This window comes from Lonchura striata, chromosome 1A (genome assembly GCF_050655825.1).
Source record: "Lonchura striata isolate lonStrDom1 chromosome 1A, ASM5065582v1, whole genome shotgun sequence".
In the NCBI taxonomy this organism is placed as follows: Eukaryota; Metazoa; Chordata; class Aves; order Passeriformes; family Estrildidae; genus Lonchura; species Lonchura striata.
In genome coordinates, this window is record NC_140741.1 from 34962430 (window position 1) to 35080405 (window position 117976).

A 117976-nucleotide genomic window follows, 5' to 3' on the forward strand; every position below is an offset into this window, starting at 1 on the left:
ACTGCAGCACCATGGTACGCAAAGGGACGCAGAACTGTTCAGAAAGCAGAGCCTTGGAAGCCAGCGTGGGACATGGAGTTACCAAGGCAAACCGAGTAACAAAATATCTGTGGTTTTTTCAACTCCTCCCAAAAGGAGATTTGGACTGCACTGTGTAAAAATACTCAGTAAAGAAGGTTAGAATAAGAAAAGGCAATGTCACTCTTGTATTTCAATCAGCAGATGAATTCACCTTACTTTGGAAGTGGTCCATTCCCAGGAAATTTGAGATAATATGGATAAGTCATATTTGTTCATTTCTACACCATCAAATGTTCCACTGAGAAATCAGAAGATTTAAAAGATTATCATGTTTTTTCCAAACAATGAGTTGATCAGTGCTACAAAGTCTGTTTGGGAAACTAGGTAATCACATTCCTCTAGGTAGATTTCAGTAGATGTGAGTTTCTAGTCATAATACTTTTCTGTCTGTTTCCAATTAATATTTTAATGAGCAATTTTTGTTCAGCAAGCCTCTTGAGGAAACAGCAAATTTTATTTGAAACGAGAAAAAATTTCCAAAAAAATACATTTTACATCTTCCTCCACTAACATTTTCCTTGAATACTGATTTAAATAATTTGATTGACCTGGTCAGAAAGATTGAATGCCTCAGAAAGCACAATAAATTTGTGGGTAAGCAACCTATTCCTAAAAATGACAGAACATTAAAAAATTAAATATTTTAATGTAAAAATCAGATGCTGCATTCTATTCTATAAATAGGCAAACCATGTAAGTAAAGGTAGTCTGCTACAAGTAAAGCAAATTTTTATTTCATAGGCTTGGTGACAACATAAAGAAATACCTTTTCATGCCCTGTAGCTCCATTATGTCGAGTTATGTAAATGCAATAATGTTTTAAACAAGTAGACAAGACAGTTCTCACAGTGGTTCCATGTCTGTAGGTCAGCTATTCACACTGTGACCTAGAGCCACCAGGCAGGCAGCACTCGGGAGGTTCCTGTCCCCTGCAGTGCCTGCTCCCGCAGGAGCGTGCCTGGGGAGGCAATCACAGACGTTTTGGAGACACTTTTCGGTTGACTTGAGTTCCTCCCTGCGTTCTAGATCTTGAGCATGAGGGCATTTTTTTGAGGTTTACATCAGCAATCTCAGGAGTTGGTAATTTAGGACTCTTTTATTCAGCAGCTGAAACTGATGGGAGAGCTGTGTGATAGGTGTGAGTTTGGAGTGAGACTGACTATTTTAAAACCCTTGTGTGGTATTTTTATTCAAAAGTATGGCACTGCCATACTCCCATACTCCCACTGGCACTGCCCTTCTCCCTCTGTCTTTGCTTGAGTTGCTTTAAGTCATTCTAAGAGTATAGGGAGGAAGGGTGTATCAAACGTACTTTTAACAGCTAGAAAGCATTCAAGAAAGGATATGATGTAGTCTAGTAAAAGAGTTAAGACAGATAAACTGCTTATAGTCTCACTTGGCAAACTCTGGAAACCCCTGCTAATTGCAATTCATGGTTTTAGTCCTTTTTATGCAAGTTTGTGATTTCTTCATTCTGAATGAATAAATGAAAGCACAGAGTAGAGAGGGACCATATGTCATTTCTGTTACCACTCCTCCCATTTAGTTGCTTTTGCTGAGAAGAAATGGGATCAGGAGTGCAACAGTGCCATAACTGCTCTTACAAGACTTCTGCCAGTGCACAGACACTTAAACAAGTGGGGAAGACCCTAGGGGAAACATAGCAGACATGTGACGTGAAGAACAGATCATTTGTACTTTGGACCCTCCCTATGCTCTACTTGGTGGCGTCTGCTTTTGCAGAATGTATGGTTGCAGTAGTTTGCAGTAAGGCAAGACCCTGTTCATCTTTTGGATTTGGGGATAGTCTGTTCATCTGGGCTCTGAGGGCTCTCACCCTCTTCATGGCTCAGCCATCTGCAAAACTGTCTCTTTGGACTACAGTTTGACTATCTGTAAAATGGTTGCTTAGGGCTTTGTAAAGTATTTCAAGATTCACAGGCTGGACATGCTATAAACGAGCAGGTATTTACTGGGGACATTATGTGAGTGACTTAAAAGCCACCAACTATTACAAACAGTAGGCATTAAGCTCTTTTTGATGTTTGGCTTTATGAGTTTTCATTCATTTCTTCATACCACATAGGCCAAACAGTATGCCTTGATCAGTGGTCCAGCACCTTTGGGAAGTGTTTGCATCTGGGCCAGAAGCTTTAGAGCTGATCTGCAGAGAAAATCTAGTGTGTCTGAGATACACTGGATCTGCAGCATGATCCGAATAGACGTGCCATTTTTTGAAAATGTTATATTCAATGCTCAGATGTCACTTATCTGATCTCCTCTGTAGCCATGAACATGAAAGGAAGTGCCAGACTAAATTTTCAGTCAGAATAAAAAAAGGCATGCTTGGAGAAATCCATCTACAAGCTAATACCATCTAAATGTGTTCCTTCATAAATGAAAATTATTATTTCTTCTGTACTCTATATTTTGCCAGGCAACACTGGAGGAAACACTCCAGGTATTGAAAAGCAATAGTAAGTGTGTAGGAGTTGGCAAAGCTGGTTGCCAATACACCAGGCAAGAAGCTTACTGATGGCAACCAGCAAGTAGCCTGGCAACTTGCATTCCAGTGATTCTGCAGAGCAGAGGTCACATCCCCCAGAGGTCACATCTCCCTTCCCATTGCTCTAGGCTTTGCCCTGGTCAGGCACTCAGCCTGGACAGTTCAGCTGTGTGGCATGGCCGTGCCTTCCCTGCTGGAGCTGCCAGCACACCCTGCCTGCACTGCTGCACCCAGGCCTGGCTCCAGAGAGACCCCACTGCCCTCACTGCTCTGCCTCCACTTCCCACCACCCAGTACAGTCCTGGCACTACAAAGCTGCCAAGTGAAATTGCTCCTCTCCTGCTCTGTTTGCCAAGATTGCACAGGACCAGTCATGCTGATTATTCATTATAAAGTCCTAATATATATTTAATGACACCAATTTTTTTTTGTAAAGCCAGCTGGTATTTTAATAGCCTTAATAATAGCACATATTAGTAGCATTATTACTTGTTTGTGTAAATCTCCACATTCACTATGCTATGCCAGCAGTAACTAATGAATGCGTTCTAGGAAATTGATTCACCTGAAGCAGATTTCTCTGAGTAAAGCTTTAACACCAGGGAAATAGGATGTGAGTTTGGTGTGGGAGTGGATATGAGAGAGATTTAAAGCTCTTTTTGGATTTATAGAATAGCTTCCAATTCCTGCTGATGCAGAAATCAGTTTAAAAATAGATAATTCCACCTGGGCCATTTGTGTGCCTGCTGCTCCAGACTCAGCCAAGAGCAGCAGACCTGCTGTGTAAGCCAAGCTGATGAGAGGTCTGAATCCAAGATGGAGGGATGCCAGTGTGACATCTTTCAAACAGTCTTTTCCATCCATCCTCCATATGACTAAAAAAATTAATAGTAAGAACAGTTGAAATAAACCATATTACTGGGCTGCAAAATCAGGGGTGTCCGATGAAAGCAGCTTGATCAGCAGCCTCAGACAGGCAGACACTGAGAAAAGAAAACCAAACCTAAGACTATTTGAGGTCTTCTGTTTGGCCTTGGATGTTCTGCTTTACAAGATACCTTGCAACCCTAGATTAATGTATGAAGTTGGCAAGATAAAATACTAGGCATATAGACAGCAGAAGCAAGAAGGAAGCTAAATTTTACAGCTTTGCAGACCATGGACCAGTGCTATAGCTGTAAATGATGGCAACAGCTATAAATGTATTGAAGCTGTTACCTAAAAGATGGTAGTCAGCACCTCCAAAAGGAGTCAGAACTTGGTTAGTTCTACAGAGTCTCAGTGGGAGCAGATGTTAGCCAGACTTGTGCTGAGCACTTGTTCAGGTTGGGTATTTGACTTTTCCTATTTGTTATATCCTTGCGTCACACCAACACCTTGACATCCTAAATATGGATCATCTTTTACTGGCGCTGCCCCTCCCCCTGTGCTGTTTAGCAACCTGGCTAGCATCAGAGAGCTGGTGCTAATTTTAGGCACAGTTATGCTAAGTAGGTCCTCTTTGGACCCACAGCAGCTCCCAGGATGATTTGAGTGGGATCTCATTTTGACACAGTCACCCTGGCTCTTCCTTTGGATCCACTTTGCTAGCCAACCCTTTGCCTTTTCTTATCTATCTGATAAATTACCCCAGCACACAAGTCCCATATGGCTGTATTCCCCTTTCTCACCATTTCATCTATTTCCTGTCTCCTTCCTCTACTGCCCTAAAAGCACAAGAGGCCATAGCAGCTTTTGAGGAGAATCTGTATTTGCTGCCTGGGCAGCCACTAAAAAGATTGAGACAATTTTCTTTGCCAAAATTCCACCAGAAAAGCCAAGGACTGAACTGGCAATTCAACACTATTTTTCACATACCAACTGAAAGGTTTTCTAATTGATTACAAATTAGCCAGTTCTGTAAGATTCAAGGTCAGACTCACAACTGGTATAAATCAGAGAAATCCCACTGAAGTCTCTGATTAATTTCCTAAATGGTAAAAAATTCAGCAGGAGCTTTAAACTGCCAATGTTATCCATCCAACAGCTGGCTAAAATTCAGAAAGATAGCACATTTTCTGTAATGCTGTTTGACATTAAGTATTCCTTATGGGCCAGATATAATCAATACAAGATCTAAAGTGAAAATTCAGGTATTTAAAAAAAAGCAGAACCAAAGAAAGCATGGATCTGATAAATGTAAGTTTTAGGAATAAAAGTCAAAATGTGGAATAAAATTTTACATTTTTACAGATGTGTGTTTGTTATCATAATGAATAAAAAACAAGTTTTAACAGTTCTTCTGTCTCTTGGAGGGAAGTTTGACACTCCTGTCAAAGTGACTGGAAGGATTTTGCTAGCTCTTGGTGGGGGTGGACTGCATCCCTTGTGAAGCCCAATTCCCCAACAGGTGTGGATATTGCCTGTGTGCACAGCACAGTTGTTGCCTTTTGCTTCCTTTCTCTTTTCAGTTCTGCTTCTCAAAACATTCAGCTCATGCTGTTCCAGACAAATGTTCTAATGAAACTAAAGGCCTGGGAGCTGAACAGCCTTGGGAGAATTACAGTGGCAAAGATGGGGAAAGCTCCAGAATCTGCCTTTTCTCTTGCAACAGACAAGATTTCATCTCAGGAGATAAACAAACATTGCCTGAACTTGGTTTGTATCTTCTGGGAAGTTTAATTGCAGGTCTGTCTCTAACATATTAGAAAATTTTTGTAAACTTGGTAATGCTGAGGGCACTCCTTCCTATATTTCCTTCAGAGCAGAACAGGTTTGTGGCTACTGCTCTTCAGTATATGCATCTTATTTCTGGGCATAAATTAGGCCATACTCTTTCCTCTGTCTGCTTCACATTGTTGGGTGAGCATGTCACTGCTAATGAAGTCTATATCATATCAAGATAAGGTAATGATTTATGTGCTATTGAGTAATGATATTTCATTTTACAGGCCAGAAACTTTAATAATCATTTAGATAAATGCAAGACCACACTATAAATTACATATTTTCTTTAATCCTCTATTTATTTAAAATATAGCCACTTTAATATAATCAGATTCTTTTTTATATTTACCATACAATAAATCACAATGCAGAATATAAAAAATATAAGAAAATGTGTATTATTAAAGTAAAAACACTATACTCAGGAAGTAGAGAAAAGGATTTTACCACCTATAGGTACACCCCCTTCATCCCTCTCAGGAATTACTTGTAAACCTTTTGTGCTTATGTTGCCTTAAGTGAATGATATTAAAATTTATGCTGTATTCTAATAAAGAGGTATTTTCTCAGTAGCAGAGGCACATAGTAGTCTTTATTTCATAAGTGCAGTTGTTTAAACTAAGGACTTTTTTCCTAAATGCTCAGCTGCCATCCTTCCTCCCACTCTCTGGGAGAAATGTCCCATTGTCCTGTTTGTTTAACATAGATGTCTCTGATAGATACAGTGAAAAGCTAGGAAAGCCTTTGCCATCAGTACTGAAGCCATTTCAGTGACCTGTGCCTGAAGATCTGGAAAAAGGCTGGGCTTAATTTTGCAAATTCCATGTGCAGCAAGAAACTGCAGAGCTGTTCCAGCTCTAAACAAAACTACAGGGAATAAATGCACCAGCCACATCCAGTGAGAGTTAAAAAAAGAGCCACGTTTTCCACACTTCTAAATACTGAGAAAGTCACATTTAGTTGAGACTTCATTTTTCTGTAGGGAGTTTGTAGTTTTGCAGAGACACTGTGAAAACTGATCTGAGTAAGCAGCCTCATTGGCTAAGTTAGAAAATCCTGCATTAAATTTGGAGCCTAGTAGAAAAATCCAGGTACCAATTCAGCAAGTTAGGGTTCAAGATATATTTAGATTTAGATATAATTCTGTAATTTTCAGAATGTGGCATTCCTCAGTCCTCTACACCAGTGGAGCACGAGGTGGAAGTATCTGTAAAAAAGATACAAGAGGTACATAATTTGTTCCACTATTCTCAGTACAATGACATTGGTGATTAAATTATTCAATACAAGCATAAAATAGTCTGTCATGGTTTAGGGTATGAGGACTCAGATCGGTAGTTACTTTTTCATCCACTCTACATAAAATGGGAATAATAGAAACAAACTCCTAACTATTAATCTGACTCATTAGGTGTACTTAGGAGCCCTATTCCCATCAATTTCAATGTAGAACACAATTAAAAATGAATGTGAGATGCAAACTGTACAGAGTTTAAAGTGCTGTATTTATTAGTGTTATTGCTGAATTTAAGCATCATTTCAGAGAGTTAAGCACCTGAATTATGCCAAGGCAAATCTACTTTGCGCTTGACTGTCAAACTGATTTGCAGCAAAGCCCCAGCCTGGGATTAAGATCAACATCCAGACATCTGGAACTGGTTGAGTGATAAAGAAAAATCCTGGCTGTAATATCAAGCAGCACAAATGGGCTAGAAGGTGCAGCATTACCCTTCAGCTGCCTCGAGGCTAATGGGAGAAAAATAATTTAATACTGAATAAGGCAGGATGGTTGGGATGAAGACTGCCTACCCTGGATCAGAATTGCTGATTTAATTTGTAACACTAACTGAACCTTGCTGTCACATGGATCTGTACCTCCTAACTGGCTGAACATACAGATGGGGTTAGCCTGATTGGATCTACATGAAGAAACAAGACCATGAATTTTACAGACACTTCATAGTATAACAGCAGCCAGGTGCCAGCATCAAACATCTGTCCTTTTCCAGGATGAGAAGAAACAGAAGAGAAACAAGAGATCTTTGTTACCAAAAGCTGGTGGGAAATGTCACAGTGCCAGAGAATTACTAAAAATGAATGTTCCAAATAACCTGAAATTCAGAATTAGTATCATATTTCTCATTTCAGAGTGACTCATAGAAAAGCGTGGAAGGGTGATCAGCAGGTAATTATGTCAGAGCAGCTTTCCTTCTCATTGCCATCTACAAAATCATTTCAATAACCTTGGTTGCCTCGGCCAAAAGATTCATTGTGCTGAAAAGTGTACATGGTTTTAATTATTAGTGAGATACTAGCATATTTGTATCTGTTTGTTAGGTTTTTTTGGGAGGCACCCCAGCTTGATTCTGGGCCTACTGAAACCAAGGGAGCTTACTATTGACTTCCTATAGCTTTGGGTCAGAGCATCAAAAGCACTAAGAGGGCCCTGTGCTTATCACCTGCCCTCTATTATTTTAATTTAATTATTTTCATGCATTATTTCCACATGATATTGCTAAGAATTGCTAAGTCTCACAAACATGAAAGAAAGAATCACAGTTTATACTATAATAGGAAAAAGTATATTTACTATATTTAAGAGCACCCATTCTTGTGGATGTAGAGAGATTGCTTAATTTTATCACGACCACTCAGTAGGTATAATAGCACAAATTTAACTTCAATCCACTGTAGGAAAAAAGTGTACATCTAGAATAATTTTTTTCCACTGTCAATTTTATTACAACACATTGTAATAAAAATGTGGGATTTTCCACATCCCACATTGCAACAGTTTTAACCATGCAGCTGCTGAGAGCTCAGGTGCAGATTTTCAGGCCTGCTTAGGTATCTACCTCGTACTATAAAATAATTTAGTCACTGTAATGGTAATGTTTTTGTATGTCTAAATCTTAAAGACATAGGCACCAAGAGAAACTCATGATGTGAAGTTTAATGAACCTAATTCTTCACAGGATGCTCCATGATGGTTAGATCCCAGGAGAGAAATGTGCAAATGACAGAACATTGGTTAAAGACAGCAAAATGTAGCCAACAGGAAACACAAAGAGAGGAAAGCAGAAGTCCAAAAATTGTAAAATTAGAAATCAGAAGTGCTGTTCACAGGAGAACAGAAGTGAGAGGATTTGATTTTAGAAGTGCAGCTGGCACAAATGTATGCAAACATATCTCCCATAGCCTGTGCTGGGCCTCAAAAGGAGAAGGCTGCTAGCAGAGGAGTCAGAAGGACACCTGGGTCAGCTTTGCCCATGAGAACAGACCATGTCTGTGGGGTTTGGGCAGCATCTCTTCACTGTGCCATCCTGCCCATCCTCTCACACTATAAATCCCAGCTACCTGAGCCTCACAAAATCATCTGCCCTGCCAAGACTGCTGGGATATAAACCAGCTAAAGCCCACTGGTACCTAAAAGTTGCACTTCTAGTTTAGTTGACCCACTTCAGTGGATATATTCAGTGGGGGAAATCTGGGATTGCATACCTGGATAGACATTTATACAAGATGCACCAATGTATTAGAGACAATTGCAAATTTAACATATTCACAGAAGATTTTACAAAATTCTGTGTCACTACGCTGTTGTTCAGTTACTGTGTGACTATCTTTCTGTAAGATGTGACCTTAATGAAGACAGCAAGAAGAGTCAATCTAACATCTAATTCAATGCCACTCAGAAAACATTGAAACATTTTGTTTCCTACTAACATGTTCTTCAGTCCTACAGCAAAAGCAAAATGTCAAATGAATCATTTTTACACCCTTCCTTTGAAAAATCCACCACAATCATACTCAGATTTTTTTAAAATTTCATTTCTCTGAGAAAGCCATTCCATAAAAAAATAAAAAAAAAGTGTCTAGTTTTCTTCACTATAAAGATATGCTTCAGAGAAATTTTGGCAGATATCCTTAATTTATTTTTTGAAAATAAATAGCCTGAATTAAGTTTAAATTGTTTTCTTTTAAAGAATGATCATTGTAAAGTTGATTAATTTCTTATTGGCTATAATTTTGTCACAGTCTAAATGGAATCTAAAATATTTCTTTCAACAATGGAATCCCGTTAAAAAAAATAATGGAGGTTCTTCTCACTTGCCTTCAAGAGCTCTATTAACATAATGTTTGTTCAATGCAAAATTGCTTTTCTAACATAGTTATTACGGCAATAACTCACTGAGGATATATGAGGATAATAGCCTATGTTTAAAGAAGGCAAAGCTGCTAAGAGGTGCAAATTCACAAAGGTCAAAACCTGATGGGATCTTTAAGGTTCTGAAATAAAAATAAATAATAGGAGCAGGTGGGAGTTGGATTTTATGTTGCAAATGTTTGCCTGGATCAAACAGAAGAAAAAGCAGGGACCTCAGCACAAGTATCACTGATCCCTGTTTTTCCTATATCTATTTGTGTATTTTTTATCCAGCTACACATATTATAATACAAAGTCATATATAATACTCCTGCTTCTGGCACTACTTAATAATTTTATTTTAAATAGTCATGGCTTAAAAAAAACACAGTGAGGCAATTTGTTTTGACTAGGATATTTGTATACTTCTCTCAGTATATATACTAATACATTTTCTTCTCAGCTCCTGACTGTTTAATTCCTCTTTATCTTGTGGAAGGCTCAAAGCATGAACACCTTTATCACATTGACCATGAAAGAGGAAAACATGAACTTGAATTCACTCAAATGGAAAAGAAACTAGGAATGTCCCTTCATCATTCATTTTCTGGGAGGATGGTCTATCCAGTATGACCTCCAGTATGATATGGGTAGACTCTTCCTTTCTTTACAAAGGAGAAAAGTGACCTTATGCTGTTTTATTCAGAAGCAGCAATTTTCTTCTGCCCTGGTGGTACCTGTCAGCTGAGCAGAAACCAGGCTTCTAGACTGCTAAACAGCCTAATCTCAGAAAACAGGATCGAGGGCCAGACATGTTCTTGAGATCTGTGCATTTTTGACTCAGTCTCCAATGGGCTCCACTCTCTCTCTTTGCTTTATGGGCATTAAATCTCAGGGCACAGCTGCAGGGTTTGGATTTTGTGTGGAACAATGACACATTCAGCCCCCAGCTGCAGAGCCTGTGAAACTAAGCAGTACTTAGAGAAGATAACTGCAAATCTGGGGAAGACAAAATCTGCAGAGCTCCCTGGATGGTCCTCAACAACTTTAACTTCATCACAGACAGTTCCTTCATAGCCCTGGCCACAGTGGCAGACAAGGTCTCTGCCCTTATTTCCAGATCTTCATTTGATGTTTCTCCTCTCACAAGAAATCCTTGGTTCTCCAAGAAGAAGGAAGGTCTTAAAGGAAGATCTTAAAATTTAGGTGTAGATATGTTGAGGCTCTCCAGGTTCTTTGCACACATGATATATTGTCCTGACAAGGATGCCTCCTTCACACCTCAGCTACTGCTGTGACATTGATAATGCAGGGCTCAAATTCAGAATCAATGATTTTTTGCACTTCTCTGCAGTTGCTCTGTAAATGGTAGAAATTCTAGCTAATATCAGACTACCTATTTAATTTTTTCCTTTTGCATTCTTAAATATATCCAATATGTAAGGAGCCTGCATTAATTAATTCATCCAAATAACATAAATTTCACTAATTTATAGGATTATTCTGAATGTTTATACAGGAAATATAATCCTATTGAGGAGCAAATTACTTCAGCAACTTGCATTCTCCAGGAAACACCAATGTGTAGATCTTTCAAGAAGCCATGATATATACTAGAAAAGCAGGTGATGTCAGCATGGCTGTGTGGCAAAACTGTATGTGTCTGGAGCTGATGGAGAAGCTCCAGAAGGTTGCCTTTGTCACTTGACTAGGGTGGAAGGAAATTCACTCTCCTATTCATATTGATTCTGACCGAGACCACATCCAAATGTTTAAAAAATTGGCTGAAGTAATTGAATTTGCTGAGGCCAACCAAACACTTATTTTCAGCCATTCATTCTCATGCTGACTGGGTTTTCTATACTATCTGCCAGGAGAAAAACAGCCCAGAACACCCATTTCACATAGCTTTAAGGAAAAAGTCTTTTTTCACGACAAAGCTTTCTGAAAACTCCAGGACATGGCAGAGTCTCAAAAATCAATCTTTGATTTTATGTAGCTAGGTCTGATATGTATACAAAACCTCTCCATCTGATTTTAACAGCCTGCTTTATTTTTCTTGCCCACAGACAAGGGCAGTTCTCATAACCTGACAAATTGCTGAGCACCACCACTAGACCTTGTCTGGTGTACTAATCATGCTCTAGATAATGTCCTAGTGTTTTATCCAGCTGGAAGGGGATTTGACAAGGATGATAACTACTGAGGAACAGTCTTCCAGAATACCTGGTATTAGCCATTGGCTTCCTACTACTGGTTGCCTATGAGCCTAACAAGAGGCTTGTTAGGCCAGGAAGAGCTGACCACATTCCATGTTGTCCTGACTGGAGATCAGCAAAGGCTGGTTAAGCACTCAACTCTGCTGGTGCCAAGTACTCAGGACTGGTGCAGTCAGATACTCCTATAAACAGGGTAAAATGAGCATCTTACACAATGCATTTAAGTCAGGCTAAGGTTTACCTCTAAAGAAGTTAAATCCATATCTCACCAAATAACACCTGTAGCTCCCAGGGTATTCTCTCCAACAGTGTTAAAAAGATCTTGCTACAGTGAAAAGAGTAAAGGTGCCATTGTCAGGTTAATTCAGCATCTCACAGCCATTCTAAAGTAATCCTGTAGTATGTTATGAAGATGTCTCCCAGGCTAAGGCTTCATTCTGGTCCCTATGAGCTATATTTTATTCTGGCTAAAGGTTTGCTGTCTAGACTACAATGAGTATTAAACTGAAGTTGGAAACTCAGGTAATACCGGATATGTTGGTAATAAGGAAGTGAATAAATTGGGAGGGAAAAAAAGGCATTTTAATCCACTTTGATGCAAAAAATTATTCACAGTTATTTGACAACTCATCAATTACTAGAAGCAACTTAAATCCTTTCATTGATGTGAGATTTTTTGTACAAGAATTTCTCAAAACATTTTCTCAGTTCTCTTTTTGTTTATAAAGGGGAAGGAGAGAGCCATTTTGCCATGTCAATCAGTTGTTTTCCAGTCCCTCTCCAATGTGAAAGCTGTGATTTCAAAGGCATGCATTTTTCTTGCTGCTTTCTCTGGGAGCTCACTCAAATTCTTATAAAAACCTAGAAAAAGCAACTGTAAATAGGCCCACACTATAGGAGGGAAATAGCAGCATTGTGCTACCTTAAATAAAAGAGAAAATGCAACACTTGGCACATTTTAAGAATTTGAGTTACAATATTCTTTCAAGTTTGCATTCTTTCTCATTTTGTTGCTAGGATATGTCTTGCACTGTCCTGCTCATAGAGCAGGCTGTAAGAAGAAGGTATTTCATGCTTGGATATTTATCCTTAATTTGAAACATGACTAAGGATCAGCAAGTGAATTACCATGCCATAAGCACAGAATTTGAAAGACTGTTGATAAGCGAGTACCTAGACAACATCACTGATTTAGAGAAGTTTGAGGGCCACAGTACATCAAGAAATGACTTGATGTGAATGTTGCCTGAAGGAAAAAAGAAGCAGGAATTGAACATAAAATGGCAAAGAGGGTGCAGCAGTTATTGATGTCTGTCTATCCTCTCCTTGCAAAGATAAGGAAGGGTAAAACCACCAAGGCAGGCGTCTCCATCTCCTTTAATGTCTTCAAGACCAAGAGAAGTGAAGCCCCTTGCTGGGAAGTGCAGTGGGTGAGCAATGGCAGTGATACAGGAGTAGTGAGATCTAACAGAAGAGGGAGTTAATGCTCCTTCTCAGACAGGGTGCCAACTTCAGATTCAGTACCTGGGATGAAAATTCAAACATAGCCTTCAAAAGCAAATACAACTCATGTGCTAAACTCTGAAACAGAGGAACTGGGGTCTGCTGGTAGTGCAGTCACTCTTTACAGGTGAGAACAGAATCAAAGCAGTGACAGATAAATCATTCTGCTTTTTCACAGGAATTCTACTGCCCTCATCCAGGTTCTGGGAGGATGTCCAGAATCACATTAGAAAAGGATAATGGACTTTTCTCAAAAATACTGTAATGTGTACATTTCAGCTGATGTGAGCAGTACTCCTCTGTTCTGGGGACTGGACCAACATAGGTATTATGGGACTTAATTATATGGCTTTGAGGTGAAGACATGCAGAAAGACTGTTGGTTCCAATTTTCCATTCTTATGTGCACAGAACAAGTTGCTAACATCTCTGTCTCAGTTTCCCTTCTAAAAAAAAGGCAGGTGTCTGGGGATTAGTGATTGCATAGTTGAACAGAAGAAAGTACATGAGGGAGGATTAATGTATTAACAGCCTCCTAAGTACAACATCAAATTTCTGAACTCCTTTTAATCCATTCAAATGATTGAGTACAGCCTTGCTTGAGTACAGCCTAGTTAGGAATTAAAGAAAAAAAAAAAAAAAAAAAAAAAATATATTCAAGGCTGTGTTTTTTCTTCAGAACATTGTGCTCTTTAAAGCATGTGGATAATTAGCATGAACCAGTAGAGCTGGCCCAAGTAGGAGGTTTTCCATCCTGATGCACCATCTGCAAGAATGGTTAAAGGACAAATGCAGCCTACATTGTTCCAGCAAAAACTTCCAAAAGAGAGAACTAATACAGGCTCCTCTCGACAGCCTAGTCAGGTATACACAAATACTGGCAAAGCATAGTCTTGGGATGCCATGGAGGAAGTCCCTATGGATTCATTCAACCTAAACTGAGAGAAGTACAAAATATTTTTGACTGTTTCCAAGGGGTCTCTATATGTCAGTGGAAAGATACAGGGCTGCAAAGCTATCTCAGAGACAGGAAAATTCATTGTTCCTCAAAACTTCACTCTTTGGGCAAGAACCAGTATAATTCTAATAATGGAAACTGTAATTATGGCAATCAGGGTATAAGTAGCATTCCCACAGGCCCTTTGGTTTGCTTTCCATTCCTAAAGCAATTGTTTCCTTCATAAAAGGTTTTGCACTTTCTTCAAAAGAAACATATAACATTCAACATCATTTTCTGAAATATGAGTTTCCTGCACTTTCCTCTGTAGATATCTTTTGCACCACACACAGTTGCAGGCCCACTGAGGTCTCCAGTGTGCACAATCTCTGACAGCTACCCTGGTGAAGACCTCAGCTGGGACTTAATAGTTAATTCCATGCCTTTTTTTTTTCTGAATGGGTTTGAAAACTGAAGTCTTAGGGTATGCCACCATTAATATGGATTTCCTGTGATGTGCCTGCCCTCTTGTTTTAGCTAGGGGACTTCAAACCATATAGAACATTTTCAGGTTCAGTACATTGTACCTCAGGAAGCACAGTTCTGTCAGGCATTCCAGGAGTCTTGAAAGACTTTCTCTCCCAAACTGGTGATCAGGCTGATTTCAAATCAAGAGAAGTCCAGATGAGTGGTATGTGCAGCCATGCCAGGGCTGAAAGGTGACCAATGCATTTGGTGTTCCATTTTCAGGAAGTACAACTTAAGAGATGACATTGGGCAGATCTCCCAGTTTTGTCTCTAGAACATAACAAAAGAGTTATTAGTATTTATTCCATATATAAATATATTAATTGGTCAGTTCTAAGGCACCTACCATGAACACCTAACACTGAAGAAACAAGGTGAGTACAATCTAACCCAAAAATAGGGGGAAATTCCCAGCCAAAGTAAATTGGTGCAAGTCCAGAAGACATCCTACTGCAGTTATTTTCTCATCAATTCACCAAGGGTGTTGCCATCACTTCAGTGGGCCCCAGGGTATCTTAGTGGCTGTGGCTGTTGCAGTGGAAAGCCTGATGAAGACATGGCTTCCTTATCATTCATGCTTTCTCAACAACAACCAGAGTAACTCTGAAATCAAACCTTGGCTTTATCACTATCACCACAATTTCATGAGCATCCCTGGCCTGTCTATGCAATGCCAGCCAGAGATACTCCAAATAGCTTTAAACAAGCACACATATTTCATTGTCATTGTGCAGTACCATAAAGGGATCCAAGTTCAAACCCTTGATAGTAATAAAGCAGATATAAGAACACTTGTCCTGAGCTATTTATTAGCCTGCCTACACTATCACATGCAGCTAGTGGCTTCCAGACCATGCCTGATATCTCTGCACAGCACTGCAGTGTACAATGTGGACTTTGTAGCTAAGGTCTGTGCCACTACTATGGGCAACATCATTAATCACAAGGTCCCTACAGCAAAATCAATATATTTATATGTAAGAGAGAGAGAGTGGTATCATTTTCCAGCTTCAAGATCTCCCCTGCATTCAAAACTCTGGGAAAATCCCACACACCTGTAAAATCAACATCATGGATTTGTATTTGAGCTCTATTGTTCTTCTTTCTTAGTCCTAGCCTACTTTTTTATCTCTCCTGGGATTGTGACCTACTGGAGGTGAGGATCATGGGTGTCATATGTGCAGCCAGGCTGTTACATATATGCTGCTGGGAATACTGTAGTTATGCTATCCTTCCTTTCTATCAAAACAGAAAAACAGTGAGGAATATCTATGCACCTGAGGTACTTTTATGGGCCTCCCCAGTCCCGCATTTTTCTGTTATTTTAGGGTAAGCCTAGCATAACTTAATTTCATCAAAATCATCATCATCCAAGGTAACCAACCTAGGTATTTTTAATAAGCCTTTGATGCATTTAAGATATAATCTTCTGACAGTCTGAGGCACCAGATTGTTTTGCAGCACACAAGTGTGCCTGTTCCTCCTGCTGACCAGGCAGGCCATACACAGGACCAATGCAAAATGGAGCAGATGCTGCAGAACTCAACATTTTGTCAGAGGTGTACTAGTACTCACAGTTGGCAAAGCCACTAAGGGCTTGTCAGCATTAGGGAGGCCAAACTGAATTTCTCACCACAAGGCTGCACAGTCAAAACTGGAAGATTATGAGTTTGGTCTTTTGAGGAGACAGCCAACAAAAAGACCACCTTTAGAAAATCAGGCTGAGAGATGGAGAAAAGGGACAGTGACCTCCTGCCAGCCCAGCACCCTCCTCCTTACACCAGACCATGCTTGGGATTATCATGTACTTCTGGCTTTCCAGGAGGGTTCCATGGAGGCTGCAGCACTGCTGATGAGCAGCTTTGGCAAAAAAAAAAAAAAAAAAAAAAAAAAAAAAAAAAAGCAGATAATGCAGACCTTGCTGTGCTGGGGCTCTATTGCTGAGCACTGCTCTTGCAGTTCACAGAAAATCTGAGCTGTAAAAAAATTCTGCCAGAGGGCAGCAAATCCCTACAATTGCTTGCTTTTCCACACTGTGATTCTAAACTGCAGCGAGTTTCCCTGCAATACCACCCTCTGCTTCCACATTTGTTACAGACTGTGCTGAGCACATCCTCAGGTGAGTGACATGTGGTTCCAGGGAGCACCTCTGTCACTTGGCACAAGCACACCAGTGGTGTGCACTGGCAGCACCCGTGCCCAGGCCACCTCATGGCATCTCACCAAAATCTATGAGGCTCACCAGAGGCTGCATTTCCTGGGATCTGCCTACCAGTGGGAAGCAGGGAGGCTCAGCTCTCCCACACTGTGGGTCCACACATCTCCCCTCGGGCAGGACTGGAGTGCAATTAGCCCTAGGCTCTATTTCCTGCTGAATATACTGATTTGCTGCTCCAAAGTTCTCTGAGCTGGCACATGGCAAAGTATCAGCACACTGAAGAAAATAATAATAATAAAAATAACAGCAGCAGCAGCAACAACATAACAACCACAATATCATTATAGGTTACTGAAGACTGCAAAGTGGCAGACCACCTTGACCCCTGAGGGAAACCTTTTCTGGGTAGCTTAGCACAGAAAGATATTTGCAGGAGCTCTATTGTTAAGGAGGAAATGGTTGCTCTTTTTAATTCAGTGTCATGGCAAATCTTTGACTTCTGACTTCCAATTTTATGCCATTTGATACACTTAGCCACAACACACACACGCACCATCTAAGAACAGTCTTGTTTGCAACGTGCAGAAAGGATGTGCCCAAGCTCTGCTCAATATTTTTCCCTTTCCCTTGTCTGTTCAAAGTTTCATCCAGTTGTGCAGGATTGCTAAAAATTATCCTTCTCTTTTTGCTTGGTATTTCTTTCACTTCTATCATCATAGTGGATATACCCATCCTGCTAACTAGATTCTCCTTTGGCAAAGGGAACACAGTGGCAGCCCATCTTGGCATCCAGCTGACAGTGTAAATGAAGAATGGACAGCAATTTCCAATGCAGAAAAAGTAGAAAATGTGTGTCTTTACCAAGTAACAAACAGCTCTAGCTAAGACTAAGCAAAATCGGCTTTAAAAAGGCAGTTCTGAAATGCAGACACATAGAGAGAAGTACATGAACCAAAACAAAAGATACTGCTGAAAAAATATAGCTGGCAAAATGATAAGAAAATTACTAATCATTCAGCAGTTGATATAAACCCAGCAGTTGATATAAACTCTCTCCCTAAATTAATCTAGAACATAACAATTCATTTTCAAGTTTTTTCATCTATCTTGTAACAGAAAACCTACTCCAGTGATGTTACACTATTCATATCCAGCGATTAGAAAAGTTAAGAATAAAGACGATGATATGTTCTCCTTTCTACAACAATATGGCATTGAAACAGCACAACCTTGATGGGCTTAAACCAGGCTGCCTCAACAGGCAAGCCAGTTGCCAAATACTCATCAAAGACAGGAATGTTTTTTGAAAGAAGAATTTTCACACCCACAGAGATCCAATAAAATCCCTGGACTCTTACAAAATAATCCTTTTGTTGACTTTTTATCAGCAAAGCTAAAGCTGATACACTCAAAAGTATGATAATGGAATGAGTTTTTTTCCAGTGGAAGTCATGCTGTCAGCAGTGAATTTTTCTGTTGGTGCTGGACCCAGATTTGATGGCAATGTGCCTGGGGGTGGTGGCAAAGGAAATGACCTCAAGAGCCATCGAGCCTGCAGCAGCCTCAGGCAGGGGGATGGCAGGATGCTTTGCTGCTGTCTCTACCTTTCCTCCTATGGATGGGGGCTTATTAGAGAATTTGCCTCACTGATATTCTGCAGAGTATCTCTGACACGTTAGTAAATGCAGGGGATGGAATATGTAGCAAAATGGATAATGAACATTGAGAAAATAAGAAGAAGAAGAAGAATGGACCTCATCACACAATTATCTGCCTGGGCCCGTGACACTGGTGGCTGATTATAGCCAAGACTCAAACTCTTTTAGTACAGTCCTTTACTGATCCTGATAAAGCTGCTAGAAAACCTGAGCAGCATTAACTGCTGAGGGACATTTCAAAATTAGGGTATGGCCTCCTCAAAATGCTATAAATTAAAGTATGAATCTGATACAATAGAGCTATTTTCCTAGTATTGTAAGGAATTAGTTGAAAAATTAATCAAAAGTTAAAATGCTGAATTATTGGAAAGCAATTTTGTAGAGAGAGAGATATCACATTTTAGCAGACAAGCTACAACTGTGTGTTGGGCTCATCAGGACAATCATTTGGCCTCTATCATCTCAGCTCCTTTTGCTACTATAGTGATTTTTATTATTATTTGCATGAGAATACATGCATTCTGGTGGCCTCATAGATATCTGGACTTCTGAATCTAAAAATGTCCCCCAGTTCTTGCTGCATAAATGTCTCTCATCTGCAGACAATTACACCTGACAGTGGTCCAGCCTGGGAGATTAGATTCATGCTTAGTCCTAGCAAAAGGCAGATGGTTTGATGGATTGATTTAATGGCCCACTGAAACATAAAAGCAGTCCTTCTGCTTAGCTTGTACTTTCCTCATGCTCTTGATGCCAGTGACTGGGTCATTTTCTGGCATATACTGACATACTCACAAAGCCTCTTTGGCCCATGTCCAGCCTGACAGGATTCTCAGTAGTCAACACCACAATTTTACACCTGTCAAGCCCAAAGGTTTTCCAGAACCTGCCTTTTTCAAAGATGGTAGCCTTTATATTTGGGGCTATATTTTGCATGCTTACACTATAGAGTCAGCACAGTGGCCTGAGTTCTAAAACAGCCTGAGTGGGCTGCATTGCTACTCAATTGTCCTCAGGAGGTATAGCATATTCAAAATTTTATGGATTATATCATGTGCACAGCAAGAAGTTTCACATTCTTTGAGAGTATATCAGCCTCAAGACATAAAAACCGTGCTCAGGAGTGGGCTTCAGCTGGCTGCCAGGATGCCCGGGTTTCCTGCCACACTGCTCATTCACCTGTAGTTCAAAATACCCACACTGCAAAGAGTGGGAGATGGGGCATGTGCTCAGAGGAGCACAGTGCAGCATAGCCAGCCACCTGGCTCCAGGCTGCATTAGGAAAAATGTAAAAGCCCATTTAAAAGCATCAGAACTGCTTGGGCTTTCCCTCTGCCTCTCTTACAGCTCACAGCATTTTTAATTGTGCTGAATTGGTTCTTTTGAGAAGCAGCTTTCCTCTCTGCCCACTTTCCTGATGCAATTGTAAGGAAAATCCTAAATGAAAACTAAACCAGTGCTGCTTAATGTTTCAAGCATGTTGTTCTCATAGAAATTAAACAGAAGGTTAGCCCTGTGCAACAGAAAGGAGCTGACTCTCCTCCCACCACCCTTCCTGGGTCCAGCAGAGTTACTGTGCATTTGAAGCAGGGTAAGATCAGCCCCCAAACTGAGGAGAACAAGCACCCACACGCACAGTGGAGTGATTATAGCTTGCACCCAGCACCAGCAGATATGGATGACATTCCTCTCTTCCTACTCCCTCAGCATAGCTGTAACACAAATAACAACAAAAAGTTTGATTTTTTCATCTCCACCAGCTGAGCATCAGATTAGAGCTAAACATTAGTGTCGCAGAAAATGCAAAAATTCAGTTTTGTCAGTATAAGGGATTATTGCAATTATTTTAAGCCAGGGTTTGTGTCAATCTGGGTAAACCTCAGGTATGGATGGAGATTTTGAACAAACTTAGTGACTGTCTCTCAGTAGCCTTGTCCCTGTAGTGCCTTTTCATCTAGCTCTCATCAGCTGTCACAGGACCTGCTGCCTCACTGCAAGGAGCACAGAGGGGATTTTTCAAAGAACTGCTACTTGCAGTCCTTATAGCAGCTGGTGAGTGCTGGGAACTAATGGACTAACACCTGTCTAAAAGGGAAATTCCAAGGGTGAACAAAGCAAACACGACTATTTCATGCCTGCTTTTCAGCTACTCCAAATTTATGAGGATAAACCGTCTTACAGCAGATGAGGTTATGCCCCTTTAAGGGTGGAGAAAACAAAACAAAATTAAAATAGAAGGTTGTTTTCTGGTGAGGTTAATGTGAAAAGTGAAGTAGCTCTACCACCAAATTAGCATCTTCAGTGAAATCAGGTTGGCTTATTATTGATTTTTAATCCAAGTATGCTCTGACCTGTGAATGGCTGCTGAGATATGAATACAATAGTGGTGCTTACACATCATTACCCCTTCTAAATCAAAGTGTATTGGTACCTGAATTACTATGGAGGCCCAGGGAGAATTTGTCTCATGCCTCCCTAGTTCTAGATTTAAAAAAGTGCCCAAATTCCACACTATGGAGTTTGATGGTGACACTTAAGAAAAGAATACTTGTGCAAGGAGCAGTCCAAAGCTTCCTAAGGATTTCAGTGCATGCTTGCATTAATTAATCCCATGCAAAGAGCATCACTGTCCATTGTAGGTACTCGAGGTCTCTGGGATCTTTGAGCCTGACTCAGTTTTACGCAGCTCAAGGAAACGCCTTTGATAGAACAGCGAGCAGCCTGCACGGGCCCTGCCTCTGTCTGTCCCTACCAAAGCCAACTTGCATCTTGCCTGGTAAAAGTGTTCCCTCATCCCTGGGTCCCACTGCAGGAAGATCAGAATCATCACCAGGGCCTGTGGTCTCCCTGTAGGGAAATCCTGTATCAAACTGCCCTGCCAGTGCTTTGGGTGTCTTAGCTCAGTGCCTCGGAGCTAGGACAGCCCAGCAAGGGAGAGGCAATACCTGGAATGAGTCTTTTTACCACCCCCATGAGGAATCACGTGCAGAAATGGAGAGGCAAATTCCCTGGGCATTAAAATGCTCACTTCTCCTCATGATGGGGACAGGCAAGTACAGCCACACATGGAGGGCAAGGATAGCAATACAAGGTGAATGCAAGTGTCAGCTAAAATATCCAGCTGTCCTCTGTGTACACGAGCCACTGACCAGATTCTGTCCAGGAGGGAGGTGTCAGCCCTGCAGGGTTTCCACAGTGCACAGGTCAAATGGACACAAAGCCAAGGTAAGGAGCACCTTCAGCAGAGGGAAAAACTAGATGCTTTTACTTCTACCATGCAAACTCAGCATTGGAAGGAGCAATGTAATAAATGCTCTTAATAATCTGCTGTCTAATTGACTGAGAAGGTTATTACTACCGTGAAAACAAACATAATTTTTCCAAAAATTGCCCACAAATGTGAGACTTCTTGACTGTTTGAGGAAAAAAAGCAGGACTGATGCTCTAGGCTGCTTTGTTTTTATAGACATTGGAGAGAACCTTAAATAAAAGCCAGGGAAGTTCTTACTGTAATGGGAAAATGACAAAGGAACTCTGATTTTCTCTGAGAAAACAGGCTGCCAGTGTGTTAAAATATCACACTAGTCAAAAATTCAATAAAATTTTTGAAGAGGCCAAATTTAATGTTGAAACAGAAGCAGCCACATAAGTGAAGTTTAAAATACTGTTGCTTGAAATTATAGAAGTCTGCTTATTTTTAGCTTGTTAGATGCTGTTAGTTTCCTGTGTAAAGGGGGTTACATAATAGACATAATAGACATAATCCGTGCAGCAGCGCAGGCCATGCATGCCAGGGTATAAGGTTATGCAACTGCTCCAAGCTCGCTCCTGCTGGGCAGAAAAGAGTCTCACACCCCTCAGAACTGTTCTGCTGCTTCTCAGTCAAACTCACAGACACATGTAGTACAGGATGCATAGTCTCATTTACATGTGCATGTGGATATATATGGATATGAACACATATATTCACATTTCCCCTTGTTTTCTTATTACAGCTTAAACAAGGTATTCCTCGAATCAGAAAAATGCCTCCATGGATTTACTCTGTTGAAATTCAACAGGGGATAATCTGATATGTGATAGCTATTAAAAGCAGAAAAGTTAACTCTCAAAGTTAAATCAAACTTAATTTGGAAATCCATCGATGGAATTCTCCCCTTTTTCCTAATGGGACCTCTAGCTGCCCCTTACTGCCTCATGCTATGGTATTTGGAAGGCACTAGGTGCTTTGGCTGAGTGAGAACATCTCAGGGGCTTTAAATTCATTAAGCAATATGCCACAGCATTGTTTTTCCTTAGGCTTTTAGAAGAATAGAACTTTTGTATCTGAGAAGCTGCACTGCTGCACTGTTCCCAGTAGTATGGTTCTTCAAAGTGTATAATTTCCAAATTTTTTTAGAGTAATCCATGTTTGTACACACCCCCACCTTCTGAGTCTATCACAGATTGACAGGAAATTTATTTTCCTGAAAGGTAAAGAAAAAAGAAGTTGTGTCTTCCACAGCATTTTAAGCATCACATTTTCTTTGGCAAAAAAACTTTCATATGGACCCTTATTGTGCATGATATGCAAATTTAATTCACTATCTACAACAAATGGTTTCAGTACAAAACTGATATAATTTTTAATTTAAACAACATCTTTTTAATCTTAGCAAGGAATTTTAAAAGAAGATTTGTATACAAAAAAGTATTTACATGCAGCATTACAAATCCCAACAGGTCTGAGATTTCATTCTGTTGGTTTTGTTGGTGAGGGCTGTTAGCTCCTTCTGAACAATCCTATCATTCTCATTTTTACAAAGGCACTGACCCTAGCCAAGAGCACTGCATTTGGAAAAAGTTGATGAGACACAAAAAAAAGCTACATTATTATGTTCAGCCAGGAAGCCTTTGTCACCTTTTTTCAACCTTAAGACTCAGTGGCTAAAGGGTACTTCAGAAAACACATTAAGTATCCATGTTCCTGAGCTGGGCCATGCCAGGAGAGTTTTACTTATCCTGACTTTGGCATCCTGTGAGGCACCAAGGTCTGGGCTGATCACTGCAAGGAGCCCTGAGTTTTGGGGGAGTCCAGCAGTGCCCTGACACAGCAGTGTCCCCATCCTTGGACAGATGTGCTGCCTGCTGTCCCCACGGAGGCAGGGAGGAGGGCAGAGGCTGCCAGGCACACACAGCTGCAGCTGAGCTGCGGAGCTGTGACCGATGCTGCCAGCTGCACACCACGGCTGCTTACTCACACTTTATTGTCTTGGGTGACAATACTCAGCTTCTGGCCTTGTTACCACTTCCTTGTGGGCTTTGTCCGCTTCCTCAGCCCTGGCTCAACATTATGGGCAGAACTATGTGAGTCAGAGGAATTCATGTGACTTTCAGGAAAAAAAAAAGTATTGCGGGAAAGCACCTGTATTTTAACAAGGGAACATTTGACCTGGAGTGTTTCTCAATCCAGATCAGGTCAAGGGTCCCTGAGCAGCTGTGCCATCACAAGCAGGGAACAGCACACCATCATGCATGGATGGACAGACGGACGGACGGACGGACAGATGGATGGATGGATGGATGGATGGATGGATGGATGGATGGATGGATGGATGGATGGATGGATGGGAGAGGAAAGTTTGTGAGTGGAAAGAAGATGCTAGTGGCACCTAAAACTGGTCAAGTTGAAACCACAATCCCACACATTTACCAGTCAGACGGAAGTGGAAGAAAATTAGTCCAATGCTTTCTATTTTTTATGAGTTACTCAAAATATAAATTTTATTAAGGGCAACACCCAGCTGTGGTGAGAGAGAAATAGAAAATGAGCATGTTTCCCCAGATTTCAAAGTTTTTGCTAAGATTGCTAAATCAGAAAACTTGATAAAAGCTGAAATCCTGTCAGTGTGTTGGTATTGCTTATCCTCAGCTAATTAGAGGAGTCTACAGCTCAGCATTTGGGAAGAACTGGGGTCTGAGTCTATTATCATCTTGAAGCAGAAGTGGTTCAGATAAATCAAATTCCTATTTCTGTTGGCTCTGGAAATCAATATCTATTTCTCAGGATCCACTATGGTTTAAGAACTGGTTCCAGCTAAGAACATCATGGTGAGTGTTCTCTGCTGCTTCAAACTCTCCCTTCTCCAATAGTTGTACTACAGATACAAGCTGGATCATGTCTCTCCAAAGACTGAGCCATACAACCTGTATTAAATGAACCAATTAGCTCATAATTTAATTGTAAGAGTAGTATTAATTTATGGGTAACTGAGGGGAAAAAAAATTACTTGTTACCAAGGTTTTGACTATATTTGATGTTTCTCTATATGGTGCATGGTCTGTGGTCCTGCCTAGCATCAGTCTCCAGCCAACCTGGCATGAGCACACCCTTGATTCTCCCTGGTAAAGGGCACTAATGCAGCATCACAGAGTGACCCTGTCCTGGAAGGTGACCCATTTGTGGAGCTAAGGAATCAAATTCAAATACATGCAAACTTTGGTACTGGCTGGTGTAGTTGGTGGTCCACATGGGAGCAGTCAAGACATGAGATACCTTACACTCAGATGTGCAACTTCTACCTGTCCTCAGTTCAGCAGCAGAACTACTTCCAACTCCACCTCTTCCAGGGACGTTGTATGGAAAAAGTTTTTTCTTCACAAAAGAAAGAGCTCTAACTAGGTGAAATATAAAAGAAATAGTAAAATTACATTCACTTACATACTTGATTCCTTTAATAATTATTAAGAAGCCTAGACAAAATTCTGATTTTGGTCTTCTACCTAAGACAACCACGTGATGCAGATGCAGAACTAGGCTCACAGTTATTTACAGAAATATATGACCTAAATTCAAAAGCCTTTGTATCCAGATAAATGTACTACCACAGACACTCACACAGGGTGAAATTGTTCCCTAGGCTAAAGAAGAACCACTGGGCAAATGCAGACCTGACATAAACTGACAGAGCCTTATGTACTTGTACAGGTCTCAACCAGCACTTCCTCATACAGGATATACACCACAGACAGAATCATGAACATGGACATTTTACCCACAGCATTTGCTTAGTTTGCATAAATTTCCCACAAATTACCAGAACTTTAGCTGATGAAGACTTTATATCAGTTTAATTGAATTTATGCTACCCAAATAAATTGTCTATTTAAGTCGGAACATCATTTATTCTTATAAGCATAAAGAAATAATGAAAACACATTATGAAGTGACACAGAACATTTTATAAAGACATTTCACTGACACGGTGCATAAGCATTACAACATTTTCACTTCAGCTCTACAGGACAGCATTAGATAAACCAGGAGCATCCAGTTTAATACAGACCTGGTGACAGGTATTTAGCAAAACTAGCTAACAGTTTCTATGCTTTCAAGATACTAAAGTAGGTGTAAGTTTCCTTGAAGTTTAACAAAATCTGAACTGAATAAAGACGCTAAAGCAGAATATATCTATAAATATAGATATAAATAATTTATAAGGTAAACACAATAACTTCAATTTAAAGGCTTAGCTCTTAATAGCTGCTAGTTTTTCTAAACTTCAATTTTAATCCTTCCTCTCCACCACTAAAACAATGAAGTTTTTTACCTTACTTTTGCTGTCATCCATTGCTGTTACACATTACAAAGCAAAAGGTCTATGGCAAAGCTCTGCTGGAGCTTCTCAGCACATGACATTACAATGACTCACTAGAGGCCCCAAATCACTCAGTCTCAACCGAAGTCTGTTCAATTCCAGTGTCTAGGTTTAAAGGCAGCCTTAACATCCACGACAGGTCTGTAGTGAGCTGGATCCTTGGTTCAAGTGAATCTGAACATCACCTTTCACACCAGCTGTGAATCAGGTCTGGGCAAAGCAAAGACAGATTTTGCTATGTAGGGTTACCATGAAGAAATGTTCAGAGATAAGGAGATTACAGAGAACACAGCAGACAATTCATAGAGACATGATTCAGACTTCCATAGACAGCTGAGTATCTTCTCCATATAGCCTTGCTGATTTTAATCAAACTGCTACAGGAATAGGGTACTGTATAATGTGAGCAATGTAGTCAGGCCACAGATGATCAATACAGACACTTGTAAGGGCAAAAAAGAAGTCTTAGACCCACATACGGGTTTCTTATTAATGGTTTTGTCCATGATCTGGAACAATAGTCCATCCAACACATCATACAAAAATCTAAAATTAAATTATTTTAGTAAGTCAGAGTGGTGTAGGAAATTTCTTGGTCTTGTCTTCAATTCAGTGAAGGTATCCACTGTTTTTTACATTGAAAGGCTACATGGAAGACAGATAGGTCTTTGATGGAATACGTTTGTTCACACATGAACATGAATCAATGAATAACTGTAAATGGAATAGCACAGCCCATCAGAACAGCGTGTTATGGATGCTAAATTAACCAGTAGTCAGTAGTTCATTAAGCTATACCACCTTCAGAGAGGTTCCCATCTGAAGCCAAAGGCTGCTAGCCAAAATATTTTAATGAATAGAGTTCTTAATTTTCTCTTGACCTGCATACTGACAGTAGGATCTGTCAGCCTGTTCTCACTTCCCACTCACTGACCAGCCAGCAGAAAGCAAAGACCTGCAGCAGCTCCGAAGGCAGCAAGGGGTTGGGGTGAAAACACAAAGAAGTGCTTCCCTACTTCCTGCCCAGGCAGAAACACTGCTGGGTGCCAGCTGCCAGCGCTGCTCTCAGAGCTCAGAATCCCCTCACCTAAAAGTAATTGCAGAGATGTTCAGTCAGACAGTATCTTTGAAACTGATGACAGAACACTAGTACTGGAAATACCAATATCTCTGGAAGTAACATTAATCAAATTAGGCCTCAGAATACAGAAGTATAAATTTTTAAAAATGTGTGCTGATGTCTAACTCTATACTCTTCACATTGCTTATACAGAATGATATAGTAGGATCAATGGATTTGGCTCTGGGCATAGTGCAGGTGCTCACACAATGTACCACTTGATTTCAGCAAGAGCTGCAGAGAACAGTTCCTAATCCCTGATACACAACACTCTCCTCTTCACTATGTTAAATCACCCACTCCCAAAACAAAGAGGTTCTGTGTTATTCTTTTTGAATTTCTACATGATTGAATCATTCTATAACTTCATTCAATCTTTTTCCTCAGGTAAAACTTCCACTGCAACAACAGAATCTTTATGTGTTGAACACATGAGTGAAACACAGAGTAGGAGTAAAGGAGCTGGTAAAAAAGTGCTTTCAAAATTTTTAATGTCTTAGAAAGTTCCAGGAGTGGAAAATTACTAAAATAGAATAAAATAATGTAATCAAGAATGCCTTTTCCCTCTACAATATATTTTTTTAAGAAACATAACTCTTAGAGGCACCATTTTTATTCCCCTGCACTGCCTTAGAAGACCTTAATGTGTAGAACAAAGCAGAAGAAGCTGCATGGCTCCTAGGAGGAAGATAAAAAGGCTTTGTTTTCTTGATCTACTAAACACTACATGAACCCAGTGTTCCAATAGCTTTTGGTCAGGCAATTCACAAAATATTCCTGTCCAGCCCTGGTAACACTGACAAATAAACCTTTGCTTCATGGCTTCAATACTCTCCAGGCTGGGTTTACCAGTCACCTGGAACCTGGGGCCCCTCTCTGAGTGACTGTCGTGGATCTTAAAATCACTGGGGGACAAGTGGAGATAAGCAGAAGAGTCGCTGTTTTTGCGGATGCATCTTCCATTCTTCTTGCACAGGACTTTGCTGCAGAGCTTTGCTGCTGAGGTCACGTTAATGACATAGTGTCCCAAAGGCCCATCGACGTACTGCTTCACTGTTAAGCAGCTCTCCTGCGAAAATTAAAATACCACAACACATTTCTCAGTATCTAGCATTATGTTCAAGTTTGTTATGTCTAAAAAGATGCTATTACTAAATTGTTCTTGCCCAAAGTAATCCATTGAGATAAATCTTGTTTGCTTACATACTTGAGGGATCTATTTAGTTTGGTTTAAATGAGTTTATTTCCATGTGTAAGATTAGAAAAGTATTGACATCTGCTATAGTTTCTATTTGAATGCCTGGTAGGAACACATAGTGTGAGACTAGGAAGGATTCCCAGGAAGAAAAAAGAGGGTTAATATGGTTCATATCTGGGACTAAGTGGTCCCTTAAGTAGAGATTTCTGGTAACTGCTGACTAGGAGAAATGTATGGGACTAACAGGTTTTAAAGCACAAATCAAGTCACCACTCTGGCCCTGATCACTCCAATACTTTCAGTTTACCAGGAGCCACATAATATTCATAAACCAGCACAGGAGTTGCTGCAATTGCAACTCGAAAGTTCCAGTTCAGATTTCCTGGTTCCTCTGACCAAGTCAGTGATGCTTTGCCAGAGACTTCAGGAGTTGGACAGCAGACTGCATGAAAAGCAGAGGGGGCACCAAAGCCCAGGTTTAGGAATGGGGGCTATCCTGCTGTGCCTCCTGAGGAACTCCAGTTCTACCTCCCACCTCCTCAAGAAGGTTTATTTCTGAAAGTCTGAAGAACCCAGGAGAAATAACTAGGGCTTGTCTTGTGACATTATTTTCCATGTAACATTTCAACATTAGCAACTGGAGAAAATACCTCGCCTCCAGGATCCATTCCCTCCCAGTCGATCTGGACAACTGCAGTAGTTACAAAGCAGAACACTGTATAACTAGTTGTGCTTATATTTGCATGGCATTGTTTTGAAATATGTCTTTCTCCTCACCTGGACATTATTCCACTGAGCTACAAATGACATGCCCAAAGCAATGTGCTCTGGAGCACCAGGACTTTTCAGCCTAACAGAATTAATGACACCTGAAATTATTACTGAACCACCATCCTCAGTCGTTGGCTGATCTGATAGATCTGATGTTGGCACTGATAAAGATAGATAGGTGCTATGGAGGGTGTGGTGCCAGACAAGAGATATTGAGGTGATTCCTAAGAACTGGCAAACTGATCTGACCAACCTTTGAGCTGGCGTACTGCATACTGCCCCAGAGAACAACTCCAGCTGCTCCCAAAGCTGCGCTTTCCCCAATGGTATTGACCAGATCTCTCTGAAAAAGAAAGCCAAATCCACACATGAGAAAAACAAATAAAAGTAAAAGTAAAAAAAGACAAAAGTAAAAGTAAAAAAAGCAGTGGGATATGGGCATCACTTCTTTTTAAAGGATAGTGGTGTGGACTGAATGTGTTATTTTCAAGAGGGTTGAGGAGGATTAGGGTATTTCCAATGGGACTTAATTAATTAATTGGTTTAAAAAAAAAGGAGTTTGTTAATTAAAGATCAAAATATCAAATGTTAAAAGAATGTGAAATTCAGTGTCATGTGTTAGTAATGAGGATTCCCAAGTCTTTGTCATCTGCAAAACATTTTATGGTTTACCCAGATGCAAAGACTGGATGTGATTCTACATTACTCACATAACGGTTGAATGATTTTGCACTAACACATTTCAGATCTCATTAAAAATGAATTAAAACTTATCAGACCTCCAGAATAAATAATCAATAAATATTGAGGATTGCTGGATGAACTAGGACCTGAGAAAACCCTGAAATACATTTTTTGTAAGTAATATGCTTTGGGAATTACACTGCTTGACCAGAAGTCAGTAAATCTAGTTTTTACAACCCCATATTCCACATCTTTCTTCTGTTAGTTTTATCAGATCCACAAAAATATTACAGCACTTCATATCCAATTAATATGGATATAAAACTGACAAAACAAATCCTTAAAGTTCATCCAGGCCTCTAGATGTGTGAAGTCCGATGGCACTGATAATTTCACACCTAAGTCCCTGAGGCACCCACTCTTCCACTTTCCTGCAGTCTAGTATTACCACCTTCACAACGCTGAAAAATTCAGCATTTATCTTTGGCTAAGGCCAAAATTTGGCATTTTTTTGGAAGGTATGTTCTCACATGGATTCTTAAAGGACTCTTAAATACCTGCACATGTGCTAGATTCTGGTGAAAACAGCAGTTCACCACAAAAATATTGTATAGGACTTCATTTAAATGCTTTCATTACACCTTATATTTCCTGGTTTTGATTTTTTTGGAACAAATATCAAGTGCTAAGAGTCCTTCCCAGAAGGAGGGAAATAGTAAGAGCTGGTCAGATATATAATATCCAGATAATCATTCAGAGAGGGTCACCTTCATCGTGAGGTTTCAGATAACATCTCTGTCTGATGCCATTTTGCTTTCTACCAACTCAATGAACATTCAAAGGAGAGAAAGAGAAATAAGTGGGAACCCAACTACAGCTTATAATAAATTTGCATTAATAATTAGGTAGCCTGCCCACAAGGAAAGACATAAGGTTTCTGATGTCAATTCTAGGCATAGTTATGTCTTTTACTGAATCAATGTGTCAGGTTCAGTACCTCAAAACCCATCAGTACAGAAGAGTTCTTCCTCAAATGACCTATGGAGGAGGTTGCACCCTCCAGGGTGCTGGATTCATCCTGAGCAGGTTGGGAAGACAACAGAACCAAGAGGTTTTGCACCAGAGGCAGGGACTCTGACCACTGGATGGTCATGCAAATAAGGAGGCACCACCCCCTACTTCCTCCTCTTCTGCCACAGACAGGGTTAGAAAATAAAGGTTTCACTCTTCATTTGGGTATTTTGAGAAAGGGAAAGATACGTGCTACTCCTAATAGCCGAGAATGACAAATTTGGGCCAGAGATAAATAGAACCCTCCATGAAGAACTGAGTGAGGCATATGAACTCCACCAGCAGCCTCTGATGGAGTTCATGACACAGCAGTCCTGATTTTGGGACTGAACCATGTGCCCCTTCTCACACAGCACAGCTTGGCATTGGTGGGGGCTCACTGGAATGGCTCTTCTTTGAGAGTGTAACAAAAGCCTCATATGGAAGAAAGCATGCAATTTTCAAAAAATAGATATTTTAAATATTAATATCTTATAATTTGTCTAGCTGGGAATCCTAATTTGTTTCTTGTATCAGACTTTGGCAAATGGTGTTTGTTCAAATGATTAGCGAGTCAACAAGCCTCTTCCCTCGTGATGCTCATTTTTGTTCAAGCTTTTGGGGGCAACATGCAACTACCTAAGGTCCTCAAGACTAGGCTGGGCTCTCCCCAAATAGACACCTGATTTAGCAGGGAGGAGGAGGCTTTATTGTCTGTCAATGCTTCTTTGTATTTTGATCACTCAAGTCACTGCACTGGACCTTAAAAGAATAGAAGGTGAACTAAACCATTAGTTGTGGAGCTCAAAATGAAACAAGACAGTCAGTTCTAGTTACATGTTGAGGAAAGAAAAATATGCATATCTGTAATCTTGAAGAGCCTTAAGTTACAGACAAGAGTTTTCTGTATTCAGCAATAGTCATTCAAGCCTGGCATGGTTGCAGGGGTTGTTGTCTATACACATGCACACCTGGTCATGAGAGAAGATTATCTGTAGGGAAACAACAGGATTACTATCCATTATTAATCATTTGCCAGTTGCCATCCTGCTTTATTAATTATTTCAGCCATTTAGTCAGGAAGAACAGATGCTACTGTGCAACTTCCCTTCCCCACATACTTAGTAGTGAATTGTCTAATCAGAAAGTTTCTAAATACTCTACAGATGGCAAACTGCTTATACACATTTCTAGCAAATACAAAAGCCTTTCATAATGATTTGGATCCCAATCCAGAATTTATAAATTTCTTCCAGGATAAAAAGCAGGATTAATTTCTCAGACATCTTATGCACAACTCACCTTACTTCCAGATGCAGTTGGGGTGAAAGGTACAGCATACACAGCTACAGCATCTGTCTGGGATCTAGGCCTTTCAACTTTCTGAAGGTTTGATAGACCTGTGTCTCTCCCTCAGTGACTGACTCACAACCATTTTTTCTGACTGTACTGTGCAATTTCACAGAAGCCCTTTGTACAGAAGAGCTTGCACACAATCTTGGATATCAATACTGTTTCTGTTGGAACAGAAAGCACAGCTCTTGCACAGCTCAATGGAGCAAGGCTGTAGTTTTCCTGGCCCAGTCCCTGCCAGAATTCAGGAAACTATCCCATCTGCCCACTGCCCTGATTTTTCTGTGGCTATTTAGCCTGGATGTCATTGTCCTGGGACCTTTCCTCGTCACCTTCATCACATTGTTTCTGGAGCTCAGAGGTTTCATGCCTTGTTTGAAATTTTGTGAGCATCACTTAGGGGCTTGGCATGCGTCAAATGAGAAGCTCCAACCTGGTCTCCTAGTCTAAAATCTGAACATACAAAACCTCATTTAAATTATCCCAGTGGCTCCAGGGCTATGAAAAAAACAAGACCATTATTTTCTGGATAATTTCTATGTTTTTAAATACAACCCTGTAAGTTTCTGTCAGACCCCAAGCTGTTCCCACAGATGATGTGTGTAGTCTGTCCAGGTTAAGCCTCTCCCATGTTGAGTACCCTGTCCATGCTGTTCTTATTAGAAAATACATAGTGGAGCATAATGGAAATATGTTTTGCTGACTATGTAAAGATCTTTGTAAAGTTGTAAAGCAGTTTTTCAAGCATCCAGTAGTAAATGGCTATATGCAACAGGGAAACAGGTGGGTGAGTTAAAGAATGCAATGTCAGAGAAGCACCACTCCAAATTACTACTGTAACTGTTCAGAAAATATCTTAAGGTGAAATGATAACTGTGTACCACCACAGATTTTGAACTGGTAGCAGCATGCTAGTTTTCATAGCTTTCAGTAACATGATATTTTTATACTGATCAAAGAACTAATTAATTTTATAAAAATGTATTATTACAGACTACACTTCAAGAATTCTTATGTATTTCCTAGCCTGAGTTCTTCAGTGAAGGTGTTCTGGGTGACATCCTGCCTTTACTCACTTCAGTGACTCCTTGCCTTCAGGACTAGACTGGCCTATCTGCCCATAATTTCCACAGAGAAAACAGCTCCAGAGTGTTCCTGGTTGCTAAAAATGAACCAGACTAAATTCCAAATTACTTCTATGTACAATTTGCTTCTCAAGGGCAGCCTGAATGTATCATTTGCTTCTTGGGGTCAGCTTGACACATTTCTCAGATGCTCTCTGCTGCACCTCCTCAGCTCCAGCTGAAGGCTGAAGCCTCACACAGCTTGTGATTTACTGGACTGAACTTTGCCTTTTCCCTTGCCACTTCTTGCCCTTTTTCTGTTCTGGTTTGAGTCAGGAACTTGTCTCTGGCAGCATTAGAAGGAATCTCCCAAGCAGCTCTCCATCAAATAAATGGAGGCAGAACCCCCAGATACCTTTGTTATCAAGGGGTAATTTCCATGAGTCCCCGTCCCAGATTTTCTCCTTTCTCATGGAATTGATAGAAACCAAAGAAAAGTTTTTGGCACTTCAAGTAACTATTAGAGAAATGAATAAGTGACTGTGAGTCTCTATTATGGGCATAAACAATCATCATTACCTATCCAGAAAGTCTGAGATTTTCACATCTATAATTTACCATCAGTGTTGTGGCCACTACATATTTATTACACTTGATCACTGCTTGATGGGACATTGCATGACTCAAAAACTGGGTTTCTTTGATAAAAAGACTCCACAATTTAGCACTAAATGTTAGACATGAAGATGTGATACTTCTGAAAATTGAGATATATGGCCAATGCTCATCATGCAGGAGTTAGAAACTCCAGGGCAGACTACTTTACTTGACTAGTTTATTTCTATATTGAATTAATTTACTTTTGCATAAAGAAACAACAAAGTCCTGAGGATATTTTCTCATGGAAGTTTATCTATGCATTGCACTAATTAATTTTAAGCTTCACAATATCTGCCCAGCTCATTTCACAAGCTGCCCTGAAAAATAAAAATATCACAATGAATTACTTCCTTAAGGAATATAATTCTTCGTACTTTCTTGCTAAATTACCTTCATTAAAAATATACAATGTTATCTCACAGAGGTAGAAAAAACCACTGCAATATTAACTCTTGAAAGGCATAGAGTCTTGTACTGTGACTACAGTACTACCTCTCAGGGGGCTGCCTTAAATATGAAAAACAAATGTGTAAGTGCTTTTAGAACATATTTTTTCTAAGAGGCTATTTCTAATTTCTACATTTTGAAAGAAGTCTCTCTGCTTACCTCTGTTAAAACATGAAAAGTATAGGCATAAAATGGTCTGGAGTAAACAAATACAGGCAAAATGTAGTCTTTTCTAGCAATTGAGGCAACACGTATTGCCTCTTTAACCCGATAGTGAACAAATTTTAGTGCATTTGGACTTGACTTCAGTATATAATCCAGGTATATGGAAGGGTAGAGAGCAGTGCTTTCCTTCCACAACCAAAGCAGGAGGTCATTGCGGAAAGACTCAATGGGTGGGCATTTCCCTGTGTATGTTTGGGGGTGTTCTTTGTAATCATAATTGTAGCAGTCTGGGTAAAGATAGTAACCCCACAAACCATTTGGTCTCATATGCTCAGCCAGAAGGATGGTGTTATTCATGAAACTCCTACCAGCATTTTCAAATTCCTCTTTAGCCACTTTCCTAATTTTGTCCTCTGGCCACCGAGGATGCCGTCTCCTAACAATCTCGAGAGATTTATTTCTATAAATGCTTTTATTGCCCCAGTTCCTATCCCACTGGGGCCTCCAGTTTTCCCAGTCAATGACTGCAAGTCCCTGAAATTTCTTCATGGGTATGCAATAGTCAATGTCAGACTTTGCTTTGCTAAGGTGTTTGATAAGACTTTCGTTCTGGGGCACCCCTCCATTAACGGGATCTCCATTATCTGAGTAGTAGGGATAGTATCCCAAATGGGTGTGATAGAAGATGGTCACATTGGATCCACTCAGAGTCTCATTGATGTTGGATGCAATGTCAAAAACACTGAGGTCCAGGTCCACCTTGTAGCGCAGCCTGCACTGCTCGGTCGGCGCGTTCCAAACAACCATGAAAGGCTTGTGCAGAACCGGAGGGGCCCGTGCCGGCTTCGGCAGCTGAGCATCAGCCAGAGTCAGCAGTGCCACTGCTGCCAGCACTGTGACCCCAACATCCATGGCTTGGGCTTTTTCTGCTATGGTGTGTCCTTGAAAACAAAACCAAGATAAGATGTCAGAAGGGCAGCATGGAGGCAAATTTGATGGTAAGGGAATGTCTTTTGGCTTGATTTGCGTTTGATAACATTAACCTCAAGAGAGAAAAGTGCAAAACTGATCTTGTAAAAGTTGACACTAATTTCAAATGCTCTGAAAAACATTTTGATGGACTACACTGCCTGGAAACTTCACTTTCATTTCACCTAGACTCCTCACACAATTGTTTCAGACCTTTCCATAAAATTTATTTGTTCTCTCATGTCTACAAAACATTTGAAATTTCAGCTTCAAAACAAGCTCTACTATGGTCAGTCTGACTTGCCTAGAAGATCATTACAGCAGGGCTACAGTCTTCACTATCTGTATTTTCAAAGGGTCACAATAGGAAAGATAATTTCAACAAAAGGCAGACACTTCTACCTCAGATTAATGAAGACGACTCAGAAACTGCAATTTTCAGGATAGGATAAAATATGTTAATTGGATCTGAACTAGCTGAAAGAACATGCTGTATCTTTGAAAATGGAGCTAGATTTTAGAAATTCATCTTAATTTTTCCTTTCAGGGTCTGATGTTTTCTCTGATAGTCACACTGGCTTGGGGCTGCAGTACTCTGGGAACTGCCAGAGCTGCAAGGCTGCTGGTACCCCAGACACACTCCTGCTTTGTACCCCATGTCCACAAGTCCCCATGTCCCCCAGAATCTGCCTCTACTCCAAGACCTGTCTCTGCTCCAGTCTCATCACAAACAATACAACTCAGGTCTGTCTTGGGTTTGTTTTTCAGGTTTCTTTGCTGATCTTTTTATGCTACAGAGATCATTAAAGAGGTTTTTCTATGAATATATATAATACAACATAGTTTATCTTCTCAGCTGTTATTTTATCTCATTCACCATTTTAGATACATGTTAAATCACTGCAATCACTGTGTACATTGCAGGTTCAATACATGCACCAGATGTGAATTTTAAATGTCCTAAAAGTGGATGTTTTCCTATTTTTGCATCCATTTTAATGATTTATTTCCTTGCCGCTAAAGTCTAGCTTTCCTTGTCCTTGGTACTTCCTCAGTTAACATCAGTTAATCATTGACTTCATTGACTAGAAGAGCTTTCTCCTGTTTGAAAATATGTTTGCTATAATAAGTTATATAATCCAGGATTTCTTTCTCTGTCATTTGTCCTTCCATGTCATTCTTCCATCCTCTGGGTTTGATGGATCTTTTCCTGTCTGACACTGCTCTCCTACTTTTCTGCCTTTCCCTTAAATTCCATTTTATCCTTATGCCTCCTACAGCACAGCCCTTCTCTATCCTCAGCTTTGTGTTTTTCCATCCTCAGTCCCAGAAAAGCATTGAGTTCCCTCACCTGTGGTCTGATATGAGGGCACCTTTCCAAGATGAGAAGGAAGCAATTTGCATGGAACTGTGGCTGGGATAGGGAGTGAAGGACAGGACTGCAAGAAGCCAAAAGGCAGGATTTCCCAGCAGCAAGCCCTCACTACCAAGCTAAAGAGTTATGCTCTGTTGTTCCCTCACCCATTCTCTGAATGCTTGTTCTGTAGACCTAAATATAGATTTAGCACCCAGGTTTTAAAATGTTGTTCATAATCCCCTAGATCCTATGAAGGACAACATCCTTTAGTGAAATGGGCCATTGCCACCAAGACACTACTTAAAAGCTCTGCCTGCTCCAAAAGGACAGAAGGTTATTTTCACTGAACTGATTTGTTGGAAGGAAGTTTTAAGTTTGCAACTGGCATATTTTTCTCCATTTCCCTGCAGTCTTGCATAATCATCTAAGTAATGCCATGGCCTGAGAAAAACAAACAAACAAACAAACAAACAAAAAAGCCACAAAAACCGCCTTTCCCTTCCTGTTTTATACAAACTGAGGAACACACCACAGTACTCTGCAATTCTTCTTTGATGTAGCAAATGATCTTACTACATTGGTAAGTGATTTTTCATTATTTGGACTGGATTGCTTTGCAGTACATGTGAATAAATCTATAAGATAAACACCAATTTTCTTTAAAAGTGATAGCTCAGATAAAATGGGAAGAGCATCAGGAAAAAGGAAAAGACCTTTAGTGAATTTATGTGTAAGAAAAGATCTGGGAAAACATCCCAGCTTCCTGTTCCCACAATCCAAACACTGGATGGTTCAGCCTTGTGTTATTGTGTACATATAATTAGATCAGTTTTTTAGATATTCATGGCTAACACAGTACAGTTCTTGTCTAGATCTGAGAGGCCTAGACATTAGAATATTGCAGATAATAAATCATAACAGGGTTAGGTCATGAGATAATATTGCAGGGTATTTTTAGTATGTATTTTTAATTATTGGGCAATCCCTGTTGCCTGACAAGATTTTAAAGCCCCTGACAATACTTTAAGTAACAGAATAGTTGAAGCTGGAAGGGATCTCTGGATGTCACCTGGCTCACCCAGGTCACTCAGGACAAAACATCACAAGTGACAAAATTAAAACATGTATCTCAGTAAATGTCAAATAATTCTCAAGATTTGGATTGACGAAATCTTTGAAATTGTGAAGGCTGGACATGTTGCTCAACTCTAGACATGCAGATTTCTACACCTACAAGCTGAATCCCACCAAAAAAAAAAAAAAAAAAAAAAAAAAAAAAATTGGAAATCTGTCTAATCCTGCTCAAGCTGTTTAGAAGTTAGGATCTGATCAAGGGCAGTCATTCAGGATCCTCTAGTGAATACTTGATACCTCAGAAAGTTGCTGTAAATTCCTTCTTTAAAGCTACATGGAATTAGCTACTCAGCAATCTCTATTAATCTAAATAAGATGGTAAGTGCATAGATAACATGCCTACCTTTTAGATGCCTAAAGAATCTCACTGCAATTAAAGCACTGCATTTCATTGCAAAACATCTCACTTTTCATGCTACTTTTTATTCCACACAGGAGACATTACCATATACACAGTTCCTTAAAGGGGAGATAATTAGAAGAAAAAAAAATCATAATTTGAAAAAGTTCCAATATAGTTGCAATAGTTGCATTAATCTGCAATTAATTCTGATGTTATTTGCAGATGGGAATTTAATTACAGATATTTTTTTCTTTAAAAATTCTCCTGAAGGCAAGGGAAACAAGTTTTCAAAGAAGCAGACAAGCCTACAGTTCTGAATGATGAGAAAATAAATTACCTGTTGTTTCACAAATGCATGAAGGAAAAAAGAACAAAACATCTTTTATTACAATTTCCATTGCTCTGTTTTTGGACTTCATTCTTTTTACTCTCATGCATGGCCACTAATTGGACTGCTTTAATCCCTGTTTTTAATGAGCAGAGACACTAACAATTCCACTCTGAAGCTCATTATCAACTTTGGGTCATTTTTTTTTTTTATTCAATGACACATTATCACGGTCAGTTTAACTTCTCAAACATGCAGATAGCTTTCTGTGGCACTATAGCGTTTTCAGAGCAGAATATGCACTCAGAGTTTCTGCTCTATATTCTAAAAACAAAAATGAGTTTATAAGTGAATGAAATGGGGTCTGATCACAAATCTCACAAAGCTGATGAGATTTTTTTTATTGTATTCAGGAAATTCTGAATCATGTTTTCACTGCAAAAAAAAATGTAGTTTTCTATTTGTCTCAGTTTCTGTTATGCAGTCTAGGATGAAGCAGGTTATGGCTGGACTTCAATATATCATTTAGTAAGTTTGAATTTTGCCATTTCTTGAATTTCTTGAAAGATCAGCTCATTTCTGCATATTCCTTTCATAATTTTTATAAATATTGCAAACCTTTACTTTTCTCAAGCAACTGCTTAGTCCAACCTGTATTCAACTGTGTTTATTAGTCAGAATTCCACTGTATTTTGATTTCTAAGTAGTTGAAAACAACTGAACTAGATATCTTAATTGCACACTTTGATTCCAAAATATACCACTTAAAATTCATAAAAATATAGACTCTCATGCTATTTGCACACTGTGTGTTCCAATACACATCAATGGTGTTCTCTAGATGGACAGTTCTTCTCTAATGGTTTTTATTGATTATCCCAGCATTTTTTGTACTGCAACACATGACATTACAGCTGCTGCTTATTATGATTTTTATGTTGGTCATATAACCAGACAACACAACTTCGTAACAGCCACCAGTCATCCTCTCATTTTATACTCATTTATGTGCTGACTTGAAGTATAGTCCATGCAATTAGCTATAACACAATTGGTTTAATCTGTGAAGTATGCATTATACTGCACATCTGTCATTGAACTCAATAATTACTCCAAAATTCAGATACAAACGTAAAAAAAAAAAAAAAAAAACACTGTAGTTCCTATGGTAACAGCCACTTATGATTCCCTCATAAGCAGTATCTGATTAACATAATTTAAAATCCAGAATAGGAAAGAATACAGTTAACTCAGAGAGGAAAAATGACTTTTCCAACAAAAGAGTCATGTTTTGTGATCTAAACCAGATTTACAACATTTCTCTCATATGTGCTACTGACTCCTGTCTTGCAAATGCTGAGCGTGCTTCACACTTTGTTTAGTGGCAAGCATATTCATTTTAACTAGTGTTTCTCATATTCATAGGAAATTATTTTTCTAGGAAATGAAGTAAAATCTGCTGACAAAAAGGGAGAAAATGAAACTGAATTGTTTGAATTCCTCTGAGGAATGTATAAAATTGGCAGCTAGAAGTAGCCTTTTTTTGAATGTAGGCTGACCTCATTTGGTGTAGAAGTTATTAGTATGGCTAAGAAATACAGACATTTCTACTGTATTTTAGGGGTTTTTTTTTTGCCACACAATGACATTTCAAAATTGCTTGCAAATAATTTAAAAAATCTTGTGCATTAATACATGATTCCCTATGAGGTATAATTTATATGCACATCATATATATTTACAATGTGTTTATCTACACATTTGTATATTTCTCTGTCTTCTTAGGAAATACAGGAATTACCAAATCTGTCCAGTCTGCCTCTGTCTTAGTCTTACCCTGTAGTTTTTCTTCAGTTTGAAAATTATGCAAAAATTCTTGTTTTTCCTGTTTTTATTGCATAATGGCTTTCATGAGTAAGCTGGAAAAATGGACAGAGAATATTGTCTTAACAGAGTATTCTATCTTGAAACATTCTGGTGTCCAAAATGTAAAACTGCATTAGAGACAGATTAAGTATTCACTGTACCCTCACAATTACCAGTTTTCAGTCTCTCAACTCACATATCTTTGTCATTCTCCAGTTATATTTCTCATATTAGATCCTAAGTTAAAAATGGACAGAAGGACAACAACATCCTGAGGAGAAGGACTTGGGGTGTTTGTTGATGAGAAGGTCAACATGACCGAGCATCCTGTGTTTGCAGGCCAGAAAGTCAACCACACCCAGGGCTGCATGAAGAGAATAATGACCAGCACTCTGCATCTCTACTCTGCCCCGTGAGAACCCACCTGGAATGCTGCACCCAGCTCCAGGATCTCCAGTATAAGAAGGACATGGATTTGTTCCAGTGTATCCAGAAGGGGTTATGAAGATGCTCAGATGCTCAGAGTGCCTCTCCCATAAAGACAAGCTGAGAGAGTTGGGGTTGATCAGCCTGGAGAACAGAAGGCTCTGGGGAGACCTGAGAGCAGCCTTCTGGTACCTAATGGGGCCTACAAGAGAGATGGAGAAGGACTCTTTGCAAGGGCATGTAGTGAAAGGACAAGGGGGAATGGCTTCAAACTGAAAGAGGGTAAGTTTAGATTAGATGCAGGGAACAAATTCTTCAATATGAGGGTAGTGAGGTTGCCAAGCATGGAGTAGCATCTCTTTATTTTCATGCAAAATATACAAAAAGAAATTCAAAGACCAAGGAGATGGGGATTCAGGCATATGATATCATTGCTGATGTTTTTGTGAACTGTGGATTATTCATGTAAAAGCAAATGGAAAATGCCAGAGGACATTCTTTGGTGCGTATCAAAGATTTACAGTAAATAATTTCTGGGGCAGAGGTTTGCTGAGGCAACTCCTGTTTAGCTTTATTTCTGTTATGTGCAGCTTGTGTCATGCCTTAAACTGAGAGAAAAGCAAGGAAACATGGAAATGAAAGGGAAAAAAGCTGGTATTGACAAGACATTGTTCCCATGGAGCCTGAAATTATTCTATTAAAAATAACCATTGTAGTTACAAAAAAAACCTTCCTATGTCCTGGTCTATCCTCCTCTACCTGTAGTACCTTTGTCTCTAGTTATTAGAGGCCAGACTGATACATGTTCACACACATTGTTTCTTATGCCAAGTCATTTCACTAGCACCAGCAAGATTGAGGGCTACTCAGCACAATGACAGGGAAAATAAAGACACAGATCATGAGTCCCAGTATTACACTAGTTAAAAGATTGTACTGTCATTTTAAATCACTGGAGATTATTGATGACATTTTGAATACCAGGGGAAGATAAAGTAATATGGTTTAAATCTGTCTGTGCAGTAGAGGGAGATTGAATATATATGTGCCACAAACAATTTTTCAATTACTGAAGGATTGAGCAAAAGAAGTATTTTGTGTGTGGAAGAAACATCTGGAGTATTATACCATTTTAGATATCAAATACATTAATTTAGCTTGCATCTAATAATTAATCACTAATGTAATCTTTCATGCAAAAGCCTGATGCATTGTTATTTTCAATTCCAGTCCATCTGCTCTATTGCATTATAAACTGAAGACAAAGGTATTCTAGGAAAAAATATTCCAACATTTAAAGATGCAAAATTTATGTCAAAAGTTCAGACTTTTATATATATTTCTTCTCTATATGCAAAGACTAAAGGAGAGAAATAAATTGGTAGGTTATACCTTTCAGCTCTTAAAGCCTTAATTCCCTGAATAATTAAGACTAATATCTTCAGCATTGTTCAGTACCCTCTTCTGGCTCTGACCTTCAATGGGTAAAAATTAAAGTGCCAACCACCAGCATTCCATCAAGTTTTCACTTTTTTATAGATTTTCCTTCTAATTTTATCACTAAATATTCCTAACTGAAGACCATGAACATTAATTGACACTAATAGAATACATCCTACCTTCTGGCATGGAATTTTAATAGCTTATATGAATGTATGAATTGGTAATACTGTACAATAAATAATACATGAGTTTACATTGTTGCAAAGCATTTAAAATAGTTTAGCTTCTTTCACACCATCTGCTAAATTCACACATTCATTTTCTGAAAGGTTTTTTGTTATTGGAGACACTTATAAAAGAGAAAATTAAGTCAAATTGATAACAGAGAGAATGCCTACAATCAGGCCTTGGTTTATTCCTGAGAAAATGCTCTAAGCTAAATTAACTTTAGCTCACACAAAGATAAATTATGCTTTCAGATAGTGTAATTCAAGAAAATTCAATTGAAATTAATTGAGGGGTATAAATCTGGAAATATTCCAGCTGAATTCATGGAGGTATTAAGCATTTTTGATTTTGTGAGAGGAAAAATATATCCTTTAGTCAACTAAAAAATCCTAATATGTTGGCAAACTCTTAAAACATTTGTGTATATTTCCACTGTAATTCTGTGCTTGCAGTAAATAATTACTATTCTTTGGATAGTACAAAAAGGAATATCACACTTTGACATCAGAAACTCAAAACAAATTGGAAAATACATGTAAAGCATTTGAGGTGAAATTAATGTTACATTTTATTTGCATGCCAATACACAGCTTAGTTTGTTGTCTACATTGTTTCAAATAAATGAATTTAAAATACCTCTAGTTCTACAAAAACCCAGCACAGTACATTGACACCAATCATTAATGAATGGAACTCATTTTCAAACAATGAACTGCATCTTCTTTTGGGCTTCTCTTGAGATTGTTTTAAAATGCACTGTTTGTAGGTGCAACTGCTATTTGGAAAAATAATCCCCTGAATATTCTGCTTCTAATGAAAGAAGTATTTTTTATTATTAATATGGGATTAAATACCCAAATAGCATGCAATTAGCTGCCTTCTGGGTGAGCAGCATTGATTGCACAGCCCAGTGTGTTTAAATACTAAATTAATAAATCAAATTCTGAAATAACCTTTAAGTCAAAACATTACTCTTCTATTTGAAATGTGAATTTTATTCACAAACAGCATGTCAGTATCAATTTTCTAAACTAAAATTGCTGTTACATGTTGGAGTGTTATGTACCAAATAGATATTTGACAGAAAAAAATACAAACCAAGAAATAAAATATAGTCCAGAATTGACACGGTACAGAAAACAACAGAGAAATCCTTCGTAACTGCTAGACTACAAGCAGAAGTGAAAACTTTGTCTTTATGATTGTTAACTGAGTAAATAACATGGCACTTACCTCGATAAAATCAATGAATGGCAGAAAACTTTGCTGAAACTATTTACAACAGCTAATGTGTTTGTCCCCGGAATGTGCTCCTCCTAATGAGTGGGCTTTTAACTAATGAGAAACTGAGGGCATTTGAAGATGAGAGCAGAATTTCACCTAAACACTCATCATGTCATTGTAAAATAAGTAGGTGAATTAATTTAAAGGTAGATGTATTACTTGTAAGCATCTCGGCTCTTTCTGTAATCATTTTGTATCGCCTGCTTTATGACCTGATATGGGATCAACCAGACTGGTGTTTGAGGGGAATTGTGTTTTGAGAGTTACACACTCTGGACTCAGCAGTGACAGGCATTAGCAGGAGGGACATCTAGGTCATTGCAGCACGAGGAGAAGCAGGGATGCTGGCAAAACCAAGCTTACAAAGTAGTTCAGGAAGAGTTATTTTAAAAGTTGGCTAGGTGGCTGAGTCCAAAGATTTGTGGTGAATGGACTCAAATCTAGTTGTGTACTGGCAGCTAGTGACTACTGGTGTTCCCAGGGATGATCCTTTCCAGACTCATTCCATGATTCTATCATTTGCTCATAATCCTCCCTAAAACTAAATATTAAGTGCTCAGTCTTTGCTATTCCTTGAACATGACACATGGAAGTGGACCCCAGGGACCACCACCAACTGATTCAGTGTCTTCATGTCATGGGTTGTGACAGTGACCAAAGAAGGGCAGAAGGGAACAGAAATGTCACAGTTCCATAAAGAGGCTTTTAAAGTGTGTCAGCATGACACCTTCAACAGCTACATGGCACCTCCATGACCAGTCAAAACCCCATCAGACATATAGGGATGGATAGAAAGAGTCCCTGTGTACAGAGCTATGATGATCAAGGGCATTTGTGTATCCTAACAATGCAGACTAACAGGTCCAAAATGTCCATATCCCCATGAGGGAATTGTGAAGTGTAAAAGAAGGAGACCTTGGGTTTCCTCATCCAGTCAAGCATGACTGTTGCCATTTAAGTATTAAATTTGAAACAAATGCAGGAAACAAGTACAAAGAATTATTGGAACAACTACAGACATTTTTGTTATTGTTCTTGCCACATTTGTCTCCGAAGCTGCAAAGCTTGCATAGGAAACAAGTAGCTCCCTGAACCTTGGAAATAATAAAGGCAAGTTTCCTATGGTCCTATGTCTCATCCTTGACTGTGCTCCAAACTAAGGTTTCCCAAGGCTGAGGCATGTACAGAAGATCTCTCTGGCACTGGTTCTCCAGATTGCAGCATGACTCCCTTTTTTTGCCTTTTACTCAGCAGGTTGTTTCCACCAATGAGTTGGTTTCTGAGATGGTATCTGATACCTGAGCCTCTCCAGTGTCTGGCTGATACTTGCTGTCAGGGAGGGACATGCACTTACATGGACAAACACATAGGTGTTTGCTCATATCTGTAGGGTCAGAGAGGGCTTGAAGATCACTCCTACAATGGGAAATGCTGAAATAACTTCTGATTACTGACTGTTACCCAACACCACCAGTAGTTCTGCTGGAAGGTGTGTTTAGCAGCTGTCCCAGGCATGCCCCAGTGCAGCCCTGCAGCGCTGCTGAGGGAGGTGCCCCGGCCGTGCTCAGGGTCCCGCAAAGAGCACAGCCAGCAGCGTCAGCCAGCAGGCACTGCTCTTCCTGAGCACCTGCCAGACCTCAGCAGCACCTCATCCAAAACAATATTTGCCTAAAATAGATTATAAGACAAAGGGTGAAATGAAACAGACAGCTATTCATGTTTGGCCTTACATCCATCTCTTTTTTAAGCCAGATTATCTCAGCCTGTAGGCTCAGGAATGGAGGCCAATCTGACACGTTTGAAATGTCTCTCCATGTGTTTCTAGATTAATTTCTCCTTTGGAAGGGGGCTGCTATTGTAGGTACTGCCCACCTCCTCCTGGATACACAATTACCCTTTTTACAAGGGTTAGCATCCACTTGGCCCATAAGCTCTGTGCAGCTCAGCCTTGACAGATCTGCAGTCATATACCCTCTCCTTCACTTTTATTCTTCTTCTAGGTCTCATTTCATGTCACTTAAACATTTCTTTTTTTCTTATCTGCACTCAGAATATGAAGCAAACATATTCTTTTTGCTCAAAAGAATATGAGCAACTTTGTGAGGAATTTTTTCCCATTAATCTCTTTGTTCTCTCTGTTCAAAAATACCATGCAAAGAGTAACTTCCCAATTAAATATTAATAAAATATGACTATGTAAGAGTAAAATATGCACACACTGTTCACATGTATTTGGGTTATATACATTTGTAGGTAAAATCTTTGCTGTGGTCAAAAAATAGATCTGAACACATTAAAATAAAGTGGAAAAGTGGAAGAAACAACATAGATAAACCTGCAGAAAACACTGCATTTCCCCAACTAAAGTGATAAAGAACAATAAATTTGAAATATTGTAGTTTCACTTGATATTTGGGAAATGGAGATCATGGGAGAGATGCAACAATTGCCATGAGTCAGCAGCTATTGATTCCCACCATTTGACAAAGGATGTCTGTGTGTATATATATAATTCTGACGGAGAGGAGAATGACACCAGGATTTGCAGTCTAGCTCCTGCCAACCTCCTCCTGTGCTATACAAAACTTCTGCTAAAAATAAAAGCCCAGAGCAGCCTTGCTCTGTCACCCTGAACTCAGTGTGGGTGTCTACATCAGGTGTCTTCCCAGGTCCTGCTCCTTCTTGGCAGCGGTGCAGAAAATGTTCTGGAGGACAGAAGGAATGATGGGCTGAATCAGACGAGGGGGAACTATAAGGAGACACATTTGGACACATAATTCAGAGGGACACTTATGCTTTGGTTTTATTTGAATTAGAAATTAAACCAAGTTCTTTGTAGTGGAAGGAATTTGAGAGAGAGTGCTATATTTTATGTAAAGCAGCATTTGTTTAGAGGTGGAGAGAAAGCTCAGTTGTCTCCAGCTTTTTTTATGTGTCTAAGAATAATAGTTTTATTTAAAATTTTATTCCTGATAAATGTAATTCAGCTTTCAATGCATCAAGAAAGAAATGCCTCAGGAAATCCCAGTATGTATGTGGGTTGCCACTTGAATAAAATATCATATGTTTTCAAATACAGAACTGATCTGATTTGGTTTCTTTTTTTTTCAAACTACTGACAAAACAATTAGAATACATATTTTCTAATTAATTATCAAGCAGTTATTAACACTGGTGTTTAAATACTTAAAAAAAAAGACCAAGGTCTTTGTGCCATGTCACAAATGAATTTGGAAGAATAAAGCCTTCTAAAAAACTCACATGTAATTTAACATCTGGTGTAGCATAAAAACCCAGAATATGCATTTAATAGCAAAATTACTTTAAAGAGTTTTAGAAAAAACAATTCAACACTGTTTACAGAAAAACATCTTTTGCTTCATAGCTAAGAAAAAAGGGTGAGAAGGAGTATGGCAATAATTTAGTATCAGTCTGATTTTAATAACCATTTTAAAAATATATGTTTTCAGGTCAATTAGACCAATGGACTGTGGGTTTCATTTCAAACTCATACATGTATCTAGAACTGAATTTTGCTCCTAAATCCACTTTAGTTAACGTTCATGTGAAGTAAGAGGGCTTATCAGATTTCCAAGTCAAATCATTGCCTAAAAATGTGAACAGCACTCACTGATGCTGTTAAAAGCATTTGAACTGATTGGGCCTCATAGGACTAAGGGTCTGTATCTGTAAAAATATTCAAATATTTAATTCTTATTTACTGGAAATTTCAGTGCAGTGAGACATCTAGTTATCATTGGGCATAATGGCACTGAACCAGGTTAGCTACTTTGGAAAGTATTAGATAGTTAACTGCACTTTAAGCCCTCATGTACTTCTATAAATCTATCCCTTCAAGGGTTAAAGGATTAGGTCCCTCTCTTGCCTTTCTGAACACAATCATAAATAATAGAAGTTTGATTTAATGGTTCAACAAACTACGACTAAAACACACCCTGAACCTATCTAGCTAACCATGAGACAGAATAAACTCCCTCTCCCAGTTTTCTGTTTGGACAGGGACAAGTTTGGGTGCTGGTACCAATTCTTAGCCACCTTTTTGTCAACACTTATCACCAACACCTTGTTGGGGAACCTGTTGTGACAGGCTTTTGGTGAAGTCTGGCTGAAGCTAAGGATGCTCAGGTCACCTCTGCCAGAAAAGTTCTTGGTCCCTATTGCCAGTACCCAGCCTCATATCCAGAGTCATATCCACCTCCCTCAACCTGTAGAACCAAATCCAACACACCCCACGTATTTTGTTTGGAGGCAACTGTCAACACAACCCCCAGATGCCAAAGCACACATGCATACAAATATATATATATATATATGTGTGTGTATATATACACACACACACAAACTCTTTCACATAGGAGTGTCTCTGAAAAACATATGTACAACCTACTTGTGATTGACACTTCTGCTACACAGGAAAGGACAGTGGGCGTGCACACCTTTAGAGTGAAAAAAGGTCAGACCTGTGTATACCAGGGATTTTCAAATCAGTCAACACCAGTGTGAAGTTTGGGCTAGCAATCCAACTTCATCAGGAGAAAGATAAGGGGTTTAATAGTGTTACATGGAAATTTTGCTATATGGTTAGAGGTTCTGCCCAAGGAACATCTGATGCTTACTCTTAGTCAAACACTAATCATGAGAAATTCAAGACAACCCCCCTTCACTATCCTTATGTTTTCTAAAGAACCAAAAAATTAATTTAAGACTGAACCTCTTATATCAATGCCTCTGCATTTCCACAAATGTTTAATTCTATAGGTAAATGTAAAAAGCCTACCCTTCAGTAACATTCTCTGGATCTACCCAGTGGTTTGGCCAATCTTCGTTTTTAGGTATTCTTGCAAGGAGCTCCTGAGAACATATGTGGCATGATGGGCCTTTGCACTCAGGAATCTTATTCTGTTGATGGTCATTTACAATAAAAAGATAGATGTGTTTAAACTTAAAAACCTGCAAATACTTATAAGCTTATCGCTCTCAGAACACAGTTTTTGAGAAATTAATGCATTATTAACAACTCTCACAAAATCAGATGTATGGTGTCCCTGCTCTTTGGACATCTCTCAAACAGAAATGTGAGGTCTGAAGGTAAAAGTTACCAGGTCTGAGACACTGATGTCTGAAGAGACACTTTACTCAAAGAACTTCTCCTATTTTTTTTTTTTCTGTGATATTGACATTATTTGGGCACTGGTTTAGAAAAAGATGCATAGCTTCACTTTTTTTATGAATGCAGATTAATTCTCCTTGTCACACCAAAGGGAATTGGTAACCCAATCGCACAGGAAGAGAATAAATAACAGACCTCACCCCAGCAGAACAGAGGAACGAAGCTATATTTAAAGTGTAAGGAGGAAGAAATGGAATTTATTGTTCAGCTTCATGCAGAGAGGTGGCTGACTCATAGGCCTGTGCAACTGACGATACTTTCAGGCAACAGCAGGAGATAAATTAATAAGGAGAAAAAAAAGTCAATTTCTATTGACTAAAGAGGAAGCTAAAGAACAGCCATGACTCCCCACATACTTCTGCATGGCAGCTTTCTTCTGTTTCTATTGTATAGCCAGAACACAGAAGCTGAGGCCTGTGGCTAAGTCACATCTCATCAATTTTCATGTATTTTCTCACATGACAAGGAAGCAAGTAGGATCATTTATAAAACCTCAAGAGATCAAGTTATTTCTTCATATTGAAATAGAAGATTTTTATCTGCAACAATAAGTGTTTTTGAACGCTAATAGAAAATAATAAGCCAGCAGTTGAGAAAAACAGTTTTGTGAAGAATAATTTTGCTTGTGTGTGTGTGTGTGTTTGTGTGTGTGTTTGTGTGACAGTCAGAAATGCACTGTGCACAAAACACACCTCACACTTCCAACTCATTTTCTAAAGTCTGTGCTTTTAACCAAAACTTGAGTAAGTAGGGAGGGAAACAGTAAGCTACTGATAAAATCGAGAATTTTGGGTTTTTGAAACTATTCCATCCTTTATTGAACATTCGTGTTCATGAAATCTTGTCCGAAACTTGTTTGTCAGCTAGTAGAAATACCTTAAATATAGATATTTGCAGAAGTGTTCACTTTGGTCTTGCCCCCTGACCTTTCAAAAGCTTCTGGGTAGGAGAACTGAAAGAGGAAGGATTCTAGAAAGTGCTGAAGATGAAACAGGGATGGAGGAGCAGAGAACCAGCGCCCAGGCCCCACTGGCACTGCACACCTTCGTTCCACCACCCTATAACAGGGAGCACACAGGTGATGCTCCTGGCAGCTTGGGTTGCTGTCTGTGCAGGGTGCAGGGCTCTGCAGCCCTTTGCTCCAAAGAGGCAGCAGCAATCTGTGGTGGGGGCAATGCCACTTCAAGCCTCTGACACAAGCCTTTCTAATAACCATCCTTCTAATGTATGAACTTCCTTTCCAGCTTCTTTTCCTTCTTTGCAGTATTTTTTTCCGATCCTTTCTGCTTTCTGTCTGACTGAAATTACATCTTCACCAAGTAGATCACCTTAACCCTGCTACCTTTAGCTTAGTGAAGCAAGATAAAAACTTGTCCCAAATAATCAGATCTAGATTACAGAGGGAAAAAAAAACAAGTTTTCCATGAACTTTAGAGAGGAAAGCAAGAGTAAAAATACAAATGTGTTTCCTGGTTTGAAGATCACAGTTTGGATCATGTGCTCTTAAAGCTATCCAGATACAGAAGCTATATTTTCTTGACTTTGCTATGCCTTCCTCCTTTCCCTTCCTAACAGAGGGGTTTATTTTGATTTATAAGGAAGTATGATTCAATTTTAACTGTGAAATACAAAAGAAAATGTCTCAAACTAATATACTTTTTTTCACAGAAGAAGCATAAATTATGACATTAAATAATACCAAGAGAAGTTATTTCCTCTGAAATATGGTATTATATTAAAATATGAGATTAAAAAATTGAACTATTTAGAAATATGGTGTACTGAGGTTTTTAATAAGCTTTAACTCAAATTAAACTCAATTAAATTTCCCTTTAAAAAATCTTGATTTCAAAGCTTTTTCTGTTTTCTTTCTCCCTTTCCTCTATTTACCTTCCCTTTGTTGCCACTTTAGTAAAAAGGAATTACCAGCTTACTTCTTACATAACTAGTAAAATCCAAAGGTCTTGCAACATAAGATCAACTCCAGATTTCAAGGAAGTAGTACAGTCATTTTCCATAAAATGTCATGTCTCATCTCTAATATAATGTTTGGTTTTCAAGCATAGGCAGCATATGTGTGTGGGGAACTCCCCTAAGGAACAGGAGAAACAACCTGCATGACACAGGCTGGAGCCCATCCTTGGGCTCGCAGCTTGCCTCAACACACGAGGTATGGAGTCATCAGCTGCCGTGAGTCACGCAGAATCCCACACATGCAATTTGAATTGCAGGAGCTCTTCTGACACCCACCGGGATGGTGACATGGCCCAGGTGGTGCGTGACTCGCGAGAAGGTGGGGTTACCACAGGGTGACACTGCGCCGCCCGAGCTGGGCGAGAGCGCGGAACCGCCTTGGGACAATGACTCGCTTCCTGGCTCCGAGGTGGCTTCATGCTTTATCACCAGGCTGCCTGCTCTAGGGTTTCTACATTTCAGGAGAGTTTGTTGGGCAGTAAAAATGCTTGAAAGCATTTCAGCTATTCACACTGCTTTTCCTATCCGTCTGAAAGGAAGCAGTTTTGGTTTACACTCTCAAATAAGCCTCACCAGTCTGCCTGAGGGATGTAGGAGGCTACATGTTTTGACTTTCAGTAGGAATCACTCACACAATTCATTTGAATGAAAGGTTGATTTTTCCACCTTAAACACAGACTAGGATTTCCATGATAAAATACGTTACACCTCTATTCTTAGTAAAGTAAAACATAGTCTCATGAGTTGTACTAGTAATGATGCGCATGGTCAAGTTTGTCCGACATTTTTGCATCATTACACCCTATTTTTGGGGTACTTGAGCCCCAAGTAAAAGCAGGGAGACACTCCATGCTCTTTTGCTCTCCTGTACTTTTTTGGGGTGACCACAGAGAAAGCAGCTACCAAATGAGTGTGAGGGGAAGCAGGCACAGCAAACACCCAGCGAAGCAGGGAGGAGCTTCCTGGAGAAGGTCGGGGCAAAGGCCAGGGCCTCCAGAGGGACCAGGGCGATGAGCAAAGTGGAGCCAAGCATGGGGACAGAGAGCTGCCAAGGGACTGCCTCTTTTGCCATCTCCTACTCTTTCACTATCTGACTTCAAGATAATTTTATAGTGCTGCACAAACCACAGGTTTTTTGTTTTTTCTTGCTCTTTCGGGTTTTCACCCACATAAGCTGAAAAGAATAATAGATCATGGCTAGAATTCCAAAAGATCTTCTGAAATGGCTCTAAAAATAATATTGTAAATGTGTCAGATGGGTTTTCAGCCACACACTGGCAACACCACTCTTCTTAAATTTCAATTGTGTCTGTGCAGGTCACCAATCTTCTGTACACTTCCTCAGATATAAAGCTTTAAAATTTGCTAAATAATTGTTTTTGTGGTAGATAGCAAGAAACAGAAATCCCCTCAGATAGAATACCATGATTTGCTGAAGAGTTGGAAGTGACCATATGCACTAAAAGGCTATTTCTGTCACACAAATTAGCAAATATGTCCCTGAATTCAGGCAGGATGTATCCTTGTCTTCTGCAGACAGCCAGCACAAGAACCATATGTCATTTAAATGCCATTTAAATGCTATTTTAAAGGCACTAATAGAAGTCCTCTGCTCCTTCACTCTTTCCATGGGGATTAATTTGGTAAATGTCATTTTTACACCGATTTCAAAGGCATATTGTACTTTAAATTGAGGAAGCGGCACCATCTTGTGGCTAAAAACGAAAGTGTATTTTCTTTAGGAAATTAAGCTGGTTTTCACTTTTCTTTCATTTCCCCCCTCTTTTTTTTTTTTTTTTTTAGGTTTTCATAATTCTACAGAACAGCCCTTTGAGTCTAAAAACTATTCATTGTTTCAGAAGACTTTTGCATAAAGCTGAGATCTATTATGCAAAAAATGCACAAAATTATGAATACCTACCCCTACCTTGCCACACAGATTTCTGACACATTGGCTAATGTCATAGAAAGATTTTTGAAAAATTCTTTTGAGGTCAGCTTCATAAAATTAGAAAAAAGGTTACTAAAATATGTTCATGAAGAAAAGGATGCCTGCAGTGGCAACGTCATACTCCAAGAAGCGAGTCAAAATTCTCCAAGTCCAAATGCAAAAGATTTGTTTATAAATTTAAGCATATAAATTAAGCCTCAGTTAAATTATCCTAACTAGATTTAAGCATAATGTGTGGTTTTGCCTTTACTCATGAGTTTTCAGGACCATTAGTAAAGTTCCTGCAAGTTTAAAGCTAATGATATAGCTATGTAGCAATTTACTTAAAACTGATACCCCTGCCTTCACTCTTAGAACTTACAAGTTGTAGATTTTTTTTTTAATACTTGAATTTCTTCTCTTAAAGGACTAGTCAGAATTTTCACCAATCAACTGTAAAGACAGAAAAAAAGAGGATATTGTGGAAGCTGAGAACTACTAAATTTCTTAATATGCAAACAGCTGTAGAGCTAAGAGTAAATGTGTAGAACTCAAGCTTGTTCAAAGGCCTGCTCATAATTGCTGGCAGGCACTTCAGCGAGATTCACCTCTCTTAGATATTACCAATAAAAATGTCTATACCAGAACTGGTCACCAAAGCTTGTTTTGAAGTCTCTAGGGAGTAAGAACTGCTTTTCAGGAGCAGTTCATCTCATCCTATACCAGATATCAGATCAGCTGACTCATTTCTGTTCTTTGGTTATAAAAGGAAAATTATGTGATTAGCATAGGTGCAGATCACTCCTGCAGTGATCTGCACACAGTCAAAAGAATCCTACCCCTTGTGCCTCATAGAAATAACATTATCAAGATTTTTTTGAGCCCTGTTGATGACATTTAATTCAGAACTCCAAGTGACTTTAAACAGAGAATCTTAAATACATATTTCAAGAACAACCTCTAAAAATAAAAACAAACTAAGAGCCATTAAAATACCTTAATATATGACTACACTTGCTGTGTCAGGAGGTTGGCATTATCCTTTGTGGTGAACCTACAAGGGGAACTATATATTATAGCAGCAGTTGCTTTACATTTAGAGGCATTTTCTGTTCATTTAGCCATTGCTAAATATGTAGAAAGTGGCATTGACAAAGATTAATGTGTGAAGTAACAATAAATGCTCTTTTTAATCACTGAAATACAATGGCACCACTTAAAAATTAGGTAGGAAAAGAATATAAAGACACATACATATAGATATACAGACATAAATATATATATATGTGTATCAAGTTGTGAAGGCAAATCATAAGAAAATACTTCCACAAAAACTTATTTAGCAGGACCATAATTACCTAGAAAGTAGGTAACACAGATTAAAAGTACATATTGCAAACCAGCCCAATTATTCGACCGATGAGAAAAGATACCAGAACTGTACAATAAACATAATTTGGGAAGCTAAACTGTGTAATCACATGTTCAATGTTTAAGGCAATGACAATTCCTAGCCCAGCACAAAGCCCTCTAAGAATTAAGAAATTTGCCTAGGCTCCCTCACTCCACATTTGTATGGAAGCAATTGCACAGACCAAAAGCATTATGGAAATACTGCCTTAGGCAAGGCAAGAATCTGGTTGACCCTTTGGCCAATTATTGAACTGAAACTCTTTTGATGTTAGAAGCAGTCTGGCTTAGCTAAATGCCAGCCACTCCACCCACCTTTTTTATCTCCTGCTGTGCTTCTTCAGTAGAAAATGTCACCAAGATTAGAAACTGTTCCTGCACTATCCTGGGCCAGACAGCGTGATGCCTTTCCTCAAATCTCTGCTCCTGCCAGTGGTATCCCATCCTCACAGAATTAAGACAAGAGCGTAAGCTCAGTGAAAAATTCTCTGAACATTAAACTTCGCCTCATCAATTTGAACGGAATTTTGAGAAAGCCTGAGAGAACCCGGAGCCAGGTTTGTAACTGCAAAAAGCATTGGTATACTGTAACAGCAAAAAACAATTGGTATACTGACTGCCATGCTAATTGTCATGTTCTTTGCACTCCCTTGATGTGCCTGTACTAGAATGAGCAACACTTATTATAGTTTCTCTTTTTCAGTATTTTTGGTGGGGTAAAGTGAGAGATCACTAGAAACAGTGGAAACAAACATATTATTGTGAAAAACAAGCCATCAGAATATTTATCCAGATTTATCTTTATCAATATTTATCAATTGAGAAAGATTTTGTTAACATTCTGAAAAAAATATGGCACAAACAAAGCAGAATAATTTGAAATTTCTTCATTTAATAATCACATATTTAAAAAAAATCTTAATACCGATAATCAAGTCTCTGTACATTGTCTGTATTTAAATTTGAGAGGCATATGTCTTCTTTCTAACAAACTAAAAATATATTTCATAGACTAATTTGGAATCAGCAGTGGCTGAAAAGAGAATACAAAAGAGTTGCATACTGAGCTATGGCTGTTTTCAGGTCTGGAAAAATTCCCACACCTTTTCTTAGTAAAAATATCATCTACCTCACTTCAGGTAGGACTACACACTGGAGAACCAGTCATGTTTGCAATGCCTTTGAAGTCTGATATATCTATTGAACTCAACATGCACCCCACTACAGATCTCTTTGATTCATTGTAAATGTTTACCATAGGAAGAGATTTACATTTATAGGGCAACTGCTTACAAAACTCACAAATATATCAGGATTTTGAGAGTGAGAGGTTTTCCACATGACTTTGGATCCAAATTATCATGCATGACCAGCAGTGATTTCAAAATATATGTGAAGAAGCAAAGCTATTCAAAGCTTCCTAATAAAATGCATCTTGGAAATTCTGCCTGTCCTGAGGGCCCAGGCTATAAAACCTCATCCAAACAGGAAAGTCACATTAAAAGTCCAGTTACAGGCTTTGCTGCTGCAGAAGTTCCAGTATAAAATGCATTGGAAAGGCCAAAGACAAGTGATGCTCTACAAGATTGTTGAAAGTAGAGGGTTCCTCTCTCATCAGAGTTGACCTTTACCCAAGTGGACAGGATGCATCCTTGTTGGAATAGAAGTGCAGGACAAAAAAACCCTCTGTGATTACATATGTACAAATAATACATACATAGATACATAAAATATATACATACATACACGAATGCTCCCATCTCTGCAATACAAGGCAGTTTTAATGAAACCGGCTGTAACTGGCTGTGCTGCTCTTGGGATTGTGGGCTGGCATGAGCCATGGAGTGATACAGACCTGTAAAGTGACTGTTTTGCTGGAGGGAGAGAGGTTATGGCTGGTGGGAAATTACTGCCAATCTTAGGGAGTATATTATGGCTGACTAATTTTATGGACTACATTGGTTAATGGATTGTTTTGTTTCCAAATACTTTAAATCTCTGATTACTGGCTCAGAAGAATGTGTAGAAACACAACTCACTTGTGTTGATTCTTTCATTTGCTTGTTCAAACGCTTGGCATAACTTTAGCTATTCTGTTTTACCAAGAGAAAAACATATGTACAGCAAAACACAAACTTTGATGTTTTATTAGTAGCTGGGAAGAAAAAATTAGAGCAGCTGATCACTAGCAGTAAACAATAATTTGCTTTAAGAAACAAGAAGTATCATGTAGAAGTGTATGTTGACAAAAATTATTGCTACAAGACAGAAAATGTTAATAGTAGCACTCTTGAACAGTGGCAGGGCCTCACTGCATTTCTCTTTTGGCACTCCTGCACCCTGAGAAGCACAGTCCCGAGCTGCATGGGGTTTGTGTCAACTTTGTAATCACCTTGCAATGCCCTTTCCCAGGAAGCTACTACCAGTGCAGATCTTAAGCAGTCTAGAGGTGGTGATAGCAGAAGGGTGAAAACAAGAAATAACCTGCACAGCACCATGTGCCTGACCTGATGTCAGAAGGGATTATATTAGGAGTGGTGGTTTTTAAGCTCAGGTAGCTGTGTAGACTTTGAGAACTGCTCTGAGAATTGCCACCACTAAGAAGCATCTATGTCCAAAAACTTCACCCTGACCCCAGCCCAGCAACCAGGGACAGCTTCACAAAATTGTGGCCACACGCTGGCATTTATGAGTGTTCAGATTTAATCAGAACAGGGTTGTTACACATTCCCAAAATAGCTGCTGGTGGTGCTTTCTCTGTTGTTCCAGAAAGCTGTCCAACATCTTCACATATCCTCTTTGCAGCATTCTTCCTGTACATCATTACAATATCATCTGGGATCTCTCCAAATTTCTTCTTCATGCATATGCTCAGCATCCAAAGTGGGTTGACTGGCATTACATTTGCCAATTGTTTTAAATATGGGAAACTGTAATTTCCCCTCTGCTTTTTTTTTTTTTTTTTTTTTTTTTTTTGGTGACAGGAGTGGTATTTGAAATTTTTTCATAATTTTGCACACATTTACATTTTTCATTTATAGGTAACCCACAGTTTACAGGGGAAAACTCAAAATTAAGCCAAACTGATAGTTATGGGAGACAAAGTTGATGAAAACACAAAATAAGTTTAGAGGACATATTTTTTTCCTAGATTTTGTACATTCAAAACACAGGCCAGGAAGCATTGTGATAGTTATTTTCATTTTAGTTGTTTCAAGTGATATTTGCAAGAGCAATATCCAGTTCTAATGTGATATTTAACAAAATCTAACAATTTTTTATTTATGTGGCTGTTGCTTTATTCCTGTGGGCAAGCACCATTTAGATACTTGCTGCTGGCTGATGGGCTCTGTACCATTAGATATCCCGTCCTCCTGATAGTTATTCCAGCCAGGCAGATCCCAACCCTATGGCTTCTCATAGCTACATAAACTCTCTGCAGGTCATTCTCTCAAATACTGCATCTTAGTGCCTCTGCTCCCAGTGAAAGGAATTTATCCCTCAGCTTTCATAGAAGTGTATTGTTTAATAGGGTTGCATTTAAATTTCTATAAAGGTTGTCAATCCAATGTTTATGACTCACAATGGAAAATTCCTCCCAGAGAGACTTTATTTAACCACTGACTTCTAGATTCAGAGAATGAGCAGTATACTGCAAAGAGAGGTAATAAACTTTCCTTTCCTTTAAATTAACCAGCAATCAGTTATGGCTTCAGAAGTTTTATTACTTTTTATTAAATGCAGTGGAGATTTTATGTTATTGGAAAATGTGAAATAGAATAAAAAAAGCTTTTTGACAAGACCCATTACACATATTTTATCATGTATTTTCTATTCAAAGCAATTTCACTGCTGTAGACTAAACAGAGACTTAAATTAATATTTGACAGATTTGTTTGGAAGCTACTGTTCTTCAAAAGACACTGAAATCATTATTAGTTTTAGACAACTTCAGAGAGAAGGATTTTAAATTCCTTCCATAGCAGTGACTGGGTTTATTATTACTCTTTAGATAGCAAGATACCTAAAAGACAAAGATAAATAGAAAAACTAAAGGGATTTTCTGAATTGAGTCCTGTCCTTTGTTGTTAAGAGCAACACTGTATAGAATCACTTTAGCTAGAGCTCCAGCTTTAAAGCAGTAAAATCTTTTTGTCCCCACTTAATTATGTTGGAAGCACATTACAGACTGTCCTGAGAATTAGGAATATGTACATATTCCTCTAGAAATGTATCTGTTATTAATTTCTAAACAGTTTTTGGGAACTAACATCATATTTTCTTTTAAAAAATATATATTTCCTCCCTGTTGCTCATGAAGTCCCTCACCACCTGAAAAATGACACTGTTGATTGTTAAGAAATTACATGTAGGAACAGAAATTGTATCAAGTCAACAGAAATTATACCTATTAATTGATAAGGAAGTATATATATGTATTATATATTTTCTTTGATCTTCTGTCATTTTCTTTTGCCATGATACCTTATCTCCTCTTTCCTATTTTCCCAGACATGCTATCTGTCCTCTGAACCTGTTCCAATGTAAATTCACTTCTGGAAAATGGACAGAGAGAATCATACACATTATTCCTGATAAGGTACTTAGGGCCTTGCACAATGGCACTAATGCCTCCCTGGCTTTAGTGGGAATGTCTTACCAGAAGCCCCAGGGACCTGCATTCATCTTTCTAAGGCCACATTGCCAGGGCAACTCCCAACCACACCTGGATCTCCCCTTCAGTCATTCTCAATCCAGGCACTTAAGCACTGCTTTTTACTACTCAGTTTCATCTCATTTCTACAACTCATGCGCAAAGCCACTGTGCTATTTCTGTCTAATAGTCTGATCCTCCTCTTATGTGAGCACAATAAATAATGGATAAAGACAGCTCATACTGCAAAACTAAGCAGAATGCAGGTTACAGGTTGCATCATATTTGAAATAAACCACACATGGTTATAGACTTTGGCAAATATCCTGTATATTCAAGAACAATATTAAGAACTGAGTGAGTTATTATTTCATTTTTTAAAAAAAACCAACAGTATAAATATTGATTTTTGTCTTTTCTTTTGAACATGTAGAGTTGGTGCATTTATTTCAGTCCATCTGCTTTTTACCATTCCTTAGGCAAACACTGGGTTACCTCAGTGTGAAGGAAGTCTCTGCATGACACAGGCCTGGGGAATATTCTCTTTTCAGCTTTGACCTTGCCCATGGAGACAGCCAGAGAAAAGAGAAGCACAGATTCAGTGTAGCAGTGGAATACCCTTAAACCTGCTTTGGAGATTGAAACTATGATTAAGTTATACTTGAACAGAGATTCTAGGTTACAGAACACCATAAAACTTAGAAGACCATTCATATTCCCACAGACTTACATAACAACTGACAGAACAAGAGGACACAGGCTTAAGCTGTGCCAAGGGAACTACAGGTTGGATATTAGGAAGACGTTTTTTACAGAAAGGGTGATAAAGTGCTAGAATAGTCTGCCCAGGGAGATGGTGGAGTCACCATCCCTGGATGTGTTTAAAAAAAGACCAGATGTGGCACTGGATGCCATGGTCTAGTTGAGGTGTTAGGGTTGGGTTGGACTCAATGATCTTGAAGGTCTCTTCCAACCTTATGATTCTGTGATTTATAACAATAAGCAGCCTAGAAATGCAAGGTAATTTATTTCCTATTACATGTTTTCAATCTAGATGACATTCAGAAGCAGGAGAACATAATAACCAAAGGCTACCTCTTCTGTCACTAAATGTTTCTCATGTTTTCTTGTTCTGATCACTCTAACTAGTAGAAATAAAACCACCTATCAAAAATAACTGTCATAATGTGTCTTCATGGGAATAACCTTATATTGCCTATACATTAAGTATACCTCAGCCTACTGCAATGTGTAGGCAGAGTAAAATAGCATAAAAATCTTATGGAACCTTATTCCACTTGAATTGAACAAATTACTTTCTACCACAGTTAAAAATGGCTTAGCTTTTAGGAAGTTTAGTGAAAAATTAAACCCCCCCACCTTAAGCAAACACTGCAGGCTATGCTTATGGAAAATTATCCTCATGTTAATCAGCTGTACATGCTGACAAACTTGTTCTTTTCTGGTTGCCTAGCTGTCTACCAACCTCCTCTGGCTCCCCGCCACGACCTCTGTGAAAGAGCTGCTATAGCAGTAGCAAGTGTGTTCTCAGAAACCCTTATTAGCTGTGCTGTAGGTTTCTAGTTATTGAACAGCAACTCGTTGTACTTTTATTATTGTGACAGTACATTAAATAAAAATGCTGGGTTTCATTTTTTAAATAGACACAAGAAAATTCAAGGTCAAGAAAGCTAACCTGACAAAACAGGTCAGCATTACATGTTATGCTGTTGCAGCAAACACTACAAAACAAAATCTACATTTCAAAATGGTAGGTCTAAAGCTATCATACATACATACATACATACATACATATATATATATATATATATATATATAATTTTAACCCTTCTAATGATAGGCTTGAAGAACTATAAAATCTACACATAAAGAAGTTACACATCTTCCAAAATTTGTCACAAAGTATAGAAACTGAACTAAATTTCATTACTTCAGTCTGTAGTGTACAGAATCAGTATTTATTAAAGGCTGGTTCATTTTAGGAGGGGGACTGATGTGAATGTTCTCCAAGTTTGTTTCTCCCCAGATCAGCCACTGGGTTCTCATATGTGCTTAAAAGGCAGTTGGGCACCAAAAATATACAGGGTTTCAAGCAATGCTATGCTACACATATACCAGCATTTTAGTTATAAAGTCAGGTAGGTATGTTCTTAATGGACAACTCCTCCTTCAGGTAGAGTTGGTGAGCATGAGCAAAGTAGATATCCATATAAAGCACTGACATAATTTGTATATGCCATCCTAACATACCATGGGAAGAGTCCTTAATTGAAAATCATAATAGAGTAGCCAGGAATGTACCAATTAAAATAACTTGTCTGTCTGTGCTAAATTCCAGATATTCCTAAGGTCTTAAGGAAATTTAACTATTTTTATTTACTAGAATACAATCAAAAACAAAGAAGTACTTTTAGACTTAGTTATCTCAGAGGTGAGGCAACTGCACAGACTAAAGATTTTCTTATTTATGGGTCATATGCACTAAGCAACATAATTGTTTTGAAAAAAAAATTTAAATTAACACTTTTCATCCATCTTCTCAAGTCAATTTGAAGCATGTTCAATTTTGTTTTGTTTATATATGTTAAAACTCCTACAGCATATATTTGTTAAGCTTTTAGATTTATAAACTATATTCTCTTTTGCTTATAGAAACAGTATCATTCACTGTACCAGTTGCTCTAGTTGGCCTGCAGCTTTTATATAAGTGACCTCCCCAAACACAAAAATCAGGCTGAGCAAGATATGCATGATTTCAATCTTGCTTTATGAGGTGGAGCCATACACCTGCAAGAACACTGGTGCATAAAGACTGCTCAGTCTTTTCCTCCTCCCTCCTAAATATTTGCATCAGCTGGCAAAACCCATACAGAAGGAAAACAGTTAAAGAAGTGATGCAACAGAGAAGCCCCAGGTCTGGACCCCAATCTACCCTTTGACAGGGTCTCAGTCTTTGGCCTCCTGGAGAGCAGCAGCAGAGCTGGACTGCCAGGACATGGCCAGCCCTGACACCACAGGGCTGCAATAAAGGTCTGCTGGTGTGAGACCAGCACAGCCTCAATGAAGAATAAAGGTGTAGCTCATGCCAATCTGTTAAGGTTAATTTGTGCCAGATAGAGAATTAAAGAAAAAAAAATTAAAAAAAAAAAAAGAAATAAACACTATGTAAAAGTTATTAATTCATCCATCAAAAGGATCCAAAAGGCAATTGTTGCTAATTTGCATTACATATTTGCCAGTTGCTCATTGACCTGTTGGGAGGAAACTATGGACCTCAAGGCAGATTTTAGAGGGCAAGTATGTACTTTGTTCTTAGCACTTACTGTAAAAAGGGTGTATTTTGAATGCACTTGACTGTGCTTCCCTCCTCTCAGTAAAGATGAGGCTTCCTGGTCAGAACCATGCTGATCAGGGTGGGAGGTCAGTCACGCTGCAAATAAGAACTGACGTTTCAAAGCCAGAGCAAGATTTTTGTTGTTAAGGAAATGTGCTCTAACAACAGATTTGCAGATCACAGTAAGGAAAGAACATGTTTCTCTTTTGCTTCTTTTAACTGGTGAAGTTCTTGAGCTCCATGGTGGCTGACTAATGGCTGAAGGGGGATTTTATTCATTGAATTCAAAAATTGTCAGGAAGCTTACAGGAAGGAATAAATATTCCCTTTAATACCTGCAAATAAAACAAGAGTAACTTATTTACTCCACTCATGGTTATTGCTGAGTGTAAAATTCAAGAAGTCATACCTTTACTGAGTTATAAACCAAGAAAAGAGAATAAAGAGTGTTTTAAAAAACTGTGCCATACAGTTTTGAAGATGAGCTCTAATGCAAGGTTAGATGCTACCTGAGCTGGGGAAAAAAAATGTTTTCCTCTAATTTGCAGAGCAGCTATAGAAGTGTTGCATAGTTGCTGCAGGCAATGATCAATAAGTAAGAGGAGAGGGAGACATCTCAAATTCCAGTATGTTTTTGGTCCATCTTCCTCACAGTTTTGAAAAAGAGAGCAATATAATCTGATGTTTCAGGCCACAAAGGAATTGCTGAGGAGCTCCTGAAAAGAGCTAGATATCCTCATAATTCGAAAGTACAATTCTATGTCCAAAGCAAAACCAATCTTATCCTTTATTGAGTAAACTGGAAGGGCACAAATTACTTTTATTTAAGTAAGTAGTCTGATGTCAAAAATGAGGGCAAGAAAAAAAACAAATGACATACACAATGGGCACTACAGGAAAAGTTCTAGCTGGCACCTAAGGCAGAATTCGTGCAAGAAATGAAAGAACTTATTGTACCACAGCACTGGTTCTCAGGCTGCAGCCTGCTCACTCTTGCGGCAAGGACACTCTGCTGCACAGCCTGCCCACCAAGGGGGAAGCTGCTTCCTACTGACACACTTCCACATCCACATGGAATCAGCAGAGGCTTTACTGACCAATTAATAAAACTTAACCATCATCTTTGGCAACTTTTATTGCTAAATTGTCGTTCTGTTATTGACATCTACAGCATACAAATTCAATATAGAGAAAATAAAACACCATAGGAGTTCCAGACTATTCCTCATCTGAAACAGATAATGCAAAATTTTTGAGAAAGGAAATACAGTGACTGAATTTGAAATGAACCCTAACTTAATAGATGATTCAGTTACCTGTAGGGGGTACTTCCCAGGGCTGCAATTCCTCAACTTCAAAGGCTCAGAACACAAAGAGCAGAAATGAATGAGGCCATTATCAGTAAAATAACTAATATGTTATTTGACATTTATTTAACAACAGTGCAAACCCAATCCTCTTCAATGGGGTCTACGTTAAGAAAAATATTATTTACCCGAAGAAGAGAACTCGTGTCTTCACAGCTGCAAACGCACTTCCAATCACAAAGACAGTTCCTCATTTTCAGTTACCAGAAGCTGTTTTGCAGTGAGGAGACTGGTGTTTTCTACAGGCCCAACCAAAAAGGGTATTGAGGGAAAGGCAGCTTGCTTCACTTTTGTCCATTCCCAGGCTACCCTATTGACATACCCCTCCTGCATGGTCACAGTAATCCTATGTTCTCACTCCTGATCTCCCCCAGCCCTGCTCTTGTGGTTGCTGCAGCAAGGTTTGCACTTTTCCCAGACCATCCTACTTGTCACTGCAAATAACATGAGATGGAAGAGATGGCAGGAATTTTTTTTTTTTTCCCATGGAAAGGCATATTCTCTGTTACCCTTGCTTGTTCTTTGGTGTAATTAACTGTCTCTTTATTTTATGGAAAACCAGAAAACCAAACCATGACCTAAAACCATTACTGTGACAAGATCAAGACTTGGGAAATGCAGTGATTCTACTAAAAAATAAATACTTGGAAAACAATTTTTTTTTCACTTATATAGTTCAGTCATTAATAAAATCTTCAATGTATGATTCATAGTACTAGAAAAATTAACTTTAGGTAGCAAGTTTTCCTCACATTCTTACTCCATCTTAAATTGTAGAATGTTACTTCTGAAATCGTGTGAATATTTAAACTGTGAAACTCAAAGTATGAACTATTACAGTAGAGGTTCACATTTAAAGACAAAATTCAATTTTCTGTCAAAGGTAACTCTGACAAGGATAATAAAATCTATTTATTAAATAACATATTTATAATACAGATCTTTGAAATCAAGACACTTATATTGACACACATTATGCAATTTCAAATGGATTTCAGTACCTTGGTGCTATGAACTGGTATCCTGAAATGAAAAAATATGAAAGAAGAGAAGCTTCCCAAGAAGCTCATAGACATCAGCAATAGGTAACACAATTTGGACCCTAAGTAGCACAGTGAAAAATCCAGAGGATAGCCTCCAATAAACAGCAATTGCCCTAAGTCAGCACGAGCACTCCTACATCTTCAAAACACAGACAGGTAACCCTATTCGGTGGCTTTCTTTGAGAGAACTTTGCTTCAAATTGGATATTTTATGCAGAAATAGCAGTTTTTTGCTGTAATTACTGCAAACATATATATTAAAGGTAAAAATCTATTTTTCAGTGAATCCTATGGATGTATCGACAGATATTGGTATTTCCCCTTCCCTTCAGGACTCGCTGCTTAGCTATGATATGAAAACAGAAACAGCTTTTGAATAATTAATGAAACACAGGGACTGAAAATAGACCTATTTTCTTCCCTTTCCTGCCTCCCCTTATTAAAAAAACAAACAAAATCCTAACAATAAAGCCTGAAGGTTAAAAGGCCCTTAAGAATAACTACCAGCCAGCTGGTCTCAAAAGAACAGTATGAAGCAAAATGCATCAGTTGTAACACCCAGGCAGTATGGCAAGATCTACACAGGAACATCCAAAGTTTTTAGAGAGAAAAAAATAATCAAGGAATACAAGTGATTAGAAGATAAGGACAATACCAGCATATACCCATTGACAGTGTACTATATTTGTTATTTACACCACAAGCAAGGAAGGCATGTAAATTTCCCAAAAATGGCTTCAGCTAGACAATAATTATTTAGTTTATGAAATAAAAGAAACAAACAAAAAAACCTCAGAAAAATAAAACCCACAAAAAAACCCACAAAACACTGTCTTGTAAAATGCTTTCAAGTGTTTTACCTTTTTACATACATTTGCAATGAAAGAAACACTGCCAATATTTTATAGCTTAAGCATTTCCCACTAAAATACATACAGACTTACACAGAAAGTGTGTACTTTACAGAAAGTATGTAAAACTGAAGAATCTAGGATTGCTGATAAATGCTTTAGAAGCACTTGGTTCCTACTGGTCTTCCTTTACAGTAAGACTAGAGTCACTTTTGAGAGGCCTGCAGATTGAGGAGTCCTGTATATGCACACATTTCAAACTATTTTATGGTGTAAAATCAGGATTTTCTTCCATATTCTCCCTTCCTTACACTTTTAGACACAGTTACAAGCTCTTAAGTACAGACAAAAGGGCCTGTAAGTAGAGCAGAAGGGGCTGCCATCTTCTCCCTGCCTGATCTTTAGGAAGATACGAAGTCACCACAGCATCATATAAAAACTTGTGTTCCCAGCTTTTTCTCCTCTCTTCCCTGGTTTGTTTCCTCTTGTACTTCTTCAGTTCTTCTGTACAATGTATAGCAATTACAGTGGGGGACCTTCCCCCTTTCACCTAGCACCTCCCACACAATTAATTGATCAGAGAATGAGACACACTCTTCACCTAAAACCACAGAAAACTAGCAAGGTGCTGCTCACTTTGATATCTGTTTTCCACCTTTGCACATGAGAAACGAGAACATTACTTTTGTTCAGCTGAAAGCTGAGTATAAGCAGCACTGCTTTGGGTCTTTGGGTTTTGAAATGTCTTCAACCTTCACCGCAGCTGGTTACCGCTGCCACATGGAGAGAAGCAGGGGGAAGAGAAACGTGGCTGACAAAGGCTGTTGATTGTAGACATGATTTCTCCTCACGGCTGGCCCCTGGAGAGCGCGAAGTGCCTACTGTTCGCCCCAGCCTGCGGCGGGCAGCTTGGCCGGCGGGGTGACAGCCGCGCCCGCCTCCCCAATGGCTGCGCACAGCCACACCCGGCCGGGCAACCTGCGCGGGCAGCAGCGTCCTTTCTGCCAAAAAACCAGAAAAGACTTTGGGTTACAAATTACACCAGGCTCCACTAACAGCTGAAGGGCTTCCAGCACACGCCGGTTCCCGCATCCCCGCGGGCAGGAGATATTGTGGGGCCCCTTCAGCTCGGGGCGATTCTCCCATGGACCCGAGCTCCCCACGAGCCCAGCCCGGAGCCCCGAGCGGCACTGCCCTCCACGGCGCCCCGGCGGTTCCCACGGCCCCGGGACAGCGACCGCGCCTCCTTTCCGTCACCTTCTCGTCGTTCTTTCTCCCGGCTCCCATCACGCCTCTCCTCCCGCCCCCGCCGGCACCGCCCGCCCGGCAGGTACCGAGGGGGCGGGCGCGGAAGGCGACGCCTTCCCCCCCCTCCCCCCGCACGGCGCATGGTCGCGGCGGCCGCGCGCCGGGCTCCCCCTTGGCTGCCGCGCGCCGTGGTCTCGCCCGCCCCCGCTGCCATGTTGGATCGCGCGGCCGCCGGGGCCGGGCCGGAGTTGGAAGTTTAGGGGCGGGAGCGATCGGGAGCGGCCCCGGCGCGGAGCGGCTCCGGCGCGGCGCTACCGCCGCCCGGCACCCCTTTCCCGACCGCCCCCCTCCCCGCACCCTCCCCGCCGCCCCTCTTCTCCTCCCTCCTTCCCCGGCCCCGCGAGGGAGGCTCCGCGATGCGGCTGCTGTGAGGCCCCGGCGGCGGCGGCGGAGGAGGAAGGGGAGGAAGGGGCCGCGGGCGCCATCGGTCGCAGGGCGGCGAGGGCAGCGCCGGGCCGGCCCCGGCCATGAGCGGCGCCCCGCAGCAGCAGCCCCAGCGGCGGGTCACTAACGTGGGCTCGCTGCTGCTCACCCCGCAGGAGAACGAGAGCCTCTTCGGCTTCCTCGGCAAGAAATGCGTGGTAAGTCCGGCCGGGGGGAGAGGGGACTGGGGCACCCTCGGCCGCCCCACCGGGGCGCGGCGGGCCGGGGCCCGGGGCGGGCGGGGGCGTGTGAGGACAGCCCGGCCGGGCGCTGGGAAGTTGCGGCTGCGGAAGTTTGATCCTGCTCCCCTGCTCCGTCCCGGCGTCGGGAGGGGGGCGGCCCTCGCAGGCCTGGCTGCCCGCTCGGCTGGCCCGCAGCGCCGGGCGGGGAGCGATGAACGGCGGCGGCCCCTCGGCCGGCCCGCTCCGGCGGGGCTGCCGGCCCTGAGCGCCGGGCCCGGCCTCCCTTCCAAGGCAGGCGGCTCCGAGACCGCCTCGGGCGGCGGTGTGAGCGCGTCCTTCCGCGCCTCGCTGTCCACCGGCGAATGGAGCTGCCGGGGCCGGCGGGACTCCCGCTGCCCTGCAGCCGACCCAGCGCTGCAGGGGAAGCCCGCCGCAAAGGAACGGCCGCCGGGTCGGGGGCGTAAAAGTTCCATTGCTCGACGAGGCTGGGACGGACCTCAGGTGCTCCACCGGTGCAACAAAGCAGTGTTGGACGAAGTTGTAGGAAGACTCGTATCGGTGCTAGGCCTACTTTGGATTTAGTCTGTACTTTTCTTAGCCTAAACAAGAAGTCCGTGTACTCAAATCCCGCATATTTTCCCATTTCTCTATCAGTAAGTTTTGCTTTAGAATACCTTCTTGCATGTAGTGTAAAACTGTACTAAAACTACTTTTCTGTATTAAAGAGCTATTTGAAAACTTCAAAAGATAACTACTTTCACTGGAAAAGAAGCTCCTTTTTTAAAAAAATCGTATTTTTCAAAGCAATTACTATTCTGGTGCATTTTGTCCAGTATTTAAAATACTGTTGGGCACTTGCTGTAAAGCTATGGTGGGTGTTTAATGAACTTAAAACTGACTTAAAGCAGGATATCCGTGCAGTCGTACTGATTCCACGTAACTCTGGACTTTGAAATAGTATTGTTGATCATACTGCTGCGAGGAAAACATAAGATGCAGCAACGGAACAGGAAGTAGAGAATATTTACATTGGGGTGGGTTAGATAAGATGCTGTCACAGTAATTTGAGTTATGTGTCAGAAGGTATGACCGTAAAGTATATGTTTTGAAAAGTAGAGAATTGTGGAAATGTCTCAGTTAATTTCAGGAAACATTCCATATCTTCAGCTTGTTTGCTAAGAAAGAAAAAAAAACAGTATCAACTTCTCTCTAAATATAAAAAAAATAGTGCATTAATTTGTGTGTAAATTGATTTTCAGTTTGCTTTGCTATAACTTGATTTTTTTCTTGTCAGGTGAACACTGACAAGTGTTATACTCAGCTGTAAAACTCACCTAGTTAAGCTCCCAACTTTTCTGCATAAATAGTATGTTGAAAGCAGGCTAGAGGTAAATATCTTCACAGGATCTGGGTGTCATGGGATTTACAGCTTGCTTGAAGTTACACATTCTTCTGATCTACACTGAATATTGGATGACTTTCCAGTTGAGGTTCTTAAAATTGTGGTCTGTTGTTTCCTCTTGTCCCCAGCCCATTGTGCTCTCTGAGTTAATAATAGGCTTATTTTAGTACAGTTGAGGTTCTCCGCTCAATCTTGAGGACTTGAGCATTTAAGATCTAAAGGTATTTAACCAGGCTTTTTTGGCTTACTGTGTGGCATGAGCCAGAAATTCAGAAACAAGTGAACAGATTGAATATGCTGCCCCTTGGAGGGCATTGTCTTAAGCAAAGCAGGAATGAGAACCTGGAGATGGTAACAGCCTCGGCTGTCTAACTTGAAACCACAGTATCTCTTGGAGCCCAAGAGGACTCATGGTATTCTTGACCTTCCAGCTTGACTCAACATGCTGTGCTGATAAATGCCTTTTTGCTGTAATGTTCATGATATTTGATCTCATAACACCCATGTTTGAATTACTAATTAGTAAAGTGTCAGACTGTAAGTGCTGTTTTTTAAGAAAGGAAAATTTAAGTTCTGTAGAATGCTAAATGCTTGCTCTTGCAATCACCCTAAATATCTGGGCTGCCTTGATGCTGCAGATGGAGTTTCTGTCACTGTGGGGCATAGAGAATCTACTGGATGTAATGTGTATCAGCCACGTTGACATAATTTTAGGTTTTGTTTGATTAAACCTCTCGTTTAGATTACTACTGCAATGAACACTAGCGAAAGTTGAGGCATGAAATTCTGCTTTTAAGATACTCTTTGTAGTAATAATTTATAGAGCTCTTAATGAGCACCATAGTGCTGCTATCAGGCCTGAAGGGCTTAGTTAAGAAAGCATGTGGTGCTCTGAATCTGATTTATTTCAGTCTTTCCTTTGTTTCTGACTGGTAACAAGGCAGCTATTTTGAAATAACATTGAGGATTCAACTATATGATTTTTGTTCTATGGAAGAGCAAAGGAATTTATCAAGTAGTATAACTTCAATTGAGTACTCACAGTCTGCGAACTTGGAAATGGACATAGTTCCAATGGCATCTTAAGTAATGATACCTGATAGAAAAATTTCCTGTGAGTGGGGGAAATGGTGAAGAGCTGTCGCTCTGTGTTGCTGAGGTTGATACCATTCTGCAGACTACTGCTGGTACTTTGAGAAACTCACTAGTAGGCAAGTGTACATACAGAGGGTAATTGATTTTTTTTCTCTACTCTTTTGTTTTTCCCTCCACTTGCTGAGCTGTAAAATGTTTATCTGAATCTATAAGCAATTAAAATACCTTTGCCCATGACAGATCAGGATTTCAAAACCAAGCCACTGGCTAATAGTCAAAACTGTAGCTATAGTTAATTTGGCTGAAGTATGAATCCAGATATAGAACTATTTACAGAATGTATCTACCATAAAGCCCTTTAGGACTCCCATTTTTTAGGCATGTAACTAATTTTCGTTCAGGTGTGTGACCTTTGTTATCTAGGTAAAGTGTAAAATTTGCCACCTGTAAAAAGTTTTCAATAACTTTTTAATAATAATGTGGAAATAAAATTTTATGTATACTTATACTAAGTGGAGCTATGAGATTAGTTCTGTGCATATTAATGATTTTTGTGGTCATGCCCAACTTAAAAGTTTTGCAGAAGTTCTGGTTAGTTACTAATCATTACTTTAAATAATTATGTGTTTTGTAAGAAAAAGTAAATGCTAGGTGTCCATTTTATAATCTGTAGTAAAGAAGTAACTTTTATAATTTGCATGATTAATATTGGTCAGAGATGTCAATAATGAAAAACTAGTTTATTCTGTAGAAATAATTTTTGAGAGGCCTTAGGAAACAAAGTGTGAGAAGCATGTACTTGGTAGCATTAGAAGCAGGTCAAATGGAGTATGGATATTTTATGCTGCTTAGAAGTGCGACTCAACGCTTGGATAAGGTGTAATGAATAAGGCTAGAAATATGTTGTTTTTTGTAAGATCTTGCCGTAGTTCATATGGTAAACAGGAACTGGTAAAGGATGCAGAAAGAGAAGAGACACAGCAGTAAGCTAAAAAGACAGTTTTGGCTGCTTTTAAAAGTGCATGTGACTAGAATAAATTTGTATATCAGAGCCAAAGAACAAATTGCAGTAATAGTTGAGATAAAACAAAAGCTTGAATGGCAGTTATAGCTCTTAATTGATAAGAATTAAATGTTTTATCAGGAAAGGACTTGTAAGATTACTTGTGCTTATGAAAACAGCAAGAGCTAGGACTTGAAGGTAGACTACAGGTCTAAGTAATGGGCAACTTCATGTGTCTGTGAAGTGTTGGGACTCCTCAGTTTGAGTTTAGGCTGCAGTCTGTACATCCAAAAACCATTGATCTTGCAGTTTTAAAAAGACTTATCCTCTGTACAAGTAGGGAGAACTTAGTCATTAATTCAGTGGTGATTATCTCATCTTTCCATTTGTTTTTAAATGAGATGTGGAGGGAGAAGATAAAGTGTAAAGAATGAGGTCTTATGGAACAGGAGAGTATTGAGCATTACTCCTGGGTTTCTTTTGAGATTTGCCCTGTTCTACAAGAGGCATGTAGACAGCATCTTTAGACACCTCACTAGTATCCACTGGAGTGAGTTCCCTGAACAGCTTATCAGTGTTAATCTTCCATTCTAGAGAGAATGACAGTAGAGTTTTAACAGTTCCTTTGAAGCAAACCTGTGCCTACAAAACTGATTTTCACAGTAATGGATGATATCAGACTCTGTAGAGCAAGTGGTACAACCATTGTCCTTATCATAGTGTGTTTCTCATGCTCATTTTCCTCACAGCTTGCTAGTTATGTCTTTACAGCACAGTTCATGGCCTTAGCTTATTTACCCATGGATGAGAAATGTTTTGAGGCTGCTTGGGAGCAGTCTGGAAGGCACAGCATCTTGTAGCTGTATGTATTTGGGACAAAGCATCAATTCAGAAAGTGTGGGGTATGGTAAAGGAGAAAAAGACAGACGTTTAGTTGTTAAAATCCCATAATTGTCAATAAACCTCCAAAATCTCTTACTCAACTGACTTTAAGATAGAAACTCAGCTAACAGAAGTTTTTATCTTCATTGCCTGTAGTGGTTATATCTCTCCTGGCTGTTCTTGTACCTCATGTGCTAGACAAATTGTCTTGATAAGAGCAGTGAGTCCTGCTACAAGTTTCAGTCACTATGTGTCTGTTGTGAAGCATTATGTATTGCTGAATGAAGGGTGATCTACTTTGACACACCTGGAACCTGTACCTCACTCTGTTAAGGCTTCAGCATTAAGCTCTTCTGAGCATCTTTGCAGATATATTTTATCTGTATTGGAGGCAGGCAAGTGCCAAAAGTCTCTCAGCATCTCTGTGGTTAATCAGATGGTCAAGTATGCCACTCATGCTCCTGATAAGTGCGCTGGAATCCTATGGTATACATACACAACAGGATGAAAACAATTTGTAGTCACAAGCTGTGGTGTTGTAACTTACTGTTTTTTCACAGCTAAGAATCATATTAAGGAATTTAGAAGAGGGCGAAGTTTTAATGTAGGATTCAGATGAAGAGTCAAATTTTGTCTGCAAGTTTTTCACAAAGATGTCCAGATAGCCCTTGCTTAGGAGAACACCCAAGGAAGAGGTAGGTTCTTGTTAGAAGACAGGGATTGAGTTTGCTATTTCATGAATATTTTTAAATGTAAAGACTACTTTGTTCTTCCTTTAATGGAAAATTGACGTGATTTCTTGGCATTATCAACTTGTAAATACTGCTTTGAAATTTTTATCACTAGAATGTTTTTCTCTGCTTGTTTCTTCTGGGGTTCTGAAAGATTTAGTACTAGCTGAATTTGTCTCAAGTGAAGAGTGCAAGATCCATCTTGTAAGAACATGCAGTTTCGGGCAAAAACATGAAAATGGGGAATCCTCTAGTTTTAGATCTTGAATTTCTTTTTTTAAAAGAGTTCTGGTACTTCTGCCTGAAAAAACTTACCTGTTTTTTCTTTAGAACTTCCTATTACTCTTATTGCCCTACTTTGTGCCAGTATTAAGAACTCACCTACTGCTTTCATTGATAGTGGCTGCAGGTGCCAGCAGTTGCAGCAATTGCCCCTGGCAATTGCTAGCTTAATGCTGGAACGGATGGAGTGAAGGAAACATTGAACATATTTGTATGTGATGAGTGAGTGCCACCTGGGAACTTTGCACTAGTTCATCAACCAACATGAAAAAAGGCCCAATCCCATCACTGACTTTTTATAGGCAGAACTGTCTGTGCATGGAGTTTGTAGAGCTCTAAATGCTCAATTTGCTGTTGGCTTGAAGCTGTGTGGTAAGATTTATAGTGTCCTCTCCTCCAGTGAGTGTGTTTCAAAGGCTTGTCTCTTGAGGAATCTTTGTAGTACAGAAATAAAACTTAGTATACAGGAGACTTACAGTTTCATTACCTAATACCTAGATAATAAAATACAGGAAGTAATGAAAATGTGTCACAGGCACTAGACAGAGCTGTTTATTGGTAGGTTAGGGTACAGTTTCTTAAGGAAAGGCTGACATTGTGTTACTTAGCACAGAGGGATTTTTTTTATTGGCTAGTTTGTTTTCCTTGTAACAGTAAATCTTGCAGAGTGGATTTAGCAGAACTAGAAGTGTACCTTCATGGGTGGTTTTAAACAGCCCACTCTACTGGGATATGACTCAGGTGCTGTACAAGATAGTTTAGTTTCTCAGGGTATTTGCTTGGGTACACTGCCATGCTATTTTTTGTGGTTTCCAGACATGTTGTTGATGCTTGGATATCCAACAAAATGGGAACAGTTGGTGTACAGTTACCTTCAAATTTGAAGATCCTGAAGTGTACTGTGATTATCACATGACAGGAGCAGTGTTCTCAAAGATCCAAATAGAAAAAGAAAAGATGCAGTTCAAACAATCATAGGGACACTTTCTTAGAAAGCTGCTCAGTTGCTTAATTGCTAAAATTTAGTAGTGTTTTCTCAGACACTTTTGACTTAAAGGTAGACGGTTTTGCTGACACCTCTTTGTGCAGTAAATGACACTTTAGATATCACAAATTAGAATGTCTGTGTTAAGAATATATGATTCTGGAATAAGTTCATTAAATGAATTACTCAATTCCTGTAGACATAATGTTCCATGGAGATGATCATTGTTGGCAGAGAAACTGTTGCTGCAGAGCTCCACAACACATTTGCAGATTGCTTCTCACTTCAGGCACTTGCTTTCATACATGCATCCCCACCTTGGTGAGGCTGTTTTCCTTCTACTGTTTATTTAGCTGTCCTTAAAACCCTCACTCTTAAGGCAGCATTTTCTTTTTAGGTTTTTCTGAGAAACAATGTTAATATGTTTTTCAGTTCTCCAGTGTGTCTAGTTTAAAGCTGAAAGATCACACTAAGGTTGTGTTTCCATTTCTGTAAGTTCCATATATCATTTTCCCCTGCAGAACTTTGTGTAATTCAGAATTTCCCTGCATTCGTCTCCTTTACCTTCAATGCAAATGTGTTCTTTTGCCTTTATCTCCCTTTGTTCATTAGCCACTATGCATCAGGGTGGTGTATTTAGTAAGCACAGATATGCTCCCATATAAGCATATTTTGTATATGAAGGTACTGCAATTTGAGAAACACCAACCTAGCAAAAGAAAGTGTGATTTTTGCCTTTTTGAACAGCTTAGAAAATGGTTTTTCATTATTTGAACTCTCAATTATACAAAGATAACTCTTGCCTCTAGGATTGCAAATACTTTAAAAAAATGCATTTACTTCAAGTATTACTGATGATAATGGCTTTCCCAAAAGTTAGCCAACACTTGCTGAGATTAAGTAATGAGCCATAGTACTTGTCTTGCTGTCTAGGCTGAAGAACAAGAATATTTGGAAGTGGAAATTTGGCAGTAAATTTTAAATGTTTTCTCCCCTTTCAAGGTGACAGCCAATTTCCCTGTGTGTGATTTGTGGATAAGAAATTAGTATTAATTTCTTGTATCAATACTTTTCTGTGTTGTGGATAAAGAAAAGTAAGAAATTTTTTTACAACCTCCCTAGTACATTTTGTAACAGAAGCAGTAATTTGTTGACTTTAAAATAATTTTCTATTTTAGGAATTAATTTAACCACTATTTCTTTTGTAAGCCCCATCCTGCTGATGTACCTTTAAGTCCTACATAGTGACCTCTGCCCTCCAAATCTCGTGTCTCTGCTTTCATCATGTTCTCCTTGTCCTCTTAACAGACATGCTCTTTTTATGTTTTTGATAAGTTTTCTGTCCTGTCGCAGTAACAGAGTTTCCTCCTTTCCTGTTTTCCTCTTGCACCTCAAGTGCTTCCAGGATTTTCCTTTTTTCCTTCAGCTCCTGCATCCATAATCTGTGCAAAGATCTCCAGGTGGGACTGACTCTCTTCCCCACCATTCTCCCCTCCACTCCCTTATTCCCCCTCCTCAGTTGCTCGACACCTTTGTTCTTAAGGATGATCAAGGAGGGATCTGATTTGTTTCATCAGATGTATAGTCCTACCCATATGCAGTGCTGGGATACACATAGCATCGTTGTAGTTCAGCAGAGCACTGCACAAGGAAAGTCATGAGCAGGGGAGGCAGTGGCTATGCCAGGCAGCTTTTGCTGCTGCAGACAAGGAGTGCACTTGAGCCTGAGACCTGGCCATTACACATTTCTCACATATATTTGTCTTCATTGGCCAAAACAGTTGTTAATGTTGTTGTAGGGAAGAGAACTTCTAATGTAGATGAGAAGGGTGCACAAAAACAGGAGTATGGTATTCCTCAGACTTTTTGCACTGCTCCACCCTTCACTGCTGGTTCTCCAGGCAGGACCGGACTCTCCAGTTTTTAAGCTGCTAGATTGAGAAGCTGTATACAGCAGCTCTACAGGCTCAGATTTGAAACCACAGAATTGCTTAGTCCTGCTTTAACTGAACTGTAAGTTATTTCCTGCTCCTCTAACCATGTGACAGCCCTCTCTGAGCACAGCTAAGATGTGGTCATTCTTTCTAAGTAGACATTTTTTCCCTTTACTCCCCCTCAGTCAGCCAAAGCAAACAGAAACATCACTTGGCTTACAACACTAAATATACACAAAGGCATCCAAATAAGCTCCTCTCTGTAAAACTGTGCTTGATTTTTGTGGTTAACTGAAAAGAGGAAGAAAACTATGAACATCCTGTAGTGGTGTGTGTTCTGTGCAATGCCACAGGCAAAAGCTTCCCCATGCATTTGCAGAGAAGGAAGCATTAGTTTCTAACAAATTAAATGCAGGGCTATTTTTTTCTTTATTTGCTTTAGGTTTTAGTTAAGAGTCTCAGGTATGAAATTCATTTTCATAACTGGATATGCATTTATTAGCATTTATATTTTTATCAACCTGATAATAGCTTTTAAAAATTCAGGGTTTTGGCTCAATTTTGTGCGATGTTATGTGAACCAATATTTTTTAGCCATACAATAGTGTTGTAATTTTGACCCTTCTTAAACAATGTTGCCCTCCTTGTGTAACACTGTACTGTTAGCACTGTGCTCTGTTTGTGTAGCTGGAACTTTAAAACCTTGTATAGCTTTGAATTTAAAGTGTGATTGCAACAGAAAGTGCTGGTTGTGCTTGATGTCTAGAACTCAGTAGTGATTCAATACATCATTTCTTTGTTTTAAAATATAGTTTTGTCCGTAAGAGATTTGTCCATATCATATTCAGGTGCCAGTATTTCTATACCTGAGACGCTGAAATACAGCTGTTGTCTCTGCTAAGGTCATGACCTTCCTTGTCTTAGTACAAGCATCTGGATGCAATATACCTATAGTTGTGTTACAGTTCTGTTTGCTTAGGATACATGGAGATGGATTTGGTGCTAAATGTTTTGCTGGGATATGTAGATCTTACTTGATGTCATGGTTTTAACTTCCTCTTTTTGTGTCATTTAGAAGGTTTTGCTTTGAATGCTTCAGTTTGTCATTGAGGCTTTTCCTTAACAGCCTCGTTGAACACCTCCAGTCTTTTCTGCCTGTAAATGACAGAAAAAAATCCTGTTTGTTTCTCTGTCCTCTTTTCATATTGCTTATGGAAATTGGTTTATCAAAGAAGTGTTCATGCTGCTGCTCCAGGCTTCACACTGTGTTACCAAGGAGTCCATCTCTCACACTGACCATACCTGGCTGGACCATATCTTTATGTTGCTGATAACATTTAAGCTTGGTGGCAGAAGGATGCATCTTGTCCTTTTTCTCACCTGTGGTCTGTCAGCCAGCCGTGCTAATAAACTTAAGTGGCACAGTAGCATGAACTCAGGCACTGTTCTGTGACCGTCCATGGTGTTCAGTTTGTTGGCACGCTTCCTGGCACAGTTTTGAGTGCTAGCCTAGTAATTGCTCAAATTAGAATGAGTGTATTTTTGAGATTAGAGTGGTGTAAACAGCTCCTGGTACATCATCTGAGGTAGGGCCATCATTACCTAATTTGTGTTGTGTTGGGAAGAGAGTTTGTTTCTCTATGTATATGTACATTCTTCACTATTTCCCATCATATCCAGAAAGCAGCCCAAGTCTTAGTAACTCATATCTGCACAAACAGGGAAATCTGCTAGGAGACAAAAGTAGTTCTGGGGACGAAGAGATGTGAACTGTCTGTTCTAGCATTGTCAGTAGCATGTAGATCACAGAATAAGTGTCAGCTCTGCTGCTGTGCACATAACTGTCTGCTTTGACATGAAGTTCAAGTCAAATCTGTTTTTCCTGCCAGCAACAAAATTCAATATTGTCTTTCTGCTCCTAGAAATTGCTTTTGGAAACCTGAGAAAATGTAGAAGTTTACAGCAGACGAAAGTGTGACTGTACACATAATCACCTGCTCCAGTGGACAAATTATCAAGTCTATTTGATACTGATACTGTGAACACAAGCTCATAAGGTTTCTGATCTCTGATCCCAGGAGGAAAAAAAAAGATTTTGCCTTCTGGCAAGGAGATGTAGCTGACTTGTGCTTGTACAGAAGCAAGGATGACCTTAAAAGATGCTGCATTTCTTTCACTTCTTGTTTGCAGAGCAATGGCCTAAGAAAATTTATCCTGTCTGAAGGTTTCTTTTCTGATGAGTAGTTTGTAAGTAAATTAAGAAAAGTTCTGTGTATCTTCAGAGCCTCCAAAGATGTGCTTAGTTCTCTTAGAATCTTAACTGCATTTTGGAGTGTTGTAGCAGTTTCCCATCAGCTCAGATGCAGTAATTTGTTTCCTGATTGAGCTCCAGAGACTGTTCTAGGGTGTCAAGTAGTGTAATTAGTGATATTTTAATCATCACATACTCTGTTCCAGTGTCTCACCTTAATCATTGGTTCTGTCTGGCGTATAAAGGTGTGAGTTTGGGAAGCTTTTCAGTTTGTTTTGTCTTCTGAGTCCACAAGATCTGCTAGATAGTGTTTGCATGCCTCAGTTCTCTAAACTCTTGTCTCTAGTTTTTATTTTATCATTTTCCCCCCTTGAGTGTCTGGTCATTCCCTATTTTTCCTTCAGGCCGTATTTTTTTTTCCTAATGTCACTTCTATAAGTTAGCACTGGCAGGAACTGATCCCCTGGTGAGGTTTGGTGCTGTACAAGTACTTTTCTCCTACAACAGGTAGCATTCGGTTCAGAGCAGTTGAGTGTTTTTAGGCATATTTTGGGATGGTAGCTTGCATGTCAATTCTGGCTGCGATAATTGTTTTAGCAATGAAATGATGCAGTACCAATATACATTTGACTGGAAATAACTTCTCCAAGGACACCACATACAAAAAATATTGCTATGATGTAAGTCTGAATTAGCAAAGGGTGTTACGTAGTTGGCTTATTCCAGATAAACAAATCAGCCTTAAATACTGATGTCTGCCATGCATCATGAAGGCTGTTTTTCAGTTCAGGTGCTCTGGGCACTTTTAAATGCAGCATAGTGCCTGGTTTGTGAGAGTAACCTAGTCCTGGAATGAGCTGACTGACATGTTACTTCTTGGAGTCTGGAATCTGCAGAGGACTGTTGCATTTGTTGCAGAACCAAAGCTTTTATGTAGGGATTGTCAGATTTAGAGATGTTAGTTCCACATAATATAGTAAAAAACTATCATATTGCACCTGGTGGATGGCAGTGGCATTCTGGAGGATGCACTTTTGAGTAACAGATGTTCAATGGGACACTTACATTGGTGAAGCTGACTAGCTTTCAATTTATTCTGTAAATATGCTCTGTGTGCCCAGGAATGGATACTAGACTATCAGGAAATCAAGATTTTTTTTTTTAATTTACCTCAAACCACTCATCCCTTTGTAAGGCTTTCTCAAGATCCAGGTGTGTTACTGGCACTCTCCATCACCATCTTCTGATAGGAAGTGTTTGTACCACAGTCTTAAAGCTTCTGGCAGTTTATCCTCCTAGGTCTTCTGAGAACCCAGTTATACAGTCTTTAATCTGATACATATTAACCATACTGAACTTCTAGCAATGTATTGCTATTATGTGGGTCCCACACCTGTAATAATTTAATGCAGGAGACTGGGAGATGTATCCTATTTCTATATTCATGTAAAGTCTCTTGAGGAGGGTGTAATTTTTCTTGAATTCTGTCTTAGTGAGGTTACCAACTTGTTTTTTGTCTAAACTGTATACTCATGGGAGTGGTGTTACCTTTCATACACTCAACATCAAGAGTTTTCTGTTTCTCTACTAACAGATTGAGGCTGTTCAGGTGCTCAGAGCAACTGAAGTGGTTAGTTGATCACAAAGGAAGGGAATATCCACATCCAAAGTCTGATTTGACAAGGGGTGACTTCTTTCAGCCATTGGGATTTAAGGTGCATCAGTGCCCTTACAGAGGAATATCTTGTTTCCAGAAGTGTTACGCATCTGAAAAGAGTAATCATTATGTCACAAATAACTTTTATCTGTTCGGTGATTGTAACTAGCATAACATTTATTATGTACATTTTCATGTTAGTATGGTGTAACAATTTACCTGCTGATTTTATACTGTCATAAAAGCACTGTAGTTTATTGCATAGGTGGAGGTTTTCAGAATAGTGACAAACACTTGACCTTACAAGAAAGCAGTTGCCAGTTCTCCCAAGCAGTAGAAACCAGTAATGCTGTGCATGTTACGTATCCTCTTTCAGCTCCAGAACAGACTTGGAGAAAGGTAGTTTAGAAATTGAAGCATGTAATGCTTCAAATCTGATGTTTGATTAGGATAATAATACTGATTAATTGGACTGCAGTGCAATACAGATTGGTAGTGTTACAACTTCACTGTGATCACAAGCAAAGCTATCTTAAGATCTTTTTAATTTAATTTAATATTTGGCTCAACTTGCTGTATTTTATTAATTCAGACAATACTCACCAAAAAGCTTAAAGGTCAGTTTCAGACCAGATGTTTCTTTTAGCTGTTCTTTGAAACAAATGTTTTCTGTCCTAAGAATTGATAAAGAGTTGTCATTACCGTGTCCATGTTAATTATATTGGCGTGACTTTGTGGATTCTAAAATCTTATACTGGTCTAATAAATCTTGATTTTTCTTTATTGTAAGCTTTGTTTCTCACATGAGTGTAGTACTATAGTACTGTTGTAAGTAGAGTGAAATATTTTTTATATGACTTGTAAATTCAGGTGGGTACACGTAACTTTTCATGTAGCATATATGTTACTGCTGTTGAACGATGTTCACAAGTTACGAACAGGAGCACAGCAGTTATGGGGAGTTAATTATCTTCAAATGAAGATGAGGGTGATTTTGTTCTGATCATCCAGACATTAATATTTAAGATTTTAGACTGAGAACAGTATCACTGTATCTGTTCCTCCCTTTGGCTATGTGAACTTGTACTACCAGCTCTGCACTGAAAGAAAAAATAAGTATTGCATGATATTTTAATTTTTTTCTTAAACTGGAAACTGGTGACTGGATATGGACAGTGAAGTGTTAAGTGCAGTGGAAAAATAACATCCTGCTGCCCACTTTCTACAACATTTTACTTTTATAAATAAACACTTTTTCATTAAGTTTTAATAGTGGATTCTTTACAGTTTTTGCTCTTCTAGGTGTGTTCAGTAAAGTAGGCAGCTTCATTATAAGAAATATTCTGGCACCATAAGGAATTACAGTAGAATTTTAGCTTCAGGGAAGGAGCTTTCTGATTCAGCAGCCCTCTGCATTTATTTTCAGATAGTGGGTAGTAAGTTCAGAAAGGAAATTGTCAACTCCATTATTAATATCTGAATTTCAGAATAATTCTGAAGTTTTTATTAAGTCCCAGTTTGGCAGAGGTCAGCTGTATTTATTTTTTCACCCTGGAGGTTGAATATTGCAAAGTCAGCAATTCTTTCCTTAAGGTTTGGTATTTTTTTCCCTTCAATAAACTAAACTAAATTACCTTTGTACTACTCATTTAGACAGTCAAGGGGGAGAGTGTAACAAAAACACAAATTATTTTTTGGTGAGGGCTTTTCTTTAGTAGTAGAAATTGGAGGTTTATAATATCTGACCTGAGAGTTTAAACACGAATCTTGAGCTGCAAAGGCCATGCTACAGTGGAGTTTTCAGTTCCTAGGGGAGTTTAGGGGACCAAGTAGCAATGCCAAAACCTGAAATAAACTCTCCCTAGCATTTTTCAGTGTAGCCTGAATCCTTTGTAAAGGAGCCTAGATATATGGGGATGATGAGATTGCCCTTATTGAAGGGTTGTGTCAGAACTAGACTAGTTTTCAAAACTTTTTTTTTTTGGTGCATTGTCTAATTTTTTTTTCAGTGCCTACATACTGGGACTTCACAGATTATTATTGCTCAGGGGTTTTCATGGAATAGACCACTGAGACATTCCAGGTATAGGGAAGTTCTAAGTCATTTGCTTTGTGGTCTTTAGTCTTCTGTCTTAAGAATCATGAGTTAAATGTACTGTGTGTGATGTATTGTGTAAAAATAAGTGTGATGGTGACTTAGAAAAAGAATTGGTAAATTTGTTACAAAGAATTTGTAGCCATGGTTGGTCTAGAATAGAAATAGGTGATTTAAATTGTAAGCCTGAGGTCTATGTACATTCAGCCATCTAAGACCACCATTCTGTCACTGCTTCCAAACGAAAGTTTGTTTGCTGGCAGGTGAATTTAAGTGGCTTTTGGCCTCTGCAGCATGTTGGTAAATGCAGTGCTGGTACCTGCAAAGAAGGAGCCCCTTTGGGCAGTGATAATTGAAACTGTTAGCTGTAATAAATGTCACTAGACTCAAGGGGCAGCCCCACCATGGTGAAAGAATATCTCCATTTCCTTACCAAAACAGATGTGGAAATTAACCTGTCTTAACCAGACGATCATGTTGACACATATCTCACACCTTCCAAAAATAAAATCCCAATGTCTGTGAGAGCATAATACTTCTTCATCAGTAATTCTCAAAGCACTCTACAGTGATAGAGGTCAGTGTCTCCCTTGCATGTTACAGATGAGGAAACTGAGGCACAGGGAACAAACAAACACTAGCATGCAACTTCTTACTGCCAGAATGAAATTAAAACCAGCAATCTCCTGGACGTTCAGCTTGGGTCTAATGTTTTATCCTGCAGTAAGCTTTGAATATGGCAAAGGATCATAGATCTCGCACATCTTCATGCCTTTTTTTTTCCCCCATAGTATATCAACCTTTTAAAACTTGTCACTGGAAATAACTATTCATAGCAAATTCAGCTAGTATATATTAAAAAAAAAATCTTAACGTGAAGTTATGTTTTCTTGTATCTGACTTGAATTGTCATAACTATTCTGTTTAAATGTGAACTCCTCAAGGACTAATTAATACATGTTGAATTGTGGCATGGTGAAAGTGTGTGTGTGGGGGCTGTATCTCTAAGTACCTTTATGTAAGTGGATTGAGTCTGCTTTACAGGACTGGATCCAAGTTGTATACACAATTGCAAGACCAGTTGCTGGCTATTATTCAAAGAGGTTTTATGTTTAATAGCCTTTTCTCATATTTCTTAATATTTTGAAGGGAGTTCTTTGTTTTATGTTGGCATGTAATTAATGCGCTCTTATAAAAGAATTCTTTTAAAACAATTGAAGTATTTCAATCTTCCCTAAGTATCAAAAGCCAAAGTTCCATATAATTTCCTGTCTTCAAGTGTGAAGAACATAAGTGAAGTTCACCTATACATCATGTCTGCAAAGCAAATACTCATTTTTTTAAATCTGGGCCTGGGAGTACCAAGTGGATGCTGAATAGCATTTTCAAGGGCTCATTAGTGAGTTGGGCTAATTCATGAATTCCTGAGGTTTATGCTTCACATCCTTTCCTTACTCAATTTACTGTTGTTCTGCAGATTTTTACTTGCAAACTTAATGATACCTATATCACTGAGTGGTATCATGTGATACCACCGAGTGCTATCATGTGAATGGTTCATAAGGAGCTGTATAGATCTAACTTTAAAAAATGGGCCTGAATTCTGATGTTTTTTTCTCAAAGCACTCTCATATCTTCAAAGTGCATAGAGGATCTGCTTATAAGAATCTGCATTTAGTATGCAACTAGTATGGAGCATCCACAAAAATATTACTGTGCAGAGAATGGAATGGTTGAAGGCTGAAGGAAGAGGACCTTAGCGCATGAAGGCAGTGAGTAGCTGTAGAAAAGAAGAGAATGTTGAGGGGAAGAGGCTGGGTTTTCTTATAGCTGGATGGGCAGTGGAACAGGACAAAACAGAGCAGAACTCAAATTTTATCCTGTGCATTGCATGAAACTTGTGATTCTTGACTTGAATATGCAATTTCTGTGTATGACCATGAAACATAGTTTTGAAAACTGGTTAATCTATGTATCTGTACAATCTCTTACATGGTTATATAATGTTCATCCTAGTCTTGGGAGTCTTGATAAATTTAAAATTGATCAAAATTGAAAGGTAGACTTCAGCATTTCATCTAAAAATTCACTGAGCTTTGGCAAGAGCAGTCTTACATGCTTTGAATCTGAGTGTTTCTTGAGAGGCTGGAGAGGGAGTGGAACTGCAAGACAAAATGTCTTTTTTAGTGAGAATTTCTGTTCCATGGCAGTAGACAGTGACAAATTTATGGAAAGCCTGTATGCAGCATATTATCTGTTTCTGAAAGTAACTGTATGAATTACTGCAACTCCAGAACACAGGTAACTGTTTTGCTTTGTGTGCTGTTGAGTGGCCAGCCAAGGTTTCAACAGCATTAAGCAGTGAGGCGCAGCTCAGTGAGTGATGCTGTGCAGGTAAACAGGAAGTGACGGTGTTCAATTGGCTCATCAGTGGAAACCCAAGGTTGTGTATGTCAGCTGGTAAACGATCTGCTAGACTGAGATAGCTTGATACATTATAATCTGTAGCATGCTTGTGGTTATGGTTATGTCATATCTCAGGAAGGCTGAAGTTTTCCATGTGCTGTCCTGAATGGAGGTTTTAGGATTTAAAAATAACTTCATGCTGTGTCTGGTAAAAGAATGTCTCTCTTAATCATGTGTTGTTTGATTAGGCTTTATATGGTATGCTGTTTGCCCACACCTTAATTGTTGGTTTCTGTGATCCACCGTTGAGCAATGTTTTGAAAAGTAGTTGGCCAGCTGTAACTGAACTGGGGGGTTGTGGGAGGTACTGGAAGGGCAAATGAATTTTTATCTGAGCTGTCTTTAACTGGCTGACTGAGGATTAGGAGTGAAGGATCTCTTTACTGGACAACAGTAGACTTAAGTTCATACAAGCACTTTCATAGCTTAGATTTGTCAATCAGCGGTCCCTTGTTTCATCCCTTTTTTGTTGTAACACCACTTAATGATCACTGGTACCTTCTTCACATCAATAAAATATCTTCATTGAGGATATTGCAGCTGACTTGTCTGGGCACAGGGCACTTGTCTGTGCACTTACTAGGGCACAGGCAAGACAGGGAATCTGTTCTTAAGTGTTACATTTATGGTCTCTTAATTCCTTAAATGTTTCCACATTACACTATGTGTTGTGTGGAGTTATCTTCTCATGTTTCAGAAGTGATAGCAAATACCTGAAGTGGCTTTGTTGTTTCTGAAAAAAATTTCTCTCTTCCTTCTGCCTTCAAATAAGAAAAAGCAGCATCTCTTACGCAGTAGCTTTATTTCTGATAGCCTAACTTTGTGTATAGGTGGAAAAAAAAATACTATTTTCTTGGCGTCTATATATGTGGCATTTTTAAATCAGTGGGTAATCATGGGAAATTAATTAAAAGCAAACTTTAAGCTTAAAATTGAATGCTTGGCAATTGTAGCAAATAATTTCAGAAGCAGAAGAACTGGTGAGGCCTCGGTGTTTTCAGCTGAGTAATTTCTCAATTTGCACAAAATAAAGTTTTACACATGTGATTGGATATTTACAAAAGGCTTTCTTTTGTCAGTTCTGTCAAATATTGCAAAGGCTTGCTTTAGTGTTCCTGTCTTTGGAGCAATCAGTTGGTCTTTGGAAAACAATGTCCTGTAAATGGCATAAAAATTAGAGTATTGTTTCTAGCTGCTTAACTTGCTGAAATCTGCCAGCAAACTTCTGAAGTTACGTATGTTTTCTTTCTATGAGAAACTAGTTTAAAATCATGTCGGTAACATCTGAAGCTAGCTTTTTTGCAATACACAATTGTCTTTAAAGACGAGATTCTTAGGAAATTGCTAAATATATCTTCAGAAGCTGTAATAGCTTTAAAAATTGAAGTAATCACAGTTTGTCCAAATTTAAAATAAACTGGTAGTCAAACCCCCACTGAATAAATGCTGTCACATTTAAACTCAGTTGTGAAGATTCTGGAGGCAACCTGGTGTGAAAACAAATTATAAGCCAGTTTGAGAGTTGCAAAATCTGACTGAAGAAAATCTCATTTTGTAGTAAAAATATTGTGGAGTCTTTGAAGAATATTTTTAGCGCACGCGTGTGTGTGGATGCTATCAAGACAGTATCATTACACTTCTTGTACAAGAGGCAGTAACCATAAATAGCCTGATACACTGTTTCTAGAGGGGAAAAGCCTAAGACGACAGATGCAGCTATTGTACTTATTCTGTCTGGGGCCCTCATCTTTGCAGTCCTTCAGATAAAGGTGTCAGCAGTAAGTAAGAGTAGTCTGCCCTCAGCATCACCAGTCCTTTCACTCTCCAATTTCTTCCCATCTCAATCATTTCCCATCTCTAACTGAAAAGCAATTACAAGTTGACGATTGTGAATGCTTCCTGAGCTTTTTAAAATTTGGTGATGTTAATTTATGTTCATATTTCTCACTTTTAGGCCTGAATTGCACCTATACCATCATACTAGACACACATGTTTAAGAAGGTTGGCTTACCTACTCTTCAGGGCTTATAAATATTCCAGGATTCTGAACCTAATTAAACTCTTCTAAGTTTCTGTGAAAGTGCTAGGAAGTCTTTTTGTCTACTCTAGCAAATGCCTCTGCTACATGAAATGTTGTATTTGTTAGGGAAGCATACTTGCATGTTTTTCATGTGTCTTAATAACTTAGGGGTCGTTTCAATAGTAGCAGGCTTAGTCAATCTGTTTAAAATTACTACTGGGAGAGGTTGCAGTGCCTGTCTTCTGTAGGAGTGCATGGTGGAGAGAACGTTTCCTCTGGAAGTGGGTTATCAGCCCTTCCTAGCAGGAAGGGAACATACTGTTCCCACATGACAGGAGACTCCACAATGCCAAGGAGAAAAAGCTACATTTTTTTTAAATTGAAACAGGACTACTGTGCAGAAGGAAAATTAAACTGCCAGAAAGAGCAAGTAGAGCTTCCTTGTGTAGGGCACCGAAATCTTCCCTTGAGAAAGGGATGGAAGTTCTGGTGCCTTGTCCCTACAGCAGGTTTTATGTTTCTGTATTGAGTGATGAGATAAAATGCATAGCTGTATTGAGCACTACAGAAACATTTTTGGAAGCTCCGTGTATTTATGACACTGAAGATAAGGCAATTGCAAAACAACAGGGAGTTATTATCATTGTCTAATTACAATTGCATCGAATTACTTAATTAAAGTACCAACATTTAAAAGTGTAATTGCTAAAACCTAAGCTTATTTTAGAACACCACCTAAAATTTCAAGTTCTGTCTCTGCTTGATTAGTCAGTGCTGTATTTTGGTTGTTTTTTTCCTTCAGAGTATTTGTTATCTGAAGAAAAAAATGTCAGTCACTGAATTCTATCCAATTGCCTAATTTTCTGTGACTGAAGGTCAATTTTCTATAGAGCACAGTCTCACTTCTGCTTCTTATCTTTTTCATTCACAAGTCTTAATGATATTGTTTCTGTCTGTTCTTTCTTGACTCAGCTAATGCTAGGCTATTAGAGATTGCTTTGGTACTGAAGCTTTCTGCTGTTCTGGTCAAGATTAAAGTTAGGCCTTACTAAGCATTTCTACAGTGAAATGGTACTTGATAGCAGGTCTGTGTTTCTGAAGCCTGCTCTCTGAACAAAACTTACAGCTGTTGTAGTGTCAAAGAATAGCAGCAGCTCTTTTCGTTAACAGTCACCCTAGAAGCAAGCTGTGGGCTGGTATCAAGCCCTGGTCTTGTATCGAAGAAGAAATGTGTTAGCCAGGAGCGCCCAGCATCATCTGGTCAGGCTGCAACATTTTGGCTTAGCTATAATGAAGATTTGCCCATAGCATGTCTTAAAAATATCTGCCATGGGTAGGTATCTCCCAGCTCTGTTATTGATTAGGACAGCATTTCCAGATATCTGTTTAATGGAAAAGAGAAGAAAAATACTGATTTCTATTCTTACAGGGTTTGGATTGCACACAGCTATTCACCATAGCTTGCTGTTTTCCCCCAGAAATGTAAAAGTAGCTAATTGAGCTGGAAGTCCTTAGACTGACTTGATGAAGAACCTACAGCCATTGTATAAGCATGGATTATTTCAAGAGGTTACTGTGCTTGAAAGCAACTGCTACTACTTGCATTCTTGTTTTACAGGACAAAGTAATATCTTTTGGGGTTTTTTTTTAATAGTTTTTCCTGGTTTTATTTGTAAGACACTTTCAGGAGTTGGGAAAGATAACTTGAGAAAAGCAAGCTTGTCATGTGATTAACTTCTGTGTGTATGCATGGTTCTGCCCCTTTATGGGAAAAAACCCATCACTCTGAAAATTAGGAAAAGGTTGAAAGTTAATGCTAGTGTGTTTTCAGTAGTACTGTCAACATGTAACACATAAGAATGCTGAACCATTAGAGAAATACATGAAACCTAGATGCATTTGTGCATGCACCAAAATGGGAGTTATTAAATACAGAGGTGATTTTGTAACCCTTAAACTTACCTGGACAGAACCATGAGCAAATAAATTCTAGGCTCTTAATTACCCTTTTTGTGAGCAAGAGCTTGGCCTGGAAGACTTAGAGAAGTCGTATCTGGCCAAAGTAATTTTATGAGCCTTCAATCTTTGCATCACAACCTCTTGTCAGCTGTATGTAAACACTGGAAAAAACCATTCGAATGGGTCTTACTTTCTGTTCTGCTGTATACTTAGGTGGCTGAATGTCTTGTAGCTTTAATTTTGCTGCCACTCGTCGTCGTGACTTTTGGCCCACTATGTTTTAATGTCTGTCAGCCATAAGCCGTGTATTGTAATGATTCTTTTTTGTAATGAGATGTGCCACCGTCTGAGTTGGCTTGCTTCACTGTTTTTTGAGAAACAGTTGAATTACAGCAAGTCATTAACTTGACAGGCCACTGCAGCAAATGTTCACACCAGAAGCTGATCAAAGTACACATCTATCTGCTGCCCAGTCAGAAACTGTCAGTGGCTGTTGTGATCACATTCTGCAAATGTGTGATGACTGGTTGTGGCTAAATTTTACAGGCAGAAGTTGTTTTCGTGAGCTTTTTGTTGATACCACATATCCTGCAGTATGGGTCAAAGGTAGGACCAGCTCTTCCTGTGAGACAGCCAGCGTACAGCTGACAACACAGACTTGCTGCTTCTTAGCTCATCAGCTTGACAGGTGTGACAGGTTCCTGGAACCAGTGGTATGTCCTCTGGCTGGAGGTTGGCTGTGGAAAAAATAGAGGGAGCAGGTTTGGTTTTCACCTCCACGGCCCATCAGTTTTTGGTGGACTACCTTTTTTCTTTCCCCTACGCCTCTTTTCTAGATATACAGCTGTATAAAAAGGACAAGGTCCTTGCCAAAGCTCTTAAAAAAAGCAGCAGTGACAACTTCAGAATCCTCCTCTTGAAAATACAGTAGTAACAAAGTAACCTAATACATGTCAGAAAAAATTACAATTATTATGTTGAATCAATGGTCTGACTTTGAAGAAATATTTACATATAAAAGAACCTATACTTTCAAATTCAACATTTTCTTCAAGAATGCTGTGAGAAACTGAAACAATTAACTACATTAATTGGCTTCAAAATGCTCAGTAAATGCAGTGGAAAATTCAAATATGATATTTGTGTAAATGTTCTCAGATGCTGCAATTATGCAATTAAATTTGAACTTTTAAAATTGAATTTATTTTCTCAAGTTTTAAATTTCACCATAGTCTGTGTAAATTTCCAAGTGGTGTGGATCATTACTTTTTCCATCTTTGTTCCAGAAGCTGAATAGCAGAAAGCTTGGCACCACTGCTCTACATAATGTAAATGAACAGGGGATGAAGTAAAAGGAGTTGGATTTGATTGTCCTCTTCCCTGTGTCCCCCAAAATATACTTTGTATTTTTTTCCTTTTTTGCCCTTTTAATAAGAAAATCTGAGTGGTATGACAGCAGAACTTGTAACTTTATATTGTAATATGAAAAAGCTTCATTGCAGCTTGTCAGCACTAGGAATTTGTACAATGCTAATGAGTAAGTTGAAATGCAGTTGAACTCTAAACTTGGTAGCCCTCAAAACAAAACCTACTTCAGTGAAATTGTTTTCTATCTTCTAAATCAAGCTCTACTCACAGGGTAACCAAGTATATATTAAATATACTATTATTATTATTATGCAGAATAAGGACACACTCTGTGTAATAATCTTCTTTGTACTCATGAGGTAGGTGTTGGTTCAAGGTTTTACAAGCAGTTGTCAAGTTACGACAGTTACTGGTTTACCCAGATACTCCACTTGGTGCTTTTGCTGTTAGATATGATATTAAGCAATGCTTAGGGAGCCATGTCTTGACACTGGTCACTGTCTCCTGTGCCTTGAATTTAAGCTGTATAATTCATGCCAAGACCACCCATTTCTGTGAGAAGTCCTGTTGGGTAGAGGTCAGTGAAAATGGACTTGTCTTGGAGTATTGAGAAGATTTCTTGCAGGGGTGGAGAGATAGTTGCTGAGCTTAAATGTGAACTGTATAATGGCCCGGTTTGCTCCAGTGTGTAGTCTTGTGTCTATAAGGTTATCGGTTTAACAGGTAGAGAATATTGGAGAAATGAGTGGGAGAGACTGTTAGAGAAGCAAAGGTTTTGAACAAAATCTGCCTGGCTGTGTCCAAAATCAGGTCATTGCCTGTTTGCAACATAGAGGGATAAATAGCATCTCTTAGATGACATTAAGTTGCAGATATAACTGTTTTGTTGTGGTAGTATGGGTAATTCTTAGGTTCCTTTTTACTTACCTGACAAATGCAGTTAGGGTTAAATTACTCATATTGTTCTGTGGATTATAGGGAGAGTTTTACACTTAGTTGTAGAGCATTGGAGGAAGCAACTACAAAGCACTCTTTTCATCAGACAATCATGCTTTAACTTCTTCAGTAGGTTACCAGCAAGATTGGTAGTCAGTCTGACAACTCCTGACGACGTAGCTGCAAAGAGAAACAGAAATGTATCTTGGCTTGTGAAAGCATCACAGTGCTTGGGCAAAGGTTATATAGCTTCCCTAAGGTGTAGCTGTCAGTCTGACTATATTATGTTGACTCTATTTTAACAAAACTTAAGTTTTTTGATAAAAAAAAGTCCAGTGAAATTTAGGCTATTCTTTTGAGCTTTTAAACCATTTGAAAAGTATGGCCATGGTGACAGTGATATTTAGTAGATAATCTTAAAATGCAAGAAGATGTGCCTACAGTCTAGATGTCTGCTGTTTCAGCAGGTAGTCAGTGTTGATGAAGGCAAACTTGTGGAGCAGGTGGGGAAAACCTAATACGGAGCCCATTACTCAGATTAGGTATAAGTAATTCAGAAAGGTCTTGGAACTATAACAGATCTAAAATAACATGTCCCTAATATTTCATAGCAATAAAAGAAATGCAGCTTTTTGACTGATCGTGAAATAAGTAGAGAACACAGCAGAAAACTATTCTTGCAACTCTATGTTCAAAGGGCTAACAAACTGGATTCATACAGCATAAGTCTTATCCCTCTGCAAAGAATGACATAGTTGGACTAGTTAATATCCAGGTAAACATGACAAGGATAATGTGTAGTATGTTTTTTTTTTATTGGTACAAGAATGACATAAAACTAGTGTAGCTCCCTGAACTTCCTAAAGAGAGCGTATAGGCTAGTGAAGCAAATATCTATAAAAGGATGTGCAGCATAAAGGAACAATTATGAAGGCATCAACGCCATCTCTTAGCATAAGAGTAAGGAGGGACAATCAACTAAAACTAGCAGGTGGCTAGATAAAAGAAGCTAATTATTCATGCAGTGCATAAGAAAACTGTGAAACACAATCCTGTCCACTGTTATCATGTTCTGCATTTCACACAGGTCTGAAGAGGGAATAGACAAATTCACCAAGGAAAAATGCAGTATGTGCTGCTGGTTTGGGGAGTTTTGAGTTCCAACCTGGCAGTTCCTGGGGATATGCTTCCATAGTTGTAATGGTATATTCTTGTATTCTTACCTTCTTTTGGCATCTGGTGCTGCTGAAGCATAGATCTTATTCTAGATAGTCTCGGGTCTGGCCCATTACAGATCATTTAAGCTTTATGCCCTTATGACTTGGCTGCTAAATAAATATTCTTTGAGGGCTTCCATTTTCCTTTCCTTATGGGACTCTTAAGGTGAGACATATATATACTTAGAAAATATGCTCAGTAATGTTCTAGTGACTGAAGCACACTGGTGTGGAATAATCCTAATCTCTTACTAAAATCCCTCAGTTTGAAAACAGAACAATTTCTGTTTGCCAGCTGGGAATGAGCCTAACTCATGTGAATTCTCAAGCCATGCCCAGGAATTTTTGGAGTTCAGTAGTTGGCATAGGTTAAAATTGTGCCAGAGACCACTTAAACAATTAAGCAACGTCTTCCAGTTGCATTCCAGTACCCAGGAGTGTGTCTAGGCACTGTGCAATTTACAGTTTCATCTTGAGTATTGTGTTTGTATTCAGTTTGAAGTACTAAACAGACATTTCCTTGCACAGTAGGACTACTCTGTGTGACCACCACGGTTACTGATTTGCTTCTTACAGGCAAAATTTCTTTACTGTTTTTCATGAAAAACAATGAAAAGTTCATTTGGGTTCTTAAGGTGTCTAAATCTTGCATTGAAGTGAAAATCTAAAGCACAGGAGGGATTTGGGGTAATTTGAACCTTATGGTGTTAACTACCTAGGAAATCGGCAACATTGCTGCCTAGAACAAGGAACAAAACTAAGAGATGCTTTGGGAAAGGATCAATTACAGAATTTATCGTATTTTTTTTCCTTAACAGTAATAGCTATCTTTTCTTTTTAGACGATGTCTTCAGCAGTTGTTCAGATATATGCAGCAGATCGCAATGCCATGTGGTCAAAGAAGTGCTGTGGTGTAGCTTGCCTTGTAAAGGACAATCCACAGAGGTCATATTTTATCAGAATATTTGACATTAAGGTAAGCATCTTTTTTGTTTTTCAGAGCCTTTAAGTTTGGTTGTATTCATTCTCCATTTTGAATTCAATGAGTATAGGTTGTAGTTGTGCATTCATAGAAATTCTCGGAGTTGTGTTTTAAGCTGTTCAGTTGCAGTTGTTATCAATAGGTAATTATAACCTTTTCAGGTACTCCAAATTTAAACAATTTCATACATGTCATCTTTAATTGATGAAATAAATATCAATTATTTTTACAGCTCTCAGAAGCTGTCCTCTACAGATCTGATTAGTCACATTATTGGAAATTATTAGTGTCACTGATATGGATAGCTATCAAAATTCTAGCAGGTGTCACTACTTTGGATGGTTTAAAGAAATATATGCTGTCTTATGTATGGGTGGAAACAATCATGTGAAAACTGCAGGGTAAACAAGTTGTGTGTTCTGACTTTCTGGGGGGGTGGGATGGGTGGCTTTTTCTTTCATGCCCCCTCCACAAAAAATAGACTTATACTGAAGATCTTTGTCCTCTTATAATATTGGAATCAAGTGAGTGGGAAACAAGAGACAAAGTGTCCAAGATGTGTTTTCATAACAAAAATGATGGTGAGAAACCTAAGTCCTACTGACTGTGCTGAGACTTTGGAAAGTTTCCCATTATCTCTGCAGCCAGGAAACAGTTCCTTATCTGTCAGCATTCAGTGCTTCAAGTCTCTCAGATTTGTTTAGGATTGCCAGTTGGCACTTGAATTTGACTTTGTGATTTGGTCACTTGATTGTTAAGACTCTGTCAGAAACTTCTTCCTTGGGTGCTGAACTATAATGTCATTTAAATATATGATACTTTCTAAAAAGATGAGATTTATGTTCTCTTTAGTTAACTGTTTTCAAGTCAAGCCTGAGATAAGAACAGGAGACTGGAAGTACTGGTGTACTTTGATTTTGATTGAGCTTATCCATTGGGTTAATAGCAAGGCAGATGTTTAATGCTATTCTGTGTCCAATTCTTAATAGATTCTATTGTAAAAAGTTAAATTCTGCCATTTCATCTGAAGTTTTATAGTCTTCTTTTTTTTTTGTTTTCTTCTTTTCAGGATGGGAAATTATTGTGGGAGCAGGAGCTGTACAATAACTTTGTATATAATAGTCCTAGAGGATATTTTCATACCTTTGCTGGAGATGTGAGTCCCAATCTCTTTGAATACCTGTTTTAAAATGCCTTTGGTTTGAACAGTATTTTCTTTTAATGTAACTGAGGTTATTAATTAATTCTATGCATTATTGTAAAAGCTTATTTATTAAAGGAATTTTTGTGGTATTATATAGTACAGAAGCATAAAATGTGGTTCTTTATTTTAAACTTTCTTTAATGAAATTACATTTTGACTTGCAGTTTCATTAAAATGTATGACATATCATGTATTCTTAAAGCACAAATTTTCCTTTCCCCTCCCCTCTTTGATTTGAAGCTACAATATTTTGCTTATATCTGTAAGCCATGATCTTTAGACACTTGATTAGTAGACAGACATTCCTAAGATACAGTGTTTCACCAAGACTTGGTTCCTAATTTGCAGTGATCTTTTTCTTTTTACACCTTTAGAAAGGTGTAAGACAATATTTAAGAAAGTCTTTAAAACATTTTCTTAGTCATGGAGGGGAAATATTAATGTTTTTCAGACATGTCAAGTTGGTCTTAATTTTGCTAATGAAGAAGAAGCTAAACTATTCCGCAAAACAGTAACAGATTTACTTGGACGACGGCAGAGAAGATCTGGTAAATATTCAAATTAATCTTAAATTCAGGCTTGTTTATGTTATTCTGGGGGGGAGGCAGGAAATTACTGCTCTGTCTGAAAGCCACTGGAGGCATTGCTACCATATTTATATTTTTAAATAATTGTGCTTCTTTCTCTAGTGTGCAGAACTTAGTACTTTCCTGAAACAACTCACCTTGGTGTCCTGTTCTGTGAGTGTAAGCTGAGACCCCAAGGTTGTGGTTTGAAAATACAGGTTAAGGGAAACAAAAATTGTAAGCTGACATTAGGAAAACTAGAAATCTTCTAAGTTATTTTCATATTTGAATAAACCCTCTTTTAGCCCTGGGCTGTTTATAACTGATTTGTTAAATTCTGCTCAAGTGGGTTGTAACAAAAATTTTGCCATCTGGTATGTTCAGTAGTTCATGAATTTTTGGCATTGATCCAGCAGTTAATAGAGAAATATCTTTTATTCAGAACTAGTGATCTTAGCTCAGGCCAAGAACAGAAGACATAATGTGCCTATACTATCCTTAGGAGCACAGGACAGCCAGTGAAGCACAGCATGCTTTTTACCAGCTGCAGGATGCCTTGGGAATGTGGTTAGTGCTTTAAAAGCAGCTCAGGCTTCCTGCAGATCTCGTCTTGGTCAATTTCCAGGGAGCCCATAAAAAACTTCCCTGTCTTGACAGCCATATGTCCGTGAAGGATAAAGTGATACAGAATACAGGCTTGGAACAAGTAGATGTGTTCAGGCTTGCTGTAAGATGTAGGGTGGACTTGTGTGTGAGCTACAGGATGCGTTTTTGTAGTCCGTTCTGGAATCGCACTAGCAGTGCAGTGTAGGCTTCTGTAGAAGGAGGAAGCCTTCATCCTGGAGAGCTGCCCTTGCAAGTGCTCTTGCAAATGTGCATTATTATCTGTATGTATTCACTTGGATTTCACCAAGGCATGGTGGCTCAGAAGCAGAACACTTATTCTGGGAGCTTAAATTACTTTTATAAGATTCCCTCAGCTCAGAATAAGTTCATAAGGTTTCATGAGAAGTGTAATCATTAAGAAGTGGCAATTGTAAAGTTTCTCATGCTCACATTGCAAAAATAATTTTGCATTTACTGTTCCTGAAGTTTTCTCTGTTACATCTGAAGCGCAATGCTACAATGTACAATGATGTGGGGAGAAGCATTATTGGCCATAGCAAACTTTGAAAATAGTGGTTCAGTCAAACCTTTTGTTCACAGAGTTTTGCTTCCACATAGTGATTTTTTTTTTCCATAGGACCAGATTGTTTTTCCTGTTTACTCTCTGAACTAATACCTTTGTTTTTGTGCTAAAGCTCATGTTACTTTGTATATTGTTTTAACAAACAACTCCACCTCCCCAAACACTTGCAACTTCAAGACAGATCTTATTTAAAAAAGAAAATTAAATGAAAAACAAAAAATAACCCTCAAAACAAAACACTTCAGGTTTTTACTTAAGAGCTGCAAACCAAGAATTTAAAACAGTAACTAGATTCCTTAGTCAAGCCACCAGATGGAGTTCTGTGTTTGTCCTTGTGACTATTTAATCGTGCTTCTAAAATAACAAGCTTTGCACTGTTCAGATCAAAACTGATTTTCTGTTGGTGTTTGTTTTTATTTATTTATAAATGTTTATATGAAACATATTAATCTACATATATATTTTTATATATACACACAAATGATATGAGTTGTATATAATCTATAATATTTATACATCTTAATTTCTCGATCACAGAGGTAATAGTCTGGTAATTTTAATGCTTTTCTATTTTAACGTGATTTTTACTTTCATACCTTCCAAACTATGTTTCATTTCATAGCAGTGCCACTTGACATGCTTTAAGCTCAACTAAATACTCCATGTGATCATTTAGGTGCCTGTTATGCCATTCAGGGCTTGCTAGACTTCTCCAGGAGTCTTATGGAAAACTAATGCTGTTGAAAGGTAGCACTAACAGTAGTTGTAGCTCACAATGCTATGGCTTGGTGCTGAGGTTAGTACACAAAACACTGTCTGACAGCTAAGAGAAGACACAACAGTGTTCTGCTTTTCCTCACTCAGCATGAAATGCACTCCAATATACAGACAACCCCTGAGTAAGTGCATCTGGAGTTCCAGAGAGGTGAAAGCTTGACTCCAAACAGAATGTACAAAAACTTGCAAATGTACAAAATATCAAGTAGAGAATAGAATGAGGGACAAAAGTAGAGAAAGAGTTCTTGATCTGTTGTCTTAATCTTTGTAATAGTGCAGGGTTTCATCTAACTAAACTGTTTTGGGTTGGCCTTTTTGCTTTGGGGGTTTCGGATTTTGGTTTTGGGTTGTTTGTTTTTTAGTCAATTAAATTCTTAACCTTAGATTATAAAGAAATTGCCATAATTCATTAATTTGTCTGTAGATTTACTTAAATAATCTCTTCATTTAATTCTTAAACCAATCCAAATAGTTCCCCCAGTAAACAGGGTGAACACTGTGTCTCTTCGCAGTGCTTGTCACTGTAGTACACTCACTTCGGGCACATAGGTGCTATTAATTTTTTATTTTTATTATCTTGCCTCACAAATGTTAATGTGTGGCATTACACACAAGTGCCTTCTCCACATGCTGAGCACTCATCCCTAAAAGGGAAACAGACACTTGTTCTTAGCTGCAAGTGCTTCTTTCTGAAGTAGAAGGCTTCTTGACTAATTTTTATGTACTTCTTGTAGCTCATGGGTGGGAGTTCTGTTAACCTTCCATGAAAGTGCTTTTTTCCTTCACAAGCTTTTACCTCCTTAGCACCTTCGTAATGGACTTCATAAGTTTCAAGGTAGATACATCATATAGAGAAGGATTCTTTAATTTGCTTTGGTTTTTTTTCTTTCATCTGTGGTCACAGCTTTTGTTTTTGCTGCCTGGGTGACAAGGGCATCTCTAACCTGCTCGCTTGCCCTGGATTCAAGTCTTGGCAGAGATTTTCATTTCCAGGAATACTCATTGAAGGGAGATGTATTTTTTGTACATATGCAGCTGCTGATACTCATCTGTTTTAGATCAGCAGACATGTTCATCTTCAAAAACTGGAAAATCTGCCACTCTCGTCAGATCATCTGTACTTCAAGAGCAAAAGTTCATACTTTCTTGTCAGCAGTGGTAACTACAGAAAAACAGAGCTAGTCTCTATGGGCCACAAATTAATCTAGCCAGTAAAAATTACAGGTTTGGGTTGTTTCCCACTATTTTTTCCTCTTGAACTATTTATTATAATGAAATTTGTAGAGGACTCTCATGATTTGACTCAAGGCCACCTAACGCTTCCTATGAATGCTTCTTGCTTTTGCCATCTTCCCATCCTGTGGCAGATGACTTGCAGCAGTCCTGCAATCTCCCTTGCTGTCTCTGAGTTGATGGCTAGAACTGTGATTATGGTCCAAAGATTGAGTCGAGGGTTGATTTTTATTTTTTCTAAATTTATTTCTAGGGGACAGTACAAGATGTGGTTTCTTAAGCTGAATCTTGTAGGAAGAGAAAGCACGGTACTTAGTCAAAGAGCCATTTTTCTCACCTCAGACCTGGTACCTTATGCTGATGCACCCTTGCAGAGGTTCTCCACCTCTGTGCCTAAAACTAACTTGCTATGACCTAAAAATCAATTGTCTTTGAATGATTGTAGATGAAAAGGTGACTCTCAATGGGCTTTGGTCACCTTCCAATGTAGGTTTGATGATCTTGACATATTCCTTTATTCCTACCTGAAAATCAGCAGCCTTGCATACTTAGGATTGTATGTTTTGGGGGTTTTAAGTATCCGTATGATAAGGTCAACTCCATCTGTGGAGGTACCTTCTCCCTTCTTATCTTTCTGAGTCTGGAAAAATACAAGTTACCAGTTTTTCTGGGGCTTGCTGGAAAGTAAAATGCCTAATACAAATTCTTATTATACAACTCTTGGGAGTCCCTGTTAGACTACAGATACTCCAGATCCTTACAGAGCTGTGGCTTTTGTTGTAGTGAGATGATAAACCGTTTGCCTTTATGGGTACTGCTAAATCCAAATTTCTTAAGAGTGTGTGTATAGATACATAAATAGTGTAAATATGAACTGGGGGGTGGATAGGAATTAATACTAAGTGAGGGAAATCGCCTTTAAAGGGGAACTTATTATTACAGGCTGAGAATATTGAGATGTAAAACTTTACATTTTAAATCATCAAGCTTGATTCTTCATAGTCTCTGAAACACTTTGCTGCTGTGAATAGAATATCATATTAGTATCAAGGAGATTCTAGTTCTTTCCATATTGTTCTGTTACCTGTTGGATAAGACAGGTGAAGTGTCTTACCCTTGTGTGTCCTATTATATAGGCATAAAGCAAAAATTATTTAAATTTTAGGTTCTGTGAGGGAACAATACTCTATAAAAATGCTAATTACATTTCAGATAAAAATGAAAGAAGAGTTTCATTCAGTGGACATCAGAAAGCATAATTTTTAAAAAATCTTACTTAGGTTGTATTTAAAACAGATACTTTTTGAAAATTTCACTCCACTTTATAGTTGAAATGCCTGAAACCAAGTCAGTAGCTATTGCCTTATGCTCCTGCTCAGTTTGTACACTTGAAATCAGTGCTTATTATCTAAGATTGGAGGTTTTTTGTTCTGTAATAGTTTTTTTCAACTGAACAAGTAGACTTTAAGGATATTAATAGATTCCTAAGTTTAAGGTCAAGGTCATTGAAAACTTCATTAGACACTAAAATTTAGAATTAATTTTTCCTGTGATACCTATGATTAAATGGCTCTTTTTCTTTTTCAACAGAAAAAAGACGAGACCCACCAAATGGTAAGCTTTTTGCGTGAATCACTGCGTTTTATTTTTTCCTTCTGCTGTCATTTACTGTTTATGTATAGCTTTGTTTCAGATTTCTTCAGGATAGTCATGTAGTGACAACCAGTACACTGGAGGTTACAGTATTCTTTTTGTTTCTATTCTTTGGTATTTGTTGTGGCTTGAAAACTTTGTGCCTTAGCTGGCATTTGCAAAGAATGTTTCTGGAGCAGCATGTTTTGTTGCAAATAGGAGAGAGGGCCCTTCAGCTTAAACTGAGCAAACTTTGTAGTATGCACTTGTTGCTTGATCTTCAGAATATGCATGTATAGGATCACAGTACAAAGTTAGTCCATTTGTCTTAATGACAGGCATAATATTGATGGATTTAATAGAATATAATATTTTTATTTTGGTGTATCTGGCTAACGATGTAACATAGTCTTTTGTGTTTATGTCATATGTTTGTCGATATTAAACTCCTTTTGAATGAAGAATTATTTGTATCTCCTTGCCTCTCAGGAACATGTCTCACTAGCATGAAGGTACAGGTTCCTCAGGAGACCTTCATATTAAATTGATGGAAAGACTCAAACTATGTATCAGTCTGATACAGAACTTTTTTACCATCCATTCTAACATCATGAAAAAGCCACATCAATGAATATCAAGTTTGGTGGTTTTGATTTCTGAATTCACATTGAAGTTAAAAGGGGATTTCTCCTGTCGTATTTCTGTCAGTGATCCAGATCATATAGGTACATAGCATGTATCTGTGATTTTGATGCTTAAGCAAGGGTAGAGTCAATTGCTCTTCTGAAATCTGCTCATGGTTTGTGGTGGTAGCCTTAAAATTTGTTCTAGCCAAGTCATTCAAGCATTTCTCTGTAGGTCACCAAAATAGTTTATTCGTAACTAAGCCTGAATCATGGGAACAAATGATTCTTTTTATATACCCAGATAAAACCTCCCTCATATGGAATACTTCTCAAAAAATTGTATTTTTTCATGAACTTTAAGTTTTGAGGAAGTTCAGGCAATTACCAGTTTAGGTCAGGCATTTTTAGTATAGTTTAAACTTTGACTGGGCTGTTAAGTTTTGAAACACTCACAGTAATACCATGTGTCTTGCCAGCTTTTCTGAGCTTTCAAAAGGTTTTAACTGCTCTGCTTACCTAAACAGCACATCCCTGATAGCAATGCCTGCAGAGCAGATGGGAATTACAGCAGCAGTAGTGATCATGTAGTAACACTTCCCACAAAAAAAAATTAGCCTTTGTCTCTGTGATAACACAAACAATGTATTGGTCTAGTTTACTATCCTTGAATAGAGTAAGATTTAAGAAAACTAAGCCTGTGAAAACTTTTGTGCTTAAAATACTCTCCATAACTCATGCTGTAAGACCTTGGGAACAATATTTTTCTGAGAAAAATTCTCTCATGCTAAACTTGCAGTCACTATCCCTATGCTGAATTTATCTTGAGTGTTCTGTGGAAGACATAGCATTTATGCTCAGTGTTTCAGAGTTACAATCACTTCAGGTTATATAGAGGTTTCAGCATCTGTTGTTTAATAAACTGTTTCCTTGGGACACCCACATACTATTTCAAAACCTGTCAAAACCTTTTCTTTTCCTGATTTTATCAAATACTGTAATGCCTAGCTTCTCTGCTGGTGAGAAGTTTTCTGGCCATGTTCTCAGTAGTCACAGATAAAATGTGGTCAAGGCATGGATTATAGCCTCAGGGTGTTATACCCTACACAGACTTCACATTTCAGTATTTGGAATTAAGACTAGAACAGATACATACTATCAGCATGTAACTGGATGAAAAAAAAAAAAACATACCTATTGTAATAACTACTAGTTTTTATTTTACTCTTTATATACAGTTTCGTTTCAGAAATTCTGTTGGGGAGAAAAGATGAAACACCTGCTTTTTTTGTGCTTGGTATTAATGCATTATTAGCTCTAAAACCGAAAAATGAGAACAGTCACATTTCTGTACTCACATGACCCATAGCTGAAATACTGAGAGGAATTTTGTTTTACTGGGGCCTGTTAGTCTGGATTTTGTGCATACATTGAAGCTGCATGGAAAAAGCACTTGGTATTTTGTATGACATTTTCAATGATAGGGATTTAAGGTATTTTCTTTTTTAGAATTGCAGGATTAAACTCAAATTGGCATTTACAGTTATGTAAAATGTATTAGTCTGTAATTTCCTGGGATTTGTGTTCTGCTCATTTGTAATTGCTAGGTCTCTTTATGCAAATAAAGAAGAGTTATTGTGGTTGAACTGACCTCGCAGTTAAGTACTGGACGAAATGAGGATTTGTCAGAGCATTAGATTTTGCGGGGATCTTGAGGAACCATGTGGCAGAATTTTGTTTCGGCTGTTAGCTAGAACAGTTTGCATTTCTTGTAGGGCTGTCTGTAGTCTGGGACAGGTACCTAGAGAGGCTCTAAATAAAATACAGACTGGAATTAACATTTCAAAATGTTCTGTACAACTTTTTCTGGAGCCCCTTCTGAAGATGTCACAGATATTGATAACAGTGGATGTTTGAGGCCACTGTACTGTCAAGTGCTTCCTAACGATGAGCTCTATATGCCACTCTCATCTTCATTTATTGAGCTGTCTACACCTGCTGGGGAAAGTGCATGTGTAATGATGGGAAAAATTTTACTGGATATAAATATGGCAGTTCTAGAAGAGTACAATTCTTTCCAAGGTTCTTTTATCCCTCGTGGACATCTAAGGTCTAAACTAGACGGTAAGAAAAATTTTCATCCTTAATTAATTTTACTCTGACCTCTTGTATGAATATTATTGTCAAGGAATCAGGATATCAGTCGTTGATTTTAGCTCAGCTGAATTAAACTTCCGTTTGCAAATTGCTGCTGCTTTACATGCAACTGACCATGTTTGGTTAGTTCAGGATTTTATATACAGAAAGATGAACTTCAAAGACTACTAGAAATTGAGAGAAGAGTATCACCAACTCACTAGCATTGTAGAGGTAGCTGTTTCTTTTTTGAATGTCAATACAGCTATTGAAAAATATCAATATAATAGGTGAAAAACAGGCAGAATATAACAAAAAATGTAATAGGTCATTAAAGTGAAGATTAACTCATAGTGTTTTTTGTTTTGTACCAAGGAAATTATGACTAATTTTCAATTCATTCTGAGGATTTCACTGAACTTACTGTTAAGTTTAGAGTTGATAATATTTGATGATTAGTCAATTCAGTGCTAGTTTTAAGTTAAATTCTTTAACAATGCAAATTGTTTTGTGTAGTCTTAAGTGGTCAGTTTATGTTTTGTATTCTCAATGGACAGATGTCTAGGTCAAAACATTTCTAGATAAAAGCATTTCTGCTTAGCAGAAAACATTTCAGAATTTTTTTCATGCAATTTCACTGCAGTTTTTAATCTAAAAGACTCCTACAGGAGTGTTGGAGTTGCCGTATGTTTTAGATGAGTTTTGTCTAGCCCTGTGTCACATTTCTGGTTTTGTTTTTTGTCCTGGGCAGTACTAGCTGCCTCCCACTGAAGTGTTTAAATGCAAGCGTCAGCTATGTTACCTGTTGTATTGTCTACTTGTCCTCTCTGATTTTTAAATTGCACTGTGAACATAAGGCTTGTTGGTTCTTTCTGAATGCAGTTATGAAAAAATAGTGTCAAAACAAGGTTCAAATTTATCAAAGTCTAATTATACTTTTTTTATCATCTGCCCAGTAAGACTGTATCTTACTTCAGTTCATTTGTTAACTACTGGGTCCTAATTCACAGGGAAATAGGGAATGTTTTCAAACTATTTCTGGCCAAATTGCTTTTAAATGACCTGCTTAATCTCATTCTTCCAGAACTGAAATTACTTACCCTTTTTGTAGGTTACTTTAAAAATACACCTGTGTATATATGTATGTATACATAAGTACGTATATGATAAATGTATAAATTGCCTCCTAGTATTTAAGTACTGCTATCACTTGCTTATGTCAGGAATTATCTTTTGTCAAAGCTAAAAAACCTGTCTGGAATATGTGCTAAGTATGTTAGTTTGCTAGTATTACACAAGTCACATAATACTCAAATGTTTAAATATGCAGGAGTATAATTCAGATTCATTTTAAATGACTAACAATTCAGAATGATTTATAATTAAGAGCAAAGTTTGAGAATGTAAATGAAACACAAAAATTACAAATTGTATTTCTAGTGCTCTTTTTGCTGTCTCTGCAAGCTGTCTCTTATCTGGGACTTCACTGTTTTGAAAACCTGTCAAAGAGTAAGACATAAGAAATCCTGAATAGTTCCACAGATACTGTCCTATATTTGAAGACGCTAGTGTGTCCAGAGCAGCCTTCTGAAGCCATTGCGATGTTTAGGTTGTGTGTGTGATGGCAGAAAGCATTCCTACTTGGGGTTTATTAAATGACAGTTCTATCTCCTGAAAGATCAGTTTAGTAGGCTGCCCAGGTAATGGCCTCCTGGCTCTTTGGGTCTAACTATTTATGAAAGTCACATTTTTGATCTTACCTAGGGTTGTAGTTCTGTTGTATATTAATGTGTCTCATCATTCCATGTGTTCTGTGCCTATTGCAAAAAACAAGTTGTAGTTCAGAGAATATTCCTGTTTGCTCTGCTCTAGCAACTTTTCTTTTTTTTAATCAAATATCTAAGTTTATGCATCTGACATCCAGAACCCATCTGGATGCATGTGGAGCTACAGCTAGAGTTACGACTATTCTACAGGTCAAAAACAACTCCCAAAATTTGTGGATTGAATGTGGCATTGGTGAAACACAGTAGTAAAAATCCTGTATTTTACTTTCACAGGCCCAAATCTACCAATGGCAACTGTTGATATCAAAAACCCAGAAATTACAACTAACAGATTTTATACTCCACAAGTCAACAATATTCCATATACCAAAGAAAAGAAGAAAGGAAAACCTAAAAAGAGAAGATTGACAAAGGCAGACATTGGGACTCCATCTAATTTCCAGTAAGTATGTTCTTGAGTTTGGTTTTGGATGTGGTTGGGGTGGTGGGGAGGGATGTTGGCATTTTTGCTTTTCTGATTTATTTTTTTTTTGTGTCAGTTACACTTGAAAATGGCCAACTCTTGAATCTGTGTACCTGAACTAAGCAAATGCTAGCTGGAATCCTGTGGGGTTTAAAAGAAGGTTAGCTTATACACAGATGAGGATTTTCCTGTAGCTGTAAACAAAAAAAAAACTTGTTATTGAAAATCAGCTTAGAAAAACTTTAGCTGCATAGAGATGCCTTATTGAAGTTGTTAGCTCAGTGAAGACTCCTATTCAGCCTCAGTGGTCAACTCTTTAACACTGTGATTCCTATACCTGCATGTATTTTGCTGTGTGTTGTCATGAAATATACGTTTGGGTCCTGACTTGTCATAACTGTAGAAATTACTTGCCATGATTTCATCTTTGGCTTTCTTTCTGTTCACAAACTTCTGTTGTGTAGGCTAAGACCTGTATCTTGTGATGAAAGTACAGCATGCATCCTTCAGAAATTTTTCCTATTGTCATTTCTTATGTATCTTTAATCTTTTGGAGTAGTCATGATGTACCACTTTGAGCTTCACTTTCATGAAACTTGGTTTTGGTCACTTTACTCAATTAAGTGTTGCTTTCCTGAACATTAATTGTTGTAATAAACTTCTCTCTTTTAAAGTAAATGTACTTTATTTGCTGAAGCAACAGGAACTTAGATCTTGAGTTAGTTACAGGAGAGATCAGTTTCTGTGAAGCATGAGAAAATCAGTGTGATGTTTACATGCCAAATGAATATCTTATTCTTTTGAAGTGGTATGTTGCATCATTACACTGATGTATTTTCCCAGAATATAATTCCATTAAAGTAATGTTGCCATTACTAGATACAGTAACATTACCGCACAGTGTTTTGGGACAGTCCTCTGTGTAACGGATTGTGGATAGAACATAGATGATGTGGGCTAAAACGCTTCCCTAAACAGAGTCTGCTTAGAAAATTCAGGCTTCAACCCTGTTCTTATTGATCTGAGTATTAGTTAAGTGCTGCATCTGTTAGTGTCACTTGAACAGAAAAATACAGAAAAGAAGGAAGAGGAAAACAACAATGAAGAGCGCTTAGTAGCTGGTCACTGTTGTGACATACTGATAAAGACTTGAGCATATACGGACAAAATTTGCATTACCCTGTCAGACCTCTCTGTTTGGAACTTGTGGAAGAGGATGTGCACCAGCATAGATACAAAATTGCTCTGAGACTTTGTTTATGATGTCTATCATTGTCACTTAAAGAAGCTGAGAGTAAGGTGATAAAATATTTAATGGCATTCAAACAAAAGATATGTTCCAGTATCATATAATGTAACATCAAATTGTAAATGGTGAACCTTTACAAGAGAAGTCTGTTGAAAGTCCTTTTGGCTTGAGGTCTTTTTACGTTTCCTGTAGAGTGCAACAGCTATATGTCATCTTACTATGTACTGCTGATGTCATCATACTTTAACTGATGATTTTGTACAAACATATGGAAACTGGCATTTGGTATTGTTAGGCAAATAAGCCAGTAGGATAACTTGTATCACTTGTGCTATGATAATTGTAAAGATCAACAGGGTCACTGTTTAAGCCCGATCAAAGTTGCAATCAGTAGATAAAATTTTGAATGTCTTCTGTTAGACAGATTTGGAGTTTCAGTGTTTTGAGGGAAAAAAAGCAACAATCTGTACTCAAAAGGAATGTAACTTATTACTGTATGCATTCTTCTAAGTAGCATAAGACTTGGTGTTACCTGATAAGTATGTATTTGCATTGAAAAGATCTGAAAAATGTGTTATAGTCAGTGTGTACAAGTAATTTATCTTACTTTGAAGGGTGAAAAATAAAAAATAATGCTAAAACTATGTCATATAAAACTTCAGTGTCAATTAAGTGCACTAAATTAAGTTGTATTCTCACAGCCTCTTAAAAGAGCATCCCAAGTCTCACAGATGTGCACAAATATGTGGGTAAGATTATATTAGAGGCAAACTAATGTCGATTTGCATATGCCAGGTTAATACATTGTGGTCATCTGTGAGCTGTTAGGAAATGCATGTCTAATTTATGTGAAGCAAGCTGTATCTTAGTTTTCAGAATTCTGTAAACAAATCATCACATATTTTGGTAGTTAGTTAAAGGCATTTAAATAATTAGGGAAAACAGGGACTTCATTGGTTTTCTTTTTTTTTATGGCATAATTTCACTTTAAACCAAATTTTTTACTTTTCTTGCTTCTTAAAATAAGTAGCTAACTAGTCATAGTTATACCAAAACCAAAACTGATCATTGTACTTCAGTATTTTAATGAAGAAAACTTGTGCTGCTGATAAAAACAGACCCAAGAAAGACTACAAGATCCTTTGTGCAAGGCACTGTTTAACAGCAGCCAAACAATCTTAGTAATTTATCAAGTTTAGCCTGGACTGCATTGGCTACAAACAGCTGACCTGGTATTTTTTGTAACTCTGAGTTAAACTTCCTGAAAACTGTATCTGATTGCTTCTAGAAGTCATCGTATGTGAAAAGAATCACAAAACATGGAGTCCATGTCATAAAACATGGTGACATGATGGTTCTCTTTTCCATATCCAATAGCAGTATTTTGAAGTAGCTTGGAGGGGCACAAAACTCATTTGTGTTCTAACTGGCTCTATAGCATCACATAAAATAATATTTCAGCAGCCACATGAAATGGCTGCTAAAAGCTTAGGAAGATGACAGCTGAAAACAGTCCTGACTTTTCTTTGCCAGATGTGAATGGGAAAGGGTTGATACACACGATGGTGACTGGGAGGAAGAGGTTTTCCAGCTGCATGGCACTGAAAAATTTGGCAATAGCTCAAGGTCCAGTGGCTACGTAAAGGCTAAATTTTTCTGATCTCTGTGCAGTCCTTCCATCATTATCCATATGCACCACAGTGTGGCGTGAAGCCTTCATATCTTGCCACAGATTGTAACCTAAGGAAAGAAATTCTCCACTTGGTCTTCTGGGCCTGAGACAAAAAGTGGAAGTAAAGATGTTTTACTATTCCATTCTCTGGTGGAGCACTGAGGAATAAATTACTTAGAAGCTGATATCTGTTTATCTTGGTGTCCTCTTATTTTACTTAACAAGATCCTTTTTATGCTGATTAAATTGACTTTTCTGCTTTTTTAGACACATTGGACATGTTGGTTGGGATCCAAACACAGGTTTTGATGTAAGTAATTTAATAAGTTGCTGAAGACAATAATTTAATCTTTAGAGACTTTTTGCATGAAAGATTTGCATTAAAGAACAAGTTAACTGTATGATTAAATAGTTATAAATTGGGATTTTATGATGTGATGCAAACAGTTGGAGTAGAAGGAAAGCAGGGGAGACTGAGGGGCTGGGGGGGGAATGTTCAAAACCATCAATTTTTCATGCAGGGTACTTACTTCTCCTAAAGTTATACTTTCCGACTCTGAGGCATGTATGTCACCTTGCTGTTCATTTTAACTATATGATTTGTGGATATTTTTTTCCCCTAATACAAATGATGTTTTAAAAATATCTCCACATTCCAAGCTACTTAAAACTAATGTATCTGACTTGCAGGTGAACAACTTAGACCCAGAACTGAAAAATCTATTTGACCTATGTGGAATTTCAGAGGCTCAACTAAAAGACAAAGAAACTTCAAAGGTCATATATGATTTCATTGAAAAAACAGGAGGCGTGGAAGCTGTTAAAAATGAACTGCGCAGACAAGGTGGGATTCCTTTTATTTCCATGTAAAAATTAGCAGGGTATTTTTTGCCTTAGGGATTAGAGTAGAAACTGTTGGTGGTGAGCAGTTTTTTATTCTCTTTTCTGGGCTTCATGTCACTGCAGTTGCACAGGATCATGTTTCCATACACTTATGTAAAAATGTTCAGGCATGACCCATGAGAGTACTTGTCCCTGAGGAATAAGGATATTTATGCCAATTAAGTAATTTCCAGTAGCACTTAGTCTGAATGCAAAACTGCACAGTTTGATACAGTCTTTTCAGACTCTGTACGTTAATATTTATTTATAATCTTAATTTTCTAAATAAATGAAAATATTGGAAGACATAATGCTGAAGTGGTAGTAGATGGCTAGCAGGTGTATATGCTGCCTGCTTACACTAGCAACACTCTGTTGGGAGCCTTGGAACAGCTACACACCTGCAATGTTTATATTTTTTAAAGTTAGGGTTTTTTCTAATTTGAAATTAAAAATAGTAATTTTATGCATGCTTCTGCTGGGAAAAAGTTGCTGGGAAATAAGCTGCTGCCTGTGTAACCTTTAAATGTGACCTCAGCTGATGCATTATCTAGTGGAAGATAGCAAGCCAGTTTAAAATTACACTGTCAGTGTCAAACTTTAAAAAATTTACTTAGAGCTCTTCTCAAGAGAAAAATTATCTAAGGTGAAATTATAGTGGTTTGAAAGCAGTTAATGAGTTGTTCAGCTACTGAAGAGATACAAAATCAGGGTACAGTGACTTGTTACATTTATTTCTTAGGTCCCCCTCCATGGAGCGGTATGTACTTGAGCTGGCATCTAAGCATATGCTTCAAAGTATTCATGCTGTTGTGTGATTTCTTTCCTAGATGGTACCACCTGTTTGAATGCAATATTTAAAATTATGTTTGAACTTCTTAGTTAAATTGCAAACAAAATTCCCAATTATGAATTGTTTTCTCAGTAAGAAATCTGTCCGCTTCTCTATAGAATCTTAATTCTGTTTAAATGTTTACAAGGTTGTTGATCCCATATTGCTAACTTTAAAACTAGATTGAGGAGACTTGCCTTGGAGTCTTATGACTAGCCTAAAATATTGTAAAAATGCCTATTTTTCTATTTTGTATGTGTTAACTTCACATTATGGCCATTTGCATGTATGCAATTAAAAGAAAAACTGCCTCATCTCTAATATGCATGATGATAATCTACCTCTGTGCCTTTCTGTAGAGGTAGATAAAATATTTCAGTGTGTTTATCCACAATTGCGTTATTTGATGTATGGGCTTGACTGATGTTTGAAGTGTTCTTTTTCAACTGAAATACATTTTTCTGTGTTTATTGCAAGAATTTCTGTGCTTACGTATTCACCCTGCTATCATGCTGACTCTAGAGAGTTGCAGAAAAGCCATTCTGCTGAGATGGAAATTATTTTCCTATTTTCCCTGCTCTTTCCCTAGTTTTGGTACAGGTGGTTATTTTTTCAGTGACAGTACCATCTATAGATTATTATACTAATTTTATTGTTAATATCAGTCTACAGATTAGTGTACATTTACTAAAAAACATAAGATTTTGTTGCTTTGCTTGTACCATCTGTTTGAGGGGGAAGGAAGAGAGGATAAGTTAATAGCACTCTCTCCTTGCTGTTCCTCTGTCAATTCACTACAGCTGAGTGCAGACAGGCAGAATGCTGTTCCCACAGATTGGCTGTGGCATATCTCTCTAGTTACAGTGCGAATAAACCGTTTCCCCAGAGGAAACGCTAAGCCTGTTGTTGGAAATGCAGAGTGCGCGCAGACTCCGGGCCGTGGGTGCGCCATTGCCCCTCGGGAGCGCAGGCACCGTCTGTAGCGCCTGGTGCGTTGTTACCCTGCGTAACAGCGCCCTCCAGCGGCCCTGCGCGGAACTACAGCCAGACCGTGTCTCCTGCAAAATACTTGGCATTTCAGATGCAGTTCTCTCTGTGTAGTTCTTGTGAAGGGGTAGGAAAAAAACAGCAGCTCGTGGAACTTAAGAACATAATACATGCTTTTAAGAATTTTATCTTTTTCTAAAGATGAGCAGGGAAGGAGGCATTGAGGTACTAGTGACTCCTGCTTCCCCAAAATCCCATTTTTGAGGATGTTCCCTTCTTTATGCCAGTGCAGCCAGTCTGCTTTCTTTGCCAGTAACATGAAGGAGATAATAAAGAAGTATCTTCTTAAGTCTAATACCCTTTTTATTATAAAGGCATGTGAAATCAACCATGAATTTTCTTAGTTATATGATGGCACCAGGATTATTAAATAGTTATGTGTAGCAACCACACAACCTAAAGTACCGTGAGCCATTAGATGCTTAATGGAAAAGGAAATGAAACAGTGCTACTTAAAATGCCATTAGTAGATCAAGTGCATTTCAAGGCCACTTCACAGATAAATGATCCTATGTGTAGCCCTAAAGTTGGTTCCTTTAGACAGACCCTTCCATAAAAATACTGTTAGAAGTAATTTTCAGTAAGAGAGACTAAGGGTCAGTTTATGCTGCATTATAATGCATTGGGGGGGGGGGGTGTGTTACTAGAGGATACTGCTTTAAAAAATGCTTGTTTCTGTAATTACTTAATGAAATAATGGGATAGATTAGAAAGCGGAAATTTTGTATTTCACTTCAAGTGTATTTTCTGAAGAGTTTTTCTCTTTTGTTCTGTCCTAGCTCAACAAAATTGTACAGGATTCTTCTGAACTTTAATCAGTCATTCTGAGTCCTGCACCTGCTTCCTGTGGTGGTTGACTCTTTTACAAAATACAGAACTGACATGGGCTATGTTTAGCTTGGTTTGCCCTATAGGCATAGCTTATATCCAGCTGTATCCATTTTAATCCAGAATTGGCGAAATTTGCACAGGCACAGAGATCCTTGCAAAAGGCAAGGCACAGCCTGCGTTCTTTTTCTGGTCTCTGAAGGATTTAGGGTTATTGAGTAGCACGTAATTGAAAGTTGTTTTGTTTCATTTCAGCTCCACCTCCGCCACCACCGTGCAGAGGAGGACCCCCTCCCCCTCCACCTCCCCCTCCCCATAGCTCGGGCCCTCCTCCTCCCCCTGCTCGGGGCCGAGGGGCACCACCTCCACCTCCTTCCAGGGCTCCCACAGCAGCACCTCCACCCCCACCTCCCTCCAGACCTGGTGCAGCTGTGCCCCCGCCTCCTCCCAACCGGATGTATCCTCCCCCACCACCAGTGCATTCCTCATCTGCACCATCCGGCCCTCCTCCGCCCCCGCCGCCACCAGCCACTTGCTCATCTGTTCCTCCGCCCCCTCCACCTCCTCCGCCCCCTCCTGGTCCTCCTCCACCGCCAGGCCTTCCTTCAGAGGTTGATCACCAGCCTCCGGTTCCTGCGGGAAACAAAGCAGCGCTCTTGGATCAAATCAGAGAAGGAGCTCAGTTAAAGAAGGTAGAACAGAACAGTCGACCAGTGTCCTGCTCAGGAAGAGATGCACTGCTAGACCAGATACGACAGGGTATACAGTTGAAATCTGTGAGTAAAAGCTGCTTCTCATCCGGGTCCCCTTGGGACTTGCAAATGCAGTGTGAGCAGTAAAATGTGGCTCTGCTTTGGGGGCTGGAGTGTAAGTTTTAGAGTTTCTGAAGCAATGACTAAAAAGTAGTAGCACTAAGGAAATGCAAAGAACACATATTTGCTACAGATGAGTTTTGTTGCATGAAATTACCCTTTCAAACTCATTTCTCACTTTTGAGTAAAATCTATAAATCCTACAATGAAGATGCCATAGTATCTGGCTGTACAGAATTTTTGCAAGGATTATGAAAGATTGCTGCTTTTTTGACTATTCAGTTAAATAATCTAAACTGCAGGGTATCAGTTTAAGAGTAATGGTAGTGGAAGGCAAACACTACATTTATTTGTTTATTTTCATCTTAAAATGGACCTGTGTTCTGCAAATATTGAGGCAAGGCCTGTAAGAAGGTGGCTGCCTGTGTTTTGACGAGTGCTGCCCACAAGAGATGCCATAGCTGTCCCTGCTGCTGAACAGGCTATTGCTGTTTCTTACTGATGCCACTGATTATCTTAAAAATAATTTCTTAAAAACTACTTTGCCTGTTGATACTTATTTTTTGCCAATCCTCTGCACTTGAGGCTTCTGCTGTAAAAAGTGTAAGGGTGTGTTCATATTATTTGCCATTAGAGGTAGGCGTTATCAAAGTTAATTATTTCAGAAGGGATTACCAGCCCAAAGCAGATTGAGTTTACAAACCCAAACAATGAAAAATATTTTGTGATGTATTCCAAAGATAAATAATGATTATAAAGCCACACAAGTCATGCCTGTACAGTCATATTAAGAAGCTTTCTTTTAGTTGAGTGCTCACTTCATCAGAGCTGAAATATTTAAACTTGTGTATGGCTAACTACAGTTCTTTTATATGGTTAAAAAGTTGACTTCTTTTACTAAAGATTTTGCAGTTTGAGTTAAAGGACCAAGCTGTTCCATACTTTCTTCTGGTGGAAAATAAACTCATTAATTGTACAAGGAAGTTTGTCTCAAAATACAGAGGTTCTGTTTTGCTAATTGCATCTCTCTATTGTAACCCTTTTTCCAAGGTATCTGATGGTCAGGAGAGTGCACCACCTACACCTGCACCCACCTCAGGGATTGTGGGTGCTTTAATGGAAGTTATGCAGAAAAGGAGCAAAGCCATTCATTCTTCAGGTGTGTCTGATGAAATTTTTCTGACCTCACAGTGTCAGGTTTTCAAAAGTTAACACTTCAGTTTATCATAAAATGTGCTGGAGAAAAGCCTAGATTCCAGCAAATAGTGCAGGGCAGACTGCTCTCGCAGCAGTGCCCTGGTGATGGGGTGAATGGTTCCTTCATGCTCCTTTGAATTACTGGTGTCTAGCAATTCACAGTAATCTCAGCCAAGTTACTAAGCAAGGTTCATATCCTTAGAAAAGCTTTTTTGTTGTTGTTGTTGCAACTGACTTATTTTTGTTTACTAGCTGTCTAGTTAAATAAGTGGTAAAAATATTTTGGAAGAAAGTTTTCAAGGCTTTCTGTTTGTTCATGCTAAATCTCTTGTCATTATTCAGCTCCTGCACTGTCAGTTCTGGTGGGCTTTGGCTGCCACCTCCTGGATAAGGAGCAGTGTTACTTGACTAGATGTCTACCATGACTGCTTCAACTTTTCATGCTTAAGTGCTGGGAAAAATTAGGGCTGCAAGAGGATTTACATTTCTCAAATGCCAGCTTGTAATAAATGTAGTTCAGTAGCTGCAGTGCAGCTGTTTGGGTACATCTGCTCTACTTAGGTTTGATACATTTCCAGAACTTGCCTTGATATCCGAACTGGATATGCAGTCTACAGAGCATCTGACGAAGTGCAGTACGGTTTGTTGATATGCTGCCCTATGTGGTAATTGCCAATTTTGGTACTTAAATTAAATACCTGAAGGGAGCTAAATGCTCCCTTACAGTTTTATCCTATGGGAAGGAAATACTCTTGTCCAACAGATAAGTAGTTTAATTTTATCAGGGTACATTTTTAATGTATGATGCATATAAAAAAAGCGTAAGGCTGAATAAAGTCAACAAGCATTGAGTTTGAAGTTGATGTTCATTACACAGCTTTGAATATTCCAGTATCCACAATGGTCTTTAGCTCACCAGACCTTTTTTGGAGAGCTGTTTTTTTACTGCTTGTAAAGTAAGCAAATTCTATTATGTAACAAACCTGGGGAAGCAGTTCTTACATTTCAGAAATTAATCTGTTCCTGAAGTTTAACATCCAGTCCAGATGGCAAGCTGGCAACTTGCACATTCTTTAAGAAACAGTAATAAATAGTAATTGTTAAATGAGAAATTCTGATTCTTTTTCTCTAGAACAAAACACATTTTTCCTTTGAGAAGAAAAGAGTAAAGAAACAAATTAGATTTAACTTCCAGCTAGTAACTATCTAAACTGGATGTCATGTTTAGCAGTCTTAAAATAGAATATTACTGAATGTATTGTCATGACGACCTTGAACTGATTGTTCTCTTTTCAGAAAATTGTGATAGAAATTAGTAATACTTTTATCATGTTAATTCTGTGCATGCAAGTGACTTGCTTTTCCTATCTTACAGATGAAGATGAGGATGAAGATGATGAAGAAGACTTTGAGGATGATGATGAATGGGATGATTGATCATATATTATTATATATATATTTTTTAAGGTGAATGATATACTAAACACTGCTTTCTGTCTATGGATTCTGTAAAATTATCATGTAAATGTTCTACCAATTTGCTGTATATTTTTGTTGCCTTTTGCTTTTTTATTAATCTGTGCAATACCTCATTTAATCTGTAAAGGTTTGTCATAATCCTCTACGAAGCTACTCCCTGTTAATGTGTGCAAGTTTACACCTGGATGATCATGTACATGTGAATACTTTCCATTCCATCAATAAGGGAGCTTAAATATAATATGTGAGACTGACAAAAACCTTAATGTAATTTAGTTATAATGCAAGAAGGAAAACACTATTTTCATACCCTACTTTTTCTGTATCTAAATTTTCTTATTAAAGCCTAGTATAGCACTATGTTCTTTAAGTGATGCAGCTCTTAGTTTATTTAGCCCCTTGATTTCAAATGAAATGTTATATGAATGTTGAGGCTGGTCTGTACTATTGCATGGTTTCAAATACATCAAAACATTGCAGTTCAAATCTTAGCAATATGCTTTACATAACACAAAAGCACTGCAGAAATGCACAGCTAGTTGTGAAAATTACCTTGCCCTGACTATAGTACTGACTGCTATTGAACAGCAGTAGTAATTAAATTCTTCACTGGGGGACCCCTATCTGAAGTTAAACAGAATTGTCATAGTCTGAATTGTCATAGTGGTAGAGGCAACTTTGATGCAAACAAGTTCAACTTTGGTTGGTTGGTTTTGGTTTGGGGTTTTGGGGAGGATTTATGGGAGATTTTTGGGGGGTTGGGTTTTGTCAGTTGGGATTTTTTTTTTCTTCCCTGCTCTTACTTTCAAAATGAAGATGTCTAAATTACTGGGGGCTGTACTGGAGGCTGGCAATTGCTACAGTTTGATCTATTTTTTAAATCGGGTTTTTGTGGTTTTTAAGCTGAAGGGCTGCATTTAAGGCTTGCTTCAATAGCATTTAATTACTTTTTTAAATTTGTAGGACATTGGTGTACTAATAAATACAAGTGGTATTACTTTGCAGTCTTTGCTTTATGGTACACAGCAGATGCTGAAACACCAATCCTACATCCTGTAGGTTGGAAAGTCATTAACTCAGAATTATACACTATGGATAAGTACTGAACTTTATGGCAGTATTTTGTCTTCATATGTTGGCTTTAAGACCAAGGGTTGTGATGAAGATCAAGAACCTGATTCACAAGAATAGTATTTGAATAAGTGGACAGAAAGCGGGGTTTTCATTTCACAGCTTGCACATTTATGTACATTGTACTTTGTAGTGCAGTAAACATTGGCACATCTGCCTATTATGAAATCCTAATCTATGCTAAGTGGGTATTTAATATCTGCAGCATTAATTACTGTACTTACTGTAATTTTCAGGTAGAAAATATTTTTTAAAACCACATTATCTGACACAGAATGTTTAGTTAAGTCAGTTACATTTGAAGCGTACTTAATACATAGTGTCCTGGGTCTTTGACTGTAGTCAGGGTAACAAACAAAATTAAGTTATCAGAAAAGTATTGACTGAAACCCAGTGTTGACCTGATCTTGACAGGCTGGACCTGCATGATACGGCTTGGATTTCTAACCCGGTTGTAACCTAGTCTTTAGCAAATTAATTTAGTCGTAGGAGGAGAAAAGAAAGTTGCTGACAAGTAGTGGGAGAGGTAAGGTTGTAGTTAAATTATTCAGAGGATGCTAACTTCCTTCCAAGAATAATTTAAGCACATAACTTGAGGAAGAAAAATTGCCAAGTGGTCTCACTTTCTTGCAGTAACTTTCTCATTGGCCTCTACTGCTGGAAACACTTCCTGCTAGCTTTGCTGCTGTAATGGCTTGAGCTTTGGATCAAGTGCAAATGCAGCCTGGTGTAGCTAATGGCAGTGGAGTTAGCAACTTGTGTATAAGGAGAATATTTGTATGGCTTTCATATAACTTCAGCACTGCACTCTTACTTTTATTGCATATAGGGCATATTAAAATTAAGCAGATGAGGCCTAGAGGTTTTCCTAACATGCTACTTATTGGATATGTTTAGCTGTTATGTTCCCAGAATTGGAATTTCTGTAATATAGTTAATAATTAAGCATCACAGTTCATTAATCAAATTTCTACTCTGGATTTTGGGAGCTACGAAGTTGCATTATTGAATAAAACTTTGATTTGTAGATACTGGCCAAAGAAAGTTTTTGGGTTTTCTATTTCTTCATATAAAAAGTATACACACACCTGTGGTGTCCAGGTTAATATATTTACTTTGAAGTAGTGTTCGTTCATGATAAATTTCAGGCATACAGACTGTGATGGCAGTTAAATTAGTCATAGCTGCATGCTTCAGCACTCTGCCACTTGCACTCCAAGCAGAAGACAGCATTTCATGATACTGGTGCATTGTTGCTAAACATTGTAATGAAGGCCTCTTATATATTCTGGTTAATTGACTGTCCAGATAGCCTTAGCAATTAACAAACTAGCATGAGGCTCTTGTATCTCAACACTCTATGTGCATAGACAATATCAGCTAGCCACTTGTACGTATGGAATCCGTAAGAACTTCTCAATCATTCAGTTTTCCATTATCAAACTGAAATTTTTAGTATGTGAATTTTGAAATGTACAGTGAATAGGATGTTGCACTGGTGGCAATTCATCATGAAGCATAATAAAATTAATTTGACCCAACTAGCGTAAAACTGTGTGGTTTTTAAGTGCTGATTGCGGCACAGGTTTAAAAATATATCTCTAAAGTGTGATTACACACTTTAAAAGTGACTTTGGCCACCTGGCCAAGTTCACAAAGCAGTAAATATCCACTGTCAAATCGCAGTAGTTTCATGTCTCTGGAAAGTTGGATTGTGCTGTTGAGTAAACACAATGAGTAAGAATGTGACACCTTGTCCTCCTGGCAGATCTCACTGCTGCTAAGCAGCCTCCTTGGAAACAGCTACCGCTGCAGGCAAGTGCAATAAACCAGCAACATTTCAAGGTCAAACAAACATGGGATCATTAATAAACATTCTATAACAAGTTCTAAATAATTAATTCTTGTCAGTGAATGCTCTGTGTTAACCTGGATTATGCAAATGTAAATCTTTGTCCTGCAAAGAGGAGTTCAGGATACTTCAGAAGTTTGCTTCTCTCTCCTAAAGCATCTGAAGAGTCCAGCATTTCAAACTGTTACCTGGTGTACGCTTTGTTTTGGGGTTTACTGTTTATCTGATTTCTCAGCCTTAAGGCCGGGGCAAAGTTGGAATTGTTAGTTGCAAGGTGAGCTGAGGTATATAATCCTTTCCACTTCATAAGCAAGAAGGTTAAAATATGCTTTTGGAAGGAGGCTTTTTTTATTTGACAGTGGTTACCTTCCCAGTTAAGACTCTTGTAAGGAGGAAAAGGGAGGAAAGATCCTATTGCTTTTAAGACTGTTAGCAGTCCACTGCAACAGCCTTTATCTAATC

General features: G+C 38.7%; 2 protein-coding genes, 1 long non-coding RNA gene and 1 pseudogene across 5 annotated transcripts; 1 reads left to right on the forward strand and 3 right to left on the reverse strand.

Moving 5' to 3' along the window:
• Nucleotides 1-13853: 13853 nt before the first annotated feature.
• LOC110483514 (hyaluronidase-4-like) lies at nt 13854-17516 on the reverse strand (annotated as a pseudogene).
• A 3871-nt stretch (nt 17517-21387) lies between these two features.
• Nucleotides 21388-38187, reverse strand: LOC110483505 (hyaluronidase Ccc Hy-1). Its single transcript, XM_021553470.3, has 3 exons — nt 34586-38187; nt 29422-29511; nt 21388-28268 (listed from the first exon to the last, which is right to left on the reverse strand). The coding sequence occupies exons 1-3, from the start codon at nt 35501-35503 to the stop codon at nt 27840-27842; spliced, it is 1437 nt and encodes a 478-aa protein (XP_021409145.2). The 5' UTR covers nt 35504-38187; the 3' UTR covers nt 21388-27839.
• Nucleotides 38188-63600: 25413 nt separating this feature from the next.
• Nucleotides 63601-67118, reverse strand: LOC110483500 (uncharacterized). The gene is made up of 2 exons (XR_002467584.4): nt 67002-67118; nt 63601-66745 (listed from the first exon to the last, which is right to left on the reverse strand). It is a non-coding gene; the product is annotated as an uncharacterized LOC110483500 (long non-coding RNA).
• Nucleotides 67119-67175: 57 nt separating this feature from the next.
• WASL (WASP like actin nucleation promoting factor) lies at nt 67176-117203 on the forward strand. Of its 3 annotated transcripts, XM_085569016.1 has the most exons (13): nt 67498-67633; nt 91812-91927; nt 92783-92917; nt 93993-94079; nt 94579-94675; nt 99483-99506; nt 104344-104512; nt 107722-107764; nt 108145-108298; nt 109079-109096; nt 111299-111819; nt 112906-113014; nt 114428-117203. In XM_085569016.1, exons 2-13 carry the CDS (start codon nt 91925-91927, stop codon nt 114487-114489), a joined length of 1422 nt encoding a protein of 473 aa, XP_085425142.1. In that variant the 5' UTR covers nt 67498-67633; nt 91812-91924; the 3' UTR covers nt 114490-117203. The 3 variants fall into 3 exon arrangements, with proteins under 3 accessions (XP_021409175.1, XP_021409176.1, XP_085425142.1); XM_021553500.3 differs by lacking the exon at nt 91812-91927 and having other exon boundaries at nt 67176-67633; XM_021553501.3 differs by lacking the exons at nt 91812-91927; nt 109079-109096 and having other exon boundaries at nt 67176-67633.
• Nucleotides 117204-117976: the final 773 nt, after the last annotated feature.

Coding starts and splice junctions, on each gene's coding strand:
- LOC110483505 (XM_021553470.3), bottom strand. CDS start 35,503: ATGGATGTTGGGGTCACAGTGCTGGCAGCAGTGGCACTGCTGACTCTG. Junction 29,512..34,585: donor CTTTTCATGTTTTAACAGAG/GTAAGCAGAGAG, acceptor TTTCTTTTTCAG/AGAGATCTGGTCAATACCAT. Junction 28,269..29,421: donor TGCAGTACGCCAGCTCAAAG/GTTGGTCAGATC, acceptor TAATTTTCGCAG/GAGAGCTGCTTAACAGTGAA.
- WASL (XM_021553500.3), top strand. CDS start 67,520: ATGAGCGGCGCCCCGCAGCAGCAGCCCCAGCGGCGGGTCACTAACGTG. Junction 67,634..92,782: donor TCCTCGGCAAGAAATGCGTG/GTAAGTCCGGCC, acceptor TTTTCTTTTTAG/ACGATGTCTTCAGCAGTTGT. Junction 104,513..107,721: donor GGGACTCCATCTAATTTCCA/GTAAGTATGTTC, acceptor CTGCTTTTTTAG/ACACATTGGACATGTTGGTT.